The 109,637-nt window shown below is 40.0% G+C and overlaps 2 protein-coding genes across 4 annotated transcripts; one reads left to right on the top strand and one right to left on the bottom strand.

The window, feature by feature from the left end:
- Window positions 1-7,735: 7,735 nt before the first annotated feature.
- On the bottom strand, window positions 7,736-91,986 carry KIAA0586 (KIAA0586 ortholog). Of its 2 annotated transcripts, none has more exons than XM_074148495.1 (30): window positions 91,853-91,975; window positions 89,611-89,690; window positions 88,461-88,530; window positions 87,182-87,248; window positions 86,228-86,405; window positions 85,274-85,507; window positions 84,583-84,751; window positions 84,013-84,180; window positions 82,830-82,950; window positions 81,849-81,993; window positions 80,314-80,355; window positions 78,535-78,761; window positions 76,955-77,027; window positions 76,374-76,634; window positions 75,674-75,848; window positions 67,422-67,610; window positions 66,339-66,526; window positions 64,995-65,102; window positions 63,711-63,791; window positions 58,843-59,039; window positions 58,523-58,641; window positions 57,773-57,957; window positions 55,084-55,243; window positions 53,163-53,388; window positions 52,399-52,640; window positions 51,825-51,901; window positions 43,526-43,706; window positions 40,333-40,472; window positions 34,415-34,502; window positions 7,736-8,101 (listed from the first exon to the last, which is right to left on the bottom strand). In XM_074148495.1, exons 2-30 carry the CDS (start codon window positions 89,611-89,613, stop codon window positions 7,956-7,958), a joined length of 4,260 nt encoding a protein of 1,419 aa, XP_074004596.1. In that variant the 5' UTR covers window positions 89,614-89,690; window positions 91,853-91,975; the 3' UTR covers window positions 7,736-7,955. The 2 variants fall into 2 exon arrangements, with proteins under 2 accessions (XP_074004596.1, XP_074004597.1); XM_074148496.1 differs by having other exon boundaries at window positions 7,738-8,101; window positions 40,333-40,469; window positions 91,920-91,986.
- TIMM9 (translocase of inner mitochondrial membrane 9) lies at window positions 91,972-104,324 on the top strand. 2 transcript variants are annotated; one of them, XM_074148497.1, is made up of 5 exons: window positions 91,972-92,138; window positions 92,951-93,104; window positions 96,807-96,875; window positions 97,334-97,429; window positions 99,812-104,324. In XM_074148497.1, exons 3-5 carry the CDS (start codon window positions 96,837-96,839, stop codon window positions 99,944-99,946), a joined length of 270 nt encoding a protein of 89 aa, XP_074004598.1. In that variant the 5' UTR covers window positions 91,972-92,138; window positions 92,951-93,104; window positions 96,807-96,836; the 3' UTR covers window positions 99,947-104,324. The 2 variants fall into 2 exon arrangements, with proteins under 2 accessions (XP_074004598.1, XP_074004599.1); XM_074148498.1 differs by having other exon boundaries at window positions 92,122-92,227.
- Window positions 104,325-109,637: the final 5,313 nt, after the last annotated feature.

The raw sequence follows: 109,637 nt of genomic DNA on the forward strand, positions 1-109,637 counted from the left end.
TAATTCTTGGCTGTGTACTTTTAACTACAGTGAGGCATTGGCAGAGCTCAGCACTCTAATTCACCTCCATGTAAACATGACTATTTTAAAATGAACTCCAGATGAGGTTGAACTGTAAAAACATCTGCAGTTTTTGAAGCATTTTTAAGTGTTCAGCTCAGAGTTGTTTTTGTTACTGTAAGAACTTACCCCTTCTTCAGTTTACAAAGAATATTTTCAGAATTAATGATGTCCCAGCACCCCCCCAACTATAACAATGCTTGAACAAAAGTCACAAGTCTGAAAATTAAGCTGCAGTGGGATTTCATGGTCAGGATTTTCCCTTTCTTTGCTGGCCATTCCTTTCCTTGCAAGCAGGAATGCTTCTGGTTTCAAAGTCAAGTTGAAGAAGTGAAAACAGTAAGAGGTACTCACTTGGCCACGTTTCTGGCAAAAAAGCCAGGAGGCCTGCATGGATAAACAAGGAACTCCTGGACAAGCTCAAAAGCAAAAAGAAGGCCTATAGAGGGCGGAAGCAAGGGTGGGTAGACCGGGAGGAATGCAGAGAAACTGTTTGAGTGGCCAGGAACCAGCTCACACAAGCTAAAGCCCAGACAGAATTAAATCTGGCCAGGGATGTCAAGGATAACAAAAAAAACTTCTACAAGTATGTCAGGGATAAAGGTGATTGGTGACAGCCAACATGGCTTCACCAAGGGCAAGTCATGCCTGAGCAAATTAGGTGGCCATCTACGATAGTGCTACGGCATTTGGAGAGAAGGGCAGAGCAACAGATGTCATCTACCTGGACTTATGCAAAACATTTGAAACTGTGCCACATGACATCCTGGTCTTTAAATTGGAAAGTCATGGATTTGATGGATGGACCACTTGGTGGATAAGGAACTGGATGGCTGCACTCACAGGGTTGTGGTCAACGGCTCCCCTGGAGGTATTTACACCATCCCTGGAGGTATTTAAGAGACATGTAGACATGGCACTTCAGGGCATGCTCTAGTGCCCGAGATTGTTGGTTTGTGTCTGTTTGTGGGTGGGGTGGGGTGTAGTTGTCGGCGTTTGTTTTGGTTTGGTTTTGGTGTTGGTGTTCTGGGATTTTTTGGGTGTGGGTTGTTTGTTTTGGTTTTTTTTGTTGGTTGGACTCAATGATCTCAAAGGTCCCATCCAACCAAAACTATTCTGTGATTCTGTGATTCTGTGACTTGTGGGTGTTGGTGGATGAGAAACTCAACATGAGCCGGGAACGTGCGCTTGAGCCCAGAAAGCCAACCGGATCCTGGGCTGTATCAAAAGCAGCGTGGCCAGCAGGTCAAGGGAGGTGATTCTACCCCTCTACTCTGTTCTCTTGAGACCCCTCCTGGAGTACTGTGTCCAGCTTTCGAGTCCTCAGCACAGGAGGAACATGGACCTGTTGGAATGGCTCCAAAGCTGATCAGAGGGCTGGAGCACCTCTCCTGAAGACAGGCTGAGAGAGTTGGTGTTCAGCCTGGCAAAGAGAAGGCTCCAGGGAGACCTTATAGTGGCCTTCCAGTACCTACATGAAGGACTCTTTATCAGGGAGTGGAGCGATAGGATTTCACTGAATTTTTTTAGAGTTGGAAGGGATCATATAGATCATCTAGTCCAACTCCCCTGCCGAAGCAGGATTGCTTAGAGAATGCTACTCAGGACTGCATCCAGGCGGGTCTTGAAAATCTCCAAAGAAGGGGACTCCACAACCTCCCTGGGCAGCCTGTTCCAGGGCTCTGTCACCCTCACTGTGAAGAAATTCTTCCTCATATTCGAGTGGAACCTCCTATGTTCCAACTTGTGCCCGTTGCCCCTTGTCCTGACACTGGGAACCACTGAGTGGTGAGGATGAGGGGTAATGGTTTTAAACTGAAAGAGGGTAGATTTAGATTAGATAGTAGGAAGAAATTCTTGACTGTGAGGGTGGTGAGACACTGGAACAGGTTGTCCAGAGAAGCTGTGGATGCCCCATTCCTGGAAGTAATCAAGACCAGGTTGGATGGGGCTTTGAGCAACTACTGGGAGGTGTCCCTCTCTATGGCAGGAGGGTTGGAACTCGATGATCTTTATCCTTTCAGCCCAAACCATTCTATGATTCTGTGATATGACCACAGCATGTCCCTGCACTGGGGGCTCTTGCCTGCAGCCAGTTCCAAGGCAAAATGAAATGTTAGCAACCCTAATTTGAACTCCTGCCAGGAAAAGACAGAGCCGAGAAAAGGCCTCAAGAGTCAGGTGACTGATTTTTGCATCTCTCTCCCAACTATTTTCCTGAGAACTGCCCTAGACCTGTGATGGCAACTACATGGGCAAGAACCCCATTGGCTTTTAGTTCAAGCCATTTCAGGGTCTTCATGTAAGGTATTGTGGTGGTTTGGCCTCAGGCAGCACCAAAGAACCAGCTGCAGCTGTGCTCTCGGACTGGACCGCCCCCCGCCTCCCGCCACAAGCGGAGAATGGGAAGAAAAAGGCAAAACTGGTGGGTTAAGACAAAGGCAGTTTAACAGAACAGCAAAGGGAACAATAAAACAACAATAGCACTGAGAGAGGAATATACAACCATGATGACGATACCACCGCTCGCCAACTGGACCCGGGAGCCCCACCGCGCTACCTACAGGCCTTTGGGGTGAAGTCTGCTCAGAATGACGAAGCTTCTCTGGCCCAAGCAAGCTCTACAGAGGGCTGAAAAAGCACCTCTTCCCAAAACGGCCCTTTCTTGGACTGGAAATATTGGGGAACCACCTCCTCCATGAACAAAGCATCTCACAGGCTCCTGATTCCACTTCTGACTTGACTTTTCTCATATGTTCTGGTTTCTGACCTACGGATGAAGCAATGTATAAAAGAAAAACAAACAACTCCTAAATCATGAGTCCACTTTCTGCACTCACCTCTGAAGGCAGAGGATGAGACCAAAAGGGGGTTTCAACTTCTACCTGTAAGAGATGGATAACCATTTTGCTTCAGCCATAATGACTTTGCCTGTATTTCTGTAAACTCAGACTAACACAGAGCTATGCTTTGTAAAAGGGAACTTGTGTGAATTGTCTATGTAAGCAGTTTGTAACCAAAAATTCCGCAAAGGAGGTCATAAGAAAAGAAAGACTCAATCAGACCATTGTAATCCTGACATGAGCTCAGCAGGCAGACGGGAAGATTGCAAGTCCCTGAGTACCTACCTGGCCGATAGGGAAAAGGGACAGGGAAATCAGGTCATCGGGAAAAGGTATAATTTCTCTAAGTGCCAAGAGGAGTGTGTGTCTCTTTTTTGGGGAAGGCATCCGGCTCAGCTGACCTGTACATTTTAATAAATTTTTTTTTATATTTTTGCTTTGAAGAATTTGTCCTCTTTTCACATTGTATTAGTGAGTTGGCGTTTCTCACATACCTGAAATATAACAAAAGCTCTAGATGTGGACACAGGATTCTAGATCTGTATTATTGCTGTCACAGGAGCAGGGCCCAGGCCGTTATTATGGCCATGTCACCACAGTGAGATTTCAAAATCTTTTGAGATTTCTGACAAAAGCTTCTGTAGCAGTTCCCTCATGTGTTTCTGTATTGAGATGTTAAAAGGACAACCCTGGAGAGGCACAGAAGAGCCCCATCAGGCTGAAGAAGTCACAAAGAGGTGGCCAGAATTCCTTCTGGCTTTGCATTATCTCAACAAACAACTACAATAATGAGTATGTTAGAGAAAACCTTTAAAAACATGTATCTAAATCAGGAGTGCAGCAGAAGAAGGGGATTAAAAAAAAAAAAAGAGAGCTCCATAGGAACACACCTGCCAACCAGTACAAATATCACAACATTTATACAGCAGCTGACAGTCCCACATACAAAACACTGTTGGACACCTATTGAAAGGATGAACTTCTCATGTCATGTCAATTCTGTAGGATACAATCCTCTTGCTTTTCTGTCTTAAACTCTTGTGTCGAGTGTTAACAGCGAGCTGTTAACAGCTGCAGGGTTCCATTCTTAAATGCCTACATTTCAGACTGGGATCCAGCAACTTTTTGTACATGTGTAATTTAAAACATCTGAGTCCTTAATTCACACGGAGGAGGTTGGCACATACATCTTCATCCAGTCAGGACAGAAACAACATCCTGTAGTGATTTGTAAAGCAACTTGCAAAGTTAGCATATGTTTTTAGCAGCTAATTTTGACAACTTCTATCTCTGAGCTATGAAGGTGAACAGAAACAACAGAAAACTCACTTTATCCACTTTCCCACAATTCAGATAAGATTAGGCGTGCACATGAAATTTTCTGCTTCCTATACTGAAAAGCAAGGTAACTCAGCTGAACAAGGGAAGGGTGACACTGGCATCAAAAAAACCACCTACCAGCTTATGGCTGGAGTCCTGTCCCAAAAGCCTGTGCTGGAGGCAGGTGTGCTCTGCCTGTGCTAGGAACTGTAGATCCACCCATCCTCTTTATTGCTACCATCCTCACCATACAGCATCTCTCTTTTTTCTTCAGGGAGGGGGAGAGTAGGAGGAAAAAAACAACTCGATTTTGAGCACCTCACATCTAAAGTACCAGATTTTACTTACCAAAGTCAGAAAAAGATGCTCTACAAATATAAACACTTCTGACATTTCAGTTTTGCACTTTCTTATACTGCAAGTCCAATCCATGAACAAATACTATCATTCGAGTGCTTTCCTAAAGTAAAACACGAGGAAGCTTCACCAGGAATTCATTTCAACCAGAAAATAAAGCCAGGGTTTTGGTTTCCACACTACGATCCTGAAATCCAGTAACACTCTCCTAACCCCCACCTCTCTGCTGCTGAGAATTAACTGAAAAATATAGCTGTATAGTGGTGGGTTTTTAATACTTTTCCTGGATGGAATTCTATTTGATGCTGTTATGCTTTGATGACATACCCCAATGACTTGCTTGGAAGAAATCCATTTAGCAAGCTTGTGAATCATGCTTTTTCAGTTCTGTGAGTGCCCATGAGAAATGTGCATTTTCAATCATAGAAGCTGCGGAAACAAAATGGAACTTGGAGACGCAGACAGACGAATTCCTTATCACAACTTGGCTGTGTTCACAGAACATGTGCTTACCATTTCAAACTCCGGAAAACTATTTACAGGAATCTGAAATACAAGACTGAATCCAAAAGTAAGAAATAGATAAAATTCTAGAAGATACTTTTTTTTTTTTTGCATTTCAAAGGAAAAATAGAGACTCTGATTAAAACCAAAGCAACCCCACCTTCCCCCAGGCCCTCTCCCTGCTGCCTTTACTTTTCCTAGGAATATAAATACTTGTAATACGACCTATGCACATGGTGCCATATTTACAGAGGTCCCCTTTTGTTTATGTGACAGAATACTTCATTTTGGGGAAGCTTTGGGGAAGGAAAAGCAAATAGTTTGCACTTTTTTCACCTCTCCAAAATTCTTTTTGAATGGAAAGAGTGGAGGTTGCAGTGGGGGTGAAAAATTAGCACATCCTACTGCCACAATGTAATCCCCACCAGCAGCAGATCTCTCCAGCACAGTGCCAGGCACTCAGCTTCCAGAAAGATCATTCAGTCATGTTGAGTTGGAAGAGAATTTAACCCTATGGGGAATTTTCAAAACTGATTGAAAATGGTCTTCACTGGGCATTTTCTGACATATTTTCATAAAAACACAGGCCATTTTTTCAGGATTCAGTCAATGACAACCACAACACCTTTGACTTAAAGGCATTTGTTCACATGAAGAGAAAAAAAAGAGACTTTAGAGCAAAATGTGAGGTGCTCAGCACTGCAGACAGTAAAATCTGACAGTTATTTTCCTGGTACGATGAGACAACTGCCTCTCCCACCAGCAAGTGCTGTCTCATCCCTTCCTGTGCACTCTCCTTGTCTGTGTATCCATCTGCTGTCTCCTGTCTTATCCTTAGTTTGTCAGCTCTCTGCCTGTGCTCAATTCCATTACTGAACTTTGTTTAGCGAAGCGCAGTCCTGATCCAGGCCTGCAGCTCCGGGCACAGGAACAGTACAGCTCATTTGCTATTTACACTGCAACAAAGGGGACCTAAATTATGTAGTAGTATCTTAAAAAAAACCCTAGCAGACTGACGTCCCAGTGCACGGAACAGTTTGATGAAGGTTTTCTCTTGCAGGAAAGTTGGTTTAAGAAGCTCTTGTTCTCCCCACTGCATTTCATTATCCTGGCAGTTGTTCTACTGCAACCACTTGATGCCTTCCTGTAGCAAATAGACGCTGGGTAAAAGATGATCTTCACCTTCCAAAAAAAGGCTGCTGTCGTTTAAAGCATTGATTGTGTCAATAGTCTGATTTATATTGCAATCCACAGACAGCAGCATCAGCACAACCTCATAGATGCTTTCGTCTGCCGGTGGCTTGTCACAGTGTAAGAACATCCAGAAGCAGCTTTACCACTGGAGACAGTGCTTGTGGCATCACACGCTGAAAACCAGCTCCCAGTAATGCTGTCTCATTTGTATCTTTTCTTTTTTTTGAAGTGCTGTTGCATTTTGCATGAAGCCTGCCATGCTTTTACCCCTCACCCAAATCCACTATTTACATGTCTGTCAAGACAGACAAGAAATCAACTCTACAACACGCTAAAGAGACTCCCTTTAATGTTGAATCCTCTGGATGTTACCAACCTTATGGATGAAGCTCTTTCTTTTTCCATTTACCCTTGCAGATTCTGCTGCAGATCAAAATAAAACCAAGAGAAACTTCTAATCTTTCTCTATTATGGAGAGATGAAATCAGTGCAGGCTCCATAAAATAAGAGTAACGGGAACTGTTCATGGTTATGAGTGCAACAACAAAGTGCCTCTTATTAAGCGATGCAGGGAAGCTGTGCAGATGAAGTCATATGCTCTGGTGTCACAACAAGGTACAAGTCAACCAAAAAGGAGTACTTTTTCCAAGCTTTTGAGAGATGCCTTCATGCCCCATGTCTTTGAAAGTGCCACAGTATATCCTCTTTTCCACAGATATCCCATGAAAAGCTCAGACTGGTTGAGGAACAGAGCAAAAGATGTGTTTGCCCTGTCTGGAGAAGAGTTCCTTTCCTAGTTTTCCTACTGGAACATGTCTGAATTCCTCTTTCTTATTCTGCTTAGATACTACTTGGGGCAGATGATCCTGCCTACCCCCACAGCCACTGCTGGATCAACCACGTTGTCCTGATTGAAACAATAAAAAACTGAACAGTCTCTGGGAGACTAAAGCTTATCGTGCTTCTGAAGGGTTGAGACTGCAGCAACCACCTCTGCCTCATGAGAAGGAGAAATCTACATTAAAAAATGTAAATAAATAACCCTACCCACACAATCTCTCATTCAGACATGTTTCAAGATGGGAAAAAATCTTTAGGGAAACAAATACCAAAATGCTGAAAAATTCTTGTAATTCCAAAAAAAAAGAAATTCCTCATAGTAATAATACAAATTCTAATGGTCTCTTTTAGATACAATTTTGAATTACTGTCTTGTGATAGCAGTCTTCTAAGGATGCACAAGCTCTGAAGATACAATTTTCTTGCAAACTTTGATTTCAAATGTATTTCCCTTTGGCTCAGCATTTTGACAGTACTGACATTATAATAAGCCAAGCATTTTTTTCCATCAGCGAGACAGACTTTTGCCATGGATTTTAATACTAATCATCTCCACATTTACTTATATGTACAATAAATATTTAAATGGTCTTTACTGATTTAAACTCACAAGGATTCTGAAAGAATTGCATTTTATTTGCTTAAAAATATTTGATATAGTCACAGACAGAATCATTGCCTAAATTTATAATCATAACAAAATTATAAGAAAAATAGTAGAAAATAAACAGTACTGAAAGACTAGGATTTTGATGAAACCCAAACTATCACAGTAGGCAGACAAATGTACCAATGGCAAAATCTTCAGACAGTGACTGTCATAAAAAGCTCCAAGTTTTAAAACGTATCTGTCCCTGAAGAATCTGAATTGCCATGGATACTACTCATACTCTGTGTTTCGTTATCTCTGTTCGTGGAAGGCAGCTTCACTGACACCTTTTCTGTAGAAACATGTGAATTTAAATGTGGAGCAGCATCCTCTCCTAAAAAAAATAAACAAAGCAGAACAAAACACATTATTTACTGTCTATGACAAACAACTGAACTGCACTGGAGTCATCTCCATATTGCATCACTTCATGGAAATACAAAGACATAGACGCTGTTACTGTCCACAGTTTTGAGGCATTTCAAGGAGTGCTGGTTTAGCCATCGCTGTTTTCTTTATCAGGTAACAAAGGGATGAATTTCTGTGCATATACAGACTGGGTTGTATTTAGATACAGATACACACACACGTACATGTATAATCTCCAGTAGACCCAGAATAGTTTCAAATATGTATACTGCTGTTTTCTACATAAATGAAATGAGACCCATAGATACTGACAGTATCAAGTTGAAGCAATTGGCTACAAGTTTTACAGAGAAAAACAGCCTATCAATGCTTCAGCTGCCCAAAACACAGGTGAGAAATTGTTTTAGCTATTCCCTATCCCCAGTCCATTTCCCTGGCTCATTAAATGTCCTTCGTGCTACTCCTTGGTGGTTCATCTCCCTTCTTTCAGACTCTGACAGACTTCAGAGAAAATGTACACAGCCTGCCCTCTGGAGATGTGGCTTGCAGGACTTTACAAACCGCGTTCATCTTCCAGCAAGTGTGAGATAGCACCTTGCCACTTCCCATTCTTGCAATCTGACCTTGAAAAACGTGGGATATCCTGGGAGAGGGACAAGCCCCTGCACAGCATAGCCACCACCATACCAGTAGCCCCTGCAAGGAAGGGCGACGTGTCACAGAGGTTCCAGCAGCACTGGCTGCTGAGCAGCTGTGAAAGACCACTACAGCGCTGAGAAGTCCTGTCTGGGAACCACAGGAAGGGCAGATAACAACCTGTAGCCAGATAGCAGAGATGGGAAGGGAGAAGGGCCACGGGCAAGAGTTACTACGTTTAGGCAGTGGAAGGAGAGAAGGTGAATCAATTCATGGAGCAGGGGGAGCAAGACGTGAATCAGACTACAGATACAGAATATAGGAGGACAGCAAAAAGGCATTGGATGAATGGTACAACATTCATGCACTCATCCACACAAACCTTTTTTTTTTGTGAGTTTTGAAAGAGCATTTTGAGATTTCAGTTGTCCTTGGGACATTTATTTTAAATGCAGCAGCTACAAGCAAAACAAACATATATGAGTCTCTGTACAACAGCAAAGGCTCTCTTGGACTTTGTTCTTATTCCAATGAGCTGTAACAATTCTTCCTTCCTCTGTGATAGACTAGGTAATTAAAACATTATTTTCCCAATAAAACCAAGAAGTTAGGCTTTCTTTCACCCCAGTTAATTATCTACTATGTCACTGTAGTAGTGATCTGCTTTCATCTGACTTGTAAAAAGCACACTTCAAATGGCTAGTTAAAACAACAAAAACCCACTGCTAAAATAAAATCTCATCCAGTGTTTTTCTTGCTAGAACAGCTGCCAACAGCCTAGGACGTCAAACACGGATGGGGCCAAAGACAGTAAAGCCAGTATATGCAACAACCTGTGCCAGCCAAGACTCCTGCCCCTTGGGAAGGCAGGGCTCTGGAGAGGCAGCAAGAGCACAAAAGCACTTTTTGTGTCCCTAGGACATCAACATGTCACCTGCGCACCACGACTGCTTGTGCAGTCTGCAAGAAGCAATGTCCATAGTTTCACTAGACTGTCCTCACTAGTTGGACAGCTTTCGTCACCGCCAGCCCGAATCCCTCTACAAAGCACAGCTGCCAAGTAAGAAGACATGAGAAATCCTGCATCTTCTGAACATGATTCAAAGCACATTTATGGTAACACCACAAAGATGTGCAAGCAACATACATGTTTTGTTTTTCCAGAAATAATTCCACAAGCTTAGTCTGCAGCCATGTTTGCATGATAATAATAGGTTATTCAGAAGGGGAACTAAAGAAAACCCAAGCATTTCTTTGGTAAAGATGTGAACGTGTAATGCCTGAGGAAACCTAAATCATCCTAGATGCTAAAGCAACTCTCCAACGCTTTATGTAGTTTGATGCTTTCAAAGCTTGACTTTGTTAGCAGTTTCCACAGTCATGTCACATTCCATGATGTCATTGTTTCAACAGCTGTTTTCAAGTTTGTTAAAAAAAAAGAAAAAAAAAAAGAGGGGGTGGTGGCGCAGATATTCCCTTATCCCAAGGCTCCATAGTAACTTCCCAGGTATATGATTCTGGGTTGCTGAAAGAAAATATCATATCGGTCTACATTCTCCCTAGCACATACTCTAATATATTTTACAGACATACTTTTATGATAGATATAAAATGTTATAAGGCTAGAAATATTAAAGAATAATGCCATCTACTTGCTTAACAGAAAAGTTACCAGGTCCTGAGTTATCTAAAATATCCTTAAAGATAAGTTTACAAATACCCAAAGTAAAAATTTCCCTTTTTTTAAAAACAGAAATCTGAAGTTTTTGACTTTGTTAGATGCACACAGAAAATACAGGACCTGTTTTTTCAGAATTTTAACTATAAAAAAACCTATGGATATCTTATTTCAGCTACATGGGAGATTCTGCTCCATGACTGTAACTTTCCAGGACAGAAAGCTACTAGTCCTGAAACTCTACATTGGCCCAAAGACACAACTACTGAGTTACTTTCACATGTGCTTTATCATTATTACCTCTTGCTTAATCTAACCTCGTGCAAGCACAGTGCATACAACACAATCATACATACATATACGCATGAGTATGTGAATAAATACACAAATACAAGCACACAGGTTTAAATGCCTGTGTTCCTGCTCACATTTAGTGATGTCTGTATCTGCCTTTTGCTGTACATCACTGATAGCACTTGTATAGTCCCAGGCCAGTTCCTTCTTCAACAATGAGATATTCCATTTTATTTCTTCCCCCCATCAGAGAACAGCTCATAACCAATACTAAGATGGTTTCCACTCAAACATTGAGCTCTTCACCACCACAAATATGCAAATTCCAATGGTGCTTATAATCTTTTGATATGCCATAAAAACAGAATGGAAAATTCCTCCATTTACAAAACAGGGCAGGGCAGGAAGGCAGGTAATCTTCACAGCTTTTTCCCCCTCTTTAGAGGCTCAAGAAGTATGCAATACAATTTTGTAGTTATAAAAATTTTCCTTGTTAAAATCCAATAAATGGAACGTGTGACCTGAGGTGACCTCCAGTTCTCCAAATTCATTGTCACTGTCTAATAGAATACATTAATATAAAATGTGAAAACTGACACTCTTAATAAGTGCATAACGGTCCCTGACTGGTAGAAACTCAATAGTGACTGAAAACATCCTGGTGACTGACTGATGGAAAAGGTCAGATTTCAGATGAGAGATTTTTCCTGCTCTTGGCAATCTGCAACAAATTCATGTCCAGTACTAAATTTCCAGATCTTTGTTTAACAGAAACATAAAAATTAATGGTGTGTCATCCATTCAGTGACCTGTGAAGGGAGTCTTTCTCTAAGAGGTATCGTCAGACAGAGAGTATGCTATATACAAGTGTATTGTGAATGTATGCCAAATGGGAAAGGAATTAAACACACTGAAGGGAGGTTTGGTTACTAATACCATATGGCAACAATAAGAACACAGAAAACTGTTTAAATCTTTCTTTTTAAATTTTTCTATTTGGCAAAATAAAAAGACTAAACAAGTCTGACTTTTAAGCCAAATAAAAACCATGTGTTTTAACTCCTTCAAGCTAGTGTCCATACAATAAATAAAACTTCTCTTTTTAATCTATCTGGACGTAAAACAGACCCACATCTTATACGTGAAAAGAGCTATCTTCAAAAAAATAAATAGGGAGAGGTTTGAAGGATCAGGACGCAGGTTATTGTTTCAGTATAAAACCAGAACCTTAATTACTGTAATTATCTACTTACTAAGATTTAAAAACAACCATCACTTTCCAGCAACTCTCCCTTGCTTTCTAACATAACAACTGAAGAAGGTAACTTCCAGAGCAAGAATAATGCAAAGTTTGACACTGTCTCACATGACATCCTGGTCTCTAAATTGGAAAGGCATGGATTTGATGGATGGACCACTTGGTGGATCAGGAACTGGCTGGATGGCCGCACTCACAGGGTTGTGGTCAAGAGCTCAATGTCCAAATGGAAACCAGTGATGAGTGGCATTCCTCAGCAGTCAGTACTGGGACCAGTGCTGTTTAACATCTTTGTCGGAGACATGGACAGTGGGACTGAGTGCACCCTCAGCAAGTTTGCTGATGACACCAAGCTGTGTGGCACAGTCAACACACTGGAAGGAAGAGATGCCATCCAGAGGGACCGGTACAAGTTTGAGACGTGGGCCTGTGCAAACCCTCATGAAGTTCAAACAGGCCAAGTGCAGGGTCCTGCAGCTGGGTCACAGCAATCCCAGGCACAAATAGAGGTTGGGCGGAGAATGGCTGGAGAGTAGCCCTGAGGAGAAGGACTTGTGGGTGTTGGTGGATGAGAAACTCAACATGAGCCGGGAACGTGCGCTTGAGCCCAGAAAGCCAACCGGATCCTGGGCTGTATCAAAAGCAGCGTGGCCAGCAGGTCAAGGGAGGTGATTCTACCCCTCTACTCTGTTCTCTTGAGACCCCTCCTGGAGTACTGTGTCCAGCTTTCGAGTCCTCAGCACAGGAGGAACATGGACCTGTTGGAATGGCTCCAAAGCTGATCAGAGGGCTGGAGCACCTCTCCTGAAGACAGGCTGAGAGAGTTGGTGTTCAGCCTGGCAAAGAGAAGGCTCCAGGGAGACCTTATAGTGGCCTTCCAGTACCTACATGAAGGACTCTTTATCAGGGAGTGGAGCGATAGGATTTCACTGAATTTTTTTAGAGTTGGAAGGGATCATATAGATCATCTAGTCCAACTCCCCTGCCGAAGCAGGATTGCTTAGAGAATGCTACTCAGGACTGCATCCAGGCGGGTCTTGAAAATCTCCAAAGAAGGGGACTCCACAACCTCCCTGGGCAGCCTGTTCCAGGGCTCTGTCACCCTCACTGTGAAGAAATTCTTCCTCATATTCGAGTGGAACCTCCTATGTTCCAACTTGTGCCCGTTGCCCCTTGTCCTGACACTGGGAACCACTGAGTGGTGAGGATAAGGGGTAATGGTTTTAAACTGAAAGAGGGTAGATTTAGATTAGATAGTAGGAAGAAATTCTTGACTGTGAGGGTGGTGAGACACTGGAACAGGTTGTCCAGAGAAGCTGTGGATGCCCCATTCCTGGAAGTGTTCAAGACCAGGCTGGATGGAGCTTTGACCAACGTCTCCATGGCAGGGGGATTGGAACTCGATGATCTTTATGGTCCTTTCCAACCCAAACCATTCTATGATTCTATAATAATAAAGTTCCAGGCATATGTAAAAACAACTCCAGTGCAGTGCTCTCATCTCATTCCTTTAATAGCATGGGTTGTTATGAATGGCTTGTTTCTTCTTCTGCCAGATTCCAGCTGCTTCCCTTTGTTTATTACTGACTTCAGAATTTAAAACACTGTCCTGTCTCAACAAAGAACTTCCTCCAGATGGCATTATCTCAAGTGTTCCGAGCACTGGGGACAGCACAGCACCTGCAAATCTCTAATTCAGCATCTTAAAATCTTCAATAAATGTGCCTTTTTTTTTTTAATCTTTGTCATTCCCCCATTTTGCTTTTTACCTACCAAAAAAGATTTACATATGGGATATAGTTATAAAGACTGTTAGCAAGGAAACAGAGTGGTCAGAAAATCTTTACAGTAATGACTAAAGTAGAAGAATACCTACAAGCTGCTACAGACTACAACAACCTACAAACAGAACTGCTATCAGTAGAAACATTTTATCTGCTGCTCTTAGCTCTAAGTAAAGATGTGAGATACCTATTTGTGCCAATGTGTGTCCAATCCATGTCTCCATGGTTATCTGTAGGGTACCAAAGAAAACTTCACTCATTTTCATATGTAGTTGTACAGGCAAGTTACCTGTTAACTCAAGAAGCAGCATTTTTGGCAAAATCAAAATTATTCCAGACTTAACTGGGCAAACATATACTGATAAGAAACTGATAAATATTTTGTTGTAAGTAATTCTGAAGGCTACGCTGAAAGGAGAAAATACACTGCAATGTCAGTCATGTTACTAATTATAAGGAACAGTATTTCCAGTTCAGACTCATGTCTAGCTATTCTTTGCAAATCAAATACATAATTCAATGCTTCTGGGATTTAACGGTTTATAGAGTTGAGAGTGGGCATGGTAAGGAACAAGTCACATGGCCTTGTGATGGTAAAGAATACAACATTCTCAGAAGTAAGCATGACCATCAACGGTTGTCCAAATAATCCAATTGTTTAGACAAAATTATTCCTCATTCATTAGAAATGACAGCTCCTCCACTTTTCTAGCCCTGGCCCACTTCTACCTTGAATCCATATGTGTATTTGTGTTATTGGGGAGAAAATATCCTCTCAGCTCTGCTAGAAATGAAGCAAAAATCTTTAAGCACATGAGCTTTTTAGGACAGGGACTCCATTCTCATGGTGTAAATGCTTTGCTAAGCACAGGGCCCCTGACTGCAGGTCAGACAGCTGCCTTCCACTAGGACAGAAATACAGAAAGCAAGAACAAGATGGTCTGGAAACACATACAGTTCTGGTGTCATAGCTCAAAAATAGGCTACCCCTAACTTACCTGGTTTCATGCAAACAGAAAAGACTCTAGGCAAACTTAGGCCAAATTTCTATGGCTGAGTTATGTGAAAGGGATAGATTTACAATTAAAACACTTGAGTTGTTTTACAGAAATTGACTGACATCCAAACTTTGACTTGAGCCAAAAATGTCTGGATTTAAAAGTATGAGTCTACTGCTTGAGCTGAAAAAACAGTTTCATTCTCAAAGGCTTCAGCCAACTCATAAACCTCCATAAGTGGGCCACAGACACCAGTGGAGACAGAAAACTACATGGTATGAGTTCAGTTCAAGTTTTGACCTAAACTTGGCAAATTCCATCTTCACATGGTATAATGTACTTATAGAAACTCTGCATACAAGCACACAGAAAATAAACACGCATACAGACACTGCTTTTCTTTCTTTGTTTGTTTCTTTAAACTCTGATGTATACCCTAGCTATAAATATTTCTGAAAAGAAAATAAATTCGGATCCTGGGTCAGCAAAGCAGGGTGGGACACAGGCTAAGCACTAACACATTTTTCAAAGCAGAATATTTGAAAATTATTTTTCCTCCTCTCAAGTGTGAGTTCAAGGTTCAGTGGCTTTCCAAAACATGCCGTATTCCCACCAATAACAACACTAAATAGAACAAAAATTAGAAATACATAAAATAAACTAGAATCAGATTTTCAAAATCCTAACATAGAGACCATTAGGGAAGACCAGACAGAAAGCAGCTCCAAAACCATCTAGGAATGAGGTCGCAGAGTCTACTAAATAATTATTTCCTTTTGGTGACTAAAATCTACTCTGCTTCTTTAGGTAGGAGCACTTTGCCCCGTAGAGTATCTCATTGCTTAACAAGTTCCTTCTCTGGTCACAACTCTTGCTATTGTTTCCCAGAAAATCACTTCCAAAAGATGTGATGATCTTTCCAGATAACTACAATAATTATTAAGAAGAAAAATTAAAAGTCAATTTGTTTTTTCTGTACAGATGCCTCTTAATTTTTGATATGCACCTGGGCAGAAACAAAGTCTTTTTGTAAATTTTAAGCACTGCTGCTTGTTAACTGCAACCATTTTCTTGAGGAGAAATGAGATGAGGGGGCTGCAGTAAAGCTTGAAGCAGCAACTTTTATTTCAAAGTAAAAAAAGGAGGAGGAGTTTGTTCATTACTGGGCCAGAGTCTTTGAAAAACACCAGGAAAATGTGTATCTTGTGTAAAGGCTCAAGGGAGGAGTAATCTCTAAATCCACAAGAGACAACCTAAGTAATTGGTGGCATCAGGATAATCTGACAAGTGATAATTTAAAAACTGCACATCTAATTGTGTAATTAATATTTTATTTATTCAGTAAAACTAAATGTCACCTGCATACCCATCTGCGTCTCATTCTCTACAAAATCTAACAGGCAAGTGGACAGGAAAGTAATTTTTAAAGTACGGTTGTATAATGTATTCAGCTCCACTATTCACACCATGTTTGGGGATCCAAAAGACATTTTAATGCCAGTATCTGAAGCAAAATACAGCAACTTGAAAAAAAGAAAAAAAGAATTCAAATTACTGATAGTGTGAATTCATACCAAATTCTACGATGAAGTTACACAGACTTCCCTCAGGATGCAGAATCATTCGCTGCAATCCTAGCAGTAGGACTGGCTCTACTGAGACCTCGTATCTCAACAATATTAATTGCAGCAGCATCGCCTCCAGCTCATCTACATCGTACCACAATGCTAGACATAGTAGCATTCATAGTCTACATGGGGAGTGGCAAGTAAAAAAAAAAAAAAAAAGAACAATAAAAGCATCCTTTTAATTCTTAAAAGTTACATGGCCTGTTTTTATTTAACAAGAATTTAAAAATAATTTACACAAGTAATTAGAGTTGAATGAACAAATTCAATGATGTTTCATCATAAAAAAGGGTTGCAGTAGGTTTGAGAATGAACATCTTTCCAGTTCAGGCTTAAAGTGAAGATGGGTGTCCCAATGAGGGGTCCCCTAAGCAAATGGTGTTCTTTTGTAAGTTAGCGCACTGGGCAGGATATGCGCTGGGTTACTCTGGGGTCTGGAGTCTGCTCCTGTCTTCAGATCCATTTGGCCCAGACAGTTAAATTACCAGCAGTTACTCCAATGTGCTGCTCTTCTGCAGCCTTTGATGCATTGTTGTCCGTATCACCTGGGACGCACATACGTCAATCTCCACTTATCAGACAGGTTCAGTATGTTGCAGATCAAGACTGAGCACGTTACCTGCAGTGATGCTTGACCTGCACATGCTTACTAAGCATCGCACACTATTCAGCCCTATTTACTCCTCAGCTACGTGATGATTGAAAAAATTGTTAGGAATGTAAGAGGACAACTTTCAGTGAATTAGTGCAAGAAGTCACAAGCTACTCTCTATCACTTAGAAGTGTGATGGGAGACCTTGAGCTCTCCTTCAAACAGACAGGAGGAATTTCTGGGCAAGGAGGTCACATATCCTCCAGCCAAGGCAGCAACTGGCACCCAGACTGAATGAAGGCTCATGGGCAGGCATCAGGAAGAAAACAGAAAACTTTCTGTACTGCATGGCTCTTCAGGCAGTACTGCAGGGCAGTATTTTGTCATTGCAAATCTCTCCTCACATATAATGTGTTCGCTAAATGCATTCTTAGAATAAAAATGTATATGATGTACTGAAAATAAAAAACTGTTCAAAGAACAAGTGTTTATCTAGATGACCACAAAGAAAATAGCTGTATTACTCTATTCTGAATACTTTTACATTCTAAATATTCACACGACCCTATTAATTTATTTTTATGATTTTCACTTCCAGAGTCATGGGATTCTCCATATGGAAATAGACTCCTATTACTGTACCACCGTTACAAAGGTCTGGCATATTAAAATGGTTATACCTACAGCACAATTACTCATTTTTTGTAATTACACCTTTTGAAAAGGAGATTATGAATGTTTTCCCCAGGAAAAAACCAAAACAAGACAGAACAAAAGCAGTCCTATACAGTTACTATTTTCCAGCAATGCATTCTAATAAACAGTAGGACGTCTCTATGCACATTTCTAGTATAAATGCCAACAAACTTGTTAAAAAGACCTCCTTTAAAGACATTTGTTAAAGAGCAGAAGATGGCCATTAAAGGTCTTACCATTGGTGCATATCAATTAATTTTGAAAAATGTATTAGGAATAAGCAATTCTAGGAATTTTAGAGGCAAGCAATATTTCTACCAATTCAGAAAGAATACTGTTGTAATCTACGTAAGTAAGCATATGTTAAAATAAGGAAAACATTAAATGTCTTTACTGGAAGATGCACTGGTAGGCAGCTATTATGCAAGTTTCCAGGCCCTATTCTGCCAAAGACCATCTAAACCTTCTCTTGAAATGAGTCCCAGTGTGATGACAAGTAACACTGCCTCTACAATTTAATGCCTGGAGCCAAAGACTGGTTATAAAATATATATTTTTACCTGTGCTATTTTAAGTTTGTTAAAATCTAAAATGTTTAAGTTTTGTGCAATAGAGATAAGCATTCCTCCTTGTAAAAAAAACCAAACAAACCAAACAAAACCAAAAAAGAAAAACACCAATCCAATAACCTTGGCCTGCTACTTGGGAAAGAGTAAAAACAAAATTCCTTTTTAATAGGCAGGTGAATCTGAGCTCTAAATCAGTACAGTAAATGAACTGCAGAAACATATTGATCTACATCTATGTACTCAGCACATTGCACCACCTTCTTAACTCTGTTATGCACATCACTGCTGATTTTAATACAACACACATCTCCATCTCTGCTAACCACTATAAAAAGTGGGAAAAACACTGCAGACTGCTCCCAGCAATACTATGCTTCTTGAAGATCTCACTACCAACCAATGGTTCCCCAGCAGCAATGGTGAAACCCAGGAGGTGCTCTACACAAATCTTCAAGCAGCAGTCAAGCCATGCCTTCTGGGAACATACCTGTTTACATTAGATTCTCTTTTGGGCAGATGTTCTTTACCTCTGAAGCTGTGCACACACACACATGCGAGTTGAAACTTTGAAGATGCTGACTCCGTTAACTGATGGTGACAACTCCTTCTGGTATCTAGGGCCAACTTATTTTAGAAAGCCATTGCAGCACTTTGACATTCGCTCCTCCCAGTTCAAACTGTTGATGCCAAACCTCGTTGCACTCAGTTCATCAATAGCTTTCTTCATTGCTTTGGGCCACACACGATTCATATAGCTTGTAAGCAGCCTGAATGAAATTAATTTATCAGTTGTCTGGATTTAAATACTTCTGGCCACAATACAGGGAAATCTGCCCTGGAAAGGACTGTGTACGGAAATTCAATTGGCATGTGGGGGAGCAGCTTCCTTGCAGAGGTGTGGGCTACTGTGTGGGGGACACACAGTACTGGTGGGACACAACTTGTGCAGGTGAACAACAGCACAGATGCCTGGGTCTGTCCACCACTCGAGAGCACACACTGCAACTCCTGAATTTATATAGGGTTCATAGGAAAAGCAATTATGGAAAGCTCCTTCAGAAAGCAGCTTTTGCAAACCCTCTGTATACCTGACAATGACATAAACTCAATTATTGGGCACAAGCCCAATCTGCCACAGTGACACCCAGTGTGTACCAGTATGAATAGCACAAAGGCACAAAAATCTCGTCTCATGTGTCTCATAGAATTTAATGGCTCCCCAGAATTTTACTTGAAGCAAATTCATTCACGTTATATACATACACATGCTCTCCCAAGTTCAGGAACGCTGACTCTGCAAGTATTAGATAAATCAGTCTGCATTCTAGCAGTTTCTTGCACACGCTCACAGCAAGACCAGAAATTTGAAATGCATTATCCATTATTTTCTTTCTCTTCCTCTCTTAAATGTCATGAAAGAATCGAGTCCAAAAAACCTTAAAATTCAATACATATACGAGTTGGGGGATATGTTTCCCCTCATCATTACTCTGTCACTGAAAGTTACATGCCCTACATAAGAGCAGAAAAGAACAAATACTAAAAGATCAGCTTTTCTTATACAAGATAACATTTGACTGTGACTTATTTGATGCAATGTTGATTTTTTTTTTTTAAATCTTGGAGGGGGAAAATGCACATGTTGCAAGGTTGTCTTGGAACAGGACTGTCTCCTACCATGTAGGAAGCCAGGCAGAAAGTACCTCGATCATGCCAGGGGCCTCTCAGTGATTCTGCAATGGAACCTGTAATATAGTTTTACTGCCCAGGTTACAGAGTTATCCAATCCCTCCTAATTCCTTCAGAGAAGAAATAAACAGGTTAATGCAGGTTCATTGTCCATTGCTCTGTGTTTTTAGATAGCTATTTGGAAAGTGAGTAGCGTAGTAGCCAAGGTGTAGCATTATTCACGCAACCTACATTTATCACACACAGAAAGTTTCCTGAAAATGTATTCTAAATCTGTTAAGAAAAATCCTCAATAAGAATAATTTGCTTGTTTAATTTTCACTTATTGAGCTTTAATGTACCATAAAGTAGTAACATAAAAGTAAAACCATAAAAGTAATAGCAACAGTGCCTTAAAGAACTATTGCCTGTCTCGTACTCATTAATGTTTTAGAAGAACACAAAACTGCCTCTAGATACAGGAAGCTGCTGGAAAATAAAAATTAACCAATCATATAAACTGAGAGCTTTAAAGAATTTTTTGTTGAACGCAGAGTTCAACAAAAATGTATTCTGTTCACTGTACACACGACACCAATGGGAATAAGAGCCAGTTCAAGTTCTAAGTTACCATTACTTGGGTAATAGCTTCAAGCTGCAAGGCACAGCTGTACGGGCCCAGCCAGACAGGCTATCACAGCAATGCTTTGATAGCGTGGGGCCCTTAAGTGTCAGGATATAGAAAAGGCAGCAGTTGTTGGCTGTGAAAACAGTCTGATACAAACCAGATGGGGACTTACTTGATGGGCAACACAAAGGAAAACAATTGGCTCATTCAACAGTCAGGCCACTGCCCCAGAGAATTAACAAAAGACAATAACAGTCAACCAGAGTTGATGCAAACAAGAAACAGCCATGTGGTTACGGTTTAAGGAATTGTTTCTCTTCAGACTAAACATAAAGTTTTGATTTCTAATTATTATATTCATTAATTTCAGTCTCGTTTACAAGTTCCCTCTTCCTCCAAAGTCTTCCATTTATGTAGCACCAGCCTTCACACACCTACCTAAACAAGAAAAGAATTATATGACAAAAGGCAGCTATATTAATCTAATGTTTCCTGAAGAATGCCAAGGCCACAGACAACTTTCTGAACTGTGTCAGAATAACATTACAGACACACAGCACACAGCGTGTTATCAGACACATTTGCATGCCTATGGCAGTATATTTACTGATTCTTTTTGATTTGAAATGCCTAAAGCTCAGTAAGTCACATATTGGGTTACCAGAATACAGATGTCTTCCAGTTTTGTGAAGAGTTCTTTCGGTTTCTTACTTAACTTTTTTCAGAAGAAAACTTCAGATCAATGATGTTACCACATAACAGTTTGTTTGTCGGGCTACAGTTAAAAATCTATTAGAATAGCTACTACCAAACTTTTTTTGAAGCAATAAAAAGTTTTAAAATTGGCTATTTCAGCCATAACTCAAAAAATCCCCAAACCGTTCATTTTTAGAAGCTTGTAGAAGGTTATGGTCCAAAATCTTAATTGCTCTTGCTGTTTTATTACAGGAAATAAAAAAATGACGTGCAAAGGTATTTTCATTACAAATTACTTACAGAGATTGCACAATAAGTCAGACTTCTAAGGGCCTTCTGCAATTTCACTCTCAGACTCAAAACATCTGAACTTTCTTTTCCTGTACTTCAAAATATTCCCTCTGGCAGGCTCCGCACTGCAGTGCTCTACAGGAGTGTGAACGGTTGGATGGCACACTCTGCAAGACAGACACATGCTCAGATACCCACGCAAGTATGTCTACAAAATACATATGTCCTGGATGCCTTAAGAAATCACATCATCCTGGGACCCACCAGCTTTAGCACATCTCCACAGATCCTTTGAGCTTCACTGCTTCTGGAGACTGCTTGATGGCTTGGTCACCGTTTTTTGAGCTAGCAGTGTCACATGATGTAAATATCTCCTAAACACATCACCCAGACCTAGATGGGTACACATGAAGTTCACTCTTCTTTATAAGCGCTTCACTTTCCATGGAAACTTGCAAAAAGTAGTGGGATTAAAGAGCTGAATGTATGGCTTTTGTTTAACAGCCCGCACTGGACAGACAGAAGAAGGAAGTTTGTTCTTAAAGACAGAAAAAAGACCTATTAATTTAATGAAGTATAGAGTCAGGCCCTAATTGTCACCTTAAGTGGTTCTAGCTTTTACCTGCTGGGGTGCTCAAACAAAGAAGAAAAGAAAAAAAGACTAAAATGCAGCCTTGGCTGCATTCAGAACAACCACCTCATATTGTAGGTAGAAAACTATGGTTTTTACTGCAGTGTCCTGCTGTAAGCCCAGAGCCAACACTCCAACAAAGACATTGTGTGCTGAGCTCTGTCTGAGCTCAAACATCTCTCCAGCTTATTTCCAAATGTGCAGCCAAATTCTTGAAACCTCTGATGACGGGGTGGGTTGTCACATCGTAGCAGATGTGCAGCCTGCAGTGCTGCTATTATTCATTTTTCACATCATATATATTGAGGTCAGAACACATTTTTTACATACAGCTGAAATTGTGTGTTGAGTCTCTTTGTTAGGCCGTGTCTAGAAGATTACAAATCTTAGGAAAAGAACAGCCTTTATCAAGCCTTAACCTCAGAGATACTGGCTGCTGTAGCTTTGCATTTAAAAGCAAGTGAGAGAGGAGCAAAAATGTCTTTAAATCCCAGGTCTGTCTGTAGAGTGAAGGCCCAAATGCTCTTATAAAAATGGTTTTCGACATCATTTGTCAGAGAACACCTCCACACAGGACAGCATGTAAAGGCCAGCTGGAGCACGGGGAGGCACAGTCGCCCAGCCTCCAGTAAAGTGAGGGCTCCAGCAGGAAACTGCTCCCCCTCTCTTTGCTTTTCTTTCTTAATGAGGAAGGAAGCTTCATCTTCAGAAACAAGCATTCCGTGTGTAATCTCCCCACTTGCCTGTCTCTAGGAGCGGGTGAATTACTGAAATAAGCTACGTGCACTTTTAAGAAGTTAATCATGTATTTATATAACTCAAACTGGTAAATATTTCCCATTTATAATTTTGATTTATGTAACAGGGTACAATAGCAGCTGTTAAGTAAATAAAACAACTTTCTCAAGATCTGTAATTATGGTTTTACGATTATAAAAACAAACTAAAAAAACACAGAAATTAAGCAACTGCCAACAAATTCCATGCTTTTTAATTCTACTGGTCTGACAAGGACAGAAATTGCAGCCGTTAAACTGTCTTTAAACAAACACAGCTCTTTCCAAGTCTTGCAATATGTACAGTGCATAACACAAAGCCACAATATGCAACCCTGAGATTATTACTTTACTGTAACAACCTCAGTTTGGATGAGGTGTGCAAGTTGACCTTGTATTAAGTCTAACCGATTGCATAGTTTGGACCCAAAACATAAAAGTAATTTTATCAGACCTAGAAAATGCGAGATACACATTGTCATTGCTCACATAGGGTTGATGAGTTCTTATTTTGTACTAAAACTACATACCTATCTGAATATAAAAAAAGAAAGACTTAACAAAAGTCAAAGTTGTGCCATACACAAAAAGAAACAGTTAACTCCCTACAGACAAGTACTGGGGAAAAAAATGCATTTTACAGAATTGCTACATATTTTGTATCATACTCAACAACTTTCACTCAGGTTGTTTAGAACTGTGCTTAAAAACAGTTCTTCCTTCTTTAAAAACAAAATGTAAGTTTTAGATTAGAGAAGAATGACAACATATACAAAGGTTCTAAATCTAAATTAAGTTTTTCTAGGTGTAGGGTTTTTTTTTTCCTGAGCAACAGCATTCATGATAAAAAAAACAGAAGACAGTAGTCCACAGACAAAATTTAACCCATCTCCATCATTTACTACTGTTCCTTGCAAATGTAGTCACCAAAAGCACATTTGCAACTGGTATTTCAAAGATGAGGATTTGTTGCATTTTACTTTCAAAATTAGTCTTATGGAAGATGAAATGTGTTTTAACCAAGTTTTACATTTGCACGTTATTCAACACCATTGCGAAATGTAGTCACATATGCAACCTCAGCAGTGAGCAAACGGGTCACGCATGACAACTTTAATCTGCACTTACCAGTTCTTACCCTATTTTTAAGAAGAAAGCTACTTTGGCAGACTTAATTTCTCAAAATCAGCATGTTATCAAAGAGTAGCATTACCATTATTTATATAGTATTCTTCATTTGGAAGACACCCTAGATAACATTTATTCCATGCTGTTGCCTTATTTGAAAGTTTCCTGAGCTCCTAGTCTTAAGAAATTAATCACATGGTCGCTGGAAACACATACTTATATTTAATTATAGCCAGTCTTTGTATCACTGTATTGAGAAGCGGGTGCTGGAAAAACCTAGTGTCTCTTCAGTGCATAGAGTAGAAAGTCTGTTTACTCCTAAAGTATCTAGAAAAATAAGCAAATAAAATACTTAGGTAACTACACTGTTCAATGCTGAAAACTGCCAATAAGTCAAGCTCTCTCATAATATAATTAGCAGTAAAATTTTAAAAATAACATTACAATTTGACTGTGGACACCAATCATCTAAATATCTGTCTTCATTGACTAGTTAGGTTTTATTAATAACCTTACAACTATGCCTCGTCTCTGCTAGCAGTGCAAAAATTTACAAAGCATAAAAAAGTTTAATGGCTGAGAACGACAGCTTTTGTAAATCACCCATCCCCTATACAAAAAAGGTTTTGGGGGCAGACAGTCGGAATCTGCGGATTATTCATCACTCACATTAAGCCACCTCCACTTGGCATATATGCTCCTGTCCCTACTCAGCCACTCCCCACGCAAACAGCTAGCTCCTTCCAATTTTTATGTAGTGCTTTAAGGAGCCGAATTGAGAGCTCTTAACAAGAGGTAAAGCTGAAGGGAGTACAACTGCCTCTGCCCAAGGATCACCAAAACCAACACATGGGGAAAGCAGAAGCTGTTCGTGTTGCTTTCAGACACACACAAGCTGCTGAATTATTAAGGGCAACATCTGCTTTCCCTGCCAACCAGAAAAATAAAACAAACACGGCACATACCAAAGACAGGAAGCCTACATTTCTCATACCACAGTACTGTATATGTTTCTCCAAGTTGAAATACATGTTTGTAGTACTCCTTGTCTTCACCTGTCACCATACAGTGTGCTGCCAGCACCCAAACGCATTAAGACTTCCTGGTCTGATACTGGTGGCTTTTATAAAAGAAACACAGCTTTCACAATAAAAAAGAAATGTTAGATAAGAGCCCTACTTGAATGACTGTTAATCCAAGGAAGGATGATCATCCTAAAAGATCCTGTAGTCCATCTGCCAAGTGAACGGACACAGAGTCAGTAGTAGGTCTACCTAAGACAGCTGGAGCGGTTCCTGATCCCAGCTTAGCTGGCACCGATGTACCAGGCTGAAAGCGATAGTGACTGCAGAGTGGAAATACATCGTGTTCAGGAAATCGTCTTTGCAGGCCATAATCTCTGGCAGAGACTGTACCATACTCCTGGAGGTAGTAACTCCAAGTAAATGGTCTGCTGAATAAGGAAACGATAAAGTTATTTCTCACAAAACATCTTGTTATAGTGACATACTGAGGCACACCATTTAGAACAACTAGGAATCTCTATTTAAATTCATTTGCCATCACTGCTAACGAAGAGGCATGCGAATTAAAGTAGTACAAGACCATAAAAATCTAATGCCTCTTTACGTTGTGACAGAAGATGATGTGCAAAGGGATTTCAGACTCAATTATATGTATGTAAATGAGTAGCAGGTTCAGAAGAGACTACTCTGATCATTTTCCATGATCTACCACAACACACAGGCCACAGAAGAGCTAAGACCACTCACTTTCTAGATGCACATCAGTTCTTTCTTATTAGACCATGGGCTCATGGCTGTGGAACCACTAATTTGTGAGAAACATCTCCCTCCAGAGAAGAACTAACTTGAAACAGCCCTTGGGCTGATGTAAGCATTAAGTACATGGGGAGTCTCTGTCCTTAGGTGGCTTGCCCAAGCCTATTAATTTTGTGTGTGTCCCTTTCATTTGCATGAAAGGGTAAAGCAGGTCAGCCTAGTCAGCTTGCTACCATCTGCTTTTATTCAGAGTTACTATAGATCAGTGCCAGTAGGATCAGTGCCCATTTAGGGGATTTATTGTGGGTTATTTTTTACTCTTTACAATGAAGGCAACAGCAATTACTGTAAGTTTGTAAAAGTGCATACAAATCATAATACACAATACAAAGCTGCTTCAGTCAGATCCTACCATGTTTACGAATCCTACACAGGCTGTGAGAAAGACTGCTTTGGCACAACAATTGTGCCAAACTGGTGAGGAACATGTTAGCATCCAGGAGATATGAGACTGTATTCAATACTTGCTACCAAGAGCATTCTGTACTTGCAATGCACAGCAACTCCCGCTGATTCAGCACCATATGAGAATCTTACACACATGAAAAAGCACCACATTCATGCCTGGACCCTAGACGGACTCACAATAGATGGATTTATACAACTGCAAACTGGAATAAGTGAAAGATCAAAGATAGACTGCCAAAGTGGAAACAGCAATTTAGGGCTCTCAGCTAGTACATTCCAACTCTTAATAGTGGATATGTAGCAGCAAGAGATACTCTCCTCTTAATGAGGAGAATTAGAATTCTAATAAGCTTAGAATATGCCTGGCCACTAGAGACACAAGCTACAAAAAACCCCACAACCCCCAAACCAACCAAACCCTCCCCCCTGTCCCAAACCTGCAAAAAAGCAAAAAAATGGAAAAACATGGAGAAATATGGAGTGTAGAAAGGCTCTGCAGAGGGATCTGGATCAATAGGCTGAGGCCAATTATATGAGGTTCAACAAGGCCAAGTGCCGGGTCCTGCACTTGGGTCAACATCAAACCCGTGGATGCTACAGGCTTGGGGAAGAGTGGCTGGAGCTGCCTGGCAGAAAAGGACCCGGGGGTGTTGGTCAACAGCCAGCTGAATATGAGCCAACAGTGTGCCCAGGTGGCCAAGATGATCAACAGCACACTGCCTTGTATCAGAAACAGTGTGGCCAGCAGGACTAAGGAACTGATCGTCACCCTCTACTCAGCACTGGTGAGGCCCCACCTCAAATACTGTGTTCAGTTTTGGACCCCTCACTGTAAGACAGACATTGAGGTGCTGCAGCGTGTCCAAAGCACGGCAATGAAGCTGGTGAAGGGTCTCAAGAATAAGTCTTACGCTTAAGGCCCAGCTGAGGGAGCTGGGGATGTTCAGCCTGGAGAAAAGGAGACTGAGGGTTATCGCTCTATATGACTACCTGAAAGGAGGTTGTAGTGAGGTGTGGGTCAGTCTCTTCTCTCAAGTAATAGGCGATAGGACAAGAGGAAACAGCCTCAAGTTGTACCACGGGCAGTTTAGATTGGACATTAGGAAAAATTTCTTCACCAAAAGGGCTGTCAAGCATTGGAACAGGCTGCCCAGGGCAGTGGTGGAGTTACCATCCCTGAAGGTATTTAAAAGATGTGTAGACGTGGCACTTAGAATCATAAAATGGGGACATGGTTTAGTGGTGGAGTTGGCAGTAGGTTTACAGTCGGACTCAATGATCTTAAGGGTCTTTTCCAACCTAAATGATTCTATGATTCTATGAAATCTGCATTGTAGGGATGATGCAGTGGTGCAGCATGCAGCTTAGCAGAACTGGCACTCTGGACTGCTTCAGTTCTGGGCAGGTAGTCACAATTGTTTGAAAAGCAAATGCAATTATGAATCTAATTTTTTTAAAGAAATTCTAATAAACCTAGAAGTAAACTCTTTACATTATTAAGATATATTTAAGAACAGAAGTTCCTCAGCGGCCCTTTGTGCTTGTGTGATGCGATACAGACAGCTGATGCTCAGCAGGCACCCATCCTGCGTACCATATTTTTGAGGCAAAAAGGACATACAAACTCCGGAACGTACACTGGATGATTTATGCAGCGGTACCATAGGGCAGGTTCAACTTACCAGTATGAAAAAGGGACTGGTCCCTCATTATTTGCACATTACAACCCCCATGTATGAGTGAAATACCAGGCTTAATTTTGTCATTGCCCTAAACTTTAGTTTATGATATATAAAATGCACTTTGAGGGATGACATAGGTCACTGGATTAGATCACTTGCAATCCTTTCAAATCTAGGCTTGAAGAGGGAAGCAGATAAGATTTCTGGATATTTACCTGGAGCCCCAGTAAATCTGAAAAAAGACAAATAAAAATCCAAGTATTTGACAATCTCTATAGGAAGTAATCCTTTAACTAGTGATCATGACAGTTTGAGTAAGTTTTTCTTTCCCTTTCCACAGAAAAAAACCCAACTGGTGCTGGAATTTCAGTGAAAATCCCTGCTGCTGTGTACAGGCCATAGGAGGGACTTGGTACAGGAATACACCCTGAACTTCGGCAAAGCAAGTGTACCTGAAATGCAAAAGATCTGATCAAAAAGGAGAAAGGAGCAACTAGAACTGCTTTCACCTGCTTAAGTAATAGGGCTATCTTGAAGATATACAAAGCTGTGCAGATTTCATGCTAGGTGTAAAGCATCACCTGTGTAGGCACCAAGAGAAGACCAAAACAGGAAGTTTCCTGCCTTTGCACGTACCTCCTGTGGAAAAAGGCTCAGCACAAGGTCAGAGAAATGTCTTAACAATACTGCAGCAGTGACGGCGCTGTATCCTTCTGTGCCATTTAAGGAGGCATGCAGTAAGAAAAGAACTAACTCTCAGCCTCTTAGAAGTTGAAGAAAATTGCCAAATGAACAAAAACCTAATGCACGTAGATCTGTAAAAAAAGGGCCAGGTGATACGTGGTGTGGAACTGGACTCCAGAGGAGAATGATTTTTGCCTGAGCATGCCAGTTAGTAGGAAATCCTCAGACTTCAAGGCAATATGGGCTGACTAGGTACAGTCTTCTTTAAGTATAAACTGGGGATTTTTTTGGTTTTTCATTTCTTCATCTGATTACTTGGATTTCAATTAATTTAGATGCCTCAAAAAACCAAATTACATTCTAGGAGTCTAAAAAACATACCAGGGAGATTTGTGCTTCACCAGCTAGCAGGTTGTTGTTCATGCCTTTTGCACAAATAAGTGGGGGGAAGAAACGACAGGTCTAGGAGAGGTTCATTTCCCAGAAAGAGATCTCTTGGGAACGGGTGCAAGGGTGTGCACAGCCACATGAAACCCACAGCAGTTCTTGGTGCTTGGTTTCCCAGGACCCTAACTTGAAGCAGAAGAACACACAGCAGAAGGACATCATTGTCTACAATAACAATGCTACACAAAACTTTCCCGTAAGCTGTTAAAAATCAAACTTCTGTTTTAACATTTTATCTGAAAAATATCTGAAGTAACTCAGTGGGAAAAGAAGCAACCATAGATATAAATGGCACTTCTTAACAGACATACAGTAATATTTACAAAAGCCAAGAAATTCAAAACTCCTGTTCCAAACGTATGGTAACACAGCTAAATATTGACTGACTGTAATTCAAACTAGAAACTCTCAACTGTAGCTACGGAGGATTTTATGCATGGATAATATACAAAATGCATTATTACTCAGATGCATGTACCCTCGTGCATGGGCTGGCATGTAACTGCTATGGTGACAGGTGCAGGAAAAGCAAACGAAAACTCTTTGACAACTGGTGTTCTAAACCACTTGGAGCACCTAAAAGCTAATGACTACTTACAGAAGAGAGAGTGTTTCTGTGGCAAATGCAGCTTTGCATTTCCTGACTTGCCCGAACGTAAAATATATTAACTGAATTATGTCAATGAGCCATCCGACAGCACGGGGAGGTAACTGTACAGGAAAACCAGACTCAAAATACACCAGAAATAAGAGCTCTGAAGAAAAACTGAAAAACTTATATAAACCTCTAACAGGACATTTACTTTAAAATACCATAATTATAGCTAATTGATATCATTACTAAAATTTCCAAGATATTTTCTTAGAAATTAGTCAAATTCAAGGACCAATGTAGGCTACGCAAACTATTCCTACCTCTCAGGCTGTGGTGGCACTATCTGCAGTGTGAAACAATAGCTCCAGTTTGCTTCACTAGCTGCTATTTTCAGGGCGGTATGAACAGTCTTTAGCAAAAGCCCATAGTAAAATTCAGTCCAAAAAAAGAAATAGGAGGATATTAAGGAGAAAGTAAGCTTTCAGTAGAATAGTTGTTAAGAGTTTGACCAAAACAGTTCCAGTTCCAAGAAAAAAGACCTTCAACCTTATCCTAATCTTCTTCCTTCCTTGAAGCATCTGTTAAGAGATTTGCCTCGTGCCACAATAGCTTTAATTGAAAATAATCCAAAATCTAATTCAGAGCAATGGCTGGCTGAAGAAAAGCAGCAAAGAAGTATTCAACTATATCCATATTTTCAATATTACAGTTTTTAATATGGCATAGTGTCAATGTTAACACAGAACTAGCCTGTTTTCAGTACCGAACAGGGACTCTGGAAGCTTTATGTTTTATACAGCTTGTTTTAAGGGCTTCTTGCCCTCTTATTCATTTATTGCACAGATCATCTCCTCCCACAAGAATATCTCTGTGGCAACAAAGCCAATTGCTTAGTGCCGCAATGTTGCTTTCCCATGTACTTATGGCTGCCTGAATACAATTCACTAGCTGGAGATAAAAAGGAATTACTATCATGAAGTTGTGTTCTTTAGGTCACATTTTGTGAGTCTTTGCTGTAGAAAAATAATTAAGTGAAAATACATCTACCTCCTGGTTCTGAGCTGCTTATATTAAAGTTTAAAAATGCTCTGCAGTCAAGCATTGCCACCTGTTCTTTCATTTTAATTCAAAAATTTTGAATCATGTTAATGTAAGCCTGAAAATGCTTGTATTCTGGAAATATGTGCATTCACCAACCACAACAATTATTATCATATTAAATTTATGAAGATATATGAAAGAATGGTACAAAGATTAAAGAGTATTATAAAGCCAAAAATATATATGCATGCATATTATACACTAAAAATATATGTTTTCAAACCACTGTCTCCACTATGTCTAGAGAAGGCACACACTTCAATTAATAATACATTCAAGCTTTATTTTCAGTTGTAACTTTCAGAAGACATTACCCTTTCAGGCATGATATTGTAACAATCCTACCGAACTTCAACTTTCATTAGAAGACATCAATCAACTTTCTTTTAGTAAAAACACATGTTCACTGTAGACCACAAAAATTTTTTCAACAACAAAAGAAAGCTCTATCATATATATATTTATGACCATAGACAGAAGATGAATCAAATCTTGTCATGTATTTATCAATTCAACAAAAAAAGGCTTTTTTAACATCCAAGTCTAAGTCCAAAACAGTTTTCCTTTTCTCTCAACATCCTGAATTCACACTTCATTTTAGAGCTACAGATTTTCTAAGTTCTAATACCAACACAACCACTTACCCTTTAAACTCTGAAAAAAATACCTAAATGGTCCTGCCTCTGAAACGCTTCTCCATTTTCAGGCAAATTCACATTGTCCCTTGCTGTCTCGGTAAAGGCAACTGTTTGACATAAAGTTTTTATAAACAGGGTACTTTGAATTTATAGTAACAGATGTGCTCAATTTTAAAATGTTGTATTTACTTAAACCCATGTATACTTATCATGTTACAAGTTTTCATTTTTCTTTCAAATGATTCTTATTAATTCTTACCCTCAACTTTTTGACCGATTAAGTTTGCAGTAGTGAAGCTTACAGAGACAAGACCTTGTGGTTAAAACTGACAGACAGTTGTTTCCATTTGCAAATCCTCTAGATTTTTATTAGGTCATTAAATATGTATACTTTGAATGAGACTTAAATTATCCTGGTATATAAATTGTAATTTTTTTTCTCATCTCAAAGAAAATTGACTACTGCCATCTTGTGGTCAAATATTTTCATCTGACACACAGACACAACTGGACTGTGCCCAAACCTTGTATTGCAGTATGGGTAATTTTTTAAATTTTTAAGATAAATATTCCAGAAAACAAGAGATTTGATAAAAAAATTTTACTCCATATCCAGCCCTCTCTAACACCTCACTCAATCGTAGAGGCTGGAAGTGCTGTTTTGTTAACAATTTAAAAAAACCTTGTGGTGTAAAAGCATGAAGTACAGTGTTAAGAAGATATCCCCCTTTCTGCCTTCTCTCTGATGCTTAATATGAAGTGTTGAAGGAGAAGAAGAAAACAAAGATTCCTACATCCACTATTAAGGAAAACTGCTTTTAAAGTTGGGAATGAGTTGATCCTGCAAGGCACATAATTTCTTTTTGGCGATTTAGAGGTCATACTCAAGTTGAGTATTCACTTTCCTTAGGCAATTTGGAATTTCTGAACACCAAGAGGAAAAAATACTGTTCTTCCTATTAGAAAAAAATCATTGCAATATTTTCCACCAATGTTAAATAAGAGAGTTAACCCCCATTTTTTCAATAAATTCTTTATTTACCCACTTTAAAAACACATTTTGATAATTGTCCCTACAACAAAGCATATACATGCACTACAGTGTGCTACTTCAATTTTGTAAGCTTTTCCACTAATTGTCCATAGGAGCTAAATTTTAAATTATTCATCATTTTCTTCATATGTTAACCACAGTTATGAAATTAGGTCCCACGACCAGTAACATTGGCCTAGAGCTTTTCTTACCACTATAAATAGTTGAAGCAAAATAAGTCCATCAGAATTTTATTTTTTTTTAAAACATCTAATCAAATTATATGTAAGAAATTCAAAGAATTATTTTTAAAAGGGCTTGAAGGAAGAATTTGTCTATACTAGGGTGGAGCAATTATAATTGCATATGTTGTAGACATGCAGGCTTTTAGATTCCTTTTCTTATCATGTAAGATTAAAACTGCTTCATATCTCACTTTACCACCTCCACAAACTTATTATCTACTAAAACAGTTAAATATGGCAGCAATATGCACAGTTTATGTTATTCCAACACTGAATGAACAACAATAAACAAAATATATTCTCTCCCTCTCATGCAATATCCTTAACACTTTTAACAAACAATGTTAAGTAATCTCCAAAAATAGCATGGTTATGCATAAATAATACATTGTGTCCTTCACAAAAGAAAATCATTACCTGTCACACACTAGTTTGAGGGCCATCACAAACCAGGCCATTTAACATTTAAAAGCTCTAATTTTTTTTCCACATTTCATAGAATCATAGAATGGTTTGGGTTGGAAAGGACCACAGAGATCATAGAATTCCAATCCCCCTGCCACGGGCAGGGACACCTCCCATCAGACCAGGTTGCTCAAAGCCCAGTCCAACCTGGCCTTGAACACCTCCAGGGATGGGGCAGCCACAGCTTCTCTGGGCAACCTGTTCCAGTGCCTCACCACCCTCACAGTCAAGAATTTCTTCCTACTATCTAATCTAAATCTACCCTCTTTCAGTTTAAAACTGTTACCCCTCATCCTATCGCTACATTCCATGATAAAGAGTCCCTCCCCATCTCCCCTGTAGCCCCCTTCAGGTACTGGAAGGCCAATATAAGGTCTCCCCAGAGCCTTTTCTTCTCCAGGCTGAACAACCCCAGCTCTCTCAGCCTGTCTTCATAGCAGAGGTGCTCCAGCCCTCTGAGCATCTTCATGGCCCTCCGCTAGACCTGTTCCAACAGGTCCATGTCCTTCCTGTGCTGAGGACTCGAAAGCTGGACACAGTACTCCAGGAGGGGTCTCAAGAGAACAGAGTAGAGGGGTAGAATCACCTCCCTTGACCTGCTGGCCACGCTGCTTTTGATACAGCCCAGGATCCGGTTGGCTTTCTGGGCTCAAGCGCACGTTCCCGGCTCATGTTGAGTTTCTCATCCACCAACACCCACAAGTCCTTCTCCTCAGGGCTACTCTCCAGCCGTTCTCCACCCAACCTGTTTTTGTGCCTGGGATCTGCATGATCTTAACTTTGTATTATCTTTCAGTTCTCCTCTAGTACCACTTTCATTTTCTCACATGTATGAACCACTGCCGTCTATCACATTATGAATACTTTGTCTGCTGAGCAGCATTCTATAAAGCAATTAAGATTCAGTTGACTATAATACGCACATTGCAATGCTCTTGGCAATTAAAAATGTAAATAAATATGTAATTGAAAGGATTCTGATGACTTACATACAGATACATTACCGATCCTTTCAGTGCACCCCAACAATATCTTAACTATGTACACAGATTTATACACGTGATATATAAATGTTTGGAAATTTTGGGAATTTGGTTGTAATGAAAACAAAACTTTAAAAAAATCAGTATACACCAACATGTAAAAGTTGACTGAAAGAACTATGTTTGCTTATTGACATTGATTTACCTTCTTGTTGCATCTCTTCAGACTTCCGTTTCACATTAATAACTCGGGGTCTCACAGTCTCAACTTGTACAGCTCCTTGGTTTTCCTCCTATATATCATACATTAAAATCATATTACAGATCTGACTTTTGATGTAAAAGCTCAGTAAAATTATGTGGAGCTTCAAGAAACATCCAAAGAGGTTTTTAAAGATTCATTAAAGGATATACACAAAAGGAAGTCTCCTTCCTTTTGACTTCAAAGGAATTCAGATCTGAATTAGCCTATTGCAATTCTATTTCCTCTAGACAAACATCCTGGGAGCAGGAGGTATGGCAAAGTGCCATTTAGACCCGAAGGCACACAAGACACTCAATTTCTAATCAAAGCATGTAGTAGAAAGAATGTAAGATTTCTCTGGCTTTCTTCAATACCTAGGATTTCTCCATAGCTATTATCCTCCTAAGTAAAAAGCAAAAAGAAAAATAAAAATTTCAGCATCCAGATTGGAAAATCCATGTCAAGTATAAAATTTATTTCCTTGACCATGTTTTTTAAAATCATTTTCTACTCTTCCTGAAATGCTCTTCAGGACCTAGGTCTGCAACAATGCCTATGGGAAAACAGCTTCTTGGAAGCAACAAACACTCTGCATGTTAAAAAGGGGGACATTGTATTTGTCAAATACGCTTGTTGTCTTATGTGTTAACCGGAACAAGAATTGTGGCCCAAGGACATTCCACTACATGTAGACAGGAAACTTGAAATGTGCAAAACACAGAGGCATGGAGACCTAGAAGACTTAAGCATTCTCTATAACAAATAAACTTGATTTCATTAGTTATTCTGTTGATTCTACAGATTAATATAAGATTTTTAATGATGACTCTTAAAGAAGGAGGAACATGAGAAAGATCATAAATGTTTGCATATCCCACAGCATTTGGAAGCTATGGACAGAATTGCTATATGACTTCCGTGAGAATTATATGCCCTGAGAAGCATGACACAAGTATTCTCTTGAAAACCTGATGACAAAGTACCAGTGGTACTTTGCTCAACAAAAGCTAAAAAGGAAGAAAAGTACACTTCAGTTCTGTGAGAGAAGCCGCAAGTGAAATAAGCAGCCAAAATATAAACAAAAATAAGAAAATTTTTACATCTGGCAAGCAATAAGCATGGTTCCAACTACACAACCAGGGCTTCCCATTTCTTTCAGCTAACAACCGGGAATCTCAACAGTAATGATATTGCTTGCCACATACTTAACAACCATTTAAGCCAGTGTCGCAAACATCAGAAGGAATAAAAAGATAAGCCATTCAGCCACTGTCTTTTCCTCAATGGTTGAACTCACCAGTGAACAAAGCGTAGAGAGGCCTACACTAACACATAGCATGTCATTTCTAACAGGTACCAACACAACCTCACCAGCACGGCAGTGAGCTTAAGCTGACAAAAGATGCATGCATCTGAGATCAAGCTAGCATCTTCACAAGGTGCTATGTGCATGGCTACACCAGTTAGGATTAGCACTAACTCGGGTACTTCTACACACCGTGATGTTGACCAACTCTCTTCATTTAAAACTGTCCTGGTTTGAGGTACAACAGAACCAATTTTCTGTTCAGTAATTTTACTTTTTAGCTGGGCTGCTTCTAACTAACTAACTAACTAACTAAACTCTGAAATTAACAGCATATTGTGCAGAAACTGTTCACTCTCACAGTGATAAGACCTGATTATACCAAGGAATGGCATGCAGAAAGGCTCTTGCTTATACTTATTGCTATAACAACTAAGGTCAGCTAACTTTGTTATTTGCCCCATTAGAGGGTCGGAAGCGGAAAAGCATGGAGAGGTCCCACCTGTGGGGAGGAGCAGACAGGACAGGTGACCCAAAACTGACCAACAGGGTATTCCATCCCATCTGCATCACGCTCAGTATAAAAGCTGAGGGATCAACGGGTCAACTCGCTTTCTTCAATGGCCAAGGTCTGAGGAGGACCCTGTCTGTTCGTCTGGCTTTGATCCCAATCCAAGCATTCCTGCCTCCAGATGCAGAATTCAGCTCTTGTCCGTCACTGAGTCCAGTCTGGGACTTTTCCCTGTGCCTGCTGGTGACATGATCGTCATCCTGGGAGCTTGATATGGTTTTTTTATCTACTGTATACCTTTTTTTTTTTCCTTTTTTTAAATTATTTTTCTTCCTATTATTAATTATTTCATTATTTTTTAATATTTTCATTAAAGTAGTTTAGTTCTTTTTCTAAACTCATAACTCTCTTTATGTCTTCCTCTCCTTTCTTTGAAGAGGGGGGAGGGAGGGGCCATCTGTCATTCTGATTGGCCAATACGGCCAAAACCATGACAGAAGCTGACAAGACAAGAAAGAGTTGAGATGGTTTTCTGAAACTGGGAAGGTCTCATGGAAATGTGATTGAAGGCCACTAATGTTACAGAACATTAAATGTAAGCAGCATAACAGTATGCTCAGGAGTCCATTCGAAGTGGTTTTTTTAATTTTGTTTTGGATTTTTAATAAGACAAACCAAAAAAAAACCAGTTTAAACTGAACAGAAGATTCATAACCTACAATTATGCATTCCTGGCAGATTAAAAAAACATGTCTTTTGAAACACTGAAAATGAAAGCTAATGAGAATACCAAAGTGACAAGCCCACTTAAAAAACGTTATTTGTATAAAAACATTCATACTTTCATAACATAACATACTTTCAAACATTCATAACATTCAAGTACGTTGTGAAAATATTTTGCAACCAACTGATTTTCTAACATTTTAACAATGCATTTGGGATTTCAAATTATTTAGATTTACCTTCTTTGAAATGTTTAGCCACACAAATATGACTTTCAGGGCTCATGTCCCTCCCATGATCAAAATGATTTATCTAGAATAGATAAAAAAAGCCCAGCTTTCTCCTAGTCATCTCTTGCTTTTATAGCTAAGAGTACAGGGGTAAAGTGGGCACAAATAACAGTTAATTCCTGTATTGTTGAACAAGAATGGACAGAAGGGGTCAAACGGGAGATCCATTCAGTCTGGCACTCAGTCTAACAGTGGCTAAAAGGATACATAAATCTCACAAAAATCCAATGCCAGAAATGGAGGAGCAGCCAAAGAATTTGGGTAGATAAGAAAATTCCTGTAAGACTTAGGCCATTTGTTTTCAAGTGAGTGACCACAGACTTCATTCTTCATGACTAAAAGAAAGCATTTGCTCCTGCCCTACATGAAAAGACAATGCTCTTTCTGTTGGTTCAGAATCTGATTCACACATCCATGCCAGGGAGCAAACAAGTGGTACGTATATTACAGCTCCATACGACTGGTCACAACCTCCCTGAAGTGAGGATCCTGTTCAGGCATATTACAGAAACCATCCAAGCTTTGCCATAACAAACCCTAACATCCAGGAGGATCATTCCCAGTTAAATCAGAACAAAGCTCTACCAAACCCAAGGCCCAGCTGGACACCATCTGAAATACAGTGTGTTTCTCCATCCTCTCAGCAAACACCATGAAAAGCCTAGTATTGCTCCTACATAGATTAGTCTTCTTGCTTTGTACATAGCCAATACAGTTTCATTTCAGGGAAGGCAAAACACTGCCTAGAGAGATGAAATACAAGATGTCAAACAACTGATGTGCGAGTCAGTGACTAACTTGGGTAGAAATCTTTTAAGAAGTTTTCAGTGATTATCGCCTTAAACATTACATAGAACAAATCCTTCTCAAAGCCTGAGTATCTCTTGCTCTCTTAGCTGATATTACCAGAAAATCTGTTTCCTACAGGCAGGTGACAAAACAGATCCAGCCATAGATCTGAACACAGATGCCATCCCTAATTGAAACTAGGGGAAAAGTTCAACATTGTTACATCATAGATAGATGCTGTCAAGACAAGCTTTCAAATCATCTGGTACAGGGATTTTTCTTTTCAGAGAAGGACGTACAGATCTAATAAAGGATCTTACAGAGCATGATTTTGCCCCATCCAAGACAGATGTTTACACGGGTTATCGCTTACAGGCATGGTCATGTCATAGAAAAGCTAAAAATTTAGCCCATGAGAAACAGTGATTCAGAGTCTTACATCAGGAACACTCACGTACAGGAAGAGATTATTTTGTTTGGAGGAAAAAAACAAAACAAACAAAACCGCACATACGAACTTCAGGGGTTTGGTTGGTTTGGAGGAAGGGTGAGTTTTATATGCGAGCAGACAAAAAAAACAACAAACCTACACTAAGGGTTCAGATGCAATAAAAAGTTTCTAAATATAAGATAATATGTAACTATCTGTATACTAAAGATAAGATAATACAGAATCATAGCACTGTCTAGGTTGGAAGGGCCCTTTAAGATCATCGAGTCCAACCATTAACTTAAAACTGCCAAAACCACCACTAAACCATGTCCCTAAGCGCCACATCTACCCGTCTTTTAAATACCTCCAGAGATGGCGATTCCACCACTTCCCTGGGCAGCCTGTTCCAATGTTTGATAACCCTTTTGGTGAAGAAATTTTTCCTAATATCCATCCTAAACCTCTCATGGCGCAACTTGGGGTCATTTCCTCTTGTCCTATCACTTGTTAGTTGAGAGAAGAGACCAACTCTCACTTCTCTACAGCCTCTTTTCAGGTAACTGTATAACAATCTGTATTTTCTATGAAAGACACTATGTCAGATCACCTTACATTTCTTGCATAGGTAAGCCTATGTACATGTGTAATCTTACATATGGTACATTATCATTTGCCTGTACCCAGGCAAATAAAAAAAACAATCATAACCACATCAGCTAATTCTCTAGAGCATGAGATGCAGGTACCACTGGGTTCTGTATCACAGCTAATGGTGGTAAAAGAAGGAAGTATGTTTTACCCTCTACTCCTTTAACTTTTGGCTAGTGAAACGCTAACAAGGATATGAGCTTCACCCAAACAGACACAGTGGTTTAACAGAATCTAGTCTTGCCTGTAAACAATCATTCCAAGAAATAGTATGTTCTGGTAATCTCAAAGTGAAAAGAGGTATAAATCACTTCAGATGACGTATTTATGCACTGCTCAGACACTAATAGCACAATACACTTCAGGGCTCAAAAACATAAAACCAAAGACAGATAATATAAAATACTTTAGGTTATTTTTAATAAAGAACATCAGGGAAGAACAGAATGCATCCATGAACGAAGCAATCATGGTTATAACTTTCAGTATAATATTACTTTCAAACACACTGTGAAGCTTAACACATTAAAGAGCAAACTACCACCTCATTTTTAGCTTTTGCCACCTGCTGTTTGAATTTATCTTTAGGTAGTGAGTAAACCATCATCTCTAAGTAACAGCACATACTATTAAGCAGCAACAGATTAACTCTATAGGTTTCAAGCAGAGATCAGTAGGATCTTCCTCTGCCTTCAAACATTCTGTGGTACATCATCATTACTGCCTTTTCAACCCCACCCCACGAGGGCAACTGAAGCTCCTGAAATTTTGAATCAGTGGGTTACAACTGGTGAGGCCAAATCTCTCTTTTTGCTTCCTCTCCCATATATCTATCATGTTATTCTGTATTTGAAGCACTGTGCCCCTAAAACATTGGAATGCCCCATCTATACTGAGTATAAATAGTATTAGATCCCGTGAGATGAGTGAATGTGTGAGGAAGTGCAGAAAAGGTAAAAGAGAAGCTCTGAGCCTAACAGAAAAGACTGTAAGGATTCCATCACAGAAAAACCAATAATTTTTATTACATACATGTATTTTTTACTTCAGTTTCTCAGCTGAATGTGTCACTTTAAATGCGCTACTTCTGTGATGTCAGTCAGCATAGCAAAACAGGAAAATTTATTTTCCTAGGTTTCAGTTTGCACAGTCACAGAAAAGATCCTTTGAATTTACCTGGGACAGATCCTCCAAGAGAGATGTCACTCTGCAGTTTAGTTGCGCTGTTTGCAGAACAGGATCTGAAACTGGTTGCGATTCCAGTTCAGCCATAAGCATTGGACCAAGACTTGTATCTGCATCTCCAAGAATTTCTGCTGAGAGATGAAAAACAAAGAGAAAAAAATTCCTTGATGAGACCGGGAATTTATTGCTCCAGCAACTCATGTGGCAGGATGTGAAGTCTTTCAGGATTCAACGATAGGACATGCAATGTTGAAGAGAATTATTTCCTCCTTACATGGCTTATTGTATATCCCTTAAATTGTTCATGTGGGGAAAAAAGAAATAAGAAATGCATGTCTGTGGAAACTGAAAAAAACAAATCAGTTTTGTCATCCATAGATTTCTAATGTGGCAAGCATTTATGATAGCTTCAGAGCTGTATCATTCATCATACCATTATATGCTTAATGAGCTTTATCACATGTACTGGAAAGAAATTGGAAAGGCTTCTTCATGAAAATGTTTCACTGTTGTGGGAATGAAAAGAAATCTGTATAGAGTCTTTTTTAAAGGGATAATTTACTATATAATCCAGCATTCATCATGCTTTTGCAGCCTGCAAGTGTGTAAAGCATCTTCATGAAAAATGTAGTCCTTCTGCTATCATACAGAGCCATAGGATGAATGACTAAATATGTCTAAATGACTATAATTATTGCTAAATTAACTATAATTATTGTCTACTTTAAGACTACATGTGCCACATTTCATTTGCATGTTGTTCTTTGTATCCATGACTTTAAGAACTGAAAACAGGATTCATAAATGAAAGATTGATCATCAGGATGCTGTTATATAGCTACATAAGCAACACCTTCTCCATCCTACAAATAGACATCTTGTCTTCATAATACAAATAAAAACTGGTTACAAAACTGAAGATACCCATAGACACACAATCCCCAGAATTCTTAGAAATATATCTGTCTGACTCATTCCGACAGAGAAACTGAGTATCCACTGCAAGGTTATATAGAGAGATATACACCCTGAAATATATGAATTTTTACACCCTTTAGTGTAACAATTATTTAATTTTACCCCCCCAAAATAATTCTCAATTAAAATGGTAGACCTGCATTGTAATTGTCGTGGCTATCAGTCCCTAGTCCTGACTCGCAACAGACTGAAGGACATGTGATCTCACATAGCAGCGGACAGATACAAAAGATTTGGAAGAAAAGTGGAAACAATCACAGATCATTTCACCCAGAACACATTGGTTTGCATTCAGTGTTGACTTAGCTATCAAAGGGAGCTAGAAACAAGATTTTCTGTTCCTCCCAGATACAAAAACACTCTTGTCTTGAAAGTAGATCCTAGTTTTTATACAATGTTCTTTCCTTAGCAATATCAATGAATACTGTGCTGTGTTCAGAGGCGGGGAAGGAGGGAAGTTAAGTTAAAAATTATCAGAATGCAACAGAAATCAGTCTGGGATTATTACAGATAATGTAAAAGCACAGGGCATTCCCCTATGGTAGTTCGTCCAGGGCATTTGCCTCCTCTAAAAAGATACTACAACAGAAACAATACTACAAGATTTAGAGAGATGACCATAAAAAATTACTAGAGAAAAACACTGCTTCTAAATTATCATCACATGCAGGAGCTGGTTTTGAAAAGTGTTAGATATTTACAGGACAAACTAAGGGCATCCCAAATTAAATTAAATAAATTTTAAAAATAAATATAGAGGGGTACAAACATGTTACGCCAGATACAGATATGGACAGTCTAGGTAAGAATGAAATATCCCTACTAGACGGGTTTTCTCATTAACGTGCATCTTCTAACTCTGTATGATCCTGAGCAACATTAGTCTTACCGCAGACTGATCTAGATCACTAATTTATTCCTACATCACAGTGTTCTTAACGCTGACTGTCCTCTAACAACACAGTGTTAAACAAGCAACTTGATGATATGCCTTATACCAGGGACCCTAATGTAACCAATTTCCAAACAACATTCAACAAACTACTTTCAAGTAAAAGTGTGGTAATATATAATGTACCAAAACATATTGTCAAGGCCAACAGTGGTATAGCTGGTCCAAAATGTTAGGTAACAGCTAGTTTAAAAAAATTAGTCTCTGTATAACCAGTTCACATGTGCATCAGTTCAAAACTAAGCAAATACTCTTCTTTGTCAGAGATTATTTTTGCCACACATTGAACACATTCAATTTCAGTCCACTTCCTATTGGTCAAGGGTTGATAATGTGAGATATGCTTCTCTTGTCAAATTCATAAATGTGAAAACTAGAAGGACAGAAAACCAGTTGTTTGATCACTTTAGTTCACACCAATTTTGGTGAATCTGTGCAACCGCATTTGTGTTGTACTAGCTTAATAATTATTTCAGTTTATTCATATTTGAAGCCACAGTCAATAAAAGGAAGAGTTTCTACATGCTCACAGCAGTTTAATTAAGCAAGTATAGAAGTACATTTTCAGATAACAATAGAGAAACTGGGATAAAAAGAGAAGGGAGAGGAACGATGGGCCATTGGTTACAGCACTAGTTTCAACTGAAAAGAAATAAATTCATTTCCTTGCTTTACCACAGCAACTTATCCCTGCATTACTTTGTACTAGCCATTACCTGTATGCCTCAGCTACCCATTTGGGAAAAAAAAAAGAATTTCCATATTGTTATAGGAATATAGGAAGCTAAAATACATTACCGATTATGAAACATTACAGTATCACCTTGATGGAGTCATAAAAACAATGAGGAGGAGTGCTGTATAAGGGGACAGAGAGAAGCAGCTTGAACTGCCGTGTTAATAACTGTCGTATGGAAACCAATTTGAAGAATGGTCAAACTAAGTGTTTTTGAGAACCGAATTTGACTTAAAAGAATAAAATACATACTTTACAAGCCAACTTTTTTATAGGCAAGTGAGTTCTTGGCATGATTTTTGTTAAAATTGTAGAATATTACAGAGAAGGAAGATTGAAGACAGTTTGAACTAAATCCAGTTCTCAGAATAGGAATGCTAATCATTTCATTGCAGCAATTGCCTGTAAATTTTTAATATTGGATTTTGAACATTCTGAAATTATTTCAGATACCCTTATAGAAAAACCCTCAGAATCCACAGAAGTACCTCAGAGAAACAGTAACAGTCCAATTGTACCTCCAGTTTGGGCAAGCTGCCCTGGTGATGGAGAACGGAAACCGTGGTGTGGTCTGTTCTCAGAAGTCCAAGCCGTTGGATGGTCCATATAAACTGAATGTCCCATTAGGATTCTCTCTGTTGCTCTGGTCAGCCTCGGTCTTTGACCTTCACTGAGCTCCCCAACACTATCATCAGAATTCTACACAGAACAGCAACATCAGAAGAGCAGGAACAAAAAATCACAAATGTATTTCTTCCAAAACCAGGCATTGTTACCTAATTACATTTATGTATGCTCTAAGGGTTAATGTAAGTCTATATTATTAGCACTGAATAAATAAACTGGAACTGAAGAGACTACCATCTAACTGGATTTGAAAGCAAGACCCATGTTCATCAGTACCAGACAGAAAAGGATCACTTACAGCCAAAGAATATCAATTATTTTGTTAGTGGTATCCCAACACGAGCAGAACCTAAGTTACATTTTTAGCACATGAATTCTTCAATGTTACGCATATGGCCATTGTTAACTACCTGACCTTGTAACATTGGAAGCATCTAAAAGCTATTGACTGTCTGTTGTATAGTGTGTCAAATAAAGAGTTCCATTTTTAATTAGATATGGATGGCAAGTAAAACAGGGATGGTTCTGACTTTCAAAGTTGCAGAGAAAAAACAACTTGCTTCTATACAGGAAAAGAGGTTGAATACGCATACGAACGTGCACTTTACCATTTTAGGGCAATACTAGTAACATCTAGGAGAATATTCTTTCTCTCACAAACAAGAAGGTATGCTCACACACACCTTGCCAGAATCTGGGGAAGGGAGTTTATTAGTGTCTTGTATAGACAGACTGAGCAGCCTGTGACTATGAAAAAGGGAAAAAGCAAATTAGAGATGCATTTGTGCTGATGAGAAAATGTCACTACAATTACAGTCAGACTCGGAGCTGACACTGTAGAAAGCTTTTCACCAAGTCCATCCATCAGAGCTAATCAACTAAAATAAAGACAGACAAAGGAACGATTATGGAGGTGAGTGAAGTTAATAATTATTAAGACTAAACTGACCAAGACCAAAGGAAGAAACTGTATACGCATCAATAAAATCACAAAAAGCAAGATCTGCTGTAAATAAAGGTATTCATGAACCATATTGCAATATTCACAGTTCACAGAATCACAGAATGGTAGGGGTTGGTAGTGACCTCTGGAGATCATCTAATCCAACCCCACTGCCAAAGCAGGTTCACCTAGAGCGAGATACACAGGATCACGTCCAGGTGGGTTTTGAATATAACCAGAGAAGGAGACTCCACAATCTCTCTGGGCAGCCTCTTCAGTGCTCTGTTACCCCCAAAGTAAATAAGTCTTTCCTCATGTTCAGACGGAATTTCCTGTGTTCCTGTTTGTGCCCATTGTCCCTTGTCCTGTTGCTGGGCACCGCTGAAAAGAGTCTGGCACCATCCTCTTGACACCTGCCCTTTAGACATTTATAAATAGCATCAATGAGACCTCCTCTCAGTCTTCTCTTCTTCAGGATAAACAGACCCAGGTTGCTCAGCCTTTCCTCGTAAGAGAGAGGCCCCATTCCCTTGATCATCTTTGTAGCCCTCCACTGGACTCTCTCCAGTAATTCCTTGTCCTTCTTGAACTGGGGGACCCAGAACTGGACACGGTACTCCAGACGGGGCCTCACCAGGGCAAAGTAGAGGGGGAGGATGACCTCCCTCAACCTGCTGGCCACACTCTTTTTAATGCGCCCCAGGAGACCACAGGCCGTCTTGGCCATAAGGGCACACTGCTGCCTCATGGTCATCCTGTTGTCCACCAGGACTCGCAGGTCCCTCTCTGCAAAGCTGCTTTCCAGCAAGTCAACCCCTAACCTGTACTGGTGCATGGGGTTACTCCTCCCCAGGTACAGGACCCTACACTTACCCTTGTTGAACTTCATTAGGTTCCTCTCCACCCAACTCTCCAGCCTCTTCAGGTCTCTCTGAATGGCAGCACAGCCTTCTGGTGTGTCAGCCACTCCTCCCAGTTTTCTGTCATCAGCAAACTTGCTGAGGGTACACTCTGTCCTCTCATCCAGGTCACTGATGTTGAATAATACTGGACCCAGTACTGACCCCATGGGAACATCACTAGTTACAGGCTTCCAAACAGACTCTGTGCCACTGATCACAACCCTCTGCGCTCTGCTGTTCAGCCAGTTCTCAATCCAGCTCACTGTCCACTCATCTAAACCGCACTTCTGTTGTGGTTTGGGTCAGACTGGCCACTAAAAACGAACAATCTATGAGGATGTTATGTGAGACAATGTCAAAAGCCTTGCTGAAATCAGGGTAGACAGCATCCACTGCTCTCCCCTCATCTACCCAGTCAGTCATGCCATCATAGAAGGCTATCAGGTTGGTCAAGTATGATTTCCCCTTGGTGAATCCATGTTGATCACTCCTGATAACATTCTTTCCCTCTACATGCTTAGAGATGACATCCAGGATGAGGTGTTCCATCACCTTTCCAGGGACAGAGATGAGGCTGACTGGCCAGAAGCTCTTTTTGAAGACTAGCCTGACATTGGCTTTCCTCCAGTCCTCAGGCACCTCTCCTGTTCTCCAGGACCTTTCAATACAATGGAGAGTGGTTTAGCAGTAACATCTGCCAGCTCCCTCAGGACTCATGAGTTCATCCCATCAGGGCCCATGGCTTTGATACAGGCCTTTGATACAGTCTCCCACGGTACCCTCCTGGAGAAACTGGCTGCCCATGGCTTGGATGGGAGGACTCTCTGCTGGGTTGAAAACTGGCTGGAGGCCGGGCCCAGAGAGTGGTGGTGAATGGAGTTAAATCCAGTTGGCAGCTGGTCACGAGTGGTGTACCCCAGGGCTCGTTATTGGGGCTGGTTCTCTTTAACATCTTCATCATTGATCTGGATGAGGGGATTGAGTGCACCCTCGGTAAGTTTGCAGATGACACCAAGTTGGGTGGGAGTGTCAACCTGCTGGAGGGCAGAAAGGCTTTGCAGAGGGACCTGGACAGGCTGGAGGGATGGGCCAAGGCCAATGGGATGAGGTTCAACAAGGCCAAGTGCTGGATCCTGCCCTTGGGTCACACCAACCCCATGCAGCGCTACAGGCTTGGGGCAGAGTGGCTGGAGCTGCCTGGCAGAAAAGGACCTGGGGGTGTTGGTCGCCTGTGGGCTGAACATGAGCCCACAGTGTGCCCAGGTGGCCAAGAAGGCCAACAGCATCCTGGCCTGTATCAGGAACAGTGTGGCGAGCAGGACTCGGGAGGTGATCGTCCCCCTGTACTGGGCACTGGTGAGGCCCCACCTCGAGTGCTGTGTCCAGTTTTGGGCCCATCACCACAAAAAAGACATTGAGGTGCTGTAGCGGGTCCAGAGAAGGGCAACAAAGCTGGTGAGGGATCTGGAGAGTAAGTCTTATGAGGAGTGGCTGAGGGAGCTGGGGGTGTTCAGCCTGGAGGAAGGAGGCTGAGGGGAGACCTTCTCGCTCTCTACAACTCTCTGAAAGGAGGGTGTAGCGAGGCGGGGGTCGGTCTCTTCTCCCAAGTCACAGGCAATGGGACAAGAGAAAATGGCCTCAAGTTGCGCCAGGGGAGGTTCAGATTGGATATTAGGAAAACTTTTTACACTGAAAGGGTTATTAAGCCTTGGAATGGGCTGCCCAGGGAAGTGGTTGAGGCACCATCCCTGGAAGTATTAAAAAGACGGGTTCGTATAGTGCTTAGAGACTTGGTTTAGTAACGCAGGGTTTGGTTTTTTTTTCTTTTTTTTTTTTTCTTTCATCAGAGTTAGGTTGACGGTTGGACTAGATGATCTTAAAGGTCCCTTCCAACCTAGATGATTCTATGATTTTATGATTTATGGGTGCTGAGTTCGCCTAAATGATCTCTAACCCAACTGTCCTCAACCAAGGGAAAGTTTTCCTTTCTCCAGACTCTCTCACTTACCTCCAGGGTATGACGTTCCTGAGGCCTTAGCAGTAAAGACTGAAGCAAAGGCAGCGTTCAGTAACTCTGCCTTCTCTGTACTCTCCGTTACCAGGGCACCCACCTCATTCAGCAGCGGGCCCACATTTTCCCTAGTCTCCCTTTTGTAAGTGATGTACTTGAAGAAGCCCTTCCTGTTGTCCTTGACAACCCTTGCCAGATTCAATTCCAAGTGGGTCTTAGCCTTCCTTGTTGCATCCCTGCATACTCTGACAACATTCCACTATTCTTCCCAAGTGGCCAGTCTGTTTTTCCACATTTGGTAAATTTCCTTTTTCCATTTGAGTTCCAGAAGCTCCTTGCTCATCCACACAGGTCTCCTGCCTCCTCTCCTTGATTTCTTATTCATAGGGATGCACCCATCTTGAGCTTGGAGCAAGTGACGCTTGAATATTAATCACCGCTCTTGGGCCCCCCTACCTTCTAGAGCCTTAACCCACGGAATTCCTCCAAGTTGGTCTTTGAAGAGGGAAAAGTCAGCTGTCCTGAAGTCCAGGGTTGCAATTCTACTTTTTGCCCTGCTTCTTCCACACAGGATGCTGAACTCCACCATCTCATGGTCACTGCAGCCAAGGCTACCCCCGACCTTCATGCCCCGAACAAGTCCTTTATCTGTTAGCATAAGGTCCAGCAGCACACCTCTCCTCGTTGGCTCCTCTACCACCTGTGTCAAAAAGTTATCATCGATGCTCTGCAGAAACCTCCTGGACTGTGTGTGCCTGGCCGTGTTGCCTTTCCAGCAAATATCAGCGTGGTTGAAGTCCCCCATGAGAACAGGGGCTGTGATTGGGAGGCTGTCTGTAGAAGGCCTCATCAACTTCCTCTTCCTGATATGGTGGTCTGTAGTAAACACCCACAACAGTGTCTCTCATATTGGCCCACCCCTTAATTCTTACCCATAAGCTCTCAACATGTTCTTCATCCATCCCTAGGCAGAGCTTGATACATTCCAGCTGCTCTCTAGCGTACAGAGCAACTCCACCACCTCGCCTCACCCGGCCTGTCTTTCCTAAAAGGTACATAGCTGTCCATGGCAGCATTCCAGTCATGTGAGCTATCCCACCACGTCTCTGTAATTGCAATGAGATCACAGCCCTGTGACTGCAAAGGGCAGTGTCAGTCCAGCTATGTCAGTTAGAATAGACACCAAGTCCAAACTACAGGACAAATCTGATACACTGGAACAGTCACATACACACCTTGAAAACTAGGTACATGTGATACTATGTACAGCTAACTTGTTTATAACACTTAACCTTCAGCGTTCCTAAAAAGTTTTACATGAGAACATAGGTAACAGAAGTGTGATCACCTCCAGCAGGGAATGACGTGTATGAACCTGCTCTATAGCCAACAGCAAGGATAGCTTGAATTCATTTTATCTACTTTTGAGGAAGAACGTATCACTTCAAAACTACTGTAATGGAAGGAAAAGGACTGTAAGTTATCTCCAAATGGTACATTCCTTCTTTTGCAGCAACAGGTGCTTGATTTAATTTGGATAAAAGAGTCAGGACAAGATCCCTGTGATAGCCTTTATCCAGTCTTCTCACTACTTGCCCTTCACTGGGAGGATCATAATCCTAAAATAAGGAAGCAAAATCCACATAATACATGATCTAAAAACTGTTTTTTGTAGGAACTTGAATCTTTCTTACTTTAGTTCACAATTAAACTTTTTTCTTTTATAAAAGAATTTGTTAAACTTTCCACATTGAGAACTTGTGTCATAAAAATTTGGGAATTTATAAGTAAGCAAACATGCACTGTTTTCTCCTTTTACCCACAGACATGCACAGTCTTTATCTGATATATAAGACTGCAATACCTAGAGAAGAACAAGGTCCTTTAGGCCTTCAAAGTTCAAGGAAACAGTTAAATCCTCACGCATATGGGTTGCTAGCAACGATCTGGCCCTGGCTGCAGAGCTGCTCTCACCAGCAAAGATTTAGCTTCCTCAGCCAGAGAGCCTAGTTTGAGGATGGAGGACTATTGGAAGGACTTACAATCCAGCTGACAAAGACAGGGAATAACATTTTAGCAAGCAACTGCATCAAACCTGATGAAGTGCACTTTAATTTAGGTTCACCTAATAACAGAGTTTAAAAGGGGAAGCGCAGAAGACAGAGGAGTCATCCAAAGGGAAGCCCACAAAGGGAACTTTCACAATCTTGATCAAGAGGGAGGGTATTCTCCTCAAGTGCCTATACACTCAGACAACAAACTCCGGACAACAAACAGAAAGATCTGCAAGTTCAGGGCACAGTCTCAGAACTATGGCATAAATGATATGGATTTTCGATGGGAAAGCAGGCACAAATAGAGTATGGTCATGTAAGGGTAGAAATGTTTAGGAAGGGTAGGCAGGGAGAATAAAAGAGGAGTCCTACTCTAGGACATTTAAACTTCATATTATTGAGGTTGGAAGGGACCTCTGGAGATTGTCTCGTCCAACCCAGCTGCACAAGGCAGCACCTGTCCCAGTGTTTGGCCACCCACACAGTAAAAACATTTCTTATGTTTAAATGGAATTTCCTGAATTTCAGGCTGTGTCCACTGCTTCCTGTCTTTTCACGCGGCACCACTGAGAAGAGTCTGGCTCTGTCTTCCTTACTCCTTCCCCCTAAGTATTTACACACATTAATAAGGTTTCCCCTGCAAGCCTTCTCTTCTCCAGGCTAAACAATCCAAGGTCTCTCAGTCCTTCCTCATACGACAGATGCACCAATCCCTTAATCGTTTTTGTAGCTCTTTGCTGGACTCATTCCAGTAAATCCTTATCTTTTTGGTACTGGAGACCCCATAACTGGACACAATACTCAAAATGCTATCTCACCAGTACTGATTAAAGGGCAAGGACCACCTCCCTTGACATGCTGCCAATGCTCTTCCAAATACAGCAAAGGATGACAGTGGCTGCCTTTGCCACAAGTGCATTCAACTTGTCCACCAAGATCCCCAGGTTCTTTTCTGCAATGCTGCTTTCCAGCTGGTCAGTACCCAGCATGTACTGGTGCATGGAGTTGTTCCTCCTCAGCTGTAGGACATGGCATTTCTGGTTGTTGAAAATAAGATTCCTATCAGCCCATTTCTCCAGACCAGAAAGGTCCCTCTGACTGGTGGCACAGCCCTCTGGTGTATCAACCAGTTTTGTATTATCTGCAAATTTGCTGATGATGCGGTCTGTTCCACCATCTAGGTCATTACGGAATATGTTAAACAGCACTGCTATTAGTACTGGCCCCTAAGCATACACGACTAGTGACTGGTCTCCAGTTGGACTTTGTGCCACTGATCAAAACCCTTTCAGCCCAGTAGCTCAGCCAGTTTTCAATTCCAGGTCAAATAATTCCTTGAATTCATAGACTTCCATGAGCCTGTTGATGGTCAGAGTCAGGATAAGAGAGCAAAGGAACACCGTAAATGTTGTGGGCAGGGTCTGCTTCAGAACACCTGACCAACAGAAAATAAGAGGAGGCTTTCTACAAAACATTAACAGGGGCCTGATGATTGCAGGTCTTCATCCTCATGGCAGATTTCAACTATCTTTCAGAAGAGCCATACAGCATTTCAGAGGCAGTCCAGGAAGGTTTTAGAAATCCCTCTGGAGGTTTCTTCAAACCAATACTATTACAATTTCACTATCAATTTTTTTTTTTATTCTTTCATAAAGAAAACAGTTTGGTTTAAGCATAGTATTAGTCTACCTGATCCTATCATTTATATGACAGCTATGTCCTACCAAGAGGCATTACACAAAGCCAGAGAGGGAAAATCCAGGCATTTGAGAAAAAGTGCTAAAAGAGAAAGGGAATGGAGAATACCTTGACTTGGGAGGCTTCCAGGACAATGGACTAATGTAGACGTCAGATAAAAAACTATACTGAAGCTTTAAGCAGCTTTAATTAACTCCAGCCTCAGCTAACCTACGTTAGTAATTTAAGCACCCAAGCAATTAAAAGATGGCTCAAAGCTGAGACAGCTCAGAGCATAACAATATTCTATTCTGTTTAAGATAGCTAATAAGCTTTTTCATCTCTTCATTATGTTTAGTTTTAAGATATCTCTCACCTATGGAAGTATATAAATAATTCAACTTTTTAAAAAATATAAGTTAGTTTGTATAATGTGGTTTTTTCCTTTGGAACTCTGAAATTCTAACATTCTTTTCAGTGTACAGTTTAAAAGCATAAATTTAAAAAGTTTATAAATCAAATGCTTAGAGCACCTCCAATTTATCAAGATGCTCAAGGTAGAACGCCACACTAACTCAATTTCCTTGTGAAACATTTCCTTACCATTTCATTGGCATCTTGTAAAGTACTCATTAAGCTCTCAGCAAGGTTTGGAAGAGACAGTCCTCCTTCTGCTAATGCTGAAAAATATTTTAAGTTACAAATACTAAAAAACGTGCAAGATACATGAAAGAAAGCCAAGTCCACATTATTTTAATAATTGCAGCATAGTACTTTAGTAAAGTTGGAAATTCCTACTACCAGATATGTATTATAAAGACATGTTTTCAGCTTGCAAGAAAATTGCCCTTATACTTTGCTTTCAATAAAAACTTAGTACTTCGTACCACAAGGTACTTGTGCAAGACAGTTCCAATTATTTTACAAGTTGATCTTATAACAAAAGATGTAATCTTTTTCATTAGTAAGGAGAACCATTTTGTTCGGAGACAAGAAAAAGAGCAATGAGGTCTCTAAAATTCAAAAACCATGAACCAGAAGTTAAGGACCAGGTTAATGTTTGCAGTTCTATCAGCAAATGTGTGAAATGTAACCTCAGTAGACTGGAAGAGAAGTTTATACAGAAAAAAAACGTTAATCCAAATTCTAATTTCCACAAATTTGTCTAGTTAGTTACCTCCTGCAGCCAGGATCTGTCCATAGCTGAAAAGTACCTCCCCTTCTGAGATGGGTCTGTCTGCAGCTTCTGTTTCTGTGAGGGTAAGGCTGCTTTCCTGTGAGGACTGCCCAGAACTAGCTGTAGGCACAGGTATCAGAACCTGCAGATCGCAAGGAAGCGATTCGAAGGACCTTGCTGACAACTGCTGAGGTGGGAAAATGAAAGCCTCTGGTTCTTCATCATTAGCCACTGACATCTCACTGTAATGTAAGAATATGCTTTATGAATACATCAAAACACATTGAACTAAAGTCTTAAATCAATACTGAAATTAATTTGTGAGCATTTTTTCAAATGAAAAGACAGCATTTTACAGAACAGTCCTAGAATCAACGTGGTTAAATAACATTATTAATTAATTTCTAGACATAACTAAAAATTATAACATGTATTCCCACTAAGGTAATAGAAAAAACAACATGCTAATAATACAATATTTCATTGTTGCTACATTTATTACTGGCAGGTGTAACAATACCAGTTTACTAACTACAGTGTTCAACAGGACAACGAATAAAGACCAATAAATTCTGAGAAAGGTCCTGATTTCACATTCTTCCCCAACATATAAGTGAAGCAATTAAAAAAAAATAATCTGGCTTATCTCAATGCCTCTCGATATACACATTAATCATTTATCTACTGCCTTGTGAGGCTATATCTAGAAATAATGTATTTGGTTTTTTAAGAAATGAGAAAACCATGCGGCCTGTTCAACTCACATAGCCTTCGGACAGAATGGTTCTTCAGTTAGAGGATTGGGTTTCTCTTCTTCCAGAGGAAGTTCTGCATCATCTAATGGGTTTGTAGGCTTTGGACTTTCCACTTCTGCAGCTTTGGAGACCCATTCTGAGGCAGGAGGGCTTGGTGTGGTTGTTCTAGGAGGCGTATTGACAGGCGTAACCACAGGTGTGCCTACACGGTTAGTGACAGCTGGAATCTCAACTCCTGCATACGTGAAGCCAAATTTCAGATCAGAAAGGAAAGCGGGAAGTAAATCTTGGACAGAGATAGTCAGTTCCACTAAGCACTTGTAATGTTTGTGGTATCTTTTGATACTTATGGAGAAAGGAATAGATTAGGACCAGTTTCTTTTAAGCACACTGTTGGCATCTGAAGGAGCTAGAATAAAACTTCAATTGCTTACTTCCTTTAATAAGGGAGACTGCTCTGCATTTTAAAAACTAAGCTGCTTTATTTGAAGAGTGTAAATTTGGCTTAATTAACATTAAGAACACAGGAAGGAGCAAAAGACAGCTATGTTTCTGATGTGAAAAAGTGTGGAAGAGTTGAAATCACAGAGACCATAGAAATGTGCATTAAGTCTGAAAATAGAACTCTTACCAAATAGATGACGTTTGCTTTTTATATGAATTAGCCCATAATTTTTGTATTACATGAGTTTCCACTTGACTTACAACCTCAGGAATATTTTCACTGAATTTTAGAGTTGGAAGGGACCATAAAGATCATCTAGTCCAACTCCCCTGCTGAAGCAGGATTGCCCAGAGCGTGTTAGACCATGTTACTCAGGACTGCATCCAGGCAGGTCTTGAAAATCTCCAGAGAAGGGGACTCCACAACCTCCCCGGGCAGCCTGTTCCAGGGCTCTGTCACCCTCACCGTGAAGAAGTTTTTTCTCGTATTTGAGTGGAACCTCCTATGTTCCAGCTTGTGCCCATTGCCCCTCGTCCTCTCACTGGCAACCACTGAAAAGAGTTTGGCTCCATCCTCCTTCAACCCACCCTTTAGATACTTATAAGCATTGATAAGGTCTCCCCTCAGCCTTTTCTTCTCCAGACTAAAGAGTCCCAGCTCTCTCAGCCTTTCTTCATAAGGGAGATGCTCCAATCCTTGAATTATCTTTGTTGCCCTTCGCTGGACTCTTTCCAGTAGTTCCCTGTCCCTCTTGAATTGGGGGGCCCAGAACTGGATGCAGTATTCCAGTTGTGGCCTCACCAGTGCAGAGTAGAGGGGGAGAATGACTTCCCTCGACCTACTAGCCACACTCTTCCCTATGCAGCCCAGGATTCCGTTGGCCTCCCTGGCCACAAGAGCACACTGCTTGCTCATTGTCATTTTGCTGTCTACCAGGACCCCCAGATCTTTCTCTTCAGAACTTGTCTCCAGCAGGTCCACACCTAACCTGTATTGGTGCCTGACATTCTTCTTCCCCAGGTGCAGGACCCTACACTTTTCCCAGTTGAACCTCATGAGGTTCTTCCTTGCCCAGCTCTCCAGCCTGTCCAGGTCTCGCTGGATGGCAGCACGGCCCTCCGGGATGTCAGCCACCCCTCCCAGTTTGGTATCATCAGCAAACTTGCTGAGGATACACTCGGTCCCCTCGTCCAGGTCACTGATGAATATGTTGAACGGCACTGGACCAAGTATTGACCCCTGGGGGACACCACTGGTTACAGGCCTCCAGCTTGAGCCTGCTCCATTAATCATTACCCTTTGGGTCCTGTCACACAGCCAGTTACCCATCCACCTCACTGTCCCCTCATCCAGCCCACACTTCCTTAGTTTCCCAATGAGGATGTTATTTATCCTGAGAGATAATGTGTCTTTGTAGAGAAAAATTAAAGGCAGTAGATTAAAGCATATTTGCTACTTCTAAACGTCAATGATTATTTTCACTACCTGTTTCTTTAATTTTTTCATGTTCGTGAACATCCCCACTCATTTCTGTAAGAGACAGAGAAGACTCTGGAGTTTTGACTGGAGGCAATTCTTTTTCTGAAGGTGGTGTTTGTGGTGGTGTGGCCTGGGGTGTTGGCAATGGAGTAGGCACAAGAGACTCCTGAGGAAAAAAAATTGTAACTACAGTTATTTATTATCTCAGTGCAAAATTCCTATCTTCCAAGTATCCCCAGAGATAGCTGAGGAAGAAATAGAAAGGCACGTTATCACAGAATAGGAACAGTTGTTGCTTAGATACATGCTTCATGGATCTAACTCCTCCATCTAAACACGAAGTTGCATCAGGCTAGATGATATGCCTGGACAATATAAATTTAAAAAAACCCATAAAGTATGCATTAGAATTGGAAATAATTTGGAATAATAACATTTGGAAATAATTATGAATAGAATAGAATAGAATAGAATAGAATAGAATAGAATAGAATAATTTCAGTTGGAAGGGACCTACAACGATCATCCAGTCCAACTGCCTTATCAAAAGTTAAAGCATATTGCTAAGGGCATTGTCCAAATGCCTCTTAAACCCTGACAGGCTTGGGGCATTGACCACCTCTCTAGGAAGCCTGTTCCAGTATTTGACGACCCTCTTGGTAAAGAAATGCTTCCTAATGTCCAGTCTAAATATAAATAATATGATTATATTAGTTTTAATAAAGCATTTGATACTATGTTAAGCAAGAAAATATTTATGACATGGATAAAATTGAGTCAGTGTGACAATTTCATGGTAAGAGACTCAGCTAAAGAGAAAATTGCAGACAAAGAAACAGCCAAGACAGTAAAGCACTAAAATAAGCTCAAACACAGTTGTGATGTTCCTTAAAACTGACAGTGATAGAGATAAATCTGACAAGCAAGTATGACGAAGTTCAGCCCGCTACAGAGGAATATTATTGACCTTTCCAGGTTTTTTCCAGCCCTGTTCTCTGACATTTCACAAAAAAAACAAGATAATGGGGCTAAAGGAAAGCTTCCAGGCTAAAAACTCTTATGGGAAGTGGAACATGCTAACACATTTGGCAGTTCAGACACAACTGTGTGACTCTGTGAACACCAAAGAACTCAGTAACTGGGCAGCTGAAGTTCTACATAGGAAACTTCACATTAAGAAGAGGTAGATTAAGAACGCATAACTACATAGTCAAGAACTTCTGTTATAAGCTGAGCAGAAATGGAAAAAGAAGAAAAAACCTTATGAACGTACAGGTTATCCAAATGATAACTATTAGCCACAAACGTGGAAAGACTTAAAATATAAAATATATAAAAAAAATATAATTAGCTACCTGAGATTCCAATAAAGGCAGGAGAGTATCACTACTACAGCATAAGGCACTGAGGAATCCCCACCTTGCATACTACGTTATTATTTAAAAAATGTCTATCAGCATATTAGCATTACCCGTGGTCAAGACCAATCTAAATGGGAAAACATAAAAGTGCTGTTCATCAGCAAGAGTCGAAAAACAGTATACATACAGACAATTGCTTTTTCAGCCAAATGAAACAAAGGCCAAAAAGGACAAAACTAATCTCTTGAAGAGTGCAAATGAATATATGTAGTAAGCAGAACACAACCATTTCAGCCTAAGGACACTTCAGTTTAAGCTGGTACAGAAACAAGAAGCCTTAAGAGAGCCATTAGTAAATGTAGAATGGTTATTAAAAGAGGTTTCTCAGTATCAGAACAAGCAGCTCCAAAGAACAGTTCTCTTTAACATCATACCCTCCTTAATCCGTAATGGAGTAGGGAAGAGCTCTTTACAGGCAGAACGGCTGTATTTAAGCCTACAGCAGTGAAATGATTACTTTTGACTATAGAATAGTCTGTTGGTCACTTACAGCAGTCACTAGATGGTATTTCAGTATATATGCACTGTAGCAGAATAGATTAATTGATCTCACATTCAACAAAGCTCTGAATAGTTAGATTTCTAAGCGCAGCAATTTCCACATTCATCCTAAAGACATTCTACAACACCAGACCATAGCACAGCCACGATATCACAATAAGAGCCAGCTGTCATTTGATTATCAAAGGGAACAGAGAAAATTATCCTGTATTACAGGAAGCTCTACTAATCATTCAAGCATTTAATGAAAACTATTGAACTCAACACTGAGAAAGAATTAATAATCATTTTTACAGATATTAAAGAATGGCTGCAAGCCAATAAGACTAAAAATAGTATCGCGTTCAGCTTCTATTTCTTCTTGTAGGAAGAAATTATTTTCTTCATATTTCATTTCTTTGCAAGAAAGGAACACAGCTATTTTTGTTGAAAATAACACAAGCTATCTTTTGACAACATGAAACTAAGTACCAAGTCTTTCCCTTAGAAATCAGTTTTCTGCTCAGCCTTAAAGTAAATAAATAAATATAGCAAGTTGCATATAGCACAAAGGAATTAATTGTTTTTTCTTTTCAATTTTTTTTTAAAGTGAAATACGTTTAATCTTGTTGTTTGCTGGGAAATAATAAGAAATAAACAAAAAACGCTAATCATGCACTTTCAATTCATGAGTTTTTTCTATCATCTTTGTTTTGCACAGTTGAACTGTCATGCCATGAAGAAATTATCCCTTAGAACTTCAGTAGGAAAGTTCAAATAAAATGGACTCTTACCATCATAATCATTGTGCTTGGAAGAACATTTGCAGAGGGAACGGCTTTCTGAGCCTGCTTGTTACCCAGCATGGTCGCAATTGTCTCACTGAGAGCTTCATTTACAAAATGACTTATCATTTGTGAGTCCACAGGCACACCGGCATTGATAAAGAGCTGAAATCCTCTACCACCTGCAACTTCAACTGAAAATGAAAAAACACAAAACACACATCCAGGTCTCACTACTTAAAATGCATGTACTGAACCGCAGCCAGTCACGAACTTCTAAACATTCTAAAAATAGTTAGTTTTTTTTTATTTATTTTACAGATAAACAACAGTAGAGAAGCAATTCAGGATCATAAAAGAAGGCAGCAGCAACAGGCAGTGACATCACAGGAGAAATGCATTTGTCTCCCACTCTCACGTGTTTATAACGGAGGGAATTTTTGACATATCTAATATGAAAAGGAAGGCAAACAAACATTACAGGCTTCACAAAATGCCAAATGTGATTTAGATGGCCAATAACAGAAGCTGATTTGTACAGTGGTGTGTTTCATGTGGTTTTTTTTTTTTAGATAATTTATTTCAATGGCCTTGTAATTCTTGCTCTGTCTCAACATAAATTAAAGCACACACTTTTCCATTTTATAGTTTCACTCGTTCAGCCTTATCCACTCTTAGGCAACAGCTACCTACACCGCTTGTTAAAATTAGCCAAAAATTGAGATAACCTATCTGCTCAGAACAATAATTCCTACTTACCAATGTCAGAGGTTGCAGTCTCACTGTCTTCACTCTCTGACATGCTGACATTGGGCACTGTTTCCTTCTGCACTGGGTACACCTCACTGATAATTTTTGCCATTATTTCTTGTTCCACCCTAGCAGAATAAAACCTGTTTAACTATCAGCAAGCACCAAGATACGTAAAAAGCATACAAAAGAGCATTCTTGCCATAAAATGCAAGTCAGCTCAAAGAAAAGAGGAGAAGGGAATGAAGGAGAAGAAAAGAAAGGTATCTTACAGAGTCATTCCTTCTTCCATATATATTCTCTCCCCACTTTGTTATATTGTAACTCACCAATTTATCAATCTGTTTTCTATAGTTTCTCTCCTTTGAATCAGTTCATCCAAAACATCAGAAGACTGCTGAGGAGCAGAAGCCACTGGAGGAAACAAAGGACCACTGTATTTTGGCGAGGCAACTTTAAACTGTCCATTAAGCTCTAGAAGAGGCTCAAAGAATTCTGGAATTACTTTCCCCTCCTCTTCCTGATCCTAATAAATAAGAAGTAAATTAAGTTATGGTGAGTTTCTGGAAGGCAATGTCATTGAGGTAACCGTCCGATTTTTTTCTTTCAGAAACATTTATAGATGTATCACAGCACACAAACCACATTCTCCCTTCTTAGTATGTTGAAGTTAATTGATACAATTCTAAACTTCACAAATTGTAAATCTGTAGAGGCATAAGGCTATAGGAACTGCTAAGTAAAACATGATTTGGCTCATATTTCCTGCCTGTGCTGCACAGGGCAGGGAGCCAATGGTAATGCTAATACTTGAGAAATGCTCCTCCTTTTCCAAAAATGTTTTGTTGTTTTGTTTGGTTTGTTTTTTATTTGTAGGGGTTTTTTTTTTTAGAAATTAAACTTCTACTTTAGTGTCTCCTGCCTGAAAAGATACATTCTCAAAAGTTAATGAGCATGCAGCCAGTGAAAATTGTAATAAAGTTGCCAGCACTGAAGACTAGACATTAATAGTTTACACATATGTTACATGTACATTTAGGCTTTCACTAACTTCAGCTGCTGAAAGTTAAAAGGCAGTACTGGGTAACTAATTCAGAAGATCCTTGCAGATGCTTTGAATTTAACCTTAATGTGCTATTTCTAAAATAGTTATGGAAGTTACTCAGTGTGCATTATAATGTTTGACTGTTTCCAAAGACGCCACCCTCCTTTTTCCCCCTGAGCACATACACAACATTAAGCCCCAAAAAGCAGTCACCATCCCATCATATCGTAATGTAACACTTTAGGAATGTCTCCTGATGGATGAGAACCTGCATCTTTCACTAATAATATTAAAAAAGAAATGTCTCAAATAGTAATATGATTCTCTAAGAAGAAAATTTGGCATGCCAGAAAGAGATGAAGAGCTGAGCCCTAAATTACCAGCGAGAAGCATGCAATGTTGCATAAAAGAGCTCACTGTAAATCTACATTTACTAAGATTAATCTCCAACACAGGGAAAGGAGAAAAAAAGCCTTCTTTTCCCTTACATAAAGTAAATTTCCTTTTAACCCATAAAATAAAAAATGCTATATATTTTCTATGAATAAAATCACTAAAACCAGAAAGAACAGAGAAGGGAAAAAAAAAATATACAGTAACGTTTCCCTGTCTCTTTCCCCAGCTCAGCATTAATACTTCTCTCCTACCTAACATACTTTAAAATTGAAAAGTCATATAGGTCCATAACGGGTATTGCAACAGATAGCTATTGGGGAGTGGCACCCTTCTGCATCTTTAAATAGTAATAATTCTTCAAAGAAAAACTGTAACTTAACAAAGCAGGCAAGACAGAATATATATATTTGGTTGACAAACAGAGATCTCTAAACCATTCTAGGCACACAAATAAGACAGTAAAGTTAAACTCAGAATAGCACTGGATGCCTTGCAAGCTGATAAGCAGTTCATTCTGTTAGGATATATGTATTCGTAACCATAATTCATTCTGACAGCAAATGTAAAGATGTCTTTGTCCAGTGTTTCATTATGCATTTTCTTCTGACTGCACTACTCCATAAATTTTCTTTGATGTTGCCTATTTAATATATTTTCTGAAAGTATGCAAAATACAAACATCTGGATTAAATAAACCAAGTACATACAATAAATCTTACATATATTTACCAATTTCTGACAAACTTCTGCAGTTCTCCTGCATTTCTAATTTATGTGCAAAAATATTTTATATTTAATAGTGCACAAATCCAAAAGAATTTTTTTTCATTTTGGGGTGATATATTATCTCTGTGGAAATAAAAAAATAATATAATAGTATTCAATTATAAAGATTGAAATTGCATATATATCACTTTGTAGACCAATCTTGAATAATCTGCACTCAATTCTGCATTTTATCTCCAAAGAGACTGTTGAAAATTCACGACTCCCAAACAAAACATGGCATAAATTATAAAGTATCAAGCTGAAAAATTCTATTTCCCAAATTACATTCAGATAATTAAAAGAATGTTTGAAATGATTAGGTGGCATAGATTAATTTTTTTTCCATTACCAAACATGTATATGCATAATCTTTTATTAAAGCCATCTAAAACCTAGTCATTTATTTCCTCTTGACAGATTTCTAAAGCAATTTTCATGGGCACAGTCACACTGCATTGCAGGTGCCACCTGTGATCTTTTGTCTGAAGTTATACACAAAAAAAATCACTGCCCCAAAGGCCGTCTATGAGAGACCAGGGCTGAGGAAAACATATTTACTCTGATCTCTGCAGGTTATATATTTTGCAGTGGTATTCAAAATGGAAGCGAAAAATCTGAGAAACAAGTCCCCACCTTGCAATTAGGGCATGTTCAGAGAGAGCAAAAACTGTTTCTAATCTTAAATCCTACTAAACTTGTTAAAGGTATTGCAGGATGTAGCTGCTCACAAGAGCTGGAGAGCAGAGTCACTAACTCTGAGAGCCCATTCTAGGCTCATGTTAGCTGTGCAAGTTTCTCACTCTGGAATGAAGCAGGGTCCGTGCAAGGGCTAGCCTTACCAAACCTCTTCTATTCAGAAAGTCTGAACCTACTTTGCTGTAGGTGGAACCATTGATCAAAAATAAAGAAGTGTGTAAATCAATGCTGTAACTGCCTTTTCTGCTTTATTCCACATATGAATTCTCTTATTGTGAAATAAGAACACTTAATTCAATTATTTTGGGCTACCAATGCTTAACAACTAGCATTTCATCTCGTATCTCTTAAATATGCGTCTTCTAGTAGTAAAGGTAAACCAAATCCGAGGAAAAAGGAAATGCCTGGGCCAGGGTCCTGAAGCCTTTTTGCAATATACATCACAGAAGGAAAAAAAAAAAAGAAAAAAAAAAAAAGGTTATTTCACACGAATACTTACTCTCTTCAGTTTTACCAGAATTAAGTTTTCATAATAAATGGGTGTGAGAGAAAGACAACAATAAGCTATTTTCCTGTGTAGCATTCTAGGCACGTTTTTTCATGAATCTAAAGCCTCTTTTATAACTTTGCTTTATTTTGATGTTTTAAATATCCCTGCCACTCCAGAGATTGATTTTATGCTTCCACTGTGTTTGTCTTGCACATTTTTAAGAACATTGTCTGTGTAGTCATAGGTCAACCATATGTTTCACTTGAAACATTTTTGGTATTGTGGTAAAATATACCCTATTGCCAAAAAGAAAAGATAAAAGCAACCCAGTAGAAAAATGAAAGAAGATTAATAACTATTTTTCACATAAAAAAAAAAAAATAAAGTTGCATTTTTTGTTAGTTCATAAACTGACTTCTTAAATAATAAAATAAATAATAAATAATAAAGTTTTTTGTGCAAACAGAAGAAAGTTGTTCAAATAGATATAATTCCTCCGCTCCAATAATATAAGGTAAGTTTGAAACTAAAAATGCATTTCCCCACTTTTGATAGGTAAACCACCTCTTTAGGACTGTTTTAACTAACTGATAACATTAAGTGATGAATTCATTTTAAAAATAAATCCACCATACTGATCTGTAGGCTATACAGTTAGTGTTTAATGTACACTTTAACTCAGGGACCAGGAGGACACAGAACATGTAAAAAGAATACATTTTTGGGTAGATTTTGATACGCACACAGCAAGTCTAGCTCACTGGAAAGAAGCTTGTGGAAGAAGCACTTCAAGAGAAATACTAGCCCTCAATAGCCGTTTCAAGCTCCTGGTATTTACTGAGGCCTAAATGCAGCAGGAGGTGGAAGCTGCCATCTTCTGCAGAGGCAAGATACCACAGGACAGCACCTCCAGAAAGGTGGCACCTTTCTTTAAAGGCAGCTTTTCCCCACTACCATTAAGTTTCTGCTTAAACTGGAGAAGTGAAATACAGCCTGGATTAACCTTGAGCATTTGTCAGCCCCCACTCTGACTGACGAGAGGTTAGCAAAGGACTTGCTACCTAAGAAAATTAAACTGTAAAAGAGTATCTCCAATAAACCCATGTTATCACAGTCCAGTAACAAAAAAAGTTAAATGTGTACAGACACATTAGCTAGGCAACAAGCAAAGAAAAAAAAAAAAAAAATCTCTGCTATTAGTGGGATCCGTGAGATGAGTAGTACATGCTGTATACATATATCTGCATACACTGCTTGCCTATGTTTTTTCCTTTTAGTCGTACAATTTTTGACTGAAATTAGATATTTTGCTAAAGCATTTTAGTACCTCAAAAACATATACAAATTGCTCTACACTAAAATTTTCTAAAAGGGAACACTCAGAAAATACTTTCATATTTTAAAATATAGGTCGCCTTAAAATCTGTAAGATTATGTATACATTACATCTTACATATGCATTACATTCACATTTAGATGTTGAAACTGTGATATCTAAGTGCTATAATCACCACTGATTTTAGAGAACTACTTTTATTTCTAGTGGATTCTAACACATCCAAATAAAAGCTAATTTTATTTTTTTATTGTAATTCATGGAAGGTTCTTTACTTATTCACACACATTAACTTCTAATATTGTTTATAGCACTGTAAACAGTTCGCTATTGCTCACAATGTGTATTTTTAAAGTTGCTAGTAAAGGAAAATTATTTTCTACATTGTGTTTTCAGTTATGTCAGAATAATATAAAACAAATGTAAAAATGTTTAAAAGGAAAGGATATCTTTGCAATATAATTACCTGCATGACATCAGTAGTATCAATGGAATTAGTTTCCGGAAACTTTATGTCTTCCTCCTCACAGTGTACATCTTCTGATGTCTGATAGAGACAGACTGAAATTGTTAAGTATTTCATATTGCGGGGAAAAATGCATTTGCAGAAAAACTTAATGACAAGAATGCAATTAAATCACGCCTTATCGTCAATAGCCTGAATCCAGAAAAAATGCTTTACCTACCTTAAAAGTTAGGAGGAATGTCTTTGCATACCATAAAAAGAGTTTATTAGAACTCTTTCTTGTACGCTGAAAACTAAAACCTGGTGTTTCCAAATCTAATAGAATACTTCACCATCAAAAGTTCTGGGCAATACCTGTAACTCTTATTAAAAAATCAGTATGACAAAATATTGTAAAACATAGCACACAAGAGTCTAGAAGTGTCATAAGGAATTTACTTATGTGTGATCTCTACAGTGTTATTTAATACTATCACTTGTAAATAACAATTGTTATTTTACTCCATGGGGTCTGTCTTAGTGAATACCTTGACCAGAGGACTCTGGCAGATCTAACTACTCAAGTCAGACTAGCAGCTAACACACAGGGAAAACAGAAGGCACAAGAACTATAGAAAAATAATCACTGCGTTACCATGCCTTCACACTGTCCAGACTGTGCAATGCACAAGTCACAAGTCCACTGGAAGAAACAATATGCTATGCTGTAACCATGTGCCCTAGCTTACAACCTTAGCATTCAGCATGCAGCAGTTAACTCTTTAGTTGCACAAAAACTTTCATTACTGCTTAGATTATATTAGATTAAAACACTTCTGGAAAGTCATATGGAAAGAGACTAGAGTAGACTGGCCACAGTCTACCACACACAGCAGGCTACCAGTGAACAGGCTACACATACATGCCACTAACCGCTTAAGTACAAGCAAGCAGCAGACAGACGAATGAAGAACATCCTCAGTCTTTGTACCAGAACACTGAAGCCAGTACAAACAAGACAGACATGGGCCAATAAGGGACTACAACTGTTAACAGGACAGAGAAATGCTGTTTTTCTCAGGGTTTTGCTATGGTGATTATTTAATCTTGGAAGAACAGTGTCTTGCTGCAATTTTTTATTTTCTTAAACAAATATCTCATCCTATAAATTATTCAGAATAATTACTCAGTTCTTCCCAGAACTGTCTAATTTCTCTAACTAAAACAAGGTAACAAGGTAACTTGGTAGTAATTTAACAAATTTTCAACAAATTTGAATTCACAGACACTTAGACCAATGAATACCTGTATTACAGCATCAACAGGAGAAAGTACAGGTTCAGAGCCCGGAAGAACATGGTTTACACTCACACTGTCACTTGAAATACTGTCAATATCTACATTTGGTAACACCTAGAACAGAAAAAAAGCACCAATTTGAAAATCTGTGTATTAGCTGAGCTACTATCATTGAAATTTTTAGATTCTTTCTTCCACTTGCTACTGAGCCACTACATTTCAGTGACCTCTTTTTCTCATACCTGTAACTGATAATAACTTGGTTCTGAAAATTAAAATGCTGTAACATACAAAAACTAAACCCAGAAATGTTCACCTCTTTTCTTGCAGTACCTGATTTTTCCTGTTCTCTAATTCCCTTACACTTTGTCTTGCATGTGACAAAAGGTGAATATACCCTTAACTATGTATATAGCAGACGTGTATTTGACTTGGCAATACATTTACACTAATTTGCCCTACAAGCCACTGTGTAGGCTGGTTAGTGGTTTCATGTTGTCATACATCTGGTAGGGTAAAATAAAGGGATAATTGTATTACAATATAGTTTGTAATGAAGGCATGTCCATTACAGCATCAAAACGTTTTTGGTTGGAGTTTTTTGGAATTTGGTTGGGTCTTTTTTTAAGAACATAGATTTAAATGCTTGCTTAATTCTTTGGGGGAAAAATAATACAAAAATCACCTTAAACATTTAAGAACTGTGTGAAATAACAGCAAAATGCACGTGGGAAGAAAGCAGTGATACAGCAAGGGAACAAGCCACATACTCTACCTCTATATAACTTTGAGTTCCATTAATCATTTGTATCTGAAAGGTGTGTGTAGGAGTGTGTATATCCTCAACAATTTGAATCCAAAATAATGAACACATAAGAAACATTAACTTCCTTGACAGACTCATGTAAAAAATTTAAAAAAAAAAAAACAACCACCAACTCTCTAGGTAAGGGCTGCAATGGTTGATTAATCAGGGGGTTGACCATCACACTTGAAACAGAAATGTTAAAGGCTAAAGCATTCATCCAAGAAAACTGACATTTTAATACTTCTTTTAATTCAAAGTTTGTTCTCGCTCATATTTTTTTATGAGATTTTTAACATAGAATTATTTTACAAACACCCCACATAGGTGAAGATTTTCTATTTTGGTTAAATAATAAAGATAATTGTTAAAATATGGATAAAAATACTAGCATAGCATCACAACTTTTTGGTCACTCTAGTCTATTTGTTTCTAATGCTTACTGAAAACCATCCATTGATGTCAAAGTAAGTTACTGATGGATGAGACTGTCTTTAGTTAGCCTTTATTAAAATAAACAAATTATCATTACTCTTGACATGTACCTGCACAGACAGCTGAGGTGGATCCTTCTTCTCTGATCTCATCTCTGTTACAGCTATGTTTGGTGTTTTTATCTCAACTGGTAGTTTTGGTGGCACTTGAGGAAGAGAGGTTGTAACTGTAACAGGGTATGGTTTACCTGTAACTACTCCAGCAGGCTGCAGTGAGATGTCGCTAATTTGGGTTTGACCTAAGGACAGTTTAAAAATAATTAAAGATATACTTAAATCTCCGAAGTCAGTAAATGAATAAATTAATTAAAATTAAATTCTGGATGTCTGTATTTCACATGAGATACACTGTGCAATTACAGACCAATTAAAAAGTCCCCTATTAACACTAGGTAAAATATAGCACTTCACCAGGTAATTTTAAGGCTTTCCCATCAGAAACTGTAAACACTGTCATCTTTTGAAATTATTCGCTTTTCTCGACTATGGTGACACCTACTGCTGAAAACAAGAATAACTATATTGTGTTTGCTGTTCAAAAATTACACGCTTCCTCCATCTTACATTTTCCTAACCATATTCAAAATACCATCACACTTAGTATAGCATCCCACAAATTTTTGAGACACCTTTTCTCTTTAATAATTATCTTCTTTAAATGCCAATATAATATTAACCCTTCCCGAAACAAGGTCTGTATAAAAGTTCTGTTGAAGATCCAAAAATACAGAGGCTATGTCAGTCAATTTAGTGTGTTTGGCACAATCCTACTGAAACCATTGGACTTAAGTCATCATAAATGTCGAATCCAAGTGCCAATGATTTAGTTCCTGCTTACATGGATACCAAACTTAAAGCCAGAGCAAGAACCCTAGAAATATGAAGTGTACCAAAGAAGGTATGTACAGCTAAGCAAATAATTGCTTTGTTAGGGTGTCACCAGACATCCAGCATGAAGAATAACAAGAACCAGAACATTTTAAACTGTTACCCCATGTAGACTTCCCACAAGAAGGGCAGCTGCAAATCTCATGGGCCAGGGCAAATCACTGACTTAAGAAGATGTAAGCTATATTTCCATGAAGTAGCAGGTGTTAACCTCCACGCATCCATCTATAGGTTATTTGCTCCTACCTAGTGGAATAGCCATAGGAATTAGGTGACCTTCAAGTGGATTGCAAACAGCAGGCACATCTCTACGTGGACTAAAGAGACACCGACTTTCTTGGGCAAGGGCATACAAAGGATGCTGCTTCCTAGGACTGGTTACCACCTTCTGCGTGAGAGAACAAGTCTGTGTTCTTGCTGACTTTACCTTTGTACCTGAAACAAGAGAAGCTAAACTGCATGTGATCAACACATGTACAAACACAGTAACATCACACACTACTAATTTAAGCCCTTCTACTGAAACAATTATAAATTTTTGCTGTGGGATGGAGGAAATGAGGGAGAGAGACAGGAAGGGCAGAATCTAAAAGCGCTAAGTTAGATGTCTCAGTATTGACAGCAATGAAGGAGTTAAGATTACAATTTTTGAACATCTGAATCTAGCAAATAAAGGTATGGAAATGTGAAAAGGACACAAGGATGGTAGTATGTTGGAATGAAATGTACGATTTATCAGCTAAGAAGAAAACCATGATTCAGGCCTGAAATACAACATTAGAAGAGCATACAAGCCTGGCATAAAAAGTAGACTGATCTCCTGTTCATCTGATTAACTGCCTCAGTTTTATGAACATGCAGTTTGCCTCCAGCCAGAAGACTGACAAGGAACAGGTATAATCTACAAATTCCTGGTTCAGCAACTCACTGCTACTAGAAAATAAAGCCATAACTACTACCCATAAGTCTTGACTTGTAACATCAAGGAAGCTCTGATTTTTTGGTCCAGCTTTGAAAATGTATGGTTAAATAGCTAACCAGAAGTAATTTGTATGTAACAAAGCCTAAGCATATAGCAGAGGAGACCATTTATTGCAATGTTGCATTTCTTGCTTTACAGTAATGCAAGGTCTTATTCACCCTATATTCCTTACAAACGTTGGATATTATTAGGGAAATTAACTTCAATCTAAATGGATAAAAACATCCACAAAAAAAGGAGTCAACAATCATAAATCAAATACAAGTGCTTCTACTGCTATTTTGTAGGCATTAGGAAAATGAACCTGGAAAGAATCACACTGGTAACCAATGATAATACTGCATTCACTACTAATTCTGCATCTCAAAATAAACTGGACATTAAAAGGCCTTTTTCATTTTTTTTTTTAAAGAAAATCACCTGGAAACTGAAGTAGCTGTAAACTGAAGCCAAAAATTCATATAAATCAGATACTAAATTTGAAATGTCCTGTTTACTTTTGAACTATAAGGTATCTAGCCATGGGAAGGATTAATTAAGAGCAGAATTTCTGATGTCTTTACATGATGAGCACGTGTCTTTCGCAAAGCATAGGTTAGCCAGAAAAATTGTTCTTTAGTCAAAGACAAATTACTGGACTCAGTAACATAAATAGATACAGTTCAGTGGGCTGTGATTTAGAAAAGGTCATACCACATGATCCCCTAGGCCTAGAACTTTTGAGTAAAAGCAGAAATTGGCAACATATCTGTAATATCGCCAACTTGTAAAAACAAGGTTCTCACAGTAAGAATGATTAAGTACTGTATACACACAGCACCTCATTTTAATTGCTTTTAGCTTTTAATTTCCCCCTGAAAAGTTTATTTGCACTGGGCAGAAACTAGATACTTAATTAAACTTAGCTTTGAAAAAAACCCTGTTATTTTACATATTTTATATCAGTTCAAATTATGCAAGAAAACAACTCCAACTTTTTTTTTCTAGAAATGCTCTCTTACTCATAAAAATGTTAGTTGGATTTTTTTTCTAACTTCTCAGAAGAAACCAAGCATTAATCACTACAGTTTATTTGCAAAGGAAATGGTTGAGAAAGTTATAAAATGACTGAAAAGAGACTCTCCAGATGGCCATTTCAGTCTTAAATAAACATCTTTATTCTAACGCTAATTTAAATCAAGCTCAGTGGACTGCTCTAACAAAATAGAGTAATTTAGTAAGTCTGGATGTTCCAGCCAATCAAACCCAAGGCCAGCAACTTCCAATAATTTTTAAGCCTTTATCACCTGGTACATCAAGGCCAGGAAAGGAATCTGGGGGTGCAGATCTGTGAAGGAAAGAACTAACCATGCCTAATGTGAGCAAGATTTCTCTCTCTCTCTTTTTTTTTTTTTTTTTTTTTTTTTTTTTTTTTTTTTAAAGAGCCTATTCAACTTTGTTTCATTTTATTTCCACTCCTACTACAGAGGAGGACAGATCTGTTCCTAATTTTATTATTTATACTTTCCTGCCATAACAGCATCTTTCAGAATAGCATCCCTCAAATACAGTTAACTATTTTGTCTTTATAAGACAAACACAGAAGTACTACTTTTCCATTTCATTGGCAACATGTAGGAAAGCCTAAAAAATTAAGTAGGTTGACCAACTGTCTTAAAAGAAGAGTCAAAGACAACTAATGCCAGTATGAAACAAAGGCTGACCTCAGTCTACAGCCATTAAAATCAGAAAACTTGGAAATAGGACACATGTTCATTGGAGTGTTATTCTTTTAAGCGATGTGCAAAAAAATCTTTATTCTTCCTTTCTTCTCTTAGATAAGAATACAAGGGGATGTCTTATTTTATTTACTGTCATGACAGAAACAAAACCATAACTCACTCTAACTGCAGTCTGATGTGAAATAGAGAAAATTAGTTTTATGGCAGCTTTATTATTGCAAACACACATGTTGCTGTACTGCTGTAGTATGACAATGATTTGGAAGAGAATCATTTTGGGTAAAGGCTGTACAGAGTTCATTCTGTTTTCAAGCAGACAGCTTTTAAACTGTATTTGTCACATGCGGGAGTTCTGGAAGACAATGCAGCATGGATCCAGTACACAGTTTTCTCCTTCATTTCTATTCGCCTCCAACAAAAAACAAGCTAAAGCACAGCACATTATTGCAACTGCATGCAACCTGTACCTCTACATTTCACCGACACTACTGAATTAAACACATTACCAGCAGAAAACTAGTAGCATCAAATGATCAAATGACCAACTTATAATTAGATTGGGAGGGAGTGGGGGACGACTTCTGCCTCTTTACAAGGTATTCTTTCTGGAATGATGAAATTAGCCTCACTGGAAAGACTGTGACCTTATTGGACAAGAGCCCAATAAATATAGAAGAAAAATGCCATTTAGGACTCAGCAAAAGCAGCACTGCTGATTAAATATTTTTAAAGAAGTGTCTGTTCTCAGTTCAAATCTTAGCAGTCACTGTTTCACTGTTCTTGCTATACTATGCGATTAGCACAAAATATGTACAGAATAAACTAAATTATTGATGTGCAGCATAGCCAGTAGTCAAAAAGAGTTATATATCATGCTGATTATACCAGCATTTTTGTCCAAAACAAAAAAAAAAGAGTTTCAAGAGAGGTTAAATAAAATACATAAGCAACAAGACTAGCAGTTTCCATATACCAAGTTCTCACCTTTTAAAAAATAAAGTAAATTTTGAAAATTTGTCCAGATTTTTGCCAGGACTATAACCCACATTTTCCACGAGAGTTATGCAAATTGCAAATACTTTCTACCAATAACCTTTTTCTTCGTGGTTCACAACTGGGCTCCAAAGCAACAGTAAGAAAAGCATCAGGAAATGGCATAAAGACTACACTTAACTAAGCTTATAAAGTTTAACAATAGATTCTTGTACTATTTTGAGGATTTGCCACTGTGGATGTACATCATAGTGTCAAAAAAAACCAAACCAAAACCCAGCAGTGCTTGTCTTGAAAGACATATATATAGAATCATAGAATCATTCAGGTTGGAAGAGACCCTTGGGATCATCGAGTCCAACCATCTACCCTACACTACAAAGTTCTCCCCTATATCATATCCCCCAACACCACATCTAAACGTCTCTTAAACACATCCAGGGATGGTGACTCAACCACCTCCCTGGGCAGCCTGTTCCAATGCCCGACCACTCTTTCTGTGAAAAATTCTTTCCTAATGTTCAGTCTAAACCTACCCTGTTGGAGCTTGAAGCCATTCCCTCTCGTTCTGTCATTAGTTACCTGTGCGAAGAGACCAGCACCAACCTCTCTACAGGGTCCTTTCAAGTAGTTGTAGAGAGTGATGAGGTCTCCCCTCAGCCTCCTCTTCCTCATACTAAACAGTCCCAGCTCCTTCAACCACTCTTCATGTGATTTGTTTTCCAGGCCCTTCACCAGCTTCGTTGCCCTCCTCTGCACTCGCTCCAGCACCTCGATATCTCTCTTGGATTGAGGTGCCCAAAACTGGACACAATACTCCAGGTGTGGCCTCACCAGTGCTGAGTACAGGGGCACAATCACCTCCCTACTTCTGCTGGTCACGCTGTTTCTAATACAAGCCAGGATGCCGTTGGCTTTCTTGGCCACCTGGGCACACTGCCGGCTCATATTCAGCCGCTTGTCAATTAGAACCCCCAGGTCTCTTTCTTCCAGGCAGCTTTCCAGCTACACTTCCCCAAGCCTGTAGCAATGCACGGGGTTGTTGTGGCCCAAGTGCAGGACCTGGCACTTGCCCTTGTTGAAACTCATACCATTGATTTTGGTCCAATGCTCCAATCTATCTAGGTCTCTCTGCAGAGCCTCCCTGTCCTCATGCAGATCAACACTCCTGCTTAACTTGGTGTCATCTGCGAACTTGCTGATGATACACCCTATGTCCTTGTCAAGATCATCAATAAAGACATTAAACAGAAATGGTCCTAACACTGAGCCCTGAGGCACGCCACTTGTGACCGGCCGCCAGCTGGATTTAAATCCATTGAGCGCCACTCTTTGGGACCTTCCAGTCAGCCATTGCTTGACCCAGCAGATTGTATGCTCATCCAGGCCGTGTGAAGCCAGTTTTTCCACAAGAATTGTATGGGGGACAGTACTGAATGCTTTTCGAAAGTCCAGGTATACAATATCAACAGCCTTTCCCTCGTCCAATAATCTGGTTATCTTGTCATAGAAGGAGATCAGGTTCGTCTGGCAGAACCTGCCTTCTATAAACCCATGCTGACTAGGCCTGATCCCCTGGTTGCCCATTATGTGGGTTTTGATGGGACTCAAGATGACCTGCTCCATGACCTTCCCTGGTATCGAGGTTAGACTGACAGGTCTATAGTTTCCTAGATCCTCCTTTTTGCCTTTCTTGTAGATGGGTGTTAACATTTGCCACCCTCCAGTCCATTGGGACTTCCCCAGTTAGCCATGACTTCCTGTAAATGATGGAAAGCGGTTTGGCGAGCACGTCTGCCAAATCTTTCAGCACTCTTGGGTGTAACCCATCCGGTCCCATAGACTTGTGTGCATCCAAATGGCGTAGCAGGTCACTGATCTCTTCCTCTTTAATCGTGATGCCCTCATTCTGCTTCCCCTCCCTGTCTCCTAGCTCATGAGGCTGGGTGTCCAGGGAACAGCTAGTTCCACTGCTAAAGACTGACGCGAAGTAGGCGTTGAGCACCTCAGCCTTTTCCTCGTCCTTGGTGACTATGTTTCCCTCTGCATCCAATAAAGGAGGGAGATTTTCCCTAATCCTCCTTTTGTTGTTAATGAATTTATAGAAACATTTTTTATTGTCCTTAACAGCTGTAGCTAGGTTGAGCTCTAGCTGCGCTTTGGCTCTCCTAATTTTCTCCCTGCATAGCTTCACTACCTCTTTATAGTTTTCGTGAGAGGCCTGCCCCCTCTTCCAAAGGTTGTAGACTCTCCTTTTGAGATCCAGCAAGAGATCCCTATTTAGCCAGGCTGGCCTCCTACCCCGCCTACTTGTTTTTCGGCACACGGGGACAGCCTGATCCTGTGCTTTTAAGACTTCTTTCTTGAAGTACGTCCATCCTTCTTGGACTCGCGTATCCTTAAGGGCATCCTCCCAAGGGATTTTGTCTAGCAGTCTTCTGAACAGGTCAAAGTTTGCCCTCCGGAAGTCTAAGGTGGCAGTTTTGGTAACCCTTCTCCTTGTTTCTCCAAGGATAGAGAACTCAATCATCTCATGATCACTGTGCCCTAGACAGCCTCCAACCTTTACTTCCCCCACAAGTTCTTCCCTGTTCACAAGGAGCAGGTCTAGGAGGGCACTTTCCCTGGTCGGCTCACTTACCAGCTGCATGAGGAAGTTATCCTCCACACATTCCAGGAACCTCCTGGATTGTTCCCTGTCTGCCGTGTTGTATTCCCAGCAGATATCAGGGAGGTTAAAGTCCCCCCCAAGAACAATGGCAAACGACTGTGATATTTCTCCCAGTTGCTTATAGAAGGCTTCATCCACCTCACTGCTTTGGTTGGGAGGTCTATAGCAGACTCCCACAGCGATATCACCTTTATTTGCCCTTATCCTAATCCAAACACTCTCGACCCTGTTACCACTATACTTAATTTCTGAGCTCTCATAGCATTCACTAACATACACTGCCACTCCGCCACCTCTCCTTTCCTGTCTATCCCTCCTGAAGAGCTTGTAGCCTTCGATTGTGGCACTCCAGTCATGTGAGGCATCCCACCACGTTTCTGTGATAGCCACTATGTCATAGTTTTCCTGGTGCATCATGGCTTCAAGCTCCCCCTGTTTGTTGTTCGTACTGCGTGCATTGGTATAGATGCACTTCAGACGGTCTAATGGTTTCAACATCTTTTTGTGAGTGTGGGCCCCATTTCCTACCAGGCCCCTCTCAGGTGTTTCCATAATTTCTAGGTGTCTATCACTTCTCTGAAATGAATTGGTAAGAGTCCTTGCTAGTCCACCATCCCTCAAGCCCTGGCGTGTTTCCCTTGAGTTTAGTCCTAACAGGCCCAGTTATCCCTCCCTCCCCCCTCATATCTAGTTTAAAGCCCTGTTAACGAGTCCTGCTAATTCCTGTCCCAAAATTCTTTTCCCCCTCTGGGACAGGCACATCCCACCTGCCACCAGCATGCCAAGTGTCTCATATGGCAACCTATGATTAAAAAACTTTGATTATGTTTTATATGGTACATTTTAATGGCCTAAAAACATGGTTTCATCAAGTGACTGCCTTCTCATGTTAATCTCTTATATTTCATACAGAATATAATATTTTGACAGTTACAATAAAAACTTGGGCACTTTTTTTTTTTCCACACAACAATTAAGATTGTATCAAGTGTATTTTCCCTGCATGCATAACAACAGCATAAGTGCAAGAAGTGTAGAGGGAAGTCAACTAATATTTTTCCATTGATACTCATCCTATTAACTTGATTGTGCCCACTTTAATTGCCTCTTACACTTAACACACTTTCTCTCCATCTTCTATTATGTAATTTGCTCACTTTCTCCTGCAGTAAGATGATACACATTACTTTTTCTGACATACCAGTTAAAGATTAATCTTAGTTTTTGTATTAAGAATCAGTTAAGTTTTGAAAAGAGAACTAGGAAATAAAAACAGATTCACTTACAACAGTACTTTCTACTAAGTCAAGATAAAGTTCATCTACACTTACCTATGTCAGATATATAGTTTCATTATTATTTTTACACATTTTAATAGGCTTGAAAATTAGAATCTTGTGATCCTAACACTTTGCCTACAAAACTAATGAATAGAATTCATTATTAATCAACTAATAACCTTAACAAGCTAGTACCAAAGAGTTATACTTCACTTTTAACCCTGACTTGACTATCAAAAGAGGTTACTGGCATTAAACAATGCTTCAGATTAATGTGTCTTTCAATATTTTCAAGTCAATAGATGTCATCTTCACAGCAATAATTTTAAATTTTCATATTTCAATTCATGTATTAAAAGTGGGAAATGGAATATCTGGCTTCCTTAATTTTTCAAATCTCAGTGGATTTCTAAACTCATCATTTAAGTGACATGACTGGATACACCTGACACAAAGAATACATCTCTCAGAAACCTTTATCAAAAACTGAGTTAGTTTTCAGGTGCTTATGTCATTACTTCTAGCAATTTCAGCTGCTAACAATAAATGCACATTAATAAGTTTATTAAATTTAGAAATAAGCATTAATTTTACAATCTAAAATAAGTGCAATACACACTAAGCAAATCTGAAAACCTACTGGTATTTTTTAGTTTTGAAAAGAGCATCTTTTAGAATAGAGTAGTCCAGTTGGAAGGGACCTACAATTATAATCTAGTCAAACTGCCTGACCACTTCAGGGCTGACCAAAAGTTAAAGCATGGTATTAAGGGCATTTTTCAAATTCATCTTAAACAATGGATAGAAAATCTGGGAAGGAACACCTTGTTCACATCAAAGAAGGTACTTACCTCTAACACACTCTATCACCTTGGGTCTTTGAAGTTTAGATCTGGGAAAGGGAGAGTTGAATCTCAGATATGGTGCTTTTTTAAGTGTGCTACAATGGCCCTGGTAAATTGGTTTCCCATAGACTTGACACAGATTGTCTTCATTTTGTACCATTGCACTTCCATTCACAGGTCCCTGACACACACACCAAAAAACAAAGAAAAAAAAAAAAAGGTAGTTTACAATTCTTCACGTATGCAAATGTTGACACACACACAAAAAGCAGCAGTTCACAATTCTTCATGTATGAAAATTTGAACACATCAGTAGTGTTCCAAAAGTCTAGAGGAAAAAAGTAAGAAGTTCTGCAAGAAACAGTATAAATTGGAAGTACAAATGAAAATTTATGCATACAAAATACATACAAGAAGCTTACCAACAGCTGAATAAAATAGCAGGTGCTATTAGTAGTGCTATTAGACCAATTAGTAGACAACTAGTAACACGACAATGAATTCTACATTTTTACACACACTTAGCTTAGGCTTCTACAGCACCTGAAAACAAGGACAATTCTGACAACAGCAATGCACAGGACAGGGCTATCATTTTAATTTAAAATTATTACAGTTACATATACAAACATTTTTTCACATGAATACTGCAAGCTAAAGCATAGCAGTTATTACCAAAAAAGAAACCAACTGCTTGAGAACTCACAGATGCCCTTTTTCCTTTCCTCTGCAAACTTTCAGAAGAAAAATAAGTTCTAAACCTCTGTTTGCTCATGTTATCTTCTCCTTGCTTCTGCAATGGCTTAGCTGCAGATAAAGGATTCTTTGTCAAGCATCCTTGGATTTTTTGAGTTTTTGCTTTAATTTCTTTATTGGTTTTGATAGCCTTGATGTTCCGGGCTCTCTCAACCCATGGGACCTTTTGATCATATTTCCCTTGTTCCAAATCATGTCTTGTCATTTCAGCCTGAAGATAAAACATAAACATAATAAAAGGAGATTTTATCTTCAAGGCTATCAGAAGAGTCTGTGGATAGCTTTGAATTTCTGAGAAATGGCCTGTTTTTCATGTTAGCCAGCAACCGTGACCAGCGATTTTCATTAAGCAATGGAAGTTTAAAAACAGAGGTAAATATTTTATTATAACATAGTACATGTTAGTAATAATAAGCAGTTTTCTTATGTTTTCAAGTTGTGAGTGAATCACGTTTAACTATTGACATGAAAGAACAATGTAAGGTGGAAAAATATAATGCAAAAACCTGAACTCCTTTTTTCCAGGCATACCTGGATTTCTACACTGATTGCTTTAATCCACTCATCCACAGTCTTTCTGATACGAATCTCTTCCAATACATCTCTGAAATAGAAGAAATAAGTATTTTAGGTCAGTGATTCTGAAATTGCACAGATTTGATCCTGGGAAAGCAGTGACCTACCAACATTATAAAAAGAGAAACCCAGAACACAGAGACAGTAAGATTATATACCCCTACAGCCTCTAAAAGGCACTAAGCATACCCTATCTGAGTTCCCCAAATCAAAACCCCACCCCCCACTTGCATATTCAATCATTATTACATCCATCTATGAATAAGTGGCAGCCATGTGTTAGTTCCCATTTTGATCAAAACCTGAAAAAACAAGGCAACAAAAACAATCCAACTCAAATGGCAAAAAGCAGATGACAAAAATTACTACTTCCTTTAAAAGATAATGAGAGCAGCTATCATGCCTGAAAAAATATTTACGTGAAGAGAATAGTTGCTGTCCTCAAAAAACCACAAGATTAAGGAGCATTTTAATAGGAAAACTTTCATTATGATTCAAGCAGGAGGTTTCAACTGTCATGGTTTCAGTTGGGATAGAGTGAACTTTTAAATTAGCAGCTGGTATAGAGCTATGTTTTGGATTTGGGATGAGAAATACTTTTGATAGTGCAGTGTCATTATCAGTTGTTGCTAAACTCTCAAGGCCTTTTCTGTTCCTCACACCACCCTGACAGCAAGCAGGCTGGGAGTGCACAAGAAGTTGGAAGGAGGAGGAGCTCGGACAGCTGACCCCATCTGACCAAAGGGATGTTCCATACTGTATGACATCATGCTCAGCATATAAAGCTGAGGGAAGAAGGAGGAAGGGGGGGACGTTTGGAGTGATGGCATTTGTCTTCCCAAGGAACTGTTACGTGTGATGGAGCCCTGCTTTCCAGGAGATGGCTGAACACCTGCCTGCCCATGGGAAGCAGTGAATGAATTTCTTGTTTTGTTTTGCTTGCGTGGGTGGCCTTTGCTCTACCTATTAAACTGTCTTCATCTCAATCCACCAGTCCTTTTCCCTCACTTTTACTCTTCCGATTCTCTCCCTCATTCAAACTGGGGGGAGTGAGTGAGCAGCTGCGTGGTTCTAGCCACCAGCTGAGGTTAAACCACATTAATACAACTAACTAAGCAAAAGTTCAAAAGCCAATGATCTGCTGTAGGATGACTAATTCTGTAACATTTACAGGTTAATGAAGCCTATTCTGTTTAGAATTATGAATTATAGCTTAATTTTCCTACTAATGCATGTTTGCCTAGAGCAGTTTATACAGATGATAGAGTCTCAAAATCCAGATTTAAGTTCTGGAGCTTAGATTATACAAAGAAGTAACAGGTATCCATCAAAAAATTCAATTCACATCAGGAGGGTCAAAAAATTTTTAACATCCCAAGGAATCATCTCATGATTGCAAAGAAGAATCAATAAATACTTTTTTCAGGGTACTGCACTAGTACTTCAATGCATGGAATTAAAAAAAATTGAGAGTTGATAAAAGATAAGCACATACAATGAGTAGTCACACAAAGCACTGAATAATAGGGTCTAACCTGTTTGTAGTCAAGGCGTTAATAAAAGTATACATGGCATCTTCATCTTTTGCACGAATAACAGCTTCCAAATTTTCTTCAAGAAATTTTTTATTGTTTTGAACTCCTCTCAAAATCCTTTCAGCATCTCTCAGTATAGATTTTGGCACTTTAACATTTTGAAGAATGGATGATTTATTGAGGTGATCATGTTCAGGAAGATCAGAGGCAAAGGTAGGGCTTGTTGACTAAAATTAAAACAGAACCACTAGCTTTTAATCAGAGATTGTGATTTAAATTTTCTATGCACTGATCAGAATTCCTGTTAATCTATTATCAAATCAATGCCCATCATACGAAATACTATCCATGTATATTATCATCAGCTTGAATTACTCAAGAACATTTAGTATGATGCGAATATATTTAAAAGTTAGGAAAATGGAAAGGCATCCAAAAGCTCTCAAATGCTAAATGATGTCATGTATGAGAAGCAATGCTAATGAAGCAAACAAGCATGTGAGAAAACAGCAATTAGATACAATAGATAGATATTACATGCAAATCTCTCCATGTAACGATACTGAAGTATAATTAAAAACATAATAAAAACCAAAGTCCTCAAAATATATACACTTATCCGAGGAACCTGATCTAGTTGAAGATGACCCTACTCACTGCAGGGGAGGTTGGACTAGATGACCTTTAAAGGTCCCTTCCAATCCACATTATTCTATGATTTGGCATCAATCTATCCCAAGAAACACCAGGCAATATACCTAAGTTTTAACAACAACAAAATAAACCCCTCAACCAGCACCATGATCATCTCCCCCGTTCCCTGATTTTTACTTTTTATAAAAAACAATGAATTAACTACCAGCCTTTAACTTTGCAGAACCCTTTTACAGAGATAAAAATCGAGCATATATTAGCTGCTAAATACAAATGGAAGGGACATAAGTACACAGGAAACGAGCCATACAGCTATAGTTCTCCCATTCATTCTCACACCCCTGGTGAAACCCAGAGGGTCCCAAATAGAGTGCTTCATTTTCCAAAAAGGAAGAAAAAAAATTAAAAAGTGATAAAAGAATGTAAAGAAAAAGAAATCTTCAAACAAAAACCAAAAACCCAAAACTTGAGTAGATTCTGAAAGCATGAACTGAATGAACAGAAGAAAAATCTCACAGATCAAAAATCAGTTTTGGCTTTAAGGCTACCTTTTATTAAATCAGAATTGAACAAAAGTTTATGTTCTAACAGGTATACTGCCAAAGCACAATGGACATAACAAAACAGAAATCAACACACTGATTCCATGATTTTGGTTTAGCCTGGTGAGAAAAGAACAATATACCAAATTATTTACCACTTTTATATAGGTTTTCATTTTAAAAAGAAACTTTTTGACAAATACCTCAGTAAGACAAGTGAAATGTGTGAGAAAATGTAAGCAATACAGAGACGTGTTCAACTGCAACATCATGTAGAGTTGACAATTAGACTCAGATCATGAAATGGTAATTGTATTAGCAGCCCGTACCATTCCCATCTTGAGGCGGCAGCTTTCTGCCAGACATTCGTATTATTCCCTCACTAACACTGAGTAAGACAAGTCAAAGAACATGTTAAATCTTACTCTGAATAATGTAATCTGTACATAAGAGCAACTTTTTCAAAAAAATACAGGCATGCATAGTTATTGTAATATTATCTTATTGCAAGCATATTCAAAACTGTTTCAGTATTACAATATTAAAAAAAAAGGCATTAAAAAAAAAAAAAATCAAGGTATACCTTAATAAGATCATTCATGTCTGATTTCCACGAACTTGCTTCCTAAGAAGACAGAGGAGCTGTTGAAATTTATTTAAAGATCTCTCTGTCAAGGTAAAATCTAGAGTAGATATCTGATCAATTTAAATGAGCACAATGAATTCCTTGTGAACTACTAAATTTCACTGCATGCTTCTTTAGGATTAGAGCACCACCTTCTGTTCCATCTCAACCTATCTCAGTTATTTCAGGCCTTTCATTTGCTGGTACGACAAAGCTAGCAGTCATTTATTCCAAGCATTTATTTTCCCAAGCATCTATCTCTTAATAATGAGGAGTCAATAGCTAAGTATTTAATTGACTCAACTCCACATTTGCTGAAGTCATCATCTCTGTCTTCCTATTGACCTTTTTCATAAGAAAGAAGAAGATATTTGAATCCGCTTATGTCAACTGTGTCCTTCTCACCTGCCATTCCTTCTCCCATCTTGTCCTGTTCTGTGCTACCTATACTAAGGTAAGTTATTCAATTGAAGTTTTTTGCAATAGTGGTAAGCAAATATTTGCAACATAAATGGGGCACATGACATTGGTTCTCTCTTACTAGTAAGAACAGTTAAATGTGCAATCCACTAATACCTTACAAAACCCATGAAACAATGCATCAGCTATACTATAATGGATGAAGCTATGTTTTCTAAAGCTACAGTAACAAATAACTGGCACGTGATACTCATTATTTTTAGGGAAATATGCAAGCTGAAAACTTCAACCACAGAAACAAACCAACAGAATCAAATCTATTACATTCCAAGCCAATTCACAAATCTGTGGACATTAAAGTCTCTCTTCTTTCCCACAGCTTATGTTTACACAGAGAGGACCACAGGACACAGGTTAAATGATTTGGTATACCTTGCTTCCACATAGAACCAGGTTAACAGATAAAAGCCTCAATTTTCAGAAGCCAGACACATTACATGTTCCCAGCACAAAACCATTCCAGCACCAGAGGCACAAAATTATTCACATGAGAAACAATACAATGATGTATGCCAAGCAGTTATTTGGAAACACCACTCTTTACAAAAAGAAATGGCAAAATGATAAAGGAAGTAGCTTAAGTCATCCCTAAAGTTGAGTGCAGATAAATAGAACATTGTTCTTTCTCAAATGGGAACGTTACATCAGCTCCATAGCTCTAGTACCACAGGAAGAGAGCAAGCAGAAAACAGACACTGAAAATATCTGAAACCTTAAAACAAACAAATTAAAAAAACATTTTTTTTTAACCTGTTTTATGTTTGGTAGAACAGCAGTTAAGAGTCTCTAGTCTAGTCTAGTCCATTGCAAACTCATTGAGACATTACTCAGGCTCAAAGCCCTTCCACATACAAAGACTGCAACATTTCAAGTACTTGTAAACAAACATCAGTCTTTTCACAGAGGCAGAAGCAAGGGCAACACTGCTATTGATATCAGACCTCTAAGTTTTTCTCTATGTTTTTTATTCCCCTTATTCAAACTCGTGGTCTTTCTGATAACATGGACTTTACCTGTAGCACATCATGCATTTCTCTTCTCAACTGGCCAAGATCTTGAAGTAAATCATCTGCTTTTTTCACCGTTTTCTCAACTGAATTGCAATTTTGGAAGGAGCTTTCAAAAGCAGGGAATGAGTCTGTACGCAAAGCAGTATGCCTGATGGGAGAAACACTCCTAATAAGTCTCATGGCTCCTCATGTGGCCCAAGAAAGTAGCCGACTTTGAAACTAAGCATGAATTTAAAATGCAAGAATACACAACCTTTACATAAAATGGAATTGGCTTTTTCACCTGAGGTTAAAGACAGATTATTGGGTTTTCTATATTTACCACTTAACATCTTGTGCTGTATCCTTGTATCTTGAACAGTGACACTACATCTAAAATTCAGATCTAAGAGAGCAACATTTAAACTTTGGATATCTTTTCATTTGAAGCAATTAATATTTTTGTCTATACTAAGATAGTAGCTATGTAGCTGTCTCTCGTTATATTAGTGAAATTATGACATCAAACTACTTCCTGGGGAAAATATGTTTCAGACTGGATGGCTAAAAAAAATTTCCTAACTCACTCTAAACTTTAGAGACTGGCAGGCTGATGCTGCTCCATATGCAGGCAGCTTGGAGTCTCACTGACAAGGGCAATCCCACTTTAACACAATGCCTGGCTCCTTGACACTACTCTACAAGCTGCTGCAACAGAAGAAATACACTCAGAACACAGAAAAGCAATCCAAGTTAACACCTACTGACCTCTGAGAAAGGTGTTATAAACTGACCTTCGCAACAAGCTTCATCTACCTTCAGTACAACAGGAATGCAGAAGTAGCATACAAATATCAGTGCTCCAGGGTTTTACTTCAAGCACAGCTGTGTCAGATTCAAGGACCACGCCAGTGCCTCCATTACACCATCAATATCTAATACACCTTTCTCAATTTCATTAAAACAAAAAATCTTCCTCAATTTTGGATTGTTACATTTATTTACCTGTCTCTCTCAGAATGCCAGCTCATTTTATTACTGTTTGATGTTGCCTTCTCTGAAAGCTCAGTTTGCCTCAGTGGCATTTCTTGAGAACTCAGAATATGCTCAAGAAACCACCTTTCACCTAAGGCAGAAAAAAAGGAAAGTTATATTTACTGTTAAGTTTGTTCAATATATTTAATATTTTCTTCTCCTTTCCAGAAATTTCACCATTATATAATAATCACCAAGGATAGTAAAAATAACTTCTTAAATTTTAAAATACCGATTTACTTCAGATAAGACAAGTCACATAAACCCACTCACACTAATCTGTCTTACCATGACTCTTTACATTAGCAAAGTCAGAAAACAGATAAATTTAACTGTGACAGCAATTAACTGAGTCACAGAGAAACATTCTACCTATAATGTCACAGAATTGTTCTTTTTCCTTTGCCCTGTTTCATTTATTCCTGGAGTCATGGAACAACAGCAATATGTGAGAGCTTTGCAAAAAAAGGAGATAGAAGCAGCAGTCTGAGAAAGATCTGATGAAGACACAAACAGGCACGTCACAGGCTGCGATAGAGTACAATAGCTGGATCTTTTAAATGTTCTTCCTTAATCTTAGATCCTCAAGCAATTTTAAACACAACCAGCTAAAAAGAGATGCTTTTATTTTTTGATGAAATCTTCAAAACTGAGTTTCATGCCACTAAACTGATCAAAAGCAGCAAAAGAAAATTACTCCCTTTGCTTTACAAATGCTATTTTCATTATGATGGCATAGGGACCCTATGAATACATGTTTTAATGAAAAAATAAATAAATCAATTCAACCAATGATAATGACTAAGTTATTGAGCAGATCCCAAGCTTTTCATTATTCTATATGATCTTCCTTAAACCTGACAATGAACAGTCATTCAATTTTTCATCTGAGAAAACATTTCAGGCAGCAATCATGTTAAGACGCTATAGGTTAGATCAATACTGTCATTCAGTCTTTAGTTATTGTTAACAATAAGTGATTTATCCACAAAATTAACCCTTCCCAGAAATACTTTCAAATATTCTGAATATATGTATTTAAGTGCCAGCAACCCAACAGCTCAGATTAGGTGAAGACCACACAAAGTAAACCTCAGGACATACTATTCATGCCAGTGGAGGACAGGAACGTCAAGTGTCTTACTCACAGTACCTTTGCACATGGATTTGGGAATATTTTCCTTTTCTGTTACAGAGTTTTCTTTCTTTGAGACGTTCACATTTTTTGATACAGGTTCTGGAGCATGTCTCCGAGGAACCGGTGTCTTTAGAGGAGATTTTTGTGTATGAGTGCCATGATTTTGAAATTGGCTTGAATACGCTTCAGGGAAAAGGAAAATTAAAGTTATTTAAATGTTAACAATTTTCTTCATAGGAAAACAAATCTAGGAAAAAAATTCTCACTAAGATTATTTTAGGTTAAGTCGAGGCCTCTCTTGGTGCAGATGAAGTACTTCACAAATACCAAACTCTCACTTTAATTTAAACTGGGACATTTTCAGAATAAGTGGTATATGTTATAGAATCACAGAATCATTCAGGTTGGAAAAGATCCTTGGGACCATCGAGTCCAACCATTACATAGTATATTAGGCAATAAAACCAATTATACAGAAGAAATATTTACTACTTATTACTGATATGATGTACAATTCAATATTAATGGAAATGAAATTAATGCAAAACTAACACGGGAAGTAAGATATTAAGAATTCAACTTCACCTTGGGCAGGTGGACCACTGGCAGGAAATAAAGCCCCCTGACATGAAGACACTCTGCTAGTAAGAAATCGCTGTTCTGGCTTCCCAGACTGTTTTGTCATGAGACTGGAGGAAGGTAGGTGAATTTGCTGTAAGCCACCGGTGTTGACTGCAAAGCTAATGAGATGAGACTAAGAGACAAAATTACAAATTATGCATTAGTTTCCCCAAGTAAATATCTAAGCATGAATACTTGCCAAGTAATCACACTAAACAGATTTTGACATGCTATTTGAGAGAAGTCATTTATAACAACCTTAGAACACAGATGTGCTTGGATCTTATTCTGCCTTTCAAAAAAGCATGGAGGACTATATAAAGAAACAATTTATAACTGTTCTTTGTTTTTTCTGACTGGCTATTATTAAATTAAAGTTTCTTCAATAACAAACCTCTAAACAATTTTAGTGGGAATGAGAACATTTCACAATTTTTGCATTTACTTTCCACAGACACAAAAAATATGGGGGGGAGAGGAGCAGGTATCTGGGACAGAACCAGAAATAAAACTTTTCCCCAAAAGCTCTAAGCTCATGTGCTGGCCACTGGACCTTTCTTTCTAATACGAAGATATAATCTGAATTATTATAACATTAACACTGAGATACAGAAGAAACGATTAAGGTAAAGCATCTGCATTATTACTTAGATACCTGAATATTCATTTGTTGCTCCTGTAACTTTTCCAAATGTTGAATCCGTTGCACCATGAAAGTATTCATTTGTTTTGCAAGCTCACTGACTCCTTCATGATAGCAGGGCTTCTCATGCTGAGTCTTTGTATTTATTTGCTGTTCAGCAACAAGCTGCAATTGTCTGTCTGTCTCCTGTAGTTTATGAAGTAATTCTGAAACTGAGTTAACTTTTGCTTCCAATTCATTTTGAACCTGAGAGAGAAGAAAAAAAAAAAAAAAAAAGGAAAAAAACCCCTTACTGCAAGAGGTGCAAGCATGCCGCCTTTCGTCACTTAAAGGGGGCTTATAACAAAGATGGGGACAAACTTTTTAACAGGGCCTGTTATGACAGGACAAGGGCTAAGGGATTTAAAATAAAAGAGGGTAGATTTAGACTAGATAGAAGTAAGAAATTTTTTACAATGAGGGTGTGAAACACTGGCACAGGTTGCCCAGAGAGGTGGTAGATGTCCCATCTCTGGAAACATTCATGGTCAGGCTGGCTGGGGCTCCGAGCAACCTGATCTAGTCGAAGATGTCCCTGCTCATTGCAGACCTTTAAAGGCCCGTTCCAACCCAAACCATTCTGTGATTTGATGAAGAGAACAAAACATCCTTCCCATCCATCATGGAATGATTTGCTTCCCAAAAGACACAAATAAAATCCTAGTTACCCCTCATGCCTGGTGGTTTAGCAATACTATGAAATTACTCCAAAAGATAAATCAAATGGTCTCTGTCCATTTGCCCATTTAGCCAAATCCAAATTAGTTCTCTGGTATATTGGTCAGCAAGTCTGAGATTATCAACACAGAGAAAACAATATGCAGACACATTCAGTCTCTCTGGCTCAAATACCAACAATTTCAGGTGTGCTTAAAACACCTACTATTTTAAATGGACAAAAAACTAGTATTACCACAAGCTACTTACTTTAAGAAGCGGAGCTGTAGTAGCAATTGCAGCAGCAGTTGCTGCTGCAATGGTTGATGCAGAATCAACTTCCCTGTGTGCTGACCTGGTCTCATGACCAACGCTTTTTTTTTTTTCTGTGGAGACGTTTCCTAAGAGCTGTACCTTCTCCTCCTTAAGTACAGGAGCATTTTGAGCTCTATAAAAATAAACAAGTGCCTATAAATAGCATTGTTTCATCCCCTCCAAGCAAATGATTTCCCACATGCAGCACTGATATCACTAGTTATATAAGCATTTCTCCTTGAAGCTCTTGACAGCTAAGAAACAATTTTATTCTATATTTTCTTTTTTATTTTTTCTTAATTCTATCTTTCTATTTTCTTAATTCTATCTTCCTATTTTCTTATTCTATCTTTTCTTTTTTATTTTATCTTATTCTATCTTGTGCATGACACAAGAAATTTCTCAGGATTGTGTTACAGATTCTAATATAAAAGTAATTTCCATGTGATGACTACAACCACAACAAAGAATATGCTTACAGGTTGTATTTTGCAAAGTTCAATGTACTACTAGCAAAGTCTAACTAAATTTCTGATCTTCAAGACTTCCAGCCTGTGGATAAACAGCATGTGTCCTTATCTGTCTTTAAAAATATTACATGGTTTTGGCATGAAATGAATTATCTATCAGAGCAGATCTTGCCTGACTCTTGTATCATGAAATCATTAATTCAAATACTCTGAAGGCATTACCGAAAATATGCAAAATAAACAAGATACTACAGTTAGCTCTGAATGACAAAATAAACTGAAAACACCTTCATAGCCAAAAAAAGAATACTAAGACAGAACAATAAAGAATACTTTTTCCTTACCAGCAATGCATTTTGGCAGAAACTGAAGAAGTAAGTATATAGTATATCTGTACAGAAACAGAACAGCTAAGACACGAACAACGCCGCGTACTTACTTTTGCTTTAATACTGCTCTCAAAGCCTCTTTCTGGCCAGTAGCATATTGAGAAATAAAAACATCGTCTGTGGGGAAGGACACAAAATATACTTTGTCGAATTAACTGACACAAAATGTCTATTTTAGAGGTAGACACAAAGCACTATTTCAACAACATGTACAATTTTGATGTGAACAATCTGTTGCCTGCACAAACCACATTATCTATTGCAATAAAAAATTGTTTCTCTTCACTTAAATCATGACGAGAGTAAGAGTAAGCTTCATTTAACACAATTTTATATAGTATTGAATGTTGGTATCAATAAAATCTATTTTGGTATGCTGTGAAAATGACAATACCTTACTTTCATAAAATTTGGGGAAAAAAGCCATATAAATGGTAACTTGAGCTCAGACAATCTATTCAATAAAACCCTGCAAATTCAAACTTTTAAGTAAAAAAAACAGAACTGCAATATGAATATTTTCCAGCAGTCATCATAAATTAGAACAAATTTTCTTAATAGCTTTAAATTATGCTAAAAGGATTGCAGGCTCTCCATCTACTGTTTGCTGGGCAGATGTGGCAGGTTTGGTGTTTCTCTACTGCTAATTATACACAGTTAGTACACACATACTGACAAGCCAGCTAGCTGCTGCCTCTGTGAGCATCAAAGAGGAAACTAAAGTATTGTTTTTTGGCCTTATATGGGAGTGTGGATTTGTATTTCTTTCCTCTACACAGCCACAGATATCCAAGAAACTTGCAGAAGTGTATTTTCTTTAAAAACCCTTCACTTCCCCAAATCTGATTAAAACTTACTGGGAGATTCAGAAGGAAAAGGCATTGACAATGTGATTTCTTAGATTCTAAAGAATTAAACATATACTTTCATGGTGTAGGTTGCTTGCAGAAAAATATGCATTTGCAGTACAATTACAACAGGAAAATGTATCCAAACAAGGTGTGTGCCCCCCAAGTTTTCCATTCAGAGACATGAATAGTTCAATTAGCAAAAGGAATCTCAACGTTCTCATGCAGTAGAAGTTCCTCTCAGCTAATCACAAGAGCTACATAAGCTAGTGTAATGCCACCAAGACTGAAGTAAAATTTGCAAAATTTAAGAATGCAAATTACAATTATCATCTTTTTATCACACACCTTTGAATATTTTCACTCAAAAGTTGTTTTATTGAAGAAAACTACCAAAGATAAAATTAAAGCTCCCTTTTTCTCTAATTAATAAGTTTTCTTAGCAAAAAAGGGGCTGTAGCAGTGCATTGATGCATCTTACCTTTAAGTCTTCTGCTGTCCTCCAGTAGCAGTGAAAGATCTTCTTGTACTGCAGCTTCTCTAGGATAATCCTTCAGAACAAGAAGAGCAGAAAAGCATACATCAAAGCCTCTGGTATCAGCAGCCAAAATTTTAGAAGCAGATGGAATTGCTGAATACACAAATGTAAGCACCTCCACACACTAATGCGAGGTCTTAGAACAAAACATGTTAAGACCTCTAACACAAAATCATCTGGACTTTGTAGTCAAGAGCTCACATGACATTTTAGGGACAAAAAAAAGTAGAAACACAATTCAAATTAAAAGCAAGTATTCCAAGTGCTGATTAAGTGTATTCTCCTCATTTATGGCCAAAGAAGTAGTAGTGAAACTACACATTTAAGTTTATAGAAGTTGCTCATCTCAAACAATTCAGGATTGCCCATGCACACAGAATTAAGCACACATAACGTAGAACTGAAGGGATTGAGCTGAATTTTCTTTAAGTGCAACCAATGAATAATCAAAGTCTGTGAGGAGTCATAGAGGCAAGTTAGGAACATAAAAATCTCTTATTTAACCTTATTTGATAGTGGAGCACTCCACCATCATTTTAAGACTTTTGCTCAGCTCACTACATCTATTTCGAGCCATAGAGAGACTTTGCTGCAATCTTCTCACAGCATGGGTTAATTTTATCCTCATGCATGCTCATCTCAGTATGGATGCCCTAGAGACAAGTCTCCACTGTATGTAAGATACAACAAACAAATCATGAGGAAATAAGCCATTTAATTGTAAGTACTGAAGAGTTCCACACAACTAATGTCCATTTCACCATCTGTGATATGAAAAGAAAAAAAATCTACAAAAAGTTTTAGGGTTTTTAAATATTGTGACATGTGTAACCACTTTTTCAAAGGAAGAATTACACTAAAATTTAAAAACAAATCTTGGTATTAATTATGCAGCAGTACAGTAAACAAAGCCCCTCCAAACACTTCAGCATTAATATCACGTTAGCAGCAACTCAAAGAGAAAGCAGCTGCACAGTTATTCTGCGGAAGCTGAGCTAAAGATTTGCTATGCTTTTACAGGAGCTACAACCTTTTGAGAAAAATGCGGTTCTCTTAGTTCAGGATTGCAGGAAGCAACAATAACTTTTCTTACCATTTGTGATAAAAACACGGGCTCTGTAGACTTTCCTACTGAAAGCAGATGTTCTGGACATCATTTAGTATTCGGGACTCCTAAAATAAAAGCAGTTTTAGTGTGGTCATAATGATTTGTTATGCATTTTCAGTACACTTTGACTAACCCTTTTAACTAAATCTTTACCTACGTCTTTCAATATCTAAACAGAATGACTTTCATAGCACAAATGACCAGTGCCATCAAGTTGAAGCTTACAAACGTTAATAAATTCTGTGAGCCTGGATTATAGCTTGTTTTGCAATATATGAAAAAGTATCTGAAAAACAGAGCATTAAAAAAATCAATGTTTAGCTCAAATTCAAGTCTAAAGATCACAGGAATATAAGAAAGCTACTTGTCTAGAGAGACAATTATATGACGATGGATCTTACAGAAGGTGGACACTAAGGACAGTATACCTTTTAGTTATGTCAGAGACTAATAGGTCTTCCTAACACTATAAAAATAACATTTTCTGAAGGTGTTTGAACCTTGACCCCAAAAAGACTAAAATCCCTTCCCCAAACTCCAAAGACTGTAACTGATATGTATTTTAAAGAAACAAAATGAATATTCTATTTGACTAGATAAGTAGCACGGATTGTGTCAGTTTTGAATTTTAAGAGTACATGGTATATCACTACAATCTCATTCTGTTAAAAAGACTTAAAAGTATTTACTTAATACTACTAAAAATAGAGGGTTTTTTAAAAAAAAGAATTACAGAGAAGGATACAATTGTGAGGGTTTTTTTCCATTTTGTTTACTCATCTATGTAAGCTTTGTTGGTACAGGCAATTGATCAATATATGCTGTTTGTGTCAAGCAGGTGGGGTTTAGGAGGGGTAGAGTTTATTTGCTTTCCAAGATTACAAAGGAAGAAAAAGAATTTTAACAAGTAAAATTTAAAGTTATGGAAGTTAGCAGGGAAGCTTGTTTTTTCCTAGGAGTTTTTTGAATAGTTGCTTAACTGACCAGCTCTGAAACTCGTATCGATCCATAAAACCTGCCAAAACTCTACAAATAAAAAAGACTAGAGCTGAATGACTTTCTCAGAATGCCTACTTCCAACATTTAAAATTTGCCACCTTTCAAATGTCCAATAAACACTTCCTTAAAAAGGCAAGCTTGTACAGCTATAGCTTGAACATCTCCTAGCTTAAGCTCTTCAGAAAAAAATAATCTTTAAAGCAGAGAAAGAGAAGTGTTTAAAATACTTTTGATCTCTCTTCCAGTATAAAACCACACAATAATTAACAAAATTCCATGAAAACACATGGAGGCCCAAATATTGGAACTACTCAGAGCTGTCTGTTGGAAGAAGCAATTTTCTGTTAGGCACAGATCTGCTCGCTGACTATACTTGGGGCATAAAATTTAAGAAATACATGTAGTGTCTAAAAAGATGAGCTACAAACGGCATTAAAAACTGTGACAGACCTGGAAAGGCACCAATCTTAATGTTCTTCTTAAGGGCCCTGCACACATACACCGTTTTATCCTCTGATGCTGCCTAAAACCTTCCTGCATAATATATCTGGGAAATCTCACGATGGAAGTCACAATTTTCCCGATAAAGATGATAATTGCCTATTTTAATTGGACTCGGAATCCAGTCAAGACTGTAACTTTGTTAATGGAGCTCTGACTGACCACCCCACCCTGCACAAGTCACTTCTCGTGCAAAAACACAGTTTGGGAAAACAAACAAACGCAATTTTTGAAAGAGCGGCGATATCTGCAGTACCAGAACACAAAATTTCCTTAATTATAGAACTACTGCATGACTGAAAACACTACACAGCGATTTTACCTCAAGCCGAAGCTGAAGACGCGCGGCAAATCGCGCACCCGGTGCCGCGCTGCAGCGAGTACCGCGGGTGCCCCCGCGCCGAGCCCCGCCCGCTGCCAAGGCTGGAAGAACGCAGCGTTTTTCGTCTCCAGCCAAAGCCGCATCAGCTGCCTGGCAAGGAGAAGCCGCTTCACAAACCTGCTTGACAGCGATCGTCAATTTTTTTCATACGGTCACCAGCTCCCGCCGCAGCATCGATGGGCTTCTCCCTGTGAACACCACTAGGGTGAACGAGCACGTCGCCCACCCTGAGACTGGCCCGGGAGTCCCGGCTGGGGCTGGAGCTGCCTTCCGCTTCCACGAGGCTAGAAGTAAAAGCAGCGCCCCAGCAGAGGCCGAACGTGCGGGCCGAGCCCCGCCGCCTACCTCCACACAGAGAAAGCAACCTGAAGGCGACAAGGAACGATATCTCCCGCGTCCCTGGCACACCTACCCTCCAACGGCTGCCTGACAAACTTGAGGGCTCTGCCGCCCGCACCGGAAGCGCCCGCCGCTATGGCAACAGCGGCAGCCCGCGCCCCCTCACGCCCACGCGCGGTCAACGCCTCAATAGCGTCCGGAGGGAAACCTGCTCCCTCTCCTCCCCTGCTTCCGGTAGCGGGGCGGCGGCGGATAAGAACGCTGCTTTCCGGGGAGAAGAGCCCAGTTACTGGTGAGTCCGCACCGGCTGATTCGGTAGGGCCTGCAGTGGCCCAGCCTCCTCTTCACCCTCGCGCGCGATCCCGGTTCGTGATGGTGCGGGTGAGTGCGCGCGCGAATGGCGACGCTTCTCCTGAGGGGGCCGCTGCGGAAGGGAGGGAGGGACCAGGCAGCCCGGCGTGGCCTCACAGCGGGCCCTGCGGCGGTGTGAGGTACAGCGATGAGGGTGGTAGGCTGGGGTCAGCCGTCAGGAGCGGCCGTTATTGGGAGAGGCGCGGCGGGACGGGCGGCAGGACGGGAGGGACGGAAAATTTCCCCCGGAAGACGAAAAAACTATCCTTTTGTAGGCATTTCCACTGCCAGGGGCGTCTTGTCTTTTCCTCGGCTCGAATGGAGGGGAGGCGGCGCAGTTGTGAACCTGCACCGGCCTGGCGGGTGCTGGGCCTGCGGCCTTGGCCATTATCTCCCTGGGTGAAGAAACTCAAGGTGCCCTTGAAAGCAGGGACTGAAGGATGTAGTAAAAAAAACCCAACCAACCCAAATAAAAAAAAAAAAAAAACACCAAAACTGAAATAAACAAACAAAATCAAGGTGAAATTGTTTTATTTCTAGCTTAGATTTTGTTCTTACTGGGTCACAAGTATCAGACAGGCCTAATCTAGCTTAAATAGTAGACAATTTATGGAAAAATACATATTTTCTCTCAGGGCAGACCCTGTTGCATGTGTTCAGTCTGTTCAAAGAGGCTGCTGAGGTGTTTGGATTCAGACTCGCTGTGTTAACTTCTTAGGAGACCTTTTCTACCATTGACCTTTTTTCCTTCAGAGCAGGGTCTAGCCTGCACCCAGGAGATACGACACATAACAACCAGCACACTGTGTGCATCTTGTCATCCAGCCACCTTCTGACTGGTGCCTTTCTCATATTACCATCAGCCTCTGAAGGCAGAGCACAGCGTGTGGAGCGAGAAGACCTCTGTGTAAGTGCATTCCTGGCACCAGTGTGAGGGAGAGCGGCTGAGCCGCACCAGGAGCAGGGAGAGCCAGGCACGGGGGGGGGTGGGGAGGTGGCACAGCCGGACCGGCACTGCTGCCTTGCTGGGCTGGTGCAGGATGGAAGGTTGGTTGCCCAGGCACACAGCACCCAGAGTTTAGTGTTAAATTGTCTCTTGTACTGTTTTTTACGTGATTAGTTTAGCATCCTGCTGGCTTCATAGGTATTTGTAGTTTGATTAGCTGCAGTAAAAGAGCTTTTTAAATCAATGAGGGTTTTTTTATCTGAGGTCAATTAAGTTTTAGCCTAATAATTCCCAACTATAGAAAACCCCACTTTCTCTACAAGCTGTGGGTGCTTTATCTTGGCACATTTCTTTGACTTGGTATTTTTATTCTTCTTTGTCCCTTTTATGCACATGCAGAAACACTTGCATGGTGTTCTATATGTACAATTAGAAGTGAAGGTTTAAAAAAAATTGCAGCCTTGTATGTATAGAGTAGATTGTTAATCAGGGTAACAAGTGTGATGGATTTATGGTGTCTCTCCAGAGACTTGCCTTCACCAATAAAATGTAGCTCCTTGCAAAAAGGTTGAAAAAAAAAAAAAAAAAAAAAAAAAAACCCACACAGCTTTTTAGTTTCCATGGGAAAGGATAGTGTTGACTCAAGATTGGGTAATAAACACTAATGCTGATTACATCAGTGGAAAAAAAAACCAACCCTTCCTCACTGTAGTTTGCAGTGCATGTTTCACCTGTAAGAACTCCAGGCTGTTAAATGTAGGCAGGCTTTTCAGCCACCCAGCAGTACAGTAATAATAACCAAAAGCTCGGTTCCAGTTATTAGCATGAGCCCTCTTCTTCCAAAGGTCTGGAGATACAGCTGAGGAAGCTGTATTCCCACACATAAGAAGTTTTAGAAGACTTCTGGCTTCTTTTCCTCCTGCTATGGAAACAGGTAGATGATTGACCCAGGTTAGCATGGAATCCTTAACACTGTTTTTATTCAATAAGCAAGCTTTAGCTTTTTAAAAAAAGGTGTCACTCTCTAGTCAGTCTGTGTTTCCGTGGCATTGGGAATGGCAGCTGCAGCAGAAGCAAATATTAGAAGTGTTTTCCAGATTCTAAACCCGGGAGCTGGGGTGGAACCTGCATGGGGAATAGGCTTGAATAGGCTAAAGCCTTCATTATCATTGTAAAGAGGATGGAAAACCCATTATGCTAACTGAAAAACCTCAAGTTATCTTTAACTGCTAATTTTGCTCAGGCTTATCTGAAAAGAGCGTCTCCTTAGAACAACAAAACATACTTGGAAAAGCTCCAGGGCCCTTCAAGAAGGGAGACTTCCAGCTGTTGCTATTTTCCTTGGTGAAATAGCACATCCAGACCATGTGGCCCTTGTTGCAGAGGTTTATCCAGATATCTGCTTCCTTCAGTGTGACGTGTTTAAAAGTGCAATACCGAATTTTCAAATCACATTTAGCCCAGAGGAAAGTAATCCAGGCTGTGTAGGCTTAAACCTGAAGCATGCTGGAGTTGTTTGAGCAGCTATGCAAGAAACTCTGTGGTGTGTTAGTCAACCTGTCGAGCCCCATAAGAGGCTCTTTCACTGCTTTTTTTTTTTTTCCTTGTTTCACAGGCTGGAGGGAAAGGGCACAAACAACAGGAAAACTTAAAATCATACATTTAACAGACTTTAACCAGATATGCACATTTCTGGCAATGTTCACGTAGCACATTTTTAGATGTTAAGGCAACTGCCTGTAATTTATAGCTACTGAAGAGGTGCAGTAAAGCCATATAATTTCACTGCCTGCTGTGTGGGAAGTATAAAATACCTGTAGAGGGACAAGTGCTTCAGACACTTAAAATCAGATAGTGCCATTGTGCTGATGTAAATAAGAGCTATTTCCCAAGTGCAAGTGTAAAAGCTTTGTGCAACTGCAGTTCAGTAAATCTATAATTTTAAGCTTGGCAAACTAGTTACAGAAGAACAAAAAATCAGCTTTGTTATCAACAAGCATAACGAAGCAATACTAAGTGTGAGAAGATAGCACTGACAGTTGAAGCTTTAGTTTTCTGTGCTTGGGATAGGACATATAGGATAGGATTCTCTGTACTTTTTAACTCTGTTTAATAATCTACTTATGCTGACTTTATAGAATTGTCACTGATTTTTCTTGAAACAGGCTGAGAAATGAGAGAGTGGAGTTGCTATCCCTTTTCAATAGTTGTCCCAGATGATAGTCATGTCTGCCTCTTCTAAAAGAAGTTAAAGGTTTACATTAACCTGAGTAATGCCTTGTTTCTTCAGAGCAACTATATGCTGTAGGCTTTTCTTGAGAGTAACCTGTGTGACCTATCTGCCCATGAGGAATTCTTGGTCATGGGAGTATATGTCTTAAATCCAAGAATCATATGTGCTCTTCATCTCCAATCCTTGACTTGGCTTCCTGTGGAGTGATAAAGTGTAATGTTAAGAGGCAGATGTTATAATTAGTCTGCTACTGAGAGGGGATGTAGGGAGAATGCAGGCTTGTGAGAGCTCCACAGTGCTATTTTTAGGTGCTTAGTTTTCTTTCTGTTGTAGAAACAATTATTAATGTCTTTTTGTTCTTGTTCAGAAGGCTTGCTTACCCTCTCCCTTCCCCCTGCTGAGAGACTGGAATAGTTTAAGCTTTCTAAAACACGCATGTCTTGCTCAAAACTTGGCAAAGCATAATACAAGATTAATTATAAATAGCACATGCTAAAGGGCTAAATGAACTTATTTCACAAAGTGATTACACGTCAGTGCTAATTTCTCTTCCACAAGTTGACGTGAATTAAACTGAAGGATCTTATTCTTGTCCATGTGTAATGCTAGCTTGCATTATCATCTATGATAGGTCTTAGATAATATATAAATTGAGAGAAAAGGAAGACTAGCTTTCAGTATTTGTCTGGGAAACCTGCAGGGATGATTTCAAGACTGAACTTTTTTACCATGTTGGATTAGGAACGTGAGTCTTCCTTGAAGATACTTGCTTAAATTGTTGGATCTGTGGCTGTTCAGTATTCGCTTTTCCTTTGTCTGTTTCACTTCCTTTAAGGCCATTCTCATTCTTCCATATTTTCTTGTGTTTAATTCACTATATTGAATGACCAGGACATTTGCTCTAGTTTAAGTGTTTGGTGAGAATGCAGCTACATAGAAACCAGGCGTCTGCTTCTCTGATGCAAGCTCACTTACGTTGCATCTATTCAGAGTGGCTACCATTCCTGCTTGCCTTTTTCCTCACTGTTTTTACAGGTGACATCTAAAGTCACTGAAACTATAAGGCTAGAAAATGTTATTGCTTGCTTCTCCCTTGACTCCTGCCCTAGTTTTACTTTGTGAGTTTTAAAGCATTTATAAACTACCTTTTTTTTTTTTTTAAATAACTTTAACTGTTTGAAATGCTTAAAAGGTGTTTAAAGGACAGCAGTTAGCAGATGGATCTGGGAAGGTTTCATACCTGAATTATCTTGGATGTTCTTTTAACTGAATACATTTCAATTAAGTAAGTTTTCTTCAAGTGGATCTCTTGAAAGTTTGCTGGCAAAGTTGCATTTAAACACACTTCAAGGACATAAAATTCCATTCTGTTGTAAAATGTTGCAGTTCATATATATACTTTCTGTGTGAAACTTGACTTTTATCTTCAGAATACGTGAGTGAATCACAGGCGGTAGAATATGGCTGGACAAATATCGGAATCAGAGCAGATCAAGCAGGTAAGGTGCTGTATTCGAGTGGTGGCTTTGAAGATCTTGTATTACTTTATCACATAGAGTAAAAGGTGTAGAGCATGGAGAAGGACAAAGAGTTTACAGAATCGGAGAATATTTTGGGTTGGATGGGACCTTTGAGATCATAGAGTCCTACCAACAACAACAACAACAAAAAAACCCCAAAAAATCCCAGAACACCAAAACCAAACCAAACACCCACAACCACACACCACCCCACCCACAAACAGACACAAGTTGCCTAACAAAAATTTAAACATTTGACCATTGACAGACACAGTGTAGTGTCTGATTTAAGTATTACCAGCATTTGGTCCTGAAATTTTCTGACTCGTAGTGACTTGTCCTTTAAATATTAGTGTCACCAGATGGCCCATGCAGCTGTGTGTAAGAAACTAACGTAGAATTTTTTTAATACTCATCTGTTCAATTTTTATTTACAGTTCAAGGAATTTCTTGGAACGTACAACAAACTTACAGAAAACTGCTTTCTGGATTGCATAAAGGATTTCACTAGTAGAGAGGTTAAACCAGAAGAGGTAGGTAAATGCCTTAATAACCCTTTCGTAGAATTGTTGTGTAGCATTCACATTTTAGAAGCAACTTTAAAAGTTTTGGTCTTTGAACTAGCTAAAAAAAAATAGGTAGCAGTCTTTAGTGGAATATAGGCGTCTGGTGGATAGCTTCCAAGTGAGGAAGTGTGTTAGTGGAAGAAATAGCTTGTCTGTAGTTACGCTGCTTCAAGTATGTCCAAAGGTGATGACAAATACTTCTTTGCACCCTAACAGTCTGTTTGCAAAAAGAAACCAAACAAAGCCAAGTGCTGTTGATGTGTTAGATATCAGCTACAGAAAAACTATGGGCTAAGACCTCTTGAGGTTTTGTCATTGTCTTCTTTTTAGTATGTACACAAAGAGGGAATCTTCCTGATCTCACTGTGAGTATTAGCTGCGTATTGCCATTCTGTGTATTTCATTCTCTGAGCTATGGTTCTGGTGCCTCAGCTTCTGGTGGGTGGCATCTTTACAGACAGGGGAGTTACCTACAGCCTGCATCTCATTCTTTGAAGGTAGAGTCCTACTGAAATACTTGTTTACCTGCCCACAGTCCCTGCATCGTAGTGAGTCACAGAAATGTAGGCCTCCAAAGCTCTGGCTGTTAAATCCACTTCTCTGCATTGCAGGGAGCTCCATCATAGTCATCTGCAAAAAAGATTAAGCTCTTGGTAAGATTGTGTGGTTTTTGCCTCTCCTTTCCTGTTGAGAGGCGGTTTCAGAGTCTCATAATTTTGTTAGTAAAAAATCTAATAACCTTTGCTTGACCCTGCTGGCATGGGGAGAAAAATCCCCAAAGTTTTTCATCCCCAAAGATTATACTTTTTTCTTCTGCTACCTGAAGTGTTACAAGAATTTATTTTAAAATGATGGTTCACGTAGGCTTTCATTAAAGACTGGGGATCCAAAACCAAAGAATGCTCATTGGAGGGGAATAAAACTTAAGATTATTTAGATATTAAAAAATATTCTTAGATTCTGATCTGCCCTTTTTTTTGCGATCTGCAAAGGGGCCGTGTCCGGCCATGCAGGAGCTGTCTGTTAACAGTGGAGGCTAGGAAGAAACTTCTTTTTATGGGAAGCTTTGCCCATGATTATCAATTATGGGTTGGTTTTTTTTTTGCAGAGCATCTGGCTCTTGCCTCTGCTGGGAACAGGACACTGGTCTAGATGGACCACTGGTCTGATCTGGTATGGAAATACCTATGGTCCTATTTAAAGTTATAGTTTCTTATTAAACTTATTAAAGATTAATACCTCCATGAATTTCCTTTGAGATTCTACATTTGAAAAAACAACTTCTGACCTCTTTCCGTACAGCAAGTCTGCACTGCAAGTCTAGTCTTCCCTGGGCACCATGTCACAAATACCACACTCTCTGGGAGAAGTCACTTGGGGTAGTTCCAGAACTTGCTTCCTAGTTAGACTTTCCTGCTTAACAGGTTTTGTTGTAGCTGATGCCAGGTCAAGAAGAGAGAGAAGGGTGGGTGGTGTGCATATCTGTGATGTTTTTGTCTTGTTCATTTTCAGCCCCTCTGCTTTTCACATCCCTTTATACTGAGCAGAATCAAAGAAATTTCTGGTTTTCTGGTAATCATGCAAAGCGGTCATCTTTCTTTTCTATCTAAATTTGTTAACTTTTACAGTGACAACAAGGTTTAGAACCATGATACAGAATATCCAATTGTTAGAACTGTTGCTCAGAAATAATTTCTTAACTCTTTCTCTACACTTAAAGAAAGAGCACACACCCCATCCCCCACCCCCAAAATTTAAAAAATAATACCATGGGTGGAATAGGCCCTGGTATTTCTTTCCCTGTCCAGCTGAATGACAGAACTGGAGAGGATACTTCGGTTGCTGCTGTGAAGGTTAACCAAGCAAGGTACAAGAAGACTGATAGAGCTAATAGGAACAAGGTCAAAAAAAAGTTAAACTGAGCTAGTATACAGCAGACCATATTTGACTGTCAAAAATACTATGTCTTTGTAAAGAGAATTTAAAAAAAGATTCTAATTTAATAGATTTAGTATTTATTGCAAAATAAAATACTTTATATACTTCGATTTCACAAGAGGTGCCCAAGGGTGAAATGGTAAAATCTACTATGTCTGAAACGTCTTCCATAATGACTTTCATATGAGGATGAATATTAAAAGATTTTTCAGACATGTCTCAAAAACTAAATTTCATGTTTTCTACTGCATAGAGAGGCTGTGCACAAGTAGGCCCTCATCTTGAGGCTTAACACAGAATATGAGATGTAGTCACCTAATCATTTATCCTGGTATATCATTATGTTTTGGGTCCTGTTTGAGGAAGTGTTTTAATTACTGTTTGAAGCCTTCTGTTTCCCTCTTCTTCCAGATGACTTGCTCAGACCACTGCTTACAGAAGTATTTAAAAATGACACAAAGGATCTCCATGAGATTTCAGGAGTACCATATTCAGCAGAACGAAGCTCTGGCAGCCAAAGCAGGACTGCTTGGCCAACCTCGTTAGACAAGAGCACTCTGTTCAGAGTTTACAAGCAGTGCCAGTGTTCACTGGGCAAGAATGCATTTTGGATTTTCTACTGTCGGGATGTATGCCCAGGAACTCAGAAAAGAGTTCTAGGTGCTTTTCAGACAGTGGAAACCATGAAACGTTAAACAAGAAGTTAGTCGTGGTGGACTGGCAGTGGAGTCTGTTTCTGAGGTCCTTTTGACCCCACAATGGAGTATACTGATACAAACTTTTCCAGGGCCCACAGACTGGTGTTTAAATTTCAAGGGTGGCGGGAGGGCTATACTTCCTTTCTGCTAGGACTGGTTCAGAGGAAAAAATAGTGTAATGTGGGAAATACACTTTTTTTTTTTTTAAATTAATTCAAGTAAAATAAATAGAAACTCTACACTTGTATGTTCTTTCCAAAGATATGTTTCTAGGACTCTGCTTGAGAGCAGTTGTTTGTTTTCTGTGGCTTCACTTCTCAGCTACTATAGAGTTTTGTTCATTCATGGCTGCTTTAAGTTGCTGATAACAGAATTAGTGACTTTGCTTCAGCAGCTGGAGATATGTGAATATGTTATTTCTCTTAATTTGGGAAGAACTTCTGTTGAGCCACCCTTGCAGAGCCTTGTGATAGCTCTGACTCTCCTAGAGTGCTGTATGGTGGAGTATCAAGCCAAGGGTGGTTATAAATGGCAGACAACTGCTGTAACTAATGAGTTCAGGTAGGCAGAGATGCTCTGCCAGCTTATCCCTAGGTTATGTTTACCTCCTACTTCACCAGGTCATTTACAAGGGACATGAGTGTGTCATTAGCAGCACCTGTGCCCAAGGCAACTTCTATGCACTCCTTGTTTCCTTTGGGGAACCCCAGGGATCCTCCAAACCCAGCTTGCTTGCCTGATGTAAGCATGATACATTCCAAACACTGAGCTTGCTGGCAGTTTTCTCCTTTAATTGTGAAAATGCCAACAGAAAGTACAAGTATGCACAAAATGATGTCGTTCTTGCTGCTGGATAAGAACAGAGAGAAGTTTGTGGAAGCTAGCTGTTCTGATGGTGGGGTTTTGGTTTAGAAGAAACACCAGTCCTTTGAAGGGATCTTGATAGCTGAAATCCTAGAGTCAGATTGTTAGTGCAGTAGAATGATAGCTAACCCACACATCTTACTTTAGTTCTAACTAATAAAATACAGTAACAAAAGGAACTGAATATCAAGGCTACCATATCTTTCAAGCAATACCATATTCATTCAAGCAATGAATACTGAAACAAAGCAATTTTGTGTCAGCTGCCAGGTTCCATTGTTGGGTAGAAAGGCAACAGTAAGGAACAGAAATGGCAGAAAGCCTGCCCACTGCTTTTTTGTTATTACCTTCTCTGTTGCTTTTTATTTCCAGCAGCAGTTTGAAAGAATGATTTCCTGCCTGTTTTTTTTCTTTACTACTCAAAGTCTTAGCTATCCAGGCTGTGTGTTGCTAGGCCCTGACTGCAGCACAGTACACCTGCCACTTGCAGTGGACATCACTCTGCTTGCTGCTGTGTAAAGCTGCCCCAGCTCTTCACAGAAATCTGTTTTATGTGCCTCTCAAAGGTGGAAGAAGAAACAAGTATGTTCCTGTAGTCTCATTTACATGTGTTTTGCACTGGGCCTATCAGAGCTTTTTCCTACATGGCCCATGCCTGCCTTGGAGATGGCTAAGAGCTAACTCTAAAATAGTAAAGGCTAAAAGAAAGCCCAAATGAGGCAGAAAGTCTCCAATGACCTGTTTTTTTTTTTCAAAGGAATAGCAGGCTAATAATGTCTAGATTTTTTGCTACAATTAGGCCATAAATGTTATGGCCAATTGGAAATAATATATCCATAGTGAAGATTTAAGGCTTTCTTTAAAGCTGTCTTTTTGTTAAACATTTGAAAGTAAGGCATGATTGAAATGATCGTGTTTTCCACTGGATCTTAGTGTGCAAAATGAACATGAGTGTTCAACGTGACTGAAGAGTTTAAGTGATGGGGCTGGAGGATCTTCATGTCTTCTGGGCAAAGCTCCTTGGGGCTGAAGTCAGGGGTGGGGGATGGCTAACAACATGTTTCTCCCTCATGTTTCAGTGTTTGTGGGTAGGAAGATGTTTAAATATTTGTTAAAACAGATTTACTGTACAAAAGGTTAAGCAAGTGTTAGAGGGACTTAGTTAATAAATGACTCACTTTCAGGTTCCCCGGTTTCCTTTTATTGCAGTTTTAAAGCTGCTTAGCCCACTGTTACCCAGGGAAAACATGTATTCTTAAAAATCTAATGAGATGTCATGTCCCCCTGCCTCTCCCTGTGCTCACTAAACAAACAGGTGGGATGAAAAGTGTCACAGGAAGTATGGGTATGGAGTTGGTAGCTGCTGCCCTGCTAGGAAGCTGGCCAGACAGAGTCTCTTGACTACTGCAGGCGCAACGTGCTTATAGCATGTAGTTTGTCACGGATGTGCCTGTTAATCATGACTATTTCAAAGCTAACCAGAGTGGAAAATAAGTTGCAATGCTACTCCACAAATGTGCTGATAAGGACAGAGACACTAGGCCTGCTCTTCTGGATGAGCAGTTTTGTCCTAGTTCTATTTCACTCAAAAAATACTGCAATCTTTCCAAATCTTTCAATCCTGGTGACTGATTGAAGAAAGAGGAAGCAAATATTTTAGCTTGGGAATAAAGTGCATCCATGTAACTAAATCATCCAGGTGGTACAGAAAGCAACAGTGAAAGCTTTCTTAAAAGTTCAGCTTGTTTTGCTGAGCGTTGTCTTCCCTTCTCTTCCCTGCTGAGTTAGCACGATGGCTGCCTCAAATCGTGTTACTTAGAAAATCACCCTGTAAGATTCTGTGAATAGGACTCATGGGTTGGGAATGATTCATGACAAAGTGTTTCAGTGTCTCTCACATGTTTTAGTTCAAATGTTGCAGTTGGTCTTTCCTCCTTGGAGCGAGGTCTCCCAACACCCAATTCTCAAAAACACGTAATTGCAAATGCAAGAATTGGTATTTCTACAGTGTCCGGATGGATGTCCACTCTGAAGGCTGGGAATGGCTACAAAGGCAGGTCAGCCTTTTCTCTCCCAGAAGAGTATTCTGACCTCCATGACATAGCTTAATCTAGAGTATTCTCCATCCCTTCTCTCAAATAGCTTCAAGTTTGCATGGCATGATGAAATACACAGCCAAAATCAGAACAGAAATGAGAATAGAGCTTAGTCTCTGGATCCTAATGGAAAGGCAACAGTATTTAAGATAAGGTGTGTGGAGAGTAGGTGAATCACCTTGATCAGGTTATGTGCAGGAATGGAACCGGTTCTGATGCAAAGAAGAGCAAAAGGTGCTGTTGGGGAAGGAAAACTGAGGAAGCTGTGAAAAAAGTGAGCCAGAGTGGAGGTGGGAAGGTACAGAAGGCAACAGGAGTGCAGCCTGCCAAAAATGGCCTTGATGAAACTCTGCTTGTAAACAGACGCTCGTTTGGAGATGATTTTCATTGCAGCAGAGACAGGAACACAGAGCCTTCGTTCTGAAATGAGTGTCTGAACAAAAGGCTAGAAAAGCACGCAATTACTAGTCAGCCCACAGAAAATAGAGCAATTTCAACAAGAAGGGTCAAATGAGAGCCTTGCTCCAGAATGCCCTGTCCATCAGTGGTACTGGCAGAGTGATCAGATCAGTCATCTGGAAGGTTATAATAGAGGTTCCTTGAATTCTTTCAAGGACAGCAGCAAAGTCCTAATTTCTGTAACCCCCTGCTGAGAGCTGCAACTACTAAGCTCTCTGTTGGAAGGCAGGGAAAGGATGCAACTGCAATCTTCTGTGAGGAAAGTGTGGGTTAAATACCTAATGCCCCAGAGAGGGATTGTGGCTGTGGATTCAGCACAAGGAGGCATTCCTCTGTACTCTTAAATACCTAACTCTGAGAACTGGAGTTTAAGAACAGCTCTTTTTTCAGCATTTTCAATTAGCTGGGTTAGGAAGTCAGCACACGGCATTTGAGGAATCTAGTTCAAGTCTTGGGAAGTCCATTAAGCCCAGCTCCAAAATTTCTTGAATGAGCCTGGCCAAAACTCTAATACCTGTAAAAGCAAATAGAGCCTGTGACCCTGTCCTGGTTCCGGCGGGGATAGGGTTAATTCTCCCCAGGCTCTAGCAGGGACCAAGGTATCCCATCCCATGGGAGCCATGCCCGGGGGTACGTGGGAGCTGCCGGGGGAAGGGGGCAGGAACCCCTCCGGGGGAGCGGGCTGGGGCTCCAGGGTCCGGTCGGCGAGAGGTGGTACCGTCATCGTGGTTGTATATTCCTCTCTCAGTGCTATTGTTGTTTTATTGTTCCCTTTGCTGTTCTGTTAAACTGCCTTTGTCTCAACCCACGAGTTTTGCCTTTTTCTTCCCATTCTCCGCCGGCGGCCGGGGGGGAGGAGGGTTTGAGGGGGGGTCCGGTCCGAGAGCGCAGCTGCAGCTGGGTCTTTGGTGCCGCCTGAGGCCAAACCACCACAGTTCCTTTTGGCGCCCAACGTGGGGCACTCGGAGGGCTGAGATAACGATAGATCTGACCAGAGTGTGTTAAAACGCATTTGTAACATGCATTTACTATATTAGTTGCTGGGCACAATGTTGCTTTGTTTGTTCTCGTGGCTGTGATAGAAGTTCTTACGTGTTCTGTGTACTGCCTGTGATGATGTTTGTCACTTCTGGGAGAGGGATCAGGATTATAATTTTGCTGTCCTGTGTGATATCAAATTATGATGCTATCATGCATCACTGGTCAGGTAGTTATGTTGGGGGGTTTATGGGGCATTGTTGTCCTGCCCATACCTTGGATACCGTCTCTCAGAATTTATTAATAATCACACTCAGTCTACGGGGGAGGCAGGGGGGGATACTTTCTCCAGCTCTTTCACCTTCCATTTCTCTTTCATGCTGGACATGCCAGTTTTTTAGAATTTTGAATACTCTTGGGACACACAAACCAGCTTGGTCCTATTGCTAGGTCTCCTGAATGTGTTTCAGGTCTTGTTTAGGGTTAAGCAACTATTTAAGAGTACCACCCAGAGATCTGCCCCGAGGCTGGAGAGTCATGGGTGGCATGGCATGTGGGACAATATGATGGGCAAGTATCTGGAGAGCTTTTCACCTCCAATGGTCTGGGACTTCACCCCCGAACAATTACAGGACCTTGATAAAGTGATAGAATATTTGAAAGGAAAATGCTGTGGCTATTCCAGAGAGGCACAGCTCACTGCATTGTGCTGGGCCCTGGCCAGTATCTACCAAGCATTGCTCAAGATTGTGCAGCACCCTCAGGAGAAAGAGATGGAAACCAGGCTGACAGGCAGTGTGGCTGCTGCCACCCCTGCGACAGACACTGCGGCTACTCCAACCCCTGCAGCAGGCGCAGTGGCTACTCCAAACCCAGTGGCAGGCACTGCAACTGAACCCGAAAACCAACCTGTGCCCGTATCAGTTGCCCCTATGCAGAAGAAGAGATACACCAAGAAATCAGTTTGCTTAGTGAGGGATGATGATGATCCAGGGTCGTCACGAGAACAAGAGGAAGAGGCAGAACCAGAGATAATCACTCGATCCCTGTCCCTGAGCGAGCTGCGGGACATGCGAAAAGATTTCAGCCAACTTCCAGGCGAGCACATTGTCACCTGGCTGCTCCGGTGCTGGGATAATGGGGCCAGTAGCCTGGAATTAGAGGGTAGGGAAGCCAGGCAGCTGGGATCTCTGTCTAGAGAGGGGGGCATTTACAAGGCAATTGGGAAAAAGACGCAAGCCCTCAGCCTCTGGAGGCAACTCCTGTCAGGCGTGAGGCAAAGGTACCCCTTCAGTGAAGATGTTGTATGTCATCTGAGCAAGCGGACCACCATGGAAAGAGGTATCCAGTACCTGAGAGAATTAGCCATGCGGGAGATGATTCATTATGACCTGGACAATGCCCAGTTTCCCACAGATCCTGATGAGATTCAATGCACAAGGTCCATGTGGCGGAAGTTTGTACAGAGCGCCCCATCGTCATATGCCAACTCATTGGCAGTGATGGAATGGAAAGGTGAAGAGGGACCAACAGTGGATGAGGTGGCTGCCCAACTTCAGCAATATGAAGAAAATCTCTCTTCTCCCCTCGTCCCAGCTGTGGAGGAACTGTCCCGGAAGGTCCAGCAACTTGAAGAGAATACGTCCTCCTCACCTGTACGAGCCAGTATCTCAGCTGTTAGGACCAAACGTCTCTATTCAAGATAGAGAACACAGGAGGTACACACCACGAAGCACCCTGTGGTTCTGCCTGCATGACCACGGAGAGGACATGAGGAAGTGGGATGGACAGCCTACTTCAATCCTACGGGAACAAGTAGAGGAATTGCAAGGAACAACCACAAAAGGGGATCTCTCCAGGAAAAGTGCCGCCCCAGTTTCCAATGTGCAGTTCCCCAGGCAGAGTAGAAGGCCTGAGCTTACTTCTGATCCCCTTGAAGGAACTTCCAAGTCATTTCTGCAAGAGGCGAGTAACGGATACTATGACCAGCATTAGAGAGGCCCTGCCTCCAGCCAGGTGGGGGAAAGGGACAACCGAGTTTATTGGACGGTGTGGATTCGATGGCCTGGTACATAAGAGCCACAGGAGTATAGAGCTTTAGTGGACACAGGTGCACAGTGTACCCTAATACCATCAAGCTATAGAGGGATAGAACCCATTTGTATTTCTGGAGTGACAGGGGGATCCCAAGAGTTGACTGTACTGGAAGCTGAAGTGAGCCTAACTGGGAATGAGTGGCAAAAGCATCCCATTGTGACTGGCCCAGACGCTCCATGCATCCTTGGTATCGATTATCTCAGGAGAGGGTATTTTAAGGACCCAAAAGGGTACCGGTGGGCTTTTGGCACAGCTGCCTTGGAGGCAGAAGAAGTTAAACAGTTGTCTGCCTTGCCTGGTCTCTCGGAGGACCCTTCTGTTGTGGGGTTGTTGAGGGTCAAAGAACAACAGGTGCCGATCGCTACCACAACAGTCCATTGGTGGCAATATCGAGCTAACTGAGATTCTCTGATCCCCATCCATAAGCTGATTCGTCAACTAGAGATTCAAGGAGTGATCAGCAAGACTCGCTCGCCCTTTAACAGTCCCATATGGCCGGTGTGGAAATCTAATGGAGAGTGGAGGCTAACTGTGGACTATCGTGGCCTGGATGAAGTCACGCCACTGTTGAGTGCTGCCATGCCGGACATGTTGGAACTTCAGTATGAACTAGAGTCCAAGGCAGCCAAGTGATATGCCACAATTGATATCGCTAATGCATTCTTCTCGATCGCAGCAGCAGAGTGCAGCAGAGTGCAGATCACAGTTTGCTTTCACTTGGAGCGGTGTCCAGTACACCTGGAACCGACTACCCCAGGGGTGGAAGCACAGCCCCACCATTTGCCACAGACTGATCCAGACTGCACTGGAACAGGGTGAAGCTCCGGAACATCTGCAGTATGTTAACGACATCATCGTATGGGGCAACACAGCAGAAGAATTTTTTGAGAAGGGGAATAAAATAATTCAAATGCTTCTGAAAGCTGGTTTTGCCATAAGACGAAATAAGGTCAAGGGACCTGCACAGGAGATCCAGTTTTTAGGAGTAAAATGGCAAGATGGACGCCGTCAGATCCCAATGGACATAATCAATAAAATTGCAGCTATGTCTCCACCAACTAGTAAAAAGGAAGCACAAGCTTTCCTGGGCATTGTGGGTTTTTGGAGGATGCATATCCCAGATTGCAGTCTGATTGTGAGCCCTCTGTATCAAGTAACCCGGAAGAAGAACGATTTTAAATGGGGTCCTGAGCAGCGACAAGCTTTTTAAACAGGAAATAGTCCATGCAGTAGCTCTGGGGCCAGTCCGGGCAGGACAAGATGTTAAAAATGTGCTCTACACCGCAGCTGGGGAGAACGGCCCTACCTGGAGCCTCTGGCAGAAAGCGCCAGGGGAGACACGTGGTCGACCCCTAGGGTTTTGGAGTCGGGGATACAGAGGATCCAAGGCCCGCTATACTCCAACAGAAAAGGAAATACTGGCAGCGTATGAAGGGGTTTGAGCTGCTTCGGAAGTGGTTGGTACAGAAGCACAGCAACTCTTGGCACCTCGGCTGCCGGTGCTGGGCTGGATGTTCAAAGCAAGGGTCCCTGCCACACATCATGCAAGGGATGCTACATGGAGCAAGTGGATTGCACTGATCATGCAGCGAACTCGAGTGGGAAACCCCAGTCACCCAGGAATTCTAGAGGTGATTATGGACTGGCCAGAAGGCAAGGATTTTGGAATGTCACCAGAGGAGGAGGTGATGCGTGCAGAAGAGGCTCCACCGTATAATGAACTACCAGAAAATGAGAAGAGATGTGCCCTGTTCACTGATGGGTCCTGCCGGATTGTGGGAAAGCATAGAAAGTGGAAGGCTGCCGTGTGGAGTCCTACAAGACGAGTTGCAGAAGCCACTGAAGGACAAGGTGAATCAAGCCAGTTTGCAGAGGTGAAAACAATTCAGCTGACTTTGGACATTGCCGAGCGGGAAAAATGGCCGGTACTTTATCTCTACACCGATTCATGGATGGTGGCAAATGCCTTGTGGGGGTGGTTACGGCAGTGGAAGCAGAGCAGCTGGCAGTGCAGAGGCAAACCTATCTGGGCTGCTGAATTGTGGCAAGATATCGCTGCCTGGGTAGAGAATCTGGTTGTGAAAGTACGTCATGTAGATGCGCATGTACCCAAGAGCCGGGCCACTGAGGAACATCAGAACAACCAGCAAGTGGATCAGGCTGCTAAGATCGGCTGAAGTGGCCGAGGTGGATCTGGACTGGCAACATAAGGGTGAATTATTCATAGCTCGATGGGCCCATGACTCCTCAGGCCATCAAGGAAGAGATGCTACATATAGATGGGCTCAAGATCGAGGGATGGATTTGACAATGGACACTGTTGCACAGGTCTTCCACGAATGTGAGACATGCACTGCAATCAAGCAAGCCAAGCGATTAAAGCCTCTTTGGTATGGAGGACGATGGCTGAAATACAAATATGGGGAGGCCTGGCAGATCGATTCTATCACACTCCCACAAACCCGTCAAGGCAAGCGCCATGTGCTCACAATGGTGGAAGCAACCACTGGATGGCTGGAAACATACCCTGTGCCCCATGCCACTGCCCGGAACACCATCCTGGGCCTTGAAAAACAAGTCCTGTGGCGACATGGCACCCCAGAGAGAACTGAGTCGGACAACGGGACTCATTTCCGAAACAGCCTCATTGACACCTGGGCCAAAGAGCACGGTATTGAATGGGTCTATCACATTCCCCATCATGCACCAGCCTCTGGGAAGATAGAATGGTCCAATGGACTGTTAAAAACTGCACTGAGAGCAATGGGTGGTGGGACTTTAAAACATTGGGATACACATTTAGCAAAGGCTACCTGGCTAGTTAACACCAGGGGATCTACCAACCGAGCTGGGCCTGCCGGCCCAGAGGAGGGCCACTAAAATGATCAGGGGGTTGGAGCACCTCTGCTATGAGGACAGGCTGAGGAAGCTGGGGTTGTTCAGCCTGGAGAAGAGGAGGCTCCGGGGAGACCTCATAGCGGCCTTCCAGTACCTCAGGGGGGCCTGCAGGAAGGCTGGGGAGGGTCTGTTTACAAAGGCCTGCAG

Source organism: Numenius arquata, chromosome 6, assembly GCF_964106895.1.
Source record: "Numenius arquata chromosome 6, bNumArq3.hap1.1, whole genome shotgun sequence".
Lineage (NCBI taxonomy): Eukaryota > Metazoa > Chordata > Aves > Charadriiformes > Scolopacidae > Numenius > Numenius arquata.

Coding starts and splice junctions, on each gene's coding strand:
- TIMM9 (XM_074148497.1), top strand. CDS start 96,837: ATGGCTGGACAAATATCGGAATCAGAGCAGATCAAGCAG. Junction 96,876..97,333: donor AATCAGAGCAGATCAAGCAG/GTAAGGTGCTGT, acceptor TTTTATTTACAG/TTCAAGGAATTTCTTGGAAC. Junction 97,430..99,811: donor GAGAGGTTAAACCAGAAGAG/GTAGGTAAATGC, acceptor CTCTTCTTCCAG/ATGACTTGCTCAGACCACTG.
- KIAA0586 (XM_074148495.1), bottom strand. Junction 84,181..84,582: donor CAGTGGTCCACCTGCCCAAG/GTGAAGTTGAAT, acceptor TTTTCCCTGAAG/CGTATTCAAGCCAATTTCAA. Junction 76,635..76,954: donor CAATCAGTGTAGAAATCCAG/GTATGCCTGGAA, acceptor TTTTATCTTCAG/GCTGAAATGACAAGACATGA.